The sequence below is a fragment of the Salvia splendens genome, chromosome 5, assembly GCF_004379255.2.
Source record: "Salvia splendens isolate huo1 chromosome 5, SspV2, whole genome shotgun sequence".
In the NCBI taxonomy this organism is placed as follows: Eukaryota; Viridiplantae; Streptophyta; class Magnoliopsida; order Lamiales; family Lamiaceae; genus Salvia; species Salvia splendens.
In genome coordinates, this window is record NC_056036.1 from 42,174,208 (window position 1) to 42,287,142 (window position 112,935).

General features: G+C 37.5%; 12 protein-coding genes and 1 pseudogene across 26 annotated transcripts; 6 read left to right on the top strand and 7 right to left on the bottom strand.

Annotated features, from left to right (window-relative positions):
• Positions 1–5,354: 5,354 nt before the first annotated feature.
• On the bottom strand, positions 5,355–16,918 carry LOC121801927 (MND1-interacting protein 1-like). Of its 6 annotated transcripts, none has more exons than XM_042201394.1 (7): positions 16,646–16,918; positions 16,333–16,417; positions 16,066–16,150; positions 15,505–15,611; positions 12,756–15,352; positions 10,406–11,761; positions 5,355–6,046 (listed from the first exon to the last, which is right to left on the bottom strand). In XM_042201394.1, the coding sequence occupies exons 6-7, from the start codon at positions 11,750–11,752 to the stop codon at positions 5,570–5,572; spliced, it is 1,824 nt and encodes a 607-aa protein (XP_042057328.1). In that variant the 5' UTR covers positions 11,753–11,761; positions 12,756–15,352; positions 15,505–15,611; positions 16,066–16,150; positions 16,333–16,417; positions 16,646–16,918; the 3' UTR covers positions 5,355–5,569. The 6 variants fall into 6 exon arrangements, with proteins under 6 accessions (XP_042057328.1, XP_042057331.1, XP_042057326.1 ...); XM_042201397.1 differs by having other exon boundaries at positions 15,944–16,150; XM_042201392.1 differs by having other exon boundaries at positions 12,756–15,611.
• Positions 16,919–18,305: 1,387 nt separating this feature from the next.
• Positions 18,306–24,978, bottom strand: LOC121801929 (retinoblastoma-related protein-like). The gene is made up of 19 exons (XM_042201400.1): positions 24,859–24,978; positions 24,625–24,732; positions 24,091–24,198; positions 23,827–23,951; positions 23,636–23,732; positions 23,490–23,536; positions 22,376–22,574; positions 22,006–22,072; positions 21,742–21,918; positions 21,463–21,662; positions 20,520–21,363; positions 20,247–20,409; positions 20,083–20,155; positions 19,583–19,759; positions 19,381–19,500; positions 19,163–19,307; positions 18,921–19,039; positions 18,737–18,852; positions 18,306–18,652 (listed from the first exon to the last, which is right to left on the bottom strand). Exons 2-19 carry the CDS (start codon positions 24,712–24,714, stop codon positions 18,490–18,492), a joined length of 3,030 nt encoding a protein of 1,009 aa, XP_042057334.1. The 5' UTR covers positions 24,715–24,732; positions 24,859–24,978; the 3' UTR covers positions 18,306–18,489.
• Positions 24,979–31,232: 6,254 nt separating this feature from the next.
• On the bottom strand, positions 31,233–33,670 carry LOC121804317 (probable protein S-acyltransferase 7). Its single transcript, XM_042203809.1, has 4 exons — positions 33,569–33,670; positions 32,679–32,789; positions 31,627–31,860; positions 31,233–31,553 (listed from the first exon to the last, which is right to left on the bottom strand). The coding sequence occupies exons 1-4, from the start codon at positions 33,668–33,670 to the stop codon at positions 31,233–31,235; spliced, it is 768 nt and encodes a 255-aa protein (XP_042059743.1).
• A 3,557-nt stretch (positions 33,671–37,227) lies between these two features.
• LOC121802981 (DNA replication licensing factor MCM2-like) lies at positions 37,228–42,542 on the top strand. 2 transcript variants are annotated; one of them, XM_042202680.1, is made up of 18 exons: positions 37,277–37,311; positions 37,360–37,542; positions 37,633–37,811; positions 38,213–38,388; positions 38,491–38,680; positions 38,780–38,999; positions 39,085–39,292; positions 39,369–39,503; positions 39,580–39,771; positions 39,872–40,044; positions 40,283–40,471; positions 40,544–40,660; positions 40,932–41,016; positions 41,113–41,265; positions 41,343–41,468; positions 41,559–41,741; positions 41,928–42,089; positions 42,192–42,542. In XM_042202680.1, the coding sequence occupies exons 1-18, from the start codon at positions 37,298–37,300 to the stop codon at positions 42,306–42,308; spliced, it is 2,802 nt and encodes a 933-aa protein (XP_042058614.1). In that variant the 5' UTR covers positions 37,277–37,297; the 3' UTR covers positions 42,309–42,542. The 2 variants fall into 2 exon arrangements, with proteins under 2 accessions (XP_042058613.1, XP_042058614.1); XM_042202679.1 differs by having other exon boundaries at positions 37,228–37,542.
• A 3,673-nt stretch (positions 42,543–46,215) lies between these two features.
• Positions 46,216–46,833, bottom strand: LOC121804318. Its single transcript, XM_042203810.1, has one exon. It carries the CDS (start codon positions 46,831–46,833, stop codon positions 46,216–46,218), a length of 618 nt encoding a protein of 205 aa, XP_042059744.1.
• Positions 46,834–55,990: 9,157 nt separating this feature from the next.
• LOC121801849 lies at positions 55,991–58,316 on the top strand. The gene is made up of 2 exons (XM_042201282.1): positions 55,991–56,382; positions 57,555–58,316. The coding sequence occupies exons 1-2, from the start codon at positions 56,060–56,062 to the stop codon at positions 58,033–58,035; spliced, it is 804 nt and encodes a 267-aa protein (XP_042057216.1). The 5' UTR covers positions 55,991–56,059; the 3' UTR covers positions 58,036–58,316.
• A 7,554-nt stretch (positions 58,317–65,870) lies between these two features.
• Positions 65,871–68,720, top strand: LOC121805475 (probable xyloglucan endotransglucosylase/hydrolase protein 5). The gene is made up of 4 exons (XM_042205345.1): positions 65,871–66,142; positions 66,371–66,471; positions 67,010–67,203; positions 68,175–68,720. Exons 1-4 carry the CDS (start codon positions 65,953–65,955, stop codon positions 68,572–68,574), a joined length of 885 nt encoding a protein of 294 aa, XP_042061279.1. The 5' UTR covers positions 65,871–65,952; the 3' UTR covers positions 68,575–68,720.
• A 4,919-nt stretch (positions 68,721–73,639) lies between these two features.
• LOC121803151 (UPF0481 protein At3g47200-like) lies at positions 73,640–76,584 on the top strand. Its single transcript, XM_042202850.1, has 3 exons — positions 73,640–74,437; positions 74,817–75,386; positions 76,200–76,584. The coding sequence occupies exons 1-3, from the start codon at positions 73,658–73,660 to the stop codon at positions 76,368–76,370; spliced, it is 1,521 nt and encodes a 506-aa protein (XP_042058784.1). The 5' UTR covers positions 73,640–73,657; the 3' UTR covers positions 76,371–76,584.
• A 2,503-nt stretch (positions 76,585–79,087) lies between these two features.
• LOC121804320 lies at positions 79,088–85,842 on the top strand (annotated as a pseudogene).
• A 250-nt stretch (positions 85,843–86,092) lies between these two features.
• LOC121802276 lies at positions 86,093–89,858 on the bottom strand. Of its 4 annotated transcripts, none has more exons than XM_042201903.1 (10): positions 89,567–89,858; positions 89,215–89,284; positions 88,791–88,915; positions 88,250–88,358; positions 88,109–88,172; positions 87,965–88,020; positions 87,682–87,828; positions 87,209–87,358; positions 86,639–86,809; positions 86,093–86,570 (listed from the first exon to the last, which is right to left on the bottom strand). In XM_042201903.1, the coding sequence occupies exons 1-10, from the start codon at positions 89,773–89,775 to the stop codon at positions 86,325–86,327; spliced, it is 1,347 nt and encodes a 448-aa protein (XP_042057837.1). In that variant the 5' UTR covers positions 89,776–89,858; the 3' UTR covers positions 86,093–86,324. The 4 variants fall into 4 exon arrangements, with proteins under 4 accessions (XP_042057837.1, XP_042057839.1, XP_042057838.1 ...); XM_042201905.1 differs by having other exon boundaries at positions 87,682–87,789; positions 89,567–89,857; XM_042201904.1 differs by having other exon boundaries at positions 86,093–86,558; positions 89,567–89,857.
• A 4,832-nt stretch (positions 89,859–94,690) lies between these two features.
• On the top strand, positions 94,691–96,869 carry LOC121802081 (probable glycosyltransferase At5g03795). 4 transcript variants are annotated; one of them, XM_042201644.1, is made up of 3 exons: positions 94,691–95,712; positions 95,958–96,464; positions 96,730–96,862. In XM_042201644.1, exons 1-2 carry the CDS (start codon positions 94,943–94,945, stop codon positions 96,442–96,444), a joined length of 1,257 nt encoding a protein of 418 aa, XP_042057578.1. In that variant the 5' UTR covers positions 94,691–94,942; the 3' UTR covers positions 96,445–96,464; positions 96,730–96,862. The 4 variants fall into 4 exon arrangements, with proteins under 4 accessions (XP_042057578.1, XP_042057577.1, XP_042057576.1 ...); XM_042201643.1 differs by having other exon boundaries at positions 94,692–95,712; positions 95,958–96,453; positions 96,730–96,869; XM_042201642.1 differs by lacking the exon at positions 96,730–96,862 and having other exon boundaries at positions 94,692–95,712; positions 95,958–96,509.
• LOC121802082 lies at positions 96,544–99,004 on the bottom strand. Of its 2 annotated transcripts, XM_042201647.1 has the most exons (5): positions 98,799–99,003; positions 97,829–97,940; positions 97,138–97,209; positions 96,857–97,062; positions 96,544–96,763 (listed from the first exon to the last, which is right to left on the bottom strand). In XM_042201647.1, the coding sequence occupies exons 1-5, from the start codon at positions 98,906–98,908 to the stop codon at positions 96,655–96,657; spliced, it is 609 nt and encodes a 202-aa protein (XP_042057581.1). In that variant the 5' UTR covers positions 98,909–99,003; the 3' UTR covers positions 96,544–96,654. The 2 variants fall into 2 exon arrangements, with proteins under 2 accessions (XP_042057581.1, XP_042057580.1); XM_042201646.1 differs by having other exon boundaries at positions 96,544–97,062; positions 98,799–99,004.
• A 1,586-nt stretch (positions 99,005–100,590) lies between these two features.
• LOC121802221 (calcium-dependent lipid-binding protein-like) lies at positions 100,591–105,893 on the bottom strand. Of its 2 annotated transcripts, XM_042201839.1 has the most exons (11): positions 105,771–105,892; positions 104,801–105,426; positions 103,736–103,977; positions 103,126–103,144; positions 102,833–103,038; positions 102,624–102,733; positions 102,431–102,529; positions 101,437–101,917; positions 101,246–101,335; positions 100,929–100,974; positions 100,591–100,781 (listed from the first exon to the last, which is right to left on the bottom strand). In XM_042201839.1, the coding sequence occupies exons 2-9, from the start codon at positions 105,385–105,387 to the stop codon at positions 101,247–101,249; spliced, it is 1,833 nt and encodes a 610-aa protein (XP_042057773.1). In that variant the 5' UTR covers positions 105,388–105,426; positions 105,771–105,892; the 3' UTR covers positions 100,591–100,781; positions 100,929–100,974; position 101,246. The 2 variants fall into 2 exon arrangements, with proteins under 2 accessions (XP_042057773.1, XP_042057772.1); XM_042201838.1 differs by having other exon boundaries at positions 104,801–105,893.
• Between the last annotated feature and the right edge of the window lie 7,042 nt (positions 105,894–112,935).

Here is a 112,935-nt window from a genome sequence, read left to right on the forward strand (position 1 = left end):
ATTTGGGAAGTTTACTTCATGTTTCCACTTTAAAACAACATTAAAATGAATCTTTTCGAGCATTTTTGGGCAGAATTTTTTCACTTTAGAGACCACATGCTGGTGAATACTTAGACCAAAATAATCTAATCTCGCTAAATCGATTGCTTTGACCGAGTAATCACTTTGAGCTCAAAATCAAGAATCAACAAAGACAAAAAAAACAGGCTCAATTTATTACAAGTTATCTACTTTTATTCCTTGAAATTGGAAAATAAAATAAAATTCAAGCTGAATAAAATTAGACTAAATTAAACACTCAATTATTGGAGTAGTGATTCTACGTTCAAGTCGAAAACACATATTTTAGTATAACCATTGTTTTGTGACTTTATTTGTGTGAATCTTGCACAGTTAATTAGTAGTTAGTGTAATGCATGATCCAACCCATTTTATAACATGAATTACCCATGTAAAGTGTTAATTGTGTGTGTGACTAGGCTGTGTGTTAGGTAGTACGTACTATTATTCTCTAATCATAAAAATGAATTTAAGGGTCATCACATGGAACCCAATTAACTCTTTTGATTTCTCTTGTTTTATGGTTTGTTTAGATACCAAGAAAATCCAGGGGTTATGCCTAATTCAACCGTTAAATAAAACATGTATATAGAGAAACAAAAGAGTCTGTAAAATCACGAAGTTTAGTAGTAGTAATATTTTAATTTGTCCCGTATTTTTCAAAATTTCAATGATAAATTACGAAGTTTCAAAATATCCAATAGTCTAGTATGACCATTTTTATGATCCTCTTTTGAAGTATGGAAAAGATGATACCTAGAATCTAACTAAATAACACAGAACAAACAATAACAAAAGTGTATACTAAATAAGCTTGGTGATCACCGTAAAGTACGTGGCATATCATTTTCCATAATATATCAATAATTTGGTTTCTTTATACAAGAGGGTGACCTTGAATTAATGCCCATATTCCTAGTACTTAATTTATGTAATTAATAAAAAAATGAAAATAAAGTAAGCCGCCCAGTCACATGATGTGATAAGCGGAAAAGGGCATTATGATAAGCAAAATAAATTTAGTTCGAAGTATACGAGAATGATTAAGCTAGTGAGCCCAATGATTGATACAATCCCATTCAAATCATAATTGAATCACATAGTTTAGAATTGAGTACTAATCAAGTTGCACTCCTCTTCAAGACGTGCTAAAAGTTGTAATTTCATGAGAGAAAATAAATGCATGTTTAATTATGCATAGTCAGATTTTACGGGATTAGATACGATCACAGTCATTACTTGAAGTATACCTTATATGTAAAGAAAAATCAACCAAGATAACTCAAATATGAATATCTCAACCGATCTCTCACATTTGAGTATTTCGTATTTGTTAATATTTCAGCATGATCACCCATATCATATACCTTTAGACGGCACATTCGGCTCGAGCATAGAGTTTGCTTTGATTCCTTGTCAAATTTTACAAAGGCTAAATACGTTCCAATTTGTTAAAGCGTACCTAATTCACGAAGATCGACCAAACCCTAATATGATTGCGTCAAACATTGATTTTCAATATGTGACAACTAATATATGAATATCTCACCATATATTTTCTTTCTAACAATCAAACAATCATGATTTTATGATACTATCACCTTTTCCCATCACTTTTATGATTAGACTTTGAATGAAGCTTCACATGCCAAGAGAGAGCAAAAGCTTTGCCAGAAAAATCTGAGCACATCCAAGTGCTCAAATTCTTGGATCACCCTTCAATGAATAATGATTTGAATTATCTAATTTTGATTTAGGATATCAATTTTTTTATGTAAATTGCGTTATGCTATGATTTTGTGACCAAGATTAATTTCTCCCAAAAATTAGCACATCACTAGGGAAGTTAATAAGGTTTTGAATTACCAAATTTTGATTTAGCATATCAACTTGATATTTATGTAAATAGTGTTTTGCTCTGATTTTAAGATTGAGATTGATTTATCCCAAATTAACACAATCTGTTGGAATGAACAAAAGTTATAATATTGTCGAAATACCAAATTTAGCCAAAGTTCATGGTTTTAGGGACCAACATCTCTTTCTTAAAATGATACTCCATCTGTCCCACTTTAGCAGTCCTAGTTACTTTTGAGCATTCGTTTTGTAAAAATGATAATAAATAGTTAATGTGGAGAAATGGTAAATTAAGAGAGAGAATAATGTAGAGAAGTCTTCTCTACATATTTTTAATTTATCTATATAATCTTTTAAAGCAATATAGTTAGTATTTTTCATTTTTCTTTCTAGAATGTTATATTTCTTAGCTCAGTTCACTATATATATCACGCAACAAAATTTGATATATGATATATTAATACAATTGAGTTTATAATTTTAATTTTAATTCTTTATGCTTCGAATTTTTATTTTTTTTTCAATTCAATGTTTGAATTTAGTAAGAAGAAAGTTTATTTGAATTTAATAGGAAGAAAGTTAAAATATACTCCCTCTGTCCCAAGATAGATGGCACACTTAGGATTATAGGTGATGTTGTTTTATGTGTTAGGTAGAGAGAGAAAATAGTATATTTATATTAATGTGAGAGGGAGTTTTTTCCAAAAAAGGAAATGTGACATCTTTTGTGGGACAAACTAAAAAGAAAAGTGTGACATCTATTATGGGACATAGGGAGTATATTATAGATTGTGATTAATAAGAAAATTATAAAAAAGAAACTCTATTATTAAAACTAGTTCTATTTGTTTATTTAAAATTAAGTTATGAATTTGGTAGTTCTAAATAAAAAACTAAACACTAATATTACAATTATTGAACACTTTTCAATGAAAGTACGTAGACGGTTTATGCTTTCAAAATCTTGATCGTACGTAAGCATTGGGAATGATCAATTGCTAACTCACTCTCTAGTTGTTATCTACAATTAATTTAAGACCATAAGATTTTAGAAATCTAGTGGTCTAAAATTTGGTACGTGTAATTTTCATTTTTATTAATTAAATCGAAAAAGATAAAAAAAACTACCAAATTAGGGGTTTGGATGAAAATGTCAATATAGTGTTTTGAAAATATCAACACAATGCTTATCGTATTGACATTTCGGGGCTGATGATCTACGCCCTTAATTTGAATATCTAAAGGCTATTATTTAATTGTAGTTAGCAATTAAGTATTGAGTTAGCAATATAACACTCCTAAGCATAAGCATAGTACTATATTTTTTAGAATTGTCTAGATTAATAGGTATGGAAATCTTGAATATCTAAAGAGGTATACAAGCATGTATTAAGATTTTTATATTAGGTGAAACAATCATAATATAATCATATAAAATCTATTTAAAATAACATTAAATTATACTCCATTAGGCAAAATATAATTATGGTCACAAAATATAAGAGAGTTGCGTATATATAGACATTATGTCCTAAAATAATATTCCATTCCAAAATTAATTCACAATAAAATTTCATCCGAAAATTAATTATTTAGTAGTAATATTTTTCACATTATTACCAAACTCTGTTAACCTACAATCTCCCTCTATTTAAACCCCGTTCAATCACAAACATCTTCAAACACTCGACTCTTGTTTTGTAAGAAGTGATCGTCCTTTTCTACATGGCCCAAGCAAAATGAGTCAGTTCCAGTGAAATAATCTTGGCCTATGACTATGCCGCCCGCTCCATGCACGCCTCCAACGCCTACACTAACTTCGTCTATCCACCGCGCCTCCCTCACCAACATCACTGCCCGAGTATGTGGCGCCTCCGGGTGCGGGTGGTAGCTACTCCGGTCCGGTGGAGGGGGGTATGGGTACGGCTATGGGAATGGTTGTGGTGGTTTATGGTTTAGTAGTATTACTTATTAGTGATGCCTTTTTTTGTTGGGTTTATTAGAATCAGTTTTTGCGTTTTTATTAATTAGTTTTACTTCCGTTGGATTTATTAGAATCGATGTTTATGTTTTTTCTCTAGTAAATTTTTTTGTCATTCCTTTTACTTAATTATGTGAATGGTGAATTTCTTATACAAATGATAATAAACTTAAATGTTTAACGTGGATGTATTTTATATAGGATATATCATCATTTTAAACGTTAAAATTTATACATTTGTTTAATAATGCGTTGAGATTTCAAAAATATTTCTTAAAAATATATACTTCTTACTTTTGTCTCAAAATATTGTGTGTGTTTTTTTTAGTACCTCAAATCTTGAATACTAGTAGGAATCTATTGTTCCCTTTAAGTCGATAACCTAACAATGTATGTATACTTTAGTAGTAGGAGTATCTCTTAAAATTGATAAAATTGTACTTTAAGTTGATAAATGTACAATAGAGCAGAGTCATCTATTAATGAAATCGTATGAACCGACATGCTATTAGTATTAGTATATTATTATCACTTTTTTTCATAGTCAGATCTTGATTTTATGTAAGTATATTTTTTAGAATGGATAAATACGGAAATCTTGTTAAATATTTAAAGAAATGTTCAAATGTATATACATGTATCAAAAACTTTATATTATGTGAAATAATTATTATATAAGGATATAAATCTACATAAAATATTATTCCAAAAATATACACTATAATTATGGAAAGCAAATTTAAGGGATCTATTGTTGCCTTTTTCCTCAAAATATATATAAAGAAGTGTATACTTTTGTCTCAAAATATTGTGATTATTTTTAGTATCTCAAATCTTGAAAGCTATTAGGAATCTATTGTTGCCTTTTTTCCTCAAAATATAAAGAAGTGTATACTTTTGTCTCAAAATATTGTGATTATTTTTAGTATCTCAAATCTTGAATACTATTAGGAATCTATTGTTGCCTTTTTTCTGAAATTTAAATCTAGGTGGAATTCAACTCTTTTTTCTTTTTTGGTAAAGAGAATTCAACTCTTTTCTAGTTGCTGGAAAAAACAATATTTATTCTATAAGTCATCAATGTATGTATATTTTAATGTCTCACAAAATTAATAAAATCCCACTTTAAGTTGATAACTTAACAATATCATTAATAATTCACAAAATTAATAAAATCGCATTGTAACTTGAAAACAATTCTTGGCCCAAGGCTACTAATTTTATAGAGACTTGCATCAGGTATCATAATAAAGAAAATAATTTTCACCAATCCAAAGAAAATAAATATAAGAAGACAAAAAAATGTTGAATTAAGATAAACATTCACAAATTTGGGCTGCATGGTTTCGATGAGTGTAGAACTCAAGATTCAAAATTAGAACAAAGAATGTTGGCAGACCTATTCATGTGTTTCAGTTTCAGACAAGAAATATAATTATAAATTGTACTCATAAAATTGTGAGGAACACTTAGAATAATAATAAAAGGTTGAAAATCAAGAAATAAGGCAAAGGTGGATGAGTTCTCAAACACTTCAAACATAATAAGAAGTTCAACAGAAAATGCAGAAAGAGAAAGCAGAATATCTGATCAAACACAATCCAAACTGCCAGCAGAAAACCAGAGAAATCCTTCTGTTTATTTATTAAATTCTGCAACCACGATAAATTACTAAGTCGGGCCATAGCACTTGATGCTCTGCTCAATCTCCGCACCACAGAAGGGGCAACGTTGTTTACCCATCGAACTGCTGGTGCGCCCTTCATGGCAGGGTGCGCACAGCACCTGGTGGGCGCACGGCAGAAAAAGGACAGAAACGTCATTGGTAAAGCATTTCATACAGGTCCAGCGCCTCGAGGACTCACTAGGAGCGTTCTTCTCCAGAGATGGTATCTCAACGCCGTTGTATAAAAATGTGTCTCCCTCCAATGACACAATTGACATCTGAAAGAACATTTGCACACGAGACAGCTCCTGTTCAAGCCTCCGGAGATCATCCTCTTTCGCCCTCAAGGCATTCTCAGCATTTTGACGACGTTCCGCCAGCTCCTGTCTCAAAGAGGCTCTATGTGCCTCTGCCCTTCTAGCTTCCGTGACCTCGAGAGCAATCCTCTGCTCCTTCTCCCTCCCTTCCTGCTTCCATCGATCCTGCAGTTTCAGTGAAAGGAAAAAATGTTCAAACTTCAGCGGCACATACATTGAAACTGCATTGAACGATAGAAAGAGAACCTAATCGACAGTATATACGAAATTAAAACAAACAGGTTATTTCATTTGTACACCCATTATATATCTAATTTAGGGACAATATATACTCCTATACTACTCCCATTATATAGGAGTATTTATCTATTAAATCAATTACTACTATTTATATCCTTCTTACTCTAAGGATAAATATAAATGTAGGAGTATCATTTTAAATGGCATGCCACACTGCCTTCTCAAAATGTATAGAAGTCAATCAAATATATGTAGTACTATATATATACCTATACAAAACCCATCGAGTCTAGTCCGTACATATCCACAGATGAATTAACATATGAACAAAGATAACTATTCTGCCAACAATTTACCAAGCCAATCCAAAGTGTCAGTTAATAGCAAACAAATAGGAACTACGACCAGCTCACAAGAATATATCTGAAAATGAACAACTTAATCTTAGAAACTATTGAAAGTAGTCAATCCTATGAAAAAAGCACTGCAAGTCTATAGGGAGTAAAAGGCGACCAGTCCCTTGCACACGCTCATGAATGGGGAGCATTCACAGCAAAGATATGTTTGATCTACCAAAACAATTAAAGGATTAAGAAGCAGATTGTAAGCCTTTAACATACTCAACAAAATCGTAAACCAGGTCATGCTCGAAGGAAAGTTTATAAAATTATACTCAGCAAAACCAATGACTTTCACCACACTAATCAACCACATGCCAGCTGATAAAGAATACTCAGCAAATCTGAATTTATTAATGTGCATGCCAAAATTACTATCACCAGACTGGGAAAAAAAAAAGCAGCCTCAATAGGAGATACATCTTCCAAACAGGGCCAACTAAAGTACTCCATGTATTTAATGGAAGAAACTTCTATGTTTTACAGCAATACCAAGAACTTGGGGAAGTAAAAAAACTAATGGTGACGGCCAAGTGCAAAAGCAGAATTTGAGTCAATGATATTTGGAGGTGTGATCAATTGCTAACTTTTCTTAAATTGCTAACTTGCTAACTCATCAACGCGGTATCTAAAAAATGTCAGGACGGTGATATTAGTATGTCAACACAAATTTAGGTGATATACGTAAGCCTTTGTAATGACAACTATTTTTAAAAGTCAACACAAAGACATAAGCATGTCAACTAAATTTGTGTTCCCATGCTAATGTCATCGTGTTGACATTTTTAATATATTGCGTTGATGAGTTAGCAAGTTAGCAATTTAAGAAAAGTTAGCATTATAACGCACTCCATGATATATGTTAGTAAATTGTCATGGGATAAAAAAGTAGAGAGGTTAACAAGACATAAATATTATAGGAGGGCGGTTAAACCTATATCTATCTACAACGACATTGCCTTCAGCATCGAGTATTAAACACATTAAGGTCGTCGCATAAATGTATCTAGCCGATGCCAGCTGGCAATTAAAGGATTGCTAATTTTAATGTTTTATTTAAGTTTTGTGAGCATCACTTTCAAGCTACAAAATTACAGCACATAACAGATTTGTATTTTTCAGACTATAGAAACTTTATGTAAACAGTAGGAAGATTAGATATGTAATATCTAGAGATTTGGGGAATGAATGTCAAGGTTATATTTGATCTTTTTAATCTATTCCATCCTCAATTCGAAACTCTTAAAATAATATCAAGCATACTGGCATTTTAGGACACGCCATACTAATAGAGAAAATTCTTCTCCGTCTGTACTTTCCAGAAACAATGAAAATAAAATCAAAACCTAGCTTAAATTTCCAATAATAGCTTTAACTGACGTATACATTTAGTATCTGCAGTTATTGTACTATCATTATTGACTCCCCCGACTTTCACAAATCCTAAACAATTATGATAATTAGAAATGAAAAGGAACCGAATCACCTTTGGTAAAATTTCACGTATCCAATTTATTTGTTACCAATTCGTTCTCCTAACACAGTTGACAGTTATTGACGACTTTGTCATTCAACATTGTATTAAAGCCAAGCATCGAAAAGATCCTAGTTTCAAATCTTAACATTTGCTCATATATTTACCCACCCTAAAATTAAAAAGAAGAAAATAGAAATAGTCCCTAAATACACAATATTCATGTGCACAACACAAACAGTGTTAAAGTGTTACAGCTGCCCTATGTAACAACTTAAGCTTGGTGATGAGTTGATCTTTCAGTACAAACTCATGGTGATGAGTTGATCTTTCAGTACAAACTCATTTGCAAAAAGTTCAGCTTAGTCGGAAAATTCACTGGGTAATAAATCTTATTGCCTTATTAATTATGTGGTTTTGACGATTCATTGAAAAAAATGACATGGACCTCTACTCCTATCAGAAATTGCAAGAAATCCACAATGCAAGAAAGATAGCATCTAAGTACACCTTCTGTGGAGGTTACAAATATTTCTAGGACTTTCATTGCTGCAGGTACAGCTATGTTATGGTTGTGGATCCATTACGATAAAATTATTAATCTCAATTATATCGCGTCACAGCACTCTCAAAATCTATGCGATTATGACAAACTCTAAGATGATTACGAACATGTGAAAAGGAAAAAAGAGCTTCAATCATGTAATGAGTTAGATAGGGAAATTCTTTTGTAGTTCTGACTTCTGAACCTCTAATAATGCTCAATAAGAGAATAAACCTTTTTATGGTTTGTTAACATCTTTTCATTTGTAAACATATTTTAATATGAGATAATATGTGAAAAATTACATAATAACTTTATATCCAATATTATTACTTGCTATGCTGAATTAAGTTTGAGTTTTATAATGGTGGATGCACAATTGCACATTAACTTAAGACTCAAACCTTTTGAGCGTGTAGAGATGGGACAATGCATGGTTTAAAGCTATGAGTCTAATAGTTGTCTGTTTTTTATCAGAGATGTTATGCCTCACTTTGAGCTTCGTCAAGCATCGTTACCAGTAATTATTTAGAAGCTAGCCCCAAATTCAGTTTTCGGTCTAAACTAGTAGAGCCTAGTAGGGATGCATTAGATTGACGACACACATCAAGCTCTGTCGCACCTTAGGGTATTAATCATACTAGATATCAAGTAAGGACAGTATGCTTCCCGTATTATGGAGCAAAACACTGGCTGCATTAGATAATTACGCTTAAGATTCTTTAGTCAGGCATGTAGAAAGTAGTGAGCTGTAAGACAAATTATTAAGGGAAGGAGAAAGACCCGAAAAAATATTAACGAAACTAATAAAAATGTCTTTTATACGTAAATATAAATGAGTATTGAGTAAATATGTTTCATCCAACAAGACAAGGAACGTCCAAAATAAAAGACCCCATTTAGTATAATAAGATCAGTTTGTGTTGTTTTCTGCCAATGTCAAAAGGCGTGGATCTGCACTGTGCCTAGGCTCCAGATATGTCTATGCCTTGATGCACTATCCATCTTCAATAATTATGGTATGGAACACCAAGAGTTCTTCATATAACAATAGGTCTAGAACATGAATCCCGAGAAGGTCAGTAGGGTATAGATGAATAGGTGATGCATTTGCCTTTTTATGGATACTTCTCAAACATATGAACAAATTTCCCTTATATGAACGTAACCATGAAAAATATGCAATGGATTCGATGAGTTTAGAAGCTTTCAGCTAAAGGTCAAAGCTTATCACCACCATATTTAACAACTATAACAAATACTATAAAATATGCACTCGTGAATCGAAAAAGAAACTATATAAAGTTGGTAAATCAAAGTAACAATACTCTTCACTCTAACAAATTGAGATTAATAAGAAGTTACTATTAGAATTGGTAGTAAATAGAACCCTAGAATATGACCTTCAGTATATGAAAACCACACATATGTGTTCACCAAAAATTATAATGTACTACCTTTAATTTCTATTGTATCATATTCTGTACACATTGGCATGTATGTAAAAAATGTTGCATGTTTATGTGATATAGGGGAATGTTGGAACTTGAAATGAGCAATCCGAGGAAAAATATCAATGACCTACTTTAAGATGCATAATTGGCCTAGTTGCAACAGAATCAATCAGGAACTACAGCCAAACACGATGCAAAGCTTAGTATGGAATATACTATAATGAAAAAGATAGTTTTTGAAAGTCAATAAGTTTCTTAGAGGGTAATTAACAAAAACGGAATATTGAAAAGCAATAAACAGAAAGCATCAAAATTTGTGCGCAAGATTGCAAGTAATTTATGGTTCAAGTAAATCTTCCAAATCAGCTTAAGAAATACTAGTTACTAGATATGGAGTTCATGAATATGACGAACCTCAGCTTCCTTAGCTTCCTTCTCGATTTGGAGAATATCATGCTGCAGCTGTAACACCGTCTGCTTCGCCTCAGTAATATTAACTCTGAGGTTGGTAATCTGTTTTCCAAAAGCAGCGACTTTTTTCATGAGTTTCATTTCTCTGTTTAATACTCGATTTAGATCGCTTTCATACTCAGATGTACTTAGTCTTAGTGCTTCTGTATCTGCCTTAATGTGCGCTTTGCTGAGCTCTAGAGTTCTAACTATTTCTCTCACCCTACTTGCTTCACAATTCATATTTCTCAAAGTTTGTTCAGTCTCCATGACCAACAATGAGTATGCATTTTCGGCACAAAGGTTCTTATCTTTCAGGCCTTGCGAGTGCACTCTATCCAGCTTCAACATTTTTAGTTCCAGCAAATCTTTACTCAACCTTTTTGCTGAATCTATAACTTTTGTTTGAGCCCATTTCTTCTGCACCTTCACTTTTTCCTCTAGGTCTCTAATACTTTTTATCAAGTCAATAATGAATGCAGTCTTTGGATCATTAGGGCTGTTTTCCTGCCATTTGACACATACTTCCTCTAGGAGTGTGAGAGTACTAGCATCCATAATATGTGAACCTTCTATTGGTTCACAGACTGCATTTTCCAGATCTTGTTGCTTGATGAATGTAGTACCCATTTCCCTCTGTAGAGATGCCATCAGAATTGGAATATCTTGTCTTATTTTCGATGCTAATCCAGGTGTATTATTGATTCTTTCCAAAACCCCAACCCTCTTAGACGGAGATTCAATATTCAATTCCGATGGGGCTTTCTCACTAGTACATCCATTGCTATTATCACCCCCGAAGTCATGAGATGGCATGCTGGTTGATGGAACAGTGCCCCACTTGCTGGTTAATAGAAGCCACATTGCATCTGACCTTTGCATCTCATCTGACCTTTGCAACCTTGGTTCAGTACGCAAGACATTATCAAGCAGAGCTTGTAGCATGGCTTTATACAACTCCTTCATGTCCCTAAAACCTTTTCCTTGCGGCTTCACTTTTTGTTCAATAAAAGAAACTGTATTTGTCAAAACATTGTTCAGAAGATCCTTTGGACCATGAACATAGCCAGCATTCAAGAATGCTCTTTCTACTTCAGCCATGTCATATCCTGATGTCAATAGCCGATTTTTGGCTCTAGTGTACAAATCTTCAAGCTTTAGGATAAGACATTCCTCCAGTTCCCTTTCTCGAGCTTTGATGTTTGAAGTTGGTGGCAAACCATACTTAGAAACGGGTGCTTTAGGTGTTGTATGGTTTGTCTCATTCTTCGTTGGCTTAGACTTTCCTTTGCCCCTTGCGTGCTTACCCATGGTTGCAAGCTGAATGGTAAAAACCCGATCATTAGACTTTTGAATTCTTGGTAGAAAGAAAACGTCATAGCCATATATCAGTAAAGCATTGAAAATGAAAATGATAAAATATGTAATAAGATCAAATAATTTTCCACCAATCACAATTTTCCACTGCAATACTCAGATTTCTAATTTAAGGCATATAGAATTAATGACAGGACGACCAATGCCCTGATATATTTATTGAGAATTATAAGTGAGTTATAATGTAGAAATCCATTTAAAATGGTAAAAACAATATCCAAAACTAAAGGAATATTATCAAGAAGTCCAAGCACGCTTCAATACTAGGATAACTACTTGACCAAAGCCGTTGAACAAAATTATATAGTATGTTGATCTTCTGTTCATGTTTTTATTACTTCAAAATACTGGTCATCAAAATAAAACAACAAGATACTACTAGAGCAATCTAATTAACCTTATGCATGTCATTGTCCAGATCCAAACCGTAGGTCATGCCTACTTCAAACATTCCCTTCATATTCAATTCAATATATATGGGCCAGCCACAACTCCAAAAAGAAACTAGAAATAGTTTAAACCTCAATATTTTCCACAGCCAAAAGATAAAATTTAGTGCATTGCATTTCTTTCATCTAATACCTTTGTATTCTCAAAATATGCTACCCTCAAATCCTTCAAACTATAACCATAATAAAAACCAATATCACTATAAACAGTTGAGAATAATAAATAAACACAAAACAAGTGTAGCCTTTTCGGATAATTTGATATTTGAAGATAACTACAATGAACAACATCTCTATTATAAACAATTTGACTTACAAAGATTAGGAAAAAAAACTAAAATAAACAAAAGAGAATTTTTTTTTCAAAGAAAATATTTCAGAAAGGAAATATCAAATGGATCTGGGCTGATTTCAAGCTGTATCTGAAGTGAAAAATATATAAATAAAGGTTCCACCATAGAAATCAAGATTTACCAAATGAATAATACCTGAATTAATTAAAAAATCTTCTCAGCTACAAGTCTCTGTATCAATTTTTCCAGCCAACATCTAGAGAAAGGGTTAAGTAATTGCAAGGCCTAATATGTTTTTTTCTCTCTGAATCTGTCTCAAGTTCAATGAGAACAAAGAAAATTAGAGAGGAGGAACAATCTAGACCACCTTGATAACACAATTTTGTTGTTTGCTTTAATAAATGGAATTTTCTAAATGCCAGACTACAATTAAAGCAGGTGTCGAAATGATGGGGTTGTATTAAATGCACATCGTATTTTGGTAGCAGATATAAGAAATTCTTCCTGAGTTAGTTACAGAAAAAGCTACTTCACAACAATTCAAATGTGGATGCATATCTGGCCCTGATGCAAGAGATGCTTTACAAGGACCTAGAAACCTGGCTGGCTGTTTCTAGTCCATCTGTCTAGATAAATAATAGGACTGAACTTAATCATGATGAGTAAAGTTTACAAGGATAAAGAAAATCAATAATTTGAAATATTATTTTTACTCCAAATTTAACCTTGGTACATGCCCAAAAGAGAATACTAATAAGCCTTATAATGACATTATGAGAGAGGACCAAAAATCCTGCTGTCATGTATCCACAGATCTGCAGTAACCAGTATTTATTAGTTTTTGCCCAAAATATATTATGGTAAGTATCTCACCATAGGATGTAGTAATTACTTAGCTTTCAACTGCCACATATAGAAACAAAAACATTGCCTGGAATTCTTATGCAAACTCAGCATCGCATTAAATGTTACAAGGAAATTTTTATAATACATTAAGCCTGTCTGTTTCTCATGAAAAATAAAAATGCCAAAATGAAGTAATTAGTTTCCAATAACAAAACAAAAAAAATTAGCACTAAAATTTAAAAAGATTTCAATCAGGAAAGAATTTCACTTCATAAAAACATTGGCATTCACGAACACCTGGTGCATTTAAAAAGATTAATGTTGTATTCTATTGAAAGATTGCACACTGACACTAAATCATAAAAAACAGGTGGAATTTCAGCTAAAAGAGAACAACCTCAATCAGTAATTACTCTTAGTCTTAGTGGCTCACTTTAAAAATTGGAAACTGTCTGAAGGTGAACAATATTTTTCCTAAGTCCTAATTGAATTTATTATACATTACACAGTAGGGTAGGCACTGGACAAATGCCTGAAAAAAGAACCACCTGTGCCTTCCAGCATGGCCAACTCTGGTCTCTATGGATAGAAAATCATTAATGTTTAACCAAAGATTAGTAGTTTCATCAGCTCTGATTTTTTATGATAGTTCTAATACATGAAGTGGACATGAACAAGAAAATTTTCATGTAGTAGGAATGTAGGATGTGCATCAGAGGTGATTAAACAGATCTAAAAATCTGAAGAAGACACTCCTTATGGAGTTCATGAGGATATATAGATAATATATACCCTCAAGTACTAAGGGCTAGCTTTTGATTATTTCTCTCTTTCCCTGGAACGTGTAATTAGCAAAACTAATTGGATATGATACTTAACAGAGAAAGTTAGTACTCTCTCGTCCCGGAAAAGTACTCCCTCCGTCCGCCATTAAATGTCTCATATTTCATTTTTTGTCCGTCCCCCAATCAATGCCTCATTTCACTTTTACCATATTTGGCAAGGGGGCCCGCATTCCTCTAACTTTTTCTACTATCTTTTATAAAGTCAAACAATTTCATAAAACCCGAGCCGGTCAAAAATGGGACATCTAATGGCGGATGGAGAGAGTATGAATATTTGGTTCGGCACAGGTTTTAGTGTATAATTGGTAAAGTGAGAGAGGGGGAGATAAGGTAGTGTAAATACTAAATAGTGTTAGTGGAGAGTGGGCTCCACATCATTAGAAGTGTAGTGTAATGGCATAAGTTGTAAATAAAATGATGTGTATGGGTAATGGTATAAGTTGTTTAACTATTCCAAAATTAGAAAGTTCATACTTTTCAGGGAAGGACTAATAAGAAAATAGTTCATACTTTTCAAGGATGGACTAACAAGAAAATAGTTCATACTATTCATGAATGGAGGGAGTATTAGGTACCAACCAAAGTGTGACCAAGAAAGAAAAAAGAGTAAAAAGTCTATATGGGAAAGCAAATATATCTTCATAAATGTTTAGTGACCAAAAACAAACTCTTTGCACAGTTATACCTGCAACACAAGATTAATTATAAAGAGAAGGAAATAAGAGAACCTCCATTTCACCCAAGTCCCGTCCATAGGTTCAGAAGTGCTTTGCTTCACCAATCTGCTCACCTAAGCTTAGGCCCCATCTTTTTTCCTCTGAAACTATAATTTATAAATACTACTTTCTGACTTTCATTAAGTTATTCGAGCCAGGGAAAACAAAGGCAGCAGTTTGCACGAACTATTTCAAACAAATCAGGGTCTTCCCAGTGAGGTCTTTTGGTAATGTGTTGTTTGAGAGAATACCGGGAATGATATATGCTTTTAGGTGCATGATTCATATCAACAAAGAAAGTTGACCGAAAATAAAATCAACTGCCTCAAAACTGTTTTTTTTTCTTAGAAAAAAGTCTCTTCTTTCCCACCGAAAAACAGGATACCTACAAGAAAAGTAGCTCTTAATGTATTGCTTTCACTGCTCAGCAGATTATACTCACCTTGTCTAAACTGGATCATTTAACGGTGCTGCAAGCAAGGAAGCAATAAAAATATCTTTTAGGAAAGTTCCTACTTTAAGGTTCTGAAAACATACCTGGTTCAACTCCCTTTGCTGCTACATTTGCAGTGCTACGTAGTCATTACATATATAAGGTGATGAAATGGCAATTTTTAAGGGTTATAGCCACCGAGATCATTGTACTGCATAGAAACAAGCCACAATATTAGTGCATACACATAGCCCAAATATATTTTCCTCTTCTGGTGCAAATACTTTTAAAAATAGAATGGCCGTGGAAGAATTTATTAATTCTTTTATTGTTTGACCTGTTCTTTCCTTACTTAAATCACGTTATGCAGGAAATATATTTAATGAGGTAAAGAAACCAAAATAGAAATAACATCAATAATATCATGTTCTCCTTTTATTGTCAAAATATTTAGTGAGGTAAAGAAACAGAATTAAAAGTAGCATCCCCAATAATTAGAACATACTCCACAAATTAGTGATTTTCTAGAGATCATGCACTCACTAGATAAACCACGCCTACTTCTGGACTACACATCCTTCTTGAATGATTGAAAGTTCTAGAATTGCTTAGCCCATGAACTAAACATTCATTTCCACCAGAAACAAGAAATGGCATGTCCATACCAAAACATCAAATTTCCATTCTGATGAAGATTCCAGTTTCTGTTCAACTCTAAACCGCCTATGGTCCAACAAAACGCACCAAATACTGTCGAAGAAAAAAGTTTGGATCAAACGATAACCATTTCAATAAATTGAATTCCAAACTTAAGGAATGTAACTAAAGATAGTATTCTTCACCAATTACGCGCAATTGGTACCAAGGATAGCAATGTAGAAACAAGATTTAAAACCAAACTAGCTTAGTTTCCGCAATATGATTGGGCTCACCAAGCACAGAATTACTCATTGCAGTTCATTCGCCCTCAAATACGCGATGGACTGACTTGCCTATTAGCGATAACCTAGCAGCATGCTTTCACCACAAACACACAATTAGGGGAAAATTAATTCCTTTAGGCGCAATACATAGCCACGAACTTGATAATCTCTCTACTTGGACCCATTCATGCAAAACCTAACTATTGTGCTATAATTATAAAAATTCAAACAACGCATTTTGCTAGTAAATATGGGGAAGTGGACAGGGAAAGAAATCCGACGCAATCAAAAATGATTATAGCATGAGATAATTGAGATCTACCATCAAAATGGAACTGAGGAAACGGTGAATGCCAAAACCAAAAAGGTTTTCTTAATGTCGAGTCACGATGCATGCTTTCAATCAGTGAGATCATCGGAGAGGAATCAAATTCGATCAAACTCGAGATAGTAACGGAGAATTTCGGCTGGAAGCTGTTAATTCCTTGTAAAACTGAGGATATTGTTAGCATCGGCTCCTCCATTTGCGGAAAAATAAGAAGCTGTTTCTGTTCTTCGTTTCCTTTTCTTCTATGAGTATTTTTTTTCTTTTTTCTTGAAGAAATACTACGCTATAGTTGGTTTTTGATATTAAAGCTTATCGTGATTTTTTTATAATTACCTGTTATAGTATAAAATAATGTAGTAGTATAATATGTTAAAACTATTAAATTTTTACTAGTTGATCTGATCATATTGGATTATCCTCTCAAATGGAATATATTGGGAATATAAGATTTAAAAAATGGTAAATATTGATGAGTTTGATTGAATTGAATATGGTAATAAAATCTTTCCTAAATAACAACAAAAAACAAATGGATGTTTTCACAAAATGGTAATAGTTCGATAGGTATTATTGGACAATCAAAACCAATAAGTAATCATCAGCTTTATTTCAGCTTTAAAAAGAACATAAATGTCATTATTTAAGACATACATATTTCTTTATGTGTTAGTCTTTTGTCTTTTCAACAATGTCATGTTATAGGCATTATTGCAGACGATGAGGCTACAAGGGAAGGAGGAGGGTTGGTGTACTACCAGATTTGGCAAGCCGATACGAAGGAGAAAGGCGAGCGTCTGGCGATGAGTGCGAGGTGGGGCACCAAGAAGTAGTTGTTAGAGGGAGTGAGACGGTGGTGGGATCTCGATCTAGTAGTCGTTTGCCTTGTTGATGTGCATCGAAAGAGATGAAGGGGAGAGTAAGGTGACCTCTAAGGTTTTAGAGACAAGGAATTTAGTGTGAAGTGATAAAATATGATGCGAGAGTGTTTGATCGTATAACAAAATTTAATTAAAAGACAATTTATTAAATAAAATAGCTATACATTATTAAAATTAAGTTGGTGACTATTGTTTTGCCTATTCTATTAACTTTTCTGCATTATCAATTCTTTATTTGACAAAAAGATGAATCCATTAAATTTCCGTTACTTAAATAAGAATAAACTTTAATTTTGTTACTATAGATTAAAGTCAAAGTTCGTTTCAGATGTTATAATTTGAAATTTATATGTAAAATCATGAATCTTGCAAACTGAAATTTAACTTAAATGAGATTGAATGAAAATGGATGAAAGGTAACCAAAAAATGTAGTCGATTAACTATGAACCGATTTATATAAGAAAATTAATTTTTTTCCCTCTTTAAGAAATCTTCCTCAAATGCTCTTATGGATTTATTTCTGAGGTAATTCGAATGATTAGTGATTACTAATCATAACGAAGATGCAAATTTTATTGATTTTACATCAAGTTACCAAAACTGCAAATAATATACATGTACTTGTTTTTTCATTATTGGAGAATCGATAAATGACTCTTTGAAGAAAAAACATCACCTAAAATGCGTTATCAATTTACATACAACTGTCCTTGATTTTAAATGACCCACATAACTTTTTAAATAATAATAATACTAAACAAATAAACAGAAAAAATTGGAAGCAAAAATGCAAAATTTTATTAGAGGTGAAAAGCATGAGAAATTATCAGCAGAGCACCCTGGGGTTAGAGGCAGCCATAATATAATAACTCACCGCTCATCAAACCCCCATCACACTACCTAAGCTACTACCTAACCATGGTTAGTCACACACTATCTACAAACCCATTAAAATACTTTTACAACTCCGGCTGCTGCTCAGATTTCACCGGGGTCAACACACGCTTCCCGTTCTGGATGCAAAGGCTGTCGGCAACCACAGAGTCCGTCACCAGCCCCGTCTCTCTCACCAATCTGCCCTCCTCTTCGTTGAACTTGAGAGCAACTCTCAGCTTCCTAGTTCTGAAAACCAAACACAACACCACTATTTAGAATTCAATATATAATGTGTCAGTTTGGTTATTAGTACAAACCCCCAAGTAGTACCCGTTCAGGCGATCGTTGATAGCAGTCAGGTCTTTCGAAGGGCTCTGGTACGCGTGCGTGCTTTCTCCCACACAAGCATAGTAGCTTTTTGAGCTATGTGATATTAATGCATCCATCTGCAAATTATCAGTTAGTGAAATGTTATGCAAAAACAGGGGAGGGATGCAATGTACTTTTTCCAGACCTTTGATGATCGCAATGGGGAGACGTAAACATTGTGAGCCGCCGATACTTTCTTAGGTGACATGTCGGGAAGGCTTGGAAATGAGGATGGTTTAGGTGATGCTGGTGCTGGAAATGCACCTAATTTGCAGGAAAAAACACCCAAGTTAGTGCTATATTCTTGGTTTAATTGCTTTTGTTTTCTGACTCCTAACGGCCATCGGAGAGTTTAGTATAAATATTTAACTTGCTAACACTACTAACCATCAATGTTATTCTTGGCTTCCGAAGCATGAGAACCACCCTGTTCAGATCCACCAGGAGCAAGCTCAACGAGAAGAGGTTTTACCGCAGGAATGAATATCTCATTGTAAAATGTTATGATATCAACATGATCAGGGCCGGTTTTCTGTTTCAAAATAAAGAAAATGCTTAAATTCCACTCTATTTTCAAACAAGAGGTTGAGCCAAAAGCAACACACCCCAGTTCGGCGAGGAGCTTTCCAATCAACATAAACACTCCGGAAAACTTGGGGTTTGCACTGAGGTTGCTTTTTATAGTTAAAAATGATTTCTTTGAAGGTCAGGTTCAGTTGGGAAATCTGCGTGGAGGACTGCATGTCAGAGAACAGTAAAGAGTGGATGACTATCACCCTTGAGCCAGTTAAAGCATCAAAAGCAGACCTTAGCAACTCCATAGAAGCAGCAAAGGATAATTTGATCAATGTGTCGGCTGAAGAACAGTGTTGTCCGCTGGCTGAGGATCTTTTGGAAAAGGCAGTAGACAGACTCTCTTATCTGCTGCGAAAGCTGTAGTCTTTCAACCATCCCATTAATTCTGACAGCTGCTAGCTTCACAATCTGGGAAACAATATTAAACATCAAACTTATATCTATAAAACCAAATACAGAATCAATTTGAAACTGTCACAAATACAGGAGCATGCCACGAGGCAGGTGTAGAGTGATTCAAAATTTTCACATTCTGACCAACCATCCAGCAATGATTGATGCGTATAGTTAAGTACTAGCTAGCAAATGCACAACTGACTGAACAAAATAGAAGAGCATGCTTCATCCCCCACATTTTCACTCTTAAGAAGCTCCCATGACAATATCTCAATCATGCATATGAAACTGGCTTTTCTAATTTTAAACATAGTAGGTACAGTAGCACAAGCTACCTTACTGAAGAAAACATTGACTGCTGTTTCAGCACATGTTTCTCCTCCACCACCTGGATTCGGTCGTGTAGGACTGAAAACAAATAGAAGATAAGTTATGTCAAGCCAAATATAACAAAATTTGGATCGGACTTTCTAGCATCTATAGCCTTTGGTGCAAATACCTGGCGAATGCAGAATGTAAAATAGGAGCTGGAAACTTAGATTTCAAGTTGTTTAGGGCCAAGAGGCGATCTTTGACTGGCGATGTGAACGAGTTCCGTTCAACTAATACGCTTCGGTACTCAGTGCACACTCTCTTTGGTGAACGAATATCTACATTTTGACCTGGATCATTTCACATATTATCAATATTTACTTACCAAAAAAGCAGAATCATTCTCAAACAAGTTAGTTTTTTCTCAAGATCAATACAACACAATCTGATAATTCTTTACCGGTTTTGTCATGCTTTTGTGTGGGGGCTAAAACACCACTTGACATGTTAATGTGCATGGCAATTGCATCCAAAGACGGCATAGGTTCAGCTAACAAGCCAAGACGAGTTATTTCTGCAGAAAGGGCTGGCTTTGCTACAATCAAGGAATTGTACATCGATGAGCCTTTTTCCCAAACCATGCTCTCTAATAGTCGTTCTTCAAGAGAATTTAAATGCCTTCTAAGTTCCCTGGGGAGAGTTTCTTCATGTCTGATGAAGCTCTCTATCACCTTACTAAGATCAAAGGCTGTTATTCCTGTTCTCTCCAAAACAGTTGGAAACAACATTGTTACAGTTTTATGTGTAGCAAGAACAAGCTCAGCCGAACATGCTAGCATACATCTGTGAAATCTCTCACTGGTCAGCAAAGAAGTTAAATTGTTCAAATGCAGAATCTGGGACTCAGCCATGCACAGTGCTTGGAGAACCCTGAAATAAAGCTTCATTGCTTCGATTCGACGTTGTTCAGCCCATATGTTGTCCATCAAGGTCGCATTTTGCCCAGGTCCACTACTTGGAAATATGGCTTCAAGTATTACCTGAGCCCTCCTAGTGACATCAGCACTCACATCTCTGTCGCATGATTGAAGGAATCTCTCTAGCTCTGCTGAAGGTTTAGATGGGAGTGGAGCAATAACAGAACATAGCCATTTTGCAGTTGTCATTGCCGTGCTGACTGGAGTAGCAGCCATCTTGGACATGCCACCGCCAGCATAACCATTGGAATGGCGTACTGGAGATCGGTAAGGAGACAATGGACTTGAAATTGTCTTTGTTGGGGAGGACATTGTGTCAAATTTCCTCTGAACGGCATAATTTAAAAGAAAAATAAAAATAAAAAGTTAATGCTTTAGCAACAGACTCCGTGATTTTAAAACTCAATATTTTAACAAGAAACTGACCTTTGTCCCAGATCCACTCATGTTTAAAGCACTTCCAGATAAGCTGCCCGAAACTAGCAAGCTATCATTGTCATTTATAAAAATCCGCTCATCTAATCCATCCATATCTCGAGTTGCAGAATCGTAATCCTTCTCCAGCAAGTTCACACTTGATGGTAAAGATGATTCATCCATCAAATCGTCAAAATAGATTAAACCATCTATATTTGATCATGAGAAAAAAAAAAGAATGTCAAATAACAGTCCATTAGAATAAATATCAAGCAATGCTAGACCAACCTGTAACAATATTTTCCAAGTTCTGCGGTGTACAATCAGAAGCCAAACGATGGTTTTTCTTCAATATATCAGTTATCAAGTTGTTTGCTTTATCCAAAGTTTGCCTCAGAACATCTTCTGAAGTGTCGTACATATTGCAAAGTGATGCAAGGAGATCAGCCTTGTCGCCTTTCATAACTGTAAGCAAGTGTCAGAATATGACCATTCGACAAAGAAACAATACATAACAAGAACCCAAAGACCTAAATGTATTACACAATATACCTATGCGGTCAGAATCATTAAGATTGAAGTTTCTGTAGCGAGCAGGAATGTGTATTAAGAGTATTGCCTGTGAACAGTTGCAGAAATAGGTAGTCATTCATAAATGGAGTTTACAGTTAACCTTGATATACTGAGTCTGAAGAAAGCATAACCAATCGTGTAGAAGGCACCCATAATTTGATACACTTATCATCTAGTATTAAAAAAGGTTTTCTTTGCATTGTTTTGGAGCTTTTGAGCAAAATAATAATTGCATTTTTATGCATATAAAGTTGAAAGAAACAGATTGTAGTACATGCCATAATAGCATACTTATATCTGAATTCTAGGCTAACCATTCAGTTTCGTATTAAAGCTTAAAACCACTGACCAGGACAGAGACCAGGCCATGAGTACATGATACTAAGTCTTTGCAGAGACGGAACACATGTACACGAAGGGCAAGAAAGAGTAACCATCCAAAACGGTAGTAATCTGATTCATGACCAGATACATTTGCCACATTTAATTGTTTGTTATCATCAGCATCAACCATAGAGAAAAGATCCCTAAATGCACGCTCATATTTCCTGTAAACAATAGTCAACAAAAAATCATTAGTTTAAATAATTACTAATAAATCAAGGCCAGTTTGTTGGCTATTAGAGAGTGGGTGATTAGGTCTTTTGCCCCTTTAGCGATTGGCCATCAATTAATATTTACGCTTATAAATTCTATAGATTCATGTAGACAACCATCAAGCACAATTTCAGAACTAGACAGAATAATGATAATGACATATTGAACAGACAATTTTGATAAATTTATTATGTGAATTAGGCGCTGAATATAAAACCTGATAGTACTGAAAACAGTATTCAAAGATAAACATTGAGATGGTAGCAATATATTTTGTCCTTCTGTCTTTTGAATAACTGAATGTTTACAAAAAAAATAATTCGTTTAGTAGAAACACACAAGGTTGGAATCAATTTTTCAGAAGCTGGTAAACTTAAATAAGAATACTCCCTCCGTCCCACATTACTTGAGGCGTTTCTTTTCGGCACGGGATTTAAGAAAGTTGTGTTTAGTGAGTTAAATAAAGTAGAGGAGAGAATAAAGTAAGAGAAAGAAGAGAGAGTAAAGTAAAAAAAAGAGTAAAGTAGGTGAGATTAGATGTTTTGTTTTTAGCCAAAAATAGAAATGACTCAAGTAACTTGGGACAACCCCAAAAGGAATACGACTCAAGTAACTTGGGACGGAGGGAGTACAACGGAATGCATTAGAATGCATAAACAGCATGGGCACAACAATAACTGAGTAGTGCAAAAATCTATTCCACAGAAAATGGTATGGGAGATACAAAGATGTCTGGAACATCTAGGATTTATAATGCCTATATATACTCAAAATAAGACAATTCAGTTATAGAAAAAGTTAAGTTATTAATGCTAAAATTACATAAGAAGCAATAGCATGAATTGTGATGAATGGGATGTACTCACTTTCTCAATAGGGTCAAATGCACAAAGTTTGTGTGTGATTCCTTTGCCTGATGGAAAACAGGAATAAGGCACAACCACAGAGACCAAAACAAATACAACCAAAACTGAAAGAATGATAAAATAATACATCCCAGATCATTAAGTACCTCAAGCCTCTTCTCCCAATCCTCACCAAACAGGTTACTCAAAATTGATCCGACCTTGATTAGATATTGATGAAGTTCTTTATAAAAATCAATAATGCTGCAAGGAAAAATGACAAAATTCCTGATAACCAGCAACTACAAAATTCCTGAAAACCAACTATTGACAAGGGCTTGAGATAAAAAGAAAATACTTGAGCTTTGCTGCTCTCAGTATCTGGCATAAATTGAGACCCTTCTCCTTGGGGCCAACATTTTCGCTGAGCCTTCTAACTGAATAGAGGACAAATGAAAACCAATACCTTTCCGCTTCATCCAGCTGATAACATAGAATATCAACTTAGTTGAAATTAACGACACATGTTATGAATAGATTGAAAATTACCGAATTCAGTAAAAAAATGAACTAGCAGATAGTCAATGTCAGGAGTATAAGAAAAGGGTGGTTTATTACACACCGTCCCAGTTCCAATAGCAGATACATTAGCTAACAGTAGACTCTTGCTTTGACCAAATAACTTTGTGGCTTGCTCCAGAAAGTCGCCATCATCTAAGGCCAGATCATCCTAAGGCCAAAAGCAAATCAACCGTTAACATAAGGGCCAAGAAAGGAAAACTGAAATACAAAACACATGATAACTTTAATTAACCTACGCATAAATGATGCACAACTACTTCCAACCGAAACAGCAAAAATCTAAATCACCCACAACTTTTTATTTGTTAAAAAAAGATAGCACGAATCGCAAATAAAGAATACATCGAATTTACCACATGCTGTTAAAATTATAGTCTTTATAAAGCACATGAACCAATTCTCACATAATTGGTAAAAAAAATTAAAGGTCATAAACAACATTAACAGTAGAAGAAGAAAACGAACATACACGTACACAGACGAACACACATTACAGCCAAGAATGAGGAATGGGAAAGCAAACGACAAAAACAAACAATTAAAAACCAAACATGGTAAAAAAAAAAGGAGAGACCTTGCAGAAGTGTGCAAACCGGGCTTCAATGGTGGTTCCACCTCCATCTCGATCACGATTAGGGGCCGGAATCATCTTCAGCTCAGCCATGTGTTTCAGATCTCCGATCTATTCAGTCACAAAAATTTGGGGAAACAATTACAAACCAGTACACACACTTCACCAAACCCAAAACAAAACCCTAATTAAGTAGCCAAAAAAGAACAATAATTCAAATTGAGCGAAAACAATTACCTCAGCTGAATTGCTGTTTGCTTCCTTCTGCAACGATTTCCTGATTCTTCTCCCTTATCTCTACGAGAGAAAAACAAGCGCTATAGAGAGAGAGATTTGCTTTTCCTTTTTTTCTTTTTTAGTAATTTTTTATTTAGCTTTAAGACGAAAATAAAACCCTTTTAGCTCCAATCGCGCGGGAAAACACATGGCATGGGATGGCCATGCCATGTCACCATAGCCGACACGCACATACATTCTCCACCAATGAAAGAGCGCCGCGTGTCGTGTCCATTACTTTGCCGCCAAAAATTCCGCCTCTGCGCGCCAAACGAAAGAGATTCCTGACCTTTTTACCCTTTTCTTTCGCTTCATAAATAATCTCTAGGGTTTTAATCTGAAGCAGAAGCTGATTTGAATTTCAGTTGGCGAGAAATTTTACGCGGCGGATCTGCGGCAATTTGAAGATCAAACTGGTTCTGATTTAGTTTTGTGGTCTTTTTCTTTATGAGATTTTATTTTATATTTTTCTTATATTATTATCATTGTTAATGTAGATTCCTTTAAAATATGAGTTTTTTTTTAGAAAATATGTTGAGTTTATCTTGAAATCTGCAGTTTTTTGTTTTTATATGAAATCAAAAGGGAAAGACAACAAAAAAACTCTAAATATATTACAATCTCTATGGTTTCATAATGTTGCATTTATCTAGAGAGTATGAATCTGCAGTTTTTTTGTTTCTATATGCAATAAAAAGGAAAAATATAAAACTATTTGTAAATTTATAAAATCTCTATATTCTTTTAATGTTGAGATGCTGATACTTTTTTAGAAATGTAAATAATGAATAATTAATTACTTTTTGTGATATGAGGATTGTGTGTGCTTATTGTTTATTTCCTATGTACTCCATTTACACATTTTTCATGTCTACATAGGCATGCATTTGAAGTAAATAATCATTAAACATATAAATGGATTTATTTTTCACAATTTAGTGGAGTAGTATTTAAGCTAACACTAATTTGCCATATTTTAATCAAACAATCTTTTGCCGATAAAAGAGGATTAACATGCCCCTCTATACTATAAAAATTAATTCATTTTTATTTATGAAAAATTCCCTCTAATCCATTGCTCATATATTTCAGTTTATTTACAACATATATCACGAAAGTATACCATTAGACTATTATCTAATCATCTCTCTTATTTTAATAATTATGTATTAATTCTGGTGTCACAGAGGAAGTATACCGGTAGACAATACTTATTTCGTCTTTGAAAAGTATGAACTATTTCCTTATTAGTTCGTCCTTGAAAAATGTAAACTTTCTAATTTTAGAATAATTAAACAACACAATATCATTATACATCATTTTATTTACAACTTATATTATTACACTCCACCACTAATGATATGGAATCCAATGTTCATACTTTTTATGGACGAATAGAGTTTTTTAAATCGATATTTAAGAATGATCCTTGACCTTAATAGAATGAGATTATTTATCAATAGAAAAATGATTTTTTTTAATTTTTAAAATTATAAATTGACATTATGTAATTGACATCATGTGGTGTGGTGTGATGGTTTCACAAATTAGTGTGTTTAAATGCGCATAAGTGTACAATTTTGCATACTCAGAGTCTTCAATGGGTCTGTGAGCTGTGAGCATGCAAAATGCATGGAATCGAATTGGGTTTGCTTGGAAAATTGCTAGTGGGGAACTAGTCGCCAATTAAAGAAATCGAATAGAAAATCGCTTAGGTAGAATTAGTCTTCCAAAACTGTTTTTTTTTCTTTGGCTCGCAAAAATGGATAAACATTTTAGGTTTCTTGTTTCCAAATGAGAGACGTTAAAGACTTTTTGTGTCTAGTAAGATGCTTTTCTATTTGAGTCGCCAATAAAAAATGCATAAAAATAGATGAAGATGGTATGTGTTTGAAAAAATCCGTTTGTATCTTGTTATAGTATCATGTTTAAATGAAACATGCAACTATCTTTCGCGCAATCGAAGACACTTACAATTTCGTGTCTCTTGCAAATCCATTTAAGGGTATCTTCTTGTGACGTGTTTGTTTCTAATCCGCATTTTACCCATATTTGCAATTTAAATTATTTTTTTATCTTTCTTATCACTCTTTTTTTTTCTATTAAAGTTTCATTTGTTTTGTAGTGTAAACTTCTCTCTACAATTCTATAAGTCACAATCAACTTTTGTCATGAACTTTAACAATTAATTGAGTGAGTTGAAAATTTATAAATATCTATATCTCTGAAAGATGAGCATAGACATGGTATAAATTCTCAATGCTAGTTTGATCAAGAAATATGACATCAGAAATATGTATTGAAATCCATATACATGAAAAAAAGAAATCTCAGTTAATCTGATCAATGGCCTACCCCAATTCTAGCAGTACAAAAATGTGTATTCTCTTTGCAAGGAAGAAAGAAAGATGAACAATCTTACTTGCTCCACTCTGAATGATGGTTCTTATAGCAAGCAGCAACAACAACAAAAATTGTAATATACTATATGGATACCTTCTTCTCGACTTGATCTTATGCACGTCTCGAAGAAAGAGGGTAAGAGCATCTGCAACGCGTCTCGCGGGCGTCTCGGTCTCATCTGGAGAGATGAGACGGCCGCGAGACAGCGTTGCAGCCTTCCGTCCCGGTCCCGTCTCGCCGAGCGTCTCGTCCCAGAGGGGCGGCTGGCGCGACAGCTCGCCACGTAGCGCGCGCCGCGAGTGGGTGTCGTCACACTGACGCAATAAATTATTTTTTTAAAAAAAAATATTTTAATAAAAAAAAATTAAAAAAACGGTAGTATTACCGTTGAACGGTAAAAAAAATGTTTTTTTTCTTTTTTTATTCTATAAATACTCTCACAAACACACATCTATTATTCTCAAATCATCTTCATCTCACATCTCCAATTTTCATCTCACATCTCCAATTTTCATCACAAAATGTCCGGCGACGGAAACTCTGGCGGCTCTGGCGGCTTTGACATAAACGCGTTTGGCGACTGGGGGCATGTACAATATATTGGGTGGTTCCGGTTCCGGTTCGTCGACGCCGGCGGCGTACCAACCACCACATTTTGATGTGGATGCATACGCTCGTCCCTCCGCCTCGAGGTATTCGCAAGGATTATCCCAAATTATGGAGGATTATCCAAATGAACCCAATCCGGAAGGAGGACGAGGCGGTGGAAGCTCCAGGGGTCGCGCATTCGACGCCGTGGAGGAAGCGGAGGAGGATATAGGCCGTCATCCATACAGCCGGGCGGACACGATGACTCTGTTCAACGCTTAAGTCAGCGTCTCGTACGATCCCATCGCCGGGAATCAACAAACCCGCAAGTGTTTTTGGGAAAAGGTCACCGCCGCCTACAACAAGAACAAGCCGGATCGGTCCCGCCGCCGCACCTTGAAGATGTTCCGCAATCATTTTGACCGCGTCGGCAGAGATGTCAAAAAATTTTGCAGCATCTACAAGAATGAAGCAGCTCAATACCAAAGCGGAGCCAGTGGAGCCGACATTATGAGAGCAGCTTTGCTAGTCTTCTTTGACGACAACGACAAAGAATTCAAATGGAACACCCCGACTTTTTCTACTATTTTCATTGTGTTCATGAAAGGACCATCGTCTGTGCACCAGAAAATTTTTCGCCTTTATTTATTTGTCGAGAGAAGAAATATCATTTTGGGCCTACAACAATTATTCTTTTTCTATCCCAATTTATTTATTTTAAAGCCCAATTCTTTTTTTAAAAACTATTTCTTTTGAACCCCGATTTTGTAGAAGAAAGTCGGCTTTTATTTCACCAATTTTGAGCCCTTCGCCCCTTCCTTTTCGATTACCAAATCTGAGATGGGGAGGAAATCTAGGAGAAAATCTCAGCCATATCTCAACCACCAAATCCATCAATATCTGACATTTTTGCCTATATATATACCCAAACCCCTCCACATATTTCACGTTACACACGCCGAGCAGCAGGAATGGACGGCGGAGAGTAAAAGAGAATCAATAGTTGCTGCCGATGGGAGAGTAACGGCGGTTTAGAACCTCGACTTCGATGCGGTGGCGCACGCCGAGCAGCAGGAATGGACGAACGGCGGAGGATCGACGAATTTGAAAGGGGTACGCCGGCAGCGACCGCTACTGGTTGGAGGCAGCGATAGTGTTGTGAAACCGGGAGATGAGGGGAGAAATAGGAGACGGAGAGGAGAGAAATCAGAGAGCAGCAGCAGCAACTAGGCGACGGGCTGGTCTAGATGCAGTAGCAGCAGTGACCGGCGGAAGAGCTGCGAACTAAGGGGGCGAGACAGCGATGGCGATCCCGGCAGCGGCGCGGATGAGAGGCAAAGGCGCACAGCAGTGGCGGTATGAGTAGATACGAGAGGGTATGGAGGAAAAAAGGAGACTTCTCTGATTTGAGGATTTGGGGATTTAGATTGGATTCAGAAAAAAGACTTGGGAATTTCTAGTTCCGATGCGTGAACGGAAGAGAGAATAGGAGATTAGAGAAAAAAAATGAGAATAGAGAGATGGGGACTTCTGACCGTGTGTTTGGAACTTGAGTAGAAAAGATTTGGGATTGTTAGCTCTTTATTTCTTGTTGGGCTTTTTATCATAGGTGGGTTAGGGAGTATTATTTAAATGATTGGGCCTTAGTTAATTATTTAATGGTGATCCAACAAAAGAAAATAAATAAACGAGAAGAGAAGCATGGAGTCCATTAAGATTTCGCTGCGTACAAAATTGGAGTCAAAGTAAAGAATTCAAGTTCAGAAAATTAAACGAACGAGGTGAGCTTTCTTTTTAAATAAGGGCAATGCCCAAAGTATATTTTTATGTGAAAATGATATGAATATTTGTCATGCCGTGTTTTGTTTTATTCTATGGAACCTATCTGATGTGGCTTTTGCCATCAATGGAAAATCGAATTCGGGTCTGTCTAGGGAGTGAGTCCCTATTCAGGCTAGTGTACACCTATGGAGATCGTGAGCCGTCTTTTGGGTCGGCCGGTCTAGTGACTTGGAATGTGGCCACATTCCTTGTAATCAATGGATCAAATATGGTAAACATCTATGAGAAAATGACTGATCAGTCGAATTTTACAATGGAAATGATTTTAGTGTCTCGGGCATTTTCAGTTAAAACCCGAGGTCACTCAATGGTGGCATGATAAATACTTTTTATAAAAATGTTTTCGGCATGAGTCCATTGAGTGCATCAAATACTCAGCCCTGCTTTTCTTTTAAAAATTGCAGGTTGAGCGTGATGGGTGCGGTGGGTGTTGAGCAAGACCGTTGAAGAAATTAAGTGTTTAGAATGTGTCATGTCTTCACACATGGCATATTCCTTCTCTCAAATGCTTCCGCTAAATATTGTTTCTTTTGAGTTGTTGATTGTTGAGATACTCTGATTTTATTCGAGCTATTCCCATTTGTTTCGGGCTATGGTTGAGATTGTGTTGTTTTCCCCTTTCTTCCCCGCTTCTTCAATCCTCCCCTAGTCGCGATCAACCGTGTTTCCTATTCTTAGAAAATGCGGGTGTGACAACATGTCGATGTTTGGGAGGCCGTCAAAGACATTGAAAGGTGGGCCGTCGGTGTCCAGTCCAGTCAGGGCTCGAGCTCGAAGCGCACGAAGCACACAACGGGTGGTCAATACTCGTCTAGTGAGGGCGGGTCAGGCAGCGCCTCACAAGAGGTTGAGGGCACGACCACCGATGCAGGGGGCTCCTCCCGTGGGCGCCGTCGGCCGCAAGGGACCAAGGCGGCGAAGGCGGCTAGAGGGAGGAGGGGCCGAGGCGAATCAAGCCAGGCGGGCTCGGGCTCGGTCTCTGGCTCGAACACCCTATTGTCCATGTACTTGACCGCCACGATGGCGGACACTTCCCGCATTACGCCTCCACAATATCAAGCCCATCTTGCCAGAATTTAGTATATGGCAAGACAAATTGGTATTCCGCCTCCAGGTAGCTTGAGTGCACCGCCACCGCCTTCGGGGATGATTCGCCGGCGAAGTAGTTTTTATAATTTCTATAAAATTGTATTTTAAATTATGTCTTTTTTTTATTTATTTTACCACGAATTTAATTATGTATTTTTTAGGATTTTAAGTTGTAATTTTATTTTATATAATGAAGTGCGTTTTTATTAATTGAATTTGTTGTAAATAAAAATAAAAAATGAAATTGAATGAATAATTAAGGGATGGGATGGTTAAGAGACGGATAAGAGATTGAGGGTTGCAGGTGCTATCTCTTAGTTAAGAGGTGGAGTGAAAAGTACAGTGGGGCCCATGAATAGTTAAGAGATGAGACGGTTAAGAGACAGCGTTGCGGATGGCCTAACGAGGTCAGGTCATCTCCAGTTGCCCCTCCGTTCTTCCCAGTGATCATGTCTTGGCTGTGTCCTGCACCTCTCCAGTCTGCCCAAATGACCCATCCGGTTCCTCGGGTCCTCAAAATCACCGGCATCAAAGCCCCGCCGCCTTCCCAGCTCTAAATCTGATGTCGCGCCCGTGTACGAATTAACAAGCGAATCATTTCTGACCAATGCCCTAAAGTCATTCCGGGAACGTGGCTTCCTAGAGCAGAACACTTCCATACGGTTCCTAAAAGTCCCAACATTGTACGGATTCATCTTTCGATCATATTGGTACCGAAAATTCTCATACGTAGTCTGCATAGAGAAAAGGGGACGATTGGACAATCGCATTATCAAGAGAAAATACAAGACAGAAAGTATACGATACCTGGTTTGTTGAGATTATATACAAGTGAAACATAGTGAGGCCTCCAACAAACCAGCAAATCACGAAAGTATACCCGATGAGCATCCCCGCAATGGGTGACTGTTGGACAGCCATGCACGGGGTACATTGGTGCTTGTTCATGACTGTCCTGATGTTTAGCGAGCACGAAAATAGAACATGCAAGCATAAGAGGGTCGTAGATGACACAAACATGAAGAAGTACCTATAATTCCTCTGTTTGTTGCCATAAATTTGCAGTTAGAGATTTTAGTATATAACACATCAGTAAAGTACAGGGTTTAGGGTTATGTTTCGAAATATCAGCAACATCTTACATTCTAATTAGATTTCAAAATAAAAGATAAAAGATTATTTATAATGCATTCAGTAAACTTGAAAAAAAAATTCAGCATGTAACACAACATGATTTTAGCCATGGATGGAAAAAAACTAGACAAAAAAAGTAGTAGTAATAATTTGAAAAATGAATTCTGACATGTATGGAAAAAAAGGTAAATTTGATATACACAAAAACTTATACCAAATGAGCCAAAGCGGACAATATCAAACTAATGAATTCTGACATGTATGGAAAAAAAAGGTAAGTTTGAGGCCTTTTGGGAGTGACCCAAAAACAAATCCGTGCGGACTTGACCCAAAGCGGACAATATCAAACTAATGTTGCAGTCGACGATCCTAACAAGTGGTATCAAAGCCCAGGTGGCTATGGGTTGTGCCTGGATGAGCCCCTGTTAGGGTCGGGCCCTGAAGGACTCGGGTTAGAGTAGGGCCCTGGATGACCCGGGGGCCAGGGCTGAAACGACCCATGTTCATGTCAACTGCGTTCCCGATATGGTCTCGGTTTGAGGGGAGGTTTGTTGGGTTACAAACCCGTCCCACATCGGATGAGTGAGGGAAGTTGGAAGGTGTATATAATTCCTGTCCAACCCCAGTTAGTTTGAGGCCTTTTGGGAGTGACCCAAAAACAAATCCGTGCGGGTTTGACCCAAAGCGGACAATATCAAACTAATGTTGCAGTCGACGATCCTAACACTCCAATCCGCGGATACACCAGAGCTATCATCATCGGGGTCAGGAGGCTGAGAATTTCTGGGAATAATCCCAGGATCACTTCCAGATGTGAGAAAAAGAAGAACTATGATCTGCAAACAGACTAAATCATAAACAAACTATTCCAAGTGCAAGCTTCCAATTTCTATACAAAACTATAGTGCATACTTAGGTTTTGAATTCATACACATGCTGACTTGCTTCACTGTATCATGCATTATCAATAAACAAGATAGAATGCATTACACGTAACAAGTGTAATATATTAGAAGAACTCACATGTGCTGTTAGTAAAACAAATGAACTCTGATTTTAATTTCTTCTTCACAGGAATATGAACTTATAAGGACGCTGACAACGAACACCCAAAACAAGATAAGGGACAATGTTTATGCACTTTCTTACTTGCTCCAGTGTTATCTTACATTATCAATAACCGATCGAGATGGAAATGCATTACAGTACATAACAAGTTATCGAATAGAAAACCTCACATATGCAGTTAGTAACATAGATGAAACTACGAGAATAATTCCTTCACCACGGGAATACGAAATTATAAGCCCTTTGGCAATCAACACTCAAAACAAGATCATTGGAATCAGGATGAGATACAATGTGAGGAAAATAGACTTGATATCTGGACCAAATACGATTCTGGCGCCACAGAAGAATTTCTGCAATGTATTCAGGAAAAAAAATGGCAGTCACATCTCAATCCCCAATTATCACATCCAATAAAATTTTCCACACTAGATTTCAAATTAACATTAGTCCAATTTCTATTCATAAGGTTCTCAGTCGCAATTTCACACATCACTGCCTTAGATCTACAATAAATGGGTGAAATACACATGAAGAAAACACATACATTCTTCCCCTTCCAGACTTGATAAACACGCAGTCGAGAGGAGCTACTGTGATCGACAGTGCCGAGGCGTTGCAATTTAGGCGAATGCATGATCAACGGCATCGGATTCTTCGCATCACAAACAGAGGATATAAATCAATGATTCAAAGACTGCCAATGAAGAATGCTTCACTCGAACGATTTGTTGAACACAATCGATGCAGCAAGAATTGACGCAACAAACCGAAAAACACAATGAGTTTACGTGGTTCGGCTCTTTCGAACCTACGTCCACAGGAGAATCACGAATCACTTTTATTCACTTTACTGAATTGCAAAATACAATGAACAAATCGAACACTCAAACAAGAAGCTATACACTCAAGAATCAATGGCTCACTTTTCTCTATGAACTCACGGATCAAGAACAAACTCTCACCCTCACTAATTCCTCACAAAGATGGTGTATCTCTCTTCTCAGATGTGTTGATGCAGTTATTGTCTATCAACACTTAGCTCCAGCCTCTTTTAAATCAGCTCAACCGAGCTCAACCGCTCTTCACAACCGAAATAACCGTTGTAACCGATTTTCAAACTTCTGCTTCATATTTTGCAATATAGTCCCTGATCTTCTTTGGCCATTCATTTAAGTATCCACACTTAACAGAGGAAAAACTCCATCGAATCACTCCACACAAACCAGATTTATTCTCAGCCTTCCATCTGAAAATTCCAACAAACGTAAATTCCGCAACGGAATCTGAGTGATCTACACAGTAACAATGGCGAAAAACGATCGAATCGGGAAACTGATTAACGAATTCCGAGGCCTGGAAGGCAAAGGCCATAAACGAGCAAGCAATCCTCAGATCTAGCTTTCTTCCACGGAGTATATCGCGGTTTGTCTATGAATTTGAAGCTGATTTTGTATGATGTTTGATCATAGTAGTATGAGCTCCCCACTTAATAGGTGTTTCCTGCAGAAAAATTGTTTGTTTGATGGTTTGGTTTTGGCTGAATGTTGTGAGTTGTGGAAAGGGAGACAAATTACTTGTTTAGCTCCACATTTTCCCGCCATGAAAGCCACATCACGTATTTCATTATGATTTCTTTTGCATCCCATGCAAATAATTACTCTACAATTGAAGTAATTAAATTAAACAAATTTTATTTGTAACTTTGATTATCTTCAAATGTTTATAAATAGACTAAAGTCCCAAAATGGTCCTTAACATATTGCATTTTTTTTATTTTGGTCCAAAACATTATCTTATGAATTATTCGGTCCCTCACATTTGAAATCGGATCACATTTGGTCCATTTTGGACGGTTCCGTCAATTTTTTTACGGTTTTAATTAACGAGTCACTAATCCGTCACTAATTAATTTATTTGTTCACATCACGTGTATCCAAAATGACATTATAACCAGGATCCCCAAATTTGCAAACATTCCAACACTCCCAACAACAAATATTACTTGCAAATCCACAATCCATACAGAAAGAATTCTCCCGTAACTAAGTCACAACCTAAAACTCCAGCAGCTCTCCCCCACAAAAATCTAAATTTCACAACCGAACCCCATAATTCGTGCTCACCGACACAGGCAATTTATCCAAAATGGGGCAACACACCAGAAAACATCTAGTAAACGATGTACCCAAAATCGGAGCGACATGGATTCCGAGAGGTTCTGAGAAGGCGCATAACCAAGGCTAATCTGCTTAGCGACGTTGATTTGAGCAGTTTCCGGGTCAACGCAATTCTGACCCTGATCGGAAACGCTTATTGCCAGCGCCAATTGCATCTGAAACTCCTCCTCGAAGAAACTGATATTTATATTGCTCGAATTGCCACCCGAAGACGACGACCCCGTCGAGAGGCACCTCGGAAGACGGAGATGTGGAGGTCAATTGCTGAGACGACGCCGTTTGAGATAAGGGAACCAGCGCAGGCGGCCGCACTTGGTTGTGGTGATCGCCAATGTGAAGCTTCCGGAAAAAGTGTTTCACTTTGGACATTTTCGTCGCCTCTCATCGACCGGAGAAAAAAATCTAATAATTTACAGTAATACACAGTAGAAGCCGACAGATTACGATGTCGAATTCACTCTAATTGATCGACGTTATGATTAGGGTTTGAGATTGAGAATGGGGAATTTGATTTCGGGGTGCTAAAATGCGGTGGGTAGAGAATAAGGTGAGAAGAGGTTTAAACTGCACACTTGGTGTTAGAAGTCATCGTCAGCTAATAAATAGTCGGTTGGTGACGGATTTGTGACGGGTTTATTTCTCCCAGTTAGTGACGAATTTGTGACCCGGTAATTAACACCGTCAAAAATTTGACGGAACCGTCCAAAATGGACCAAATGTGATCCGATTTCAAATGTGAGGGACCGAATAATTCAAAAGATAATGTTTTGGACAAAAAAACGCAATATGTTAAAGACCATTTTGGGACTTTAGTCTTATAAATATGAATAATTTATACGTGAGGGGACGAATATAACCTCGGACTTATGTGATTGGTTATGAAAAAGTGCCATGAAATATAACCTCGGACTTCCAATTTGTAAGCCATATCATGCTTGTTATAGTTAGTACTCCTATTTCTTACTCCCCTTCCAACAAATATTGTCCCATTTTGACCCGGCATAAGTTTTTAAAAATATAATAAAAAATGTGTTGAAAAAGTTAGTGGAATGTGAGTCCTGCTTTTATATATTAGTTTTATAATAAAATGTGAGTACGAATGCGTTAGTGGAATATGATGTCCATTATAAAAAATGGTAAAAGGTGAAGTGAGACAAATTTTGTGGGACGGACGGAAATAGAAAAATAAGACAAACTTTCAGGGACTGAGGGATTAGTATTTATTAGAGTATTTGTATATAATATGAAACGCATTGCTTGTCACTTAGTATGTAGAGACTAAGCCATGTCATTTATTAAAATATGACATAAAACAAAATAAAAAGTAAGAGAAAAATACATATTTGTAGTCATATTTCTTTTTAGCATATTTGGAGTCTGTCTCTTTTTTAACAAAAACTTTATTGTATCTTATACTTTTACTATTTATCTCACTCCTACTTTATTCTTTTTCATAATTTTATTCTTTCTCTACTCAACCTCTAAACACTCATTTTTTTAAATCTTCGTTCCAAAAAATTGTCCCAACTAAAATAGGACGGAAACAATAAGGTTTCATAGATGAACGAACATAATTTTATTCAAATTTGAAACAAAAGTGAAAAAAATATATTATGGTGGTGTTCGGTTTCCTAGATAAAATAATAACAAGATATAATCTAGGATTGAGTTGTGAGATTATTTTAGTCATAGGGGTTAACTACATGATTATTCATCTAGGATTGAGTTATCTCATGAACCAAACACTCTACATATTTAATCCGGGATACAATCATACAAACCGAACACCCACTATTTTAATTAAATGATAGTAATTATTTGTAGAATTGTCAATGTCATTTTATACGGAAATTAAACATGAGCCCAAACTATTTCCATATCGATAATGCAGCCCAAAATAAATGGGCTTTTAATATGGGCCAAACCTTGAGTTGGTCCTGCGCGTTCGAGCGGAATGCACAAGCCGCATTTTTTGGCGCCAAATCTTCCCGCCAAAGTAACCGAATAAGGGGGTAGGGTTATGCCCAAATTGAAAACAGTTTCCTCGCTCCGGCAACCCTCATTTCTCTCTCTCGATCACACACCGCAGGCTGAATATGGCGGGAGACGACGATTCATCCAGATCGGGTGGCGACGGCGCGATTCCTCCGTCCACACCCGATTCTCCGACATCGGCAGGGTTCAACACGGACCAGCTGCCCTTCAACACCAGCCAGAACTACACCGACGACGACGACGAGGCGTCCGTCGATCCTGAGATCGTCAGGGACGAGATCGAAGAGGAACACCTCAACGATGAAGAGGAAGAAGGGGAGGACCTCTTCAACGACAATTTCATGGAGTAAGTATCTCTGTTGCGTGCCTCTAGTAACATACGGAGGCGAGATTTCTCAACATTCGTTTTTACTAATGGTGGTACTGATGGCTGTAGGGACTATCGGGGGATGGGCGAGCAGGACCAGTACGAAGGGTTGGGGATTGACGATTCTCTCGAGGACGAGAGGGATTTGGACCAGATTATGGCGGATCGCAGAGCTGCCGAGCTCGAGCTTGACGCCAAAGAGGCTCGTGTTTCTCAGCGCAAGCTTCCGCAGCTTCTTCACGATCAAGGTCTCTTTTATGTCATTTTCTCCATTCCTCTAGTTTAGGTTTCCATTTCGGCTGTTTATTGTACCATGGTTACACTTTTTTGCTTTTTGTTCAAACAATTTAATGTAATTTACATTGTTGTAAGTTTAGACGACTTTTTTTCAAATGGATGGATTATATTAGACATCACCATGTTAAATGCGTTGTGATAACTAAAACAACTGTAGAACGTTTGTAATCAAGATCTGATTTACTGGAATTGCATTGGATGAGTATCGGAGCTTGTTGCTCAACTGAGTGGTCAATTGTGGCAAGAAATGTTTATTAGCTGAAGAGTGTATTGGTACAAAATGTGCTTCAACAAGCCAAAAAACTGTGAGTTGGATTGCGCCTGTTACTGAAAAGCTAAATTTTGTATGCAGATACTGACGATGAAAGCTACAGGCCATCAAAAAGAACAAGGGCTGACTTCAGGCCTCCAGGTACTCCTGGAAGTATGGACGATACTGATGGAATGGCCAGTTCTCCCGGTAGATCGCGAGGCAACTCCAGGGATGATGTTCCCATGACTGATCAGACAGATGATGACCCTTATGACGTATGGATTTCCCTTATATCAGATTTACATTGCATGCTAAATTTCTCTATCTCTTCACCATTTATAAGCACATGATGATTGATCGGTTGGCTGTCACCATAGGATGAAGAGAATGATGAACCCGAGAATGCCATGTATAGGGTTCAGGGAACCCTTAGAGAGTGGGTTACTAGAGATGAAGTGAGGCGTTTCATTGGCAAGAAATTCAAGGGTTTTTTGCTCACGTATGTCAAACCAAAGAGTGAGAATGAAGACTTTGAGTATCTGAGGCAGATCAATGAAATGGTCTCAGGTAAGAAACCTTCCTCTGTGTGTATGCCAGGGCTAAGCTTAGAATTCCTTCCAAATGCTTATTTTCAGTCACTTATTATCTTGTTTATTTTTCTTGCAGTTAACAAGTGTAGCCTTGAGATTGATTATACACAATTCATCTTTGCGCACCCCAACATTGCAATCTGGCTTGCGGATGCGCCCCAGTCTGTCCTCGAGATTATGGAAGAAGTTGCCAATAAGCTTGTTTTTGACTTGTACCCAAATTACAAGAAAATTCATCAAAAGATCTATGTGCGCATTACTAAACTGCCTGTCTATGATCAGATACGAAACATTAGGTAAAAACTTTGTACCCCACAATGTTATTTTTTGTGGAGCCCCCCCTGTGATAACTGAGATTTGCTTTCCGTTTATACCCTGCAGGCAGATACACTTGAACACCATGATTCGTATTGGTGGAGTTGTTACTCGACGTTCTGGAGTCTTTCCTCAATTGCAGCAAGTTAAATATGATTGTAATAAATGTGGTGCAATTCTTGGGCCTTTTGTCCAGAACTCGTATTCAGAGGTAAAGGTGGGTTCTTGTCCAGAGTGTCAGTCAAAAGGACCATTCACTGTTAACAATGAACAGGTAAATATTCTCCTGCTCCCTTTTTCTGTTAAATGCCACTGAGATCACTGCTAAGTAATTTTTTTATTTGATACAGACAATATATAGGAACTACCAGAAACTTACTCTTCAAGAGAGCCCTGGAATTGTTCCTGCTGGTAGGTTACCGAGACACAAGGAAGTGATACTTTTGAATGATCTAATTGACTGTGCCCGACCCGGAGAGGAGATAGTAAGTCTTTGCATCTGATTCTAGCTTTCTTATTGCCCCTTGAGTTGCTCAACGCTTGTTGTTTTTTAAATTCCAGGAGGTGACTGGCATATATACGAACAACTTTGATTTGTCTTTAAATACAAAGAATGGGTTTCCTGTCTTTGCCACTGTGGTTGAAGCAAATTATGTTGCCAAGAAACATGACCTCTTTTCAGCTTACAAGCTGACTCAAGAAGACAAAGAAGAAATTCAGAAGTTAGCAAAAGACCCAAGAATTGGAGAAAGGGTATGTCCAGTGTTAATTGGTCAATTGACTAAGCAACTTGTTAATCTAATATTGCTACATGTTTGCATTACCTTTTGATTTTTCATTTTTGTTAACTCAGATTGCCAAGTCAATAGCCCCCTCCATTTATGGCCATGAGGACATTAAGACTGCGATAGCTCTGGCCATGTTTGGTGGCCAAGAGAAGAATGTTGAAGGCAAACATCGTCTGCGAGGAGATATTAATGTACTCCTGCTTGGTGATCCTGGAACAGCCAAATCACAGTTCCTAAAGTAACTACATACTTTCTAAATTATTTTAAAAAATTAAAGTTTTGAAATTTCAAACTCCATTAATAACAATCTCTCCGATTTGATTGCTTTGTTGATATTTACTGTACACTCCAGACTCCTCATTAGCCTTTTTGGCTAACTTCTCAGTATATTTAACGGACTGAGGTGCAGTTACTATGGGTTTGTAAGGTCTTGCTTTTGTGTGATTGTGCGTAATATTGCTTGATGAACTTATTAGGTATGTTGAGAAGACTGGACAAAGGGCTGTGTACACCACTGGAAAAGGAGCTTCTGCTGTAGGACTCACTGCTGCAGTTCACAAGGATCCGGTCACGAGGGAGTGGACTCTCGAAGGAGGTGCACTTGTTTTGGCTGACAGAGGCATATGTCTTATTGATGAGTTTGACAAAATGAATGATCAGGACAGGTCAGTAGCTGTTTTTGAATGCTTGTCTGCTTGATTCGAACATGGTACTGATTATAAATATTTGTAATTCAGAGTGAGCATCCATGAAGCAATGGAACAGCAGAGTATTAGCATATCAAAAGCTGGGATAGTCACATCTCTCCAGGCCCGCTGTTCTGTAATTGCTGCTGCAAATCCTATTGGGGGAAGGTGTGTATAGTTCAAGTTTAGATGATCAAATCCACATGATTTGTGTCTTTGCATCCTATAATCCTTCCTTGAGGGAACTTTTCTTATGCATTATACAGTATCCATTGTTGAATGAAAACATGGTACCATCGATCCTACTTTGTTTGGAGGAAAACATGTTGCATTGTCTCAGTGAATTAGGTTTTCTTGTTAAATTTTCCATTTTCCCATATTTTATTTGTTCCATACTTCCATGGCTGGTTTTGATAATTTTCTGGTAAATTTACTGCAGATATGATTCCTCAAAGACATTTTCACAGAATGTGGAGCTCACTGATCCAATTGTTTCCCGATTTGATGTTCTCTGTGTTGTCAAGGTCCATTTCTTATTTGAATTTTCTGTTGGCCAAATGGCTTTCTTGTACTTGTACTCCCAGTAGCTCTTTAATTGTAAAAATATTTGATATACACAGGATGTGGTTGACCCAGTAACTGATGAGATGCTGGCACAATTTGTCGTTGATAGTCACTTCAAATCCCAGCCCAAAGGTTCCAACTTTGACGATAGGTCCGTGAACAACTCACAGGATGAAAACCAAGCTTCAGCCGGAGAAACTGATCCAGAGGTCTTACTTCTACCATCTTGTCACTGCCTCTCTCATAATTATTATTCTTATATGTAAGAATATTTCTTTCTCTGCAGATAATACCCCAGGAGATGCTAAAGAAATACCTAACATATGCTAAGCTAAACGTGTTTCCAAAGTTGCATGATGCAGATTTAAACAAGCTTACACAAGTTTATGCTGAACTTCGGAGAGAATCATCAGTAAGATAACTTAAACTTGTGTGTTTTCCTCATGAGCTATATTAAAGTTGTATCACTGTAATGATCCCTTTTTGGCTTTTACTTTTGTAGAATGGACAAGGAGTTCCTATTGCAGTGAGACACATAGAATCAATGATACGAATGTCTGAAGCCCATGCTAGAATGCACCTCAGAAACCATGTCACACAAGAGGATGTTGACATGGCTATTCGAGTTCTGCTGGATTCATTTATCTCAACCCAAAAGTTTGGTGTGCAGAAAGCACTGCAGAAGGTACTCACGGGGACCCAATTATCAGTCTGCTAATACTTTTTTAGAACATTCATTTTGCACTTGCTCCGGATTTGAGGAGGACTAGATATAAAATTGCAACCCCTTGGATCTCAAACGATCAAATTCTTTGGTACCTCATGTATTTATTTTGAGCTATGAACTGAAATGAATCAAAACTTACTGCAGAACTTCAAAAAATATATGATATTCAAAAAGGATTTCAACGGAATCGTTCTCCACCTTCTTCGAGGACTTGTGAAGGACACCCTGCAGTTTGAAGAAATTGCAACTGGTTCTACTGCTAACCTCTCTCATGTTGATGTCAAAGTGGAAGAATTACAAAGCAAGGTATAGTTTTAAATCAGCTTCGATCTTTGCTCATTTTATTTTTCTCTTGCTATTTATGGGGCGAGTGAATTGCTAATTGAGGTAGGATGTGTCAAAATGCAGGCACTTGATTATGGAATCAGTGATCTGAAAGCTTTCTTCAGCAGCACAGAGTTTTCGAATGCCAGCTTTGAGTTGGACGAAGAAAGAGGTATTATAAGGCATCGTCTTACCCACTAATTTGAGCGAGGATGTTGGCACGAGATTAAGTAACGGGCTCTATTATTAACATTATTGAATTTTTTTCATCCTTATTATAAGTATGTTAGGTTCTGCACTTTACTTTTCCTTCCAAATATGTAGCAGGAGACCTATAATTTATTTCAGATTTAGGCTTTGTAAGAAAAGTTGGTAATCTCAAATTTGTATTATAATATGGGTTGAAAATTTAGTACTCACGTTTCGTTCACCGAATTCTTAGCTATCTGTCACGATCAAATGTGATATTTTGGTAGATTGGTATGTTATAAATTACACATCTCATCTATAATGTTGGTAAGAGTAAATATCAGTGTTATCTTAGTACTATAATATTGGTACTGTCATTGGTTTTTTGGGTATATTTTGGTATTATTGGCTGTATATAAAATTCAATCATTAGCGCACTGAAATCCTTTGATATGGTATCATGCCATATTAAAAACCATGACTTCTGGGTGACTTAGCCTTAATCCGCAAATGGATTAGTTGGACTCTGCCGAAGACGGGTTCGATACACCTGTGGTCAAAACAAAAAAAAAACATGTCTTGTTCAAATTTAATATTTTGCTATAATAAGCATGGTATTTCGATATTTTAATATATTTTCCCACGGTATTTCAATCTTGATATCCACACGTTTTCTAAACATAAACATGGTGAAATTGAATGAATCATGGCTTGCTCGATGTATAATAATAGTATCTACTCCACGTGTTGGCACACCATTGGGTCTAATATGCAGTCAAATATCTTGGCATAAAATTGGCTGACATGTTGCAGCACAGTATAGTCAAAAACTTGGAACTATGAATATAGAATGCAAGAGAAAATGACTTTGTTTAGGAGAGTGATCTTTTGTTTTTATCTAATTTTGAGGATGACTTGTTGATAGTGGTTTAATATGAAAGCATTTGACGATTTCAAGTGGAGGCATAAGTTTTGAAAGTAGACCGGTCGGATCGGATTGATTGCTCGGTCGTTAACTAGCGTGCTATTTAGTTTAACTTTGACATAAAAACCTTTTAATTCTACTACTTTATAAACTTGTTGATTATTATTATACGCATATGGCAGTTTGATAGCAGTTTGATAGGAAAGATAAATAAATAAAAATACATTTTAAATTATTTTATATCATATATTTAATTCTAAGATAAATGATCTATAAGATTCAAGACTAATTTGACAATGTTTTTATTATTTATCATTAACTAAATTTTAGTAAATTTTTCATATAATATAATATTATATCGAATGAACTAATGGTCAAATCTTATTTTTACTACTCTCTGTAAATTAATGCATAATGACCTTACATCTGATTTGCTTTTATTTTATTCTTTTGTGATAATTTTGGATAGGCTGATTTACTTGTTTTATTGCTCTTTAGTAGTAGTAGTTGATTTTATTCTATTTTATTTATAATGGAGTAGTAGCAGCAACAGCAGTAGCAGTAGTGGCAGATCCAGGATTCTAAAATGGAAAGAACGAAATAAAATTTATCAGAAGCTAACAGAAGGGGAAGGAGCGACGTCGGAAGCTATCGGATGGGGCGGCAATGGAAAAATCACGTCCGGGTTCATGGTAGCGGAAAGCCAGGGAGGGGCGGTCACCCCCTTCTGCCCCCGCCTCGACGATCCACCACTGATCTGTAGTATAGTACTCCATCCGTCCGCAAATAGGAATCCCGATTCATTTTTACCATTAATGGTAATAGGACATGACATTCTTCTAACCCATTCCACTCACATTTTATTTAAAATTAATATATATAAGCGAGACCGGTATTCCACTAACTTTTTTCCATTTACTTTTTCTTAACATTTCTTAAAATTCATGCTGCCAAGAAATGAGACTCGTAACGGCGGACAGAGGGAGTATATTTTAAGTTCATCGGGAGTACTTTATGAATTTAAGTGTTTTTATACTACATAAAAGATGTAATTATTTAAACCATGACTCGATAATTCCACCGTATATTTATCAGTCCGGTTTTAACTTCACGTGCAATATTTGGTTAGAGCACAATTATTAACCGGGTAGAAGATACGGAACGAAAGCGGTCTGTGTTGGCAGCGCACGTGAGAAAAATATTTGGCAGCTGTCTGAATATACATATCCATAACCATTAACTGACTTCCTTTGACTCCTATCTTGTCCTTTTTCGATTAATATTCACTTCCATTATCCACTTTTTTCTTCTTCTTTAATTTAACCACATTAATTATTTAAGCAAAAAGAACATGTCGGAATATGGTTAGCAATATCACCTTCAATCAAAGGAATATAGTAATATAGGAATTTCAGTTTTACTTAATTTAATCATTTGATTATCTTTGATAAACTGTAGCATAAGAACATGCAAAACAGTTAGATTTCCTTCCTGTTTCATTCTCGGCTTCTCTCCAATCCAATCACACAACCTAATCTCCTATTCACACTGCACATCACGTGATTAATCACTATATACTATACTATGCTGCTCAAACATGATTAAGGACTATGGAGTAGTAGAATTTCAATATTTATATATTTTATTCTTATGACAAGAGCTTTTTAATACTACCAACAATTAACATAAACGATGAAATATTCAATACTAATATTATATGAATAAAAAAGTCGGCATACATGTCTTATTTTTTACCTCCTTAAAATTTAAGAAGATAGTTTGAATTTGCATTGGATAGAAAAAATTAATAGAAGGTGACTCGTATTTTTATAATTGCACATATAGTTTTTTTTACTACAATGTCAGTGAAATGAATTAGTGAAATATGAGGGTTTTTTTATCAAACATTATAAAAGTGAAAAGAACATTTATCAGTAAATGAACGTAATTGAAAAATTGGGATATTTAATAATGGACGAAGAGAGTAACACATTTAATTATGAAGCTTAAACCCTTGGTAGCATGTGTTGTGTCCGCCACCCACATTCTATTTACTTGTTTCAAAACAAATACTACTATTAAGAAATTGTATAATTGATTGTTTTAATCATGAAGTGTAGTTACATTTAAGGGAATGGATCCCCTGTGGTGGAGCAAAACACAACTTATTGAATACTATTAAACGCAAGTAATCTTCTTTCTTTCATTTTTTGTAAAATGTTTATTTATGTTTTATGTTTTCTAATATTCAAAAATAAAAATACGGATGAAATCAAAATGTTGAAAAATACAGGCAAATACAAAATCGAAAGCAAAAGAATGTAATATCCATGATATAAAAAAACGCAAAGAAATTAATGCTTTAACAGATAATGAAAATGATAATGACCATGCTTAATAGAAAATGAAAGAAAGAAAATTACCTGTGTTTAATATTCAAGAAGCTGCCTTTTGTTCCACAACATTTCTTGTTGTGATTTTGCCACAGCAAGGAATCCTTTCCCTTGATTTAATCGAGCAAAGTTCAATATTTTTCAATTACGTATTTTTATATGTATGAATGATTTATACATGAATAAATCAGTGCAATTAAATAAATTTTTTAAATATAATAAAAGAACATTTAATTAACTCTACTATCTTAGTTAAATAGTTTAATTCTTACTTAAAATATAAATAGCACAGATAGTTTGGAACTGAAAAATAAAAAAGCAAACAGATGTACTAGTATTGAAAAGGAAAAAGAAAATATTTATTTTCAAATAATGAGAATATCATAAAACTTCTTAATTTCATAAAACCTCATGAAACTGATGATAATTAACCAAAATTTCCAAGCAAGAACAACAAAAATTATTCAAAATTATGCTGTAGTATATGACATGTAAAATGAACTAAGCTAAAAAATGACTGTGGATCGATTGAATCCTTGCTAAAAAAATCCCTCTCCCTCTCTCTACCAATCTACCTAAAAAATCTAAAATCAAATTCAATTCACACAACATTTGATTTCGTCTTCCTCAAAATCTTCCTCTGCCGCCGCCGCCCCTTCTTCTCATACACCGTATCCAGCTTCGGCTTCCACTGCCTCCGCCGCCCCACCAGCGACTCATACTCCTTCCTCAGCTGCGGCGTCGTGCACACCCTCACGATCCGCCTCGCCGCCTCCGCCTCCGCCTCCATCTCTCTGTGCCGCCGCGCGATCATCTCCTCCGTCACCTTCACCCTCAGTCCCCCCGCCGCGGTCTTCTCGATCTCGAACTGCGCCTTCCCCCCGCCGCGCACCAGCGCGGCGAACGACAGCGCCGATTGGAAGAAATTCGCCGGCAACAGGAAGTAGTCGTGGCCGGGGAGGAGGCGGTCGCCGCGGGAGAGCGCCGGGGTGATTTGCCCTATGTAGAAGGAGTCCGATCGGCACACCATGTGCTTCGGGAACTCCTCCATCAGCTCCGAAGAGGTCACCGCGCGGTCGTAGATCGCGACGGCGCCGTCGGATTTGACGAGGCGGATCACGGCGGCGGGGGGAGGGTGCGCGCAGGGGATGCCGTGGAGGCAGCGGGGGAACATTATGCGGTTGAGGTTGTTGCGGCGGCGGTGGAGGTTTTGAGTCATCGGAGCTGTGTGAGAGAGAGAGAGAGAGGGAGAGGGAGAGGGAGAGAGAGAGAATTTGGGGAAAATTGATTTAGGGTTTGAATTTAAATACTATGAAGGAAGAAGAAGAAGGGGAATTGGGGAAGGAGACGACCAGGTGGAATAAGTGGACTGAATTTGTATGTAGAATCGTAGATTAGTTGTATCTATACAATATGGTGTGAGAGGGGAAAGAGGAGCTTCATATTGGTGAATGACTACGAGTAGGATGTCAATGTAACCTGGAACCCGCCCGCCGGCTCAGATAGCCCGAAAAAAATATAAGGTTAGGGTTGTAATTTCGCAGTCCGAATTTAAAATTGGGTCATTCGGGCTGACCCATTTGGGTTGTCGGGTTAAGCAGGCTGGCCCGTTCAGGTTACGGGTTGGCCCGTCGGGTTGAAGTCTTCTGCATAGCGAGCAACTTTAGTAACGGTCATAACTTTCTCTACAAAGCTCCGATTGAGGTGTGCAATATATCCACGCGAAGCTCTTTCGAAGACGAAGAGAATGATATGTATTAGAGGTTTATCAACTTCAAAATTGCGAGAAACATTGACTCAAACAAGGCTGCTGCACATCCACATATTTTGTGTACATTTTCTAATCTATTTTCTATCATTTCTCAACAAACATGTAAACATACCAAAATATAGAAATATAATCAAAATCATCCAAGACAACCTTCTAAAACCATGCAAAATCCAAATACGTCAACCGACTATATAAGATCACGAAAAAAAATCACTATGTGGTTCATGGATTCATAAATACTCGTATATAAAAGCTTTCTTTTAGTATATTTCCAATATAAAAGTGCAAAGTGTTTTGACACCGCTTCGTCATTGAATTATGCGTACTTTGATGATTCTTAAAACAAAGATAAATCATTATTTGACTTATTTACAGCTGGAATAAATTAAATTTGACCAATCATAGTTCAAGAAAACTTAGAGTTACTCCAATTAGCTAGCATCTTGATAATTCACTCTTTAACAATTCAAAATATTTTTGTTACATCTACGATGCACATCTCACGTTATGAAAATTTTATTCAATTTTCTACGAATTGATTTATGTTTGAATTTTGAAACAAAGTGTTGATTTATGTTTTAAATACATAAACATAAACATACTATTGATAGATATTTTGTAAATAATTATTTAAATTTAAATAACTTAATCTTTTTTTACAATATTATAGAAAATTTAAAATACGTATTATTTTTTTAAAAATATAAAAATAATTAAAAATACGCATTGGCCAGAATAACCCGGTGCCCGAAACCCGAAGGGTTAGAGTCGAACTTTTATAACCCGAAAAAATCATAACCCGGATAGCTCGTACCCGAATGGCCTGACAACCCAAACGGGTTGGCCCGATTGACATCTCTAACTGCTTGTAGGTGCTACAAATAGCAATTTCAAGCAAAATATCTGAAATTCAAATATTCAACTTGGAATAAATTGAAATTTTAAAAAAACTAAATATTGATTTTTGAGTTGGATTGGAGGTTTTAAGAACTTTAAAAAAATGGATCGGAAGTATTTAAAACATTTTAAAATCCATAATCTGAAAATATATATATATATTTGTAGATTTTCAAATTTTGTTATTTAATTTTTAAATTTTGGAATTTTAGTAGTATATGATTTTGAATTTTTTGTGCAATTTTGGAATTTCGGATTGGATCGAATTTTACAGTTCGGATTCTGGGATTTAGAATTTCGGTCAATTAGGATTGGAACAGATTTATTTTTCGTACAATTGCGGATTTTGAGATAGGATCGGATTGGATACCTCACTCTTTATAATAATTTTACTCTTCTGACTTTCATGATGCGTTTTATTTTGAAACCAAAAGGAAGAAAGTAATATTTATTAAATTAAATGTAGTGATAATAAAGCGAAAAAGATGATATATCTAAACATATCTACAACGATGATACACACTCAAAAACCGTCGGTTACAAATGTTGGAATGGTAGTGATGTTGCAAATTTATGAATTGTCAATTACTAATATTTGAATCATAATCAGCCCAACCAAGGAAATGATGATTCTTATACTTCAAAATTGTCATTTAAAGGGAATTTTTAAAATAACTTTTCAATATTTTTTTTACAATTTCCAGTTTTGGGTCAGAATCACTTATTGCTGATTATGGTTTCATTGAATTGAAATTGAACCGATACAATATCAATTTTGGTTTAGCCTAGTTTTGCCTATGGAGGCTGTTCCAATCCAAAATCATTATTTGTAGGCAATTTTCTAACAATTTTCCCCTGTTTCTTAATTTTGCATGAAAAACGCTCATCCACAATGGTCTAAACTAGTGTCTAGACTATAGTTAGCCACATCAGCATTTCTTAGTCCGGACTATCTTCTTGCAATGGTGCGAACTAGACGACTAGTGTTGGACTAGTATCCTCCCTTTCAATTTTATATTTAATTTTAATTTTTTGTTTACAAATAATAAATAGTAAGAATATATAAAATATAAACAAAAAAATCTAATAAAATGAGAAAAAAATAATAAAAGTCAAAATTTAAAACAAAATAATGAGTTTGTGGTTTGAACCCACAACCTCTATGATTTTGAAATACATTTATAACCAGACTAAACATAGATTTTGTATTGAAATCAAACAATATTTTAAATAAAGCAACAAAAACTCTATTTTAAGTATAAAACTAATTGTCTCACGTCGAAATCACAAAGAAACTTGAAGTTAAAAACCTATCTTTAAAACAACCATTTATCCCACATTGAAGTCACAATGAGAGTTGGAGTTGGAAACCTATCTAGAAAAGGTTTACTCAAGCAATGCAAAACATGCCAATCTAATTCACTAATCCATCTTTCACTAAAAAATATACTACAAAATATAATCTTTCACTAATTCACGAATCCATCTTTTTAGTATGGATCGTTGTAAAATTATAATATTTTTATTTTAATTTAAAAATTGTTTTTTAAATAAAAATCATTTTTATACTAAATAAATTTTTTTTATCGTCCGAACCTATCGTCCGGGCTCCTGAAGTGGTTGTACGATAGGTCGGACGATGCAAGGGCGCCCCTTTGTCCATGGACAAAAGTTCGGACGTGGCGATTGTCTACTCATCCATCCCCTACAGTGGTAAAGTTGGGTGGACGATCTTTTGGACGAGACCCTTGTTCAATCATTCATCTGCCCACTACGTAAGCTCTAATAGTAAGTCATAATTCCAAAAAATATGTACTTCCTCCGTCCCCTAATAGATGACACACTTGAGGATTGACACGAGATTTTAGGTGATGTTGCTTGTGTGTTAGGTGGAGAGAGAAAATAGTATATTTATATTAATGTGAGAGGGAGCTTTTTCCTAAAAAGAAATGTAACATCTTTTGCAGGACAAACAAAAAAAAGGAAAGTGTGACATCTATTATGGGATGAGGGGAGTAGTATTTAGAAGTGAAACATGATTCGAAGAAACACTATGATGGTTTCAATTTAGCTTAAGCCATCTCCAACCATTTACACCAAATATAAACCCATTTTTCCAGTCCTGTCACATCAAACAGTAATTCTACTTCAACCATTTACTCCAAACTCAAAACCCAAAAGAATATTCCATATTCACCTACTTTTTTTTACTTTTTCAATCTTAACTACATATTTATTTAAATTACACATTCACTCCACAACACTTTGTCAATAATTTTTCAAATATAATTAAATAATTTGATACAATTATTTATAATAATATATTTATATATATTAAATATATTATGCATTCATTAAAAAAAATAAATACTATGCATTATTACATTTATAAATATAATAATTAATTAGCCTATCTCCGATTCTCAAATCCAAAAATAAATACTCCACATAATATTTAATTGGAGGTGGTTTAATTAGCCCGTGCCATTAAATATATTCTAAACCTAATTTTTTTTTGTTTCTCTCCCAATGCCGCTATCTTCTTCTTCTTCTTCTTCTTCTTCTTCCCCTTCTCTGATTTTTCGTTCTCTTCTCTGCATCTCAAAATTTCCTTCACAACTTCTTCAACCATCTACAACTCTCCATAGTCGTTTCTTCCATTCAAAATTACAAAGGATGAGGGAGCCAAGTGCAATTTCCAGGAACTTCAAAAAGTGAAATGCAGTAGCTACAGTGCTACTGCATCTTTGGCGTATCACTGTTCAAAAAACGGAAAAAAATGACGATTTAGGATGCGATTTGCAGTATGGTTGGAGGTGTTTTCAACTGCAAATTTGGGTTTTTGGGGATGGTTGGAGATGCCCTTATGGAGTACTCCCTCCGTTCCATAGTAGTAAATGCATTTCTTTTCGGCACGAAGATTAAGAAAAATGTGTGTAATGTATTAAATAAAAAGATAATAAAGTATGAAAATGGAAAAAGTAGAGAGAAGAAAGTAAGAGAAAAAAAAAGTAAATAAAAAGAAACATGTTGACTTCACTGAACGTACCAAAATGAAAATGATTCTACTACTTTGAAATTGATGGATTAACTTATAAGAGACGGTTTAAGTCTAACCCATAAAAAATATAGTTCAATTTCCAAAATTTGAACTGCCAATCCGATTTGGATTTTAACCGATTGAAACATCATTATGTCTATATGAATTCACTATTTGAACAAAATTGAGACTTTGCATATCTTATAAATTAAACATAAAACTTCAAATATTTTAGTAATATCAATAACGCAATGCGGACTCTTTTGCGTATAACTAAATACACTAATTTGTAGTATAATTAATAAATCAAAAAAGTAAAAGCATATGTACAAATGCGATAAAATCGACACTTCTCTTCCCCATAAAATGTTGCATGCTACATCGCATGTTCTAATTCTATGAGAGGAGTATTTCAGTAATCGTTGTGAATGCTCTAATACTAATACGTATCATTATCCTTAGATGAATAATAATTAAATAAAATCTAATGAGCGGTCAATGATAAAGAGATGATAACTTTTGTTTTTTCTAGTAATGTAAGGTCTGGCTGTAAATTCAAAATTAGGGGCTTTACTTTGACTAGAAGCTTTTGGTTTTGGCTATTTCCCGCCTTATATTATTTTGTAAATATGTTTATAACCTAACAGGCCAAATTGTCTTGCCTATCACGATAAATAATAAATAACCGACACGTCATTCATTTAGTACTATTGAGTAAATTTTTTTAATTAATTCATTTCAGTTTGAGCAGCTTCTTATCATAATTCATAAACATGATTAATTAATTTGTGACCTCGTTGATTCTTGTCCACTCAGTTCAAAAGTTAATTAAAAAATATAAATATGGAATTTGATATGATTATATATATTTTTCATATGTTTCTAGAAGGGTATTGGTTTTTATAACAAACAATGATTTTACTTTTTAGTATGATAGGCCAACAATAATTATGAAAATTTTAAAGAGTATTTTAATTACATTACATTATAATCATAAAAATTTAAAATATTACTACTACATTTAAAAATATATATATACTACTACTAATTTTGTATACTAGACTACATGAATTGTAAACTTGTATTTGATACAAAATTGATGAATTAAGAGATAGATAGATAGATAAAATGGTTGATGTATTATTAGTGGAAAATGAGATTATGAAACTTACTTCATCGATTGAGAAAAACTTATCATGGTTGATAAAATTAATTTTAATGAACGACTCAAAATAGCAAGAACATGGCTAATTTTGTGGATGAAAGTAGTAGTCTTGTTTAATTAGCTAGATTAGAGAATTTAATTGAAATTTATCTCATGCTAGAGATATATTTCTATTTGTTTTAACATTAATACCAATATACTACAATAAAATAGAATTTTGGAGATTTGAATTTTGATTTCAAATAAAAAAAATTGCCGAGAAAGCTGTGATATGTTTTCTTATGAATGAATATGGATCCCATTGTTAATCAATATATGATATTCACATTATGATACATATATGGTTGAAGAAATTGTTTATAGAATCTGAAAATAAGTAAAATAAACATACATTAATGTTTTTCATAATATAAAAATGAAAACTAAGATACCTATTTGCTGGATATTCTTTAGCATATACTCCTAGTATTTGATTCTTCATGAGAACTGTTTGTGATTTATCTTATTAGCATTTAAATTTTGTTTTATTTGTCTAAAATAAAAAAAAGGCAAAACTGAAAATGATTTAAGCAGCCACTGTATTTTTTGAATTTTGACTATCCTATTCTTCAACTCCTATTGTATGTGCATATCAATCATTAAAAGCTAATAATTAAAATTCAAAAACAGAAAAAAGGATAGAAAAGCATAAAAAGAGCAAACAAGAAGCATGAAAATGTGTCTCAACACATCATCTGCAATAGTATTTGTTTGTCCAAATCTAATTCAACTTGCTGTGACACTAAAAGATAAAATTGAAGTCAGATTTAATATCAATGAATTTCACATTTATACAATCTGTACCTAAAGTTGAAGACTTTGAATTTGAAATGTAATGCAAAAAATGTGGGCCCAAAAAGTTAGGCTGGGTTCTGTATATTGGGCTTACCATCACCACATACAAAAATTACATACAAAATTATAAGTGGTGAAGAATAACACCATCATTATTATTGCTGTTAATATTATACTTACTACTTTGCTCATAAATAAATGTCTTAATTTACGTCACAAGTTTTAAGAAATACTAGTATTTTAAAAAAATATTTTGACCAAATTAGATTTATTTATTTTTAATTTTTTAGGTTCAGATTAATGTCATGTTGTCACATTAGTACACGTTTGCATCATCAATGTTTTACATATGCTTATCAATTTAACAACACATTTACTAAAAAATATTATTGTAATTGATTTTTTTTTAAATTTCATTATTTGTCATTTAAGTTTTTAAATGTGCATGACAAATCAAATTTTGACTAGCCATTAACCCTTTATGTTATTGCTCCGTCTAAGTCTTTAGCATTTTACGCATTAGTTTGTATTTGGTGTTTAAAGAACTACTACTAGTAATACGTGTATATAGGGGTGGCAAATCGTGCGTGTCGGGTCGCTATCGTGTCGACACGATAACGACACGAACACGATAACAACAAACACGAACACGACCCGTTAAGAAAACCTCAAACACGAACACGAACATGACACGAAACCCTCAGATACGAACACGACACGAACCCATTAACGACACGAACCAATTCGGGTCAACACGACACGATAACAACACGTACACGAGATGACACGATAACGACTCGATAACAACACGACCTGATAACGGTTAAACCTATTAAAAATGAAAATAATAAGAATTAATAATATTAAAATATTATTTGTTAACGGATAACACTAACACGACACGGACACGTATTGTTAACGGATAACACAAACCCGACACGAACATGACACGAACACGACACCAAATTTTCGTGTCTTTAACGGGTCGACCCGATAAGGACACGAACCCAATAAGCTCTGACTCAAACCCATTATTTTCGTGCCGGTTCGTGTCGTGTTATCGTGTCGTGTCAAAAATTGCCAGCCCTACGTGTATATTCAGTTCATTAATGGACGTATTTAACAATGCACTATATTACAAAAACCTAATCGAACATAATTTTTTTTATTAGTAAGTAAACATAAATTTCAAAGGTACGTCATTCGAACTCGTAGCCCCTAGTTCGACGATCAACCACTCTATCGCTTGGCCTACATGCACACATTCCGATTGAACTCTCCTTTAACTAGGAATGCATGCTTAAACTAGAATCATAAATTCGGTTAAGAACTGGATTGATAGTTTAGTAATGGAACCGAAACCATCACAAACATGCGAACCAGAACCAACGTAATGGTTTAGGGGTTTAGGCAGTCTATTACTATGATTTAGGAAATCTTTTAATCGTGACCATATCGACAATTTATATAAACTCTACGATTTGAGTAAAAAGCGATATATTTTAAGAAAATCATCTTTTTTCAGCTAAAAATGAAAAGAAAACAAAAAAAGCATAATTTTGTGCTGTAACTAGAACGGTTAAAAGTTAAAACCCTTGTAGAGCTAATTTTATTTAATCGCACCCTCAACCAATTTTTTAAAAAGTAAATTATTATTACTATCTTTTTCTCCCTTAATTAGTACACTAATTAACTTATTCTATTTAAATTCAGTTATCTTTTCGCTTAAACAAAAATCTCTTAAAATTAAAAAAGGGGTTTTGTGGCATTTTACACAAATCGTGGTCTATTCTAGAATTCCTTAGGCCATCCACAACGCTGTTCCTATACCGTTCCTTAAACTACTATTTGAGGGCCCCACTATACTTTTTTACTCCATTCCTTAACTAAGGAACAGAACCTGCAACCCTCCGTTCCTTAACCGTTTCTTAAATTACTATTCATTCAATTTCATTTTTTATTTTTATTTCCAACTCAATTCAATTAAAAAAAACACACTTTAATAAAAAACACACAACATTAAAACAAAGTTACAACTTAAACTTAAAAAAAAATAAAAAGCACACAATTAAAATCCTAAAAAAATAAAATTACACAATTTTAATAATTTCATCCGCCAAAGTTTGCCCAAATGTGCTCAATTAGATCCTGTTGAAGTTGGGTGTGGGCGCTAGAGTCGCGTGTCCTTGCAAAAACAGAGTTGATTTGAGATGAAAATTGGGGTGGAAATAGAGAGGATTTGAGAGGAATAGATGTGTGTTTGTGAGTGAAATGAATATGAAATAGGAGTATTTATAGAGTAAATAAATTATAAAAAAATAAAAAAATTACAAAACGGCTAAAAAAACGGTAACAATACCGTTGCAATTTTTTTTTATAATTAAAATTCGAATATTTTTTTAAAAAATGAATTATTGCGTCACGTGACGAAACCCACTCGCGGAGCAGCGAGTGGGCGTCACGCGTCGAATGGGAGGCCGCCACGTCGCCTCGGCGCGTGGCGGAAACGACACCCGGCACGGCATGAGCACGGTTTGGCGACGACACGGCGGCTGCAACGCGTGCCGTCGCGGAACCGCTCCTCCGGAACGGCCTAGGCACCGCAACGACACAGCGTTGCGGGTGCTCTTAGAAGTCAAAGGGTATTTTGGTAAACAAAATCAGGAGCGGCTACACGCACAACACACAGTCACGCAAAGCGAAGCGAAGCAAGAACGCTGACTCTCAGGCGCCGGAAAATGGGTTTATTGGGCGGGCGATGGGGGACTGCGGCGGCGGTGATTGCTCTGGCCGCGGCGGTGGTCATGAGGAAGCAGCTTGGCGAGCAATTAGGATGGGATAACTCCGCCATGATGCAATGGCTGAAAGAAATGTCCGATCGGCTAGGGCATTGGGCGATCCCCGCCTACGTCGGACTTCACACGATCACCTTGGCGCTTTGCCTCCCCTACGCCGTCTTCTTCGAGGCCGGCGCTTCGATGCTCTTCGGATTTTTGCCGGCGCTTCTGTGCGTCTTCACTGCTAAAATCCTCGGCGCTTCTCTCTCCTTCTGGATTGGCAGGCACTTCCTCCTATCTCTTTTTCCCCAATTTTAACCTTGTAATTGATAAAGTCGAAATATCTTCTGGTAACTTTAGCTGGTTGGATGATGTTTCGCTATTTTGAGTTGACTGCAATTGAGTAATTCGTAATATCTAATAGGAATTGAGAAATACAGACATTCTTTTCCTGCTTTTGTTGTTTGGATTTAAAATTCGAGCTATGGTTTTGATGGTTGTGTGATCTGTTATGTGAAGTGTTCAAGTTATGCTGTTAATTTTGTGTTTTACTGTTCATTTCAACATAGCCTGTGTTCTACTGTAATTGAATCAGCATATACATTACATATTTACATTCAGCTCATGTGCAGTGAGATACAGATTGTTGATGGTCTCTATATCTGATATTTGACTTAAATAGAGGAGTTTGAGGAGTTTGTGATTTTTTTTATAGCTAGTTGTGATTGGAATGAAATTCGTAAGAAACAAACGAAAAGATAATGAACACCTGAACCCCTAGAAATCACTGACCGAGGAGTTGGGGGGTAGAGCCTCGTTAAAACCATTACGGCAAAATCCTAGTGGGAGAAATGCCGCGAAAGGACAAGGAGTACTTGTCAAAATAAAATGCAACACAATCCTTTATGACGACAGTAAAAATTTAAGGACTAGCATGATCCCACCAGCCGTCTGTGATCGACTGTGTAGCCATATAGCTAGTGGTAATTGGAGAAGAAGCAAAATATTATTTAACCGAATGGAGCTTTAACCGAATATGAAAGATATGGTTATCTGCTGTTTGCAATAGATATATGTCACTGTCATAGTTTCACGTCTGCTAATGTCGGACGGTGATAAATTGTTGCTCATTTAAGATATTCTGTGATATCTTCTATTTCGATGGGTGGGTGTTAGAAATATAAAGAACATTTCAGTTAGTGGCAGAACTGCTACCAAAACAAGTTTTTTATTTGTATTTGTATTTGTATTTGTATTTGTATTTGTATTTGTATTTGTATTTGTATGTTACAGGACCATTTTTTCATTTCATATTCTATTCTCTTATTTGGCGCACAACAAGGGATCATTTTCTAGCAATGCGATCTGATTCGAATCCCTCTCTCTCTATCTCTTTCTGGGTTGTGTGTGAATTTTCTAGCAATGTGATCTGATTTGATCTGTCTTTCCCTGACAGATTTGTCTTTCGAAGTTATGGCTCTGCAGCTGAAAGGGTTCAGAAAAATAAATACTTTAACATGTTGTCAAGGGGAGTTGAGCGTGACGGTTGGAAATTTGTTCTTCTTGCTCGCTTCTCACCTGTACCATCCTATGTCATAAACTATGCATTGGCTGCTACTAACGTTGGCTTCCTCATTGATTTCTTGCTTCCAACGGTCATTGGGTGCATGCCCATGATTTTGCAGAACACCTCAATCGGCAGCCTTGCCAGTGCTGCCGTAGGTTCAGCATCCGGCTCCCAGAAGTCTCAGGTTTGGTCATATTTATTTCCCCTTCTCGGGATCTCATCTAGTGTTCTTATATCATTGAGGATAAAAAAGTATTCAACTGATATCCTAACTGATGATTCTCCTTCTACCGTATCTGAGCCCTCCGATGCTCAGGCATCAAGTCAAGAGCCAGTCAATAGTAAAAGTAAGGCTTTGAAGGGAAAATAAACGCATTTTAAGCTGAAGTTCATGTGCAATATTTAGCTACGCCCAATTTTACTTGGCCACTATCTGTGGATTATGATCAGCCAGTCTAGAGTTGATTTTGATATGAGTATATATACTCGAATGCTGCTAGCTATGCAATTAGTAGAAGAAGAAAAGATACAGTGACCCTGTAACTGAACTCAAACTGATGTATCTTATAAACGAGTTGACATTTGAAGGTTTAGGCTTTTGTACTTGTGAAATGTGTTATTTAAAGAAATGGAATTATGTGTTCTGGAACATTCTTCTCTTGTTTCTTCCTCTTGCATGTTTGCTGTATCTTTATGTTTCGTGGTTATTTGGGTTGAGTTTCTTCTTAAAGTTATATTCTTATCTTCTCGTTTCTTCAGGAATAGATATGTTTGTGTACTTGGGTCATATTTATGGGCCTCCAAAAACTCACATGCACACACACTTCTTGGGGTGGTATTGGTTAGGAGATTCACGTTGCCCGTCGGTTATAAATACGATTATCATACTGCCTAAAAATAGACACTATTTCCATTTTGGCCCGTCCCTTAAAAATAGAAACTTTCTAAACTTTCTATTTTAAGAAGTGGACCCCACAATCCACTAACTCTACTTCAATTGCTTTTTCTATTCATCTCTCTTACTTTACCCCATTTTTCTCTTCCTCTCTCTTACTTTACCATTTTTTTCTCTTACTTTACCAATTGTGCATTAAAACCCGTATCATTTCAAATGTAACTATTTTTCAAATACGGAGGTAGTATTGTTATTAACAGCTTTTGGATATAGGTGTTGGAAACTTGGATTTTGATTTTTGAGTGTGATCTATGTATGGTATTGGAAACATGGAATTTAGTTATTTTGAGATAACTTCAACCAATTCTAAGCTTACACCCAAGTTGGAAACCCAGCAAGCTAAGTGAACCCTTCGCCGTCCCGGTTTCAGTTATCGTTTTGGCGTCTCTCCATAGTCGTTAACTGACCAGTACCTAGGCCCACACACTTCTCACATAATAATATTTCTTGACTTAGGGCATCCACAATGGGACGGATGTTCCAGCGGACATCCTGACGGACTTCGCAAAAACACCTCCTGCCACGTCATAAGGACATCTCACTACACAATGTCAGACATCTCCAAGGACATCCCGAAGGACATCCACAAAAAATAAAAAAAAAATCGGGACGTCCGTCGTGTCAACACAATGGCGGACGTCCCGGAAAGCCGCGGAACTCCGATGTCCGCAGCGGACGTCCGTATCCCTATGCATGCTGCCTAATGGCGGACGTCCGGCACACCGATCCGACGTCCGCCGGGACATCCGTCATTGTGAATGCTCTTAATTTATACTCCTAAAATGTTATCACATGATAGGCCACTCTAATACATGTAGAGCCCATAAAATTTCTTGTCTTAATACTGTAGTGATGAGTTCTGCAAAGAAACCTAACTTCATTTATAAAAATGCAAGCTCAACAAGACAATAATGACAGAACCCCTGTCCCTTCTATACAGTTGTATATGATAAGGTGTAAAAGTAGCCCACAAGGGGGCGTAGCGCAGTTGGCAACGGAGGGGCAGATCTTGCTGCAATGAGTCTGGGTTCGAATCCCACTGCTATCGTGTAGTTGCTTCCATCTCTCAGGCACAAGTGTGAGGCCTTGGGAGATGGGCTTCTGGCAGCCAGTGGATTAGGGTCTCCCCCTTAACGGGCTACTGCGTACCTTGATTGAACCCCCTCACATAATGTCGGGCCGGAGTGTGGGGGCCCCAAGGCGACGGAATCGCCTTTGCTGCAATGATAAGGTGTAAAAGTGCAATTAGCTAAGCTTGTGAAAACATCTAGAAGAAAATGTTTTATGATGCAATATCATTGAATGAAATTGTTATTCTAGTCCAAAATAAATTACTTACATTCTAATGAAAGGCCATCCGCAATCAATGTTTTTTAAACCGCTTTTCCTTTCCGTATTTATAGGCTCTACAACACTTTTTAACCTCATCCTATCCTTTTAATCTCTATTAATATCTTATGTGTTTTTATTTATTAATACATTATAATTATATTAAAATTTACAATTTAATTAAAATATGAAATTCATTAAAATCTTAAAATTACATTTTATAGAAAATTACATTATATAGTCGAATGAGAATCAATAGTTGGTGTGACCAGTCGACTCGACTAGATCATGGCCCGTGGCATCGCGCAACGACTCGTGTTGCCCTTGGAATGGTTGAAGGCTCACAAATTTTGTTAAAATAACAGATTTCATTGATTTTCGCACCATAATAATGCAACGAAACAGCTTGAATCTGGCTGTTGTTGCCAAGAACAGAAACCCTCTGTTTCCCTCTCTCTCGATAATGAGTTGGTCACATGGAGAAACTATATTCTAATTTTAGAATCTATGGGTGTGAGATCTAAAGTTACGTTTGCAAACGTAACTAGACAACTTGATCAAACAAGGAAACCATCATTTTTTTTGTTTCTTCCAACAGAAACAATGTTAATTCCATAAAAGGATGAGCTGAATCCTTACTGGTCTACTCGAACGAACGTCGAAAAATAGTTGGAAGAACATGATCTAAATGTTATAGTGACATGCATGGGTAGACGCAGAAAAATTCATTCGTATGAGCTATATTTTATAGTAAAATTTATTCAAAAAATATTTATAATATATTTAAAGCATTAACTTCTATATACTATTTACATATATTTTGAATATATTTGATGAGTCTATACAAGAAAAAAAAAAGTTTAGTAGGAGCTCAAGCCTCTTGAGCTTTCCCACAGGGTGACATGAAATTGTTCAGTTTTAAAGGTGATTGACAAATAAAACTAAATTAGTACTCCACATACCAATTTATGATTCGGTTTATTTTTCAAATGATACATTGACTCTTGTAAATCATTATTTTGATACGCAATATCAATATGTAGAAATACATTTATTTTTAGACAAGCTCGACTTATTTATGCTTAACACCTCGAATTATTAGATTCAGTATCCTGGAGTTCATATTTCAAATTCAATTTTATCTATATGCTCCTGTTAAATGGAGTAATTATTTTGATACACAATATCAATAAACTTGCACATGAATTAAGAGGTGAAAACTGAATTGATATGATCTGGTGCAGGGTTGGATTGTGATAATTAATGTATGGTGGCAGCATTAATGAAACACAGCTCAATAATCACCAAATTAATAATGGGATTTGCCAGAAAAAATGAAGTGATGAGAGAGAAAGTAAACAAAGAAATTGAAGTTATGAGCACACAAGCAAATGATTTTGGTTTTGAAATAGAGCTTTGCAATGGCACCTTGCAATCAATTAATAAATCATTGCACATGACTCTTACCCAAACCACATCTATTGTTCTCTATGTTTCATTGTTCTTGAACAAGTATCTCATTTAGAAAATGAAATTTTTTGTTCCATAGTCATATTTCAGGAGTATATATATTTTTGTAAAATGATAATGCCATTTTACCCATCATCCTTAATGGAACATTCTTTAATTGTTCTATATGATAAATTGATGTAATATAATGTTTTTATAATATTTTTTAAGAATGATAAATATCAAATTAATCTATATTACATTATTAAATTATAAAAAATATTCTGAATTATGAGAACTATTTAATTAAACCCCAAATTTTAAATTTGTATAAAAAATCTTGATGTAACTTGTCATTTAAGTACGAGTATTAGAACACAAAAAAATTATAGTGGCATATAACGAGTTACGACTGGCATATAACGAGTTACGACTTACTCTCTGGGACGGGAAAAGGAAGAGTGATATTTTGATACAAAGTCGGAAGTCTAAGTTTAAATTAACTTATGACTTGGAACTGATAAATTAGATTATAAATTAGAGTTTAAATTGAAATTTATCCTTCTTAAACAATATTATCAAATCAGATTATTATATAGGAAACACGAGCGGTCTTGAAATAGGTCAACCTGCTGAATGAAGAAATTGTCATATTACTATTATTGTAACTTTTAAATAATCCATGCATCATGGGAGATTGCCAACTCAATCAGATCTTGATCATAATTAGGGAATAAATACCAATAACCGAGGCCTTTAACATAAAAACTAGAGAGAGTGTATACAATATTTTAATTTTTAATATGCACTCCTCCAATTTAAAGTTGAATATTCTTTTTATTTGAGTGGGAAAAGAATTAAAATTGAAATGATGTTTAATTTTTATAAATATTTTCACTTTAAGTGAGACATTTAAAAAAAATAAAACGCATCACTTTGAATATGACAGAATGAAAAAGTATAGTTAGATGTGGAAATAATCAAATAATGTATGTGTTTCACTAAATAAAAGTAGAAGTCATGACATGTTGTGTAAAATATAGCACTAATTAGTACTATCATTTATTGACTTTGAGTGTGACCAGTAATCAATTAATCATTTTTTTAACATTTATATATTTAAATTTGAAGGAAGTGATTTTTAGAGACTATTTCTATGAGTTTGTAAGATATTTCTCCTCCATTTAATAAAATGGAGCTTTGAGACATCGCAGAAGTTAATGGGGAACTATTATTAATCTCCATTATTGAAGCAACTTAATATGTGATTTATGCCGTATATAATTTAGCATTAATATCATACAACATACATTCCAAATTTCCATATGTAGCAGCGCACTCTGGAGTTTGGAGCATCAATTGTTATTAAATTTTGATTGTGAATAATAAACATTAGTTAGATATTACTAGTTAAAACTATTTATTGGGGAATGATAAACCTCACACCTTTTTTATAGGTTTACAAAGTTTTTTTTGGCAACTTATGAGAAATAAATTTATACCAACAATCTTGATATACTTAGTAAATAATTTGAACAACCATTTACGACAATGTATTAATATTATGCAATAGATATGAGTCTCTTCACGTGACACATTGAATTACAATTCAATATTATTTCCTAATTCGTAAAACTCAAATTTAATAGTATGCGAATTTAAAAATTTACCTAGTGAAATTATATCTGGATGGCAAACAGATGGAGGTATTCTATTGACACAACCAGCACTATAATAATTATGAACCTATGAGCAATAAATTAAATAAAATGTTAATTGACAACTTCTCAAATAATAAACAGATGGAGGTATTCAATTGAACCAACCAGCACTGTAATAATTATGAACTTATGAGCAATAAATTAAATAAAATGTTAGTAATTGACAACTTCTCAAATAATGCATCTGCAGTCATGTATCCAAAAATTTTAATTTAAAAGTGCGATATGTGATTATACTGTATAAAAACTATCGAGGGTGTGTTGACATATTAAGCATCATCGAGTTACTGTCAACAGACAACATGGTAGTGCAACCAATTTCAATTTCTTTTGTTCATTCTTTGTGTTTCTCTTACTCGTGTTTAATTCTCTAGTTCTATATTTTTTAATGGAGATAAGTTAATTATGAAGTGTGAATAGTGAATAAATAGATATTGGATAAATGAGATCTGGAGTTGTAGATTATAGAACTAGGTTCTGGGTAAACAGTAGATAACATGTGTATGAATAATTGGTTGTTCAATAAAATTTGGGATACATAATTTAATTTATAATAAAATTGTGAATAATTATGGAACCAGTATAAAATACCCCTTTTTCTACATGTGACTACGCCTCTACTCAACGGTCTTCAAAGAAGGTAAGGTCATCCGCAACGCTGTCTCTTATCCGTCTTTTAACCGTCTCATCTCTTAACTATTCATGGGCCCCAATATATTTTTTACTCCATCTCTTAACTAAGAGACAATACCTGTAACTCTCCATTTCTTATCCGCATCTCATCCCTTAACTATTCATTCAATTTCATTTTTTATTTTTATTTCCAACAAATTCAATTAATAAAAACACACTTCATTAAATAAAATAAAATTACAACTTAAAATTCTAAAAAAAATAAAAACCTCATTAATAAAATCCTAAAAAAATTAAAAATACATAATTTAAATAAAAAAATATTTTTTTATGGTGGATTAATTTGTGGGAATGATTTGATATTTAAAGAAGTGATTGGAGGCTTAAAAAAAATTAAAAATAAAAATAAAAATTTGCAAAAAATGCCTATAAACGGCTAGTATATTTTTTGGGATTTTTTTTTTAATTTTTGAATTTTTCCTATATTTAAAAAAAAAAAAAAAAAAAACATTTTTTCGGATAAAAACGATGCCCACTCGCGGGCCGGCGAGTGGGCGTCACGGACGAACCGGAGCTCGCCACGTCGCCAACGCGCGTGGCGAGACGTCTCGCGAGCTGTCCCTCCGGGACGGGCGTCTCTCCGAGATGGGATGGAGACAGAAGGCTGCAACGCCGTCTCTTATTCATCTCGTCTCTCCGGGACGAGATAAGAGACGGCTAAGGGATGCGTTGCAGATGACCTAACCCAACCTGCTCCGTTTTCTAGCCAGTTGGGTCGATATACAAAACAGATCGACGCGTGATTCACCACCACATTTCAAGCAAAAGCAAGTTAGGTTTAGGCACAATCGAGTTTGACAGATTGTGCCTTCAATCCAAAAAAGTGAGCATGAAATTTGGTGGTGTCAATTGTCAGTTTGCACTTCTTTAATTTTATCTTTGCGTTTGTCAGTAAACATATACATACTCCATATGTCCGAAATTCATTCACTTAATATCTCATTTTGAGTTATTCCATGCCATTTATTTTCATATAAAAAGAACCATACATTTAATTTTTCATTTTTTTCCATTACTACTATTTTTTTTACTTAGACCATCCACAATGCCGCCCAGCCGAGCGCCGGCGCTGGGCGGTCTATTGCAGTCGCCCAGCGGGCGAATGGAGAGAGAAACCGCGCAGCGCTGGGCGGTCCGCTCGGCGCTATTGCAGCGCTCGGATCGCCTAGCGCACCGCCTAACGCGAAATTAAAATTTTTTTTTTCCCGAAACCTATATATACGCGCTTTGCTCGTCATTTTCATTCGCACAACTTGTTTTTAAATTAATGTATTTTTTAAAATTATTGTACTTTTTTAAATTTTAATATTATTATTAAACTTTTCCCGTATATGTCTCGTAAATTAAATTTCGTATATTGTGTGATTGTTAATTATTTCATTTTGTATATATTTGTTAATAGTGATGTGGATATTATGTGACTAGGCTATGACTGGGCTATGACTGAGCTATTTGCTTGTTTTGATGATGTGGCAGGAGGATTTTTAGTGCTGATGATGTGGCAGTGACTAGGCTATGGCTGGGCTATTGAGGCTAACTTTTTTTGATCTCCTAACTCATTGAAACGCATGGAATAAAATACTATACTAGCGTGGGGCATATCATAGAAGTTATGTTGCACATACACACTCCTATGCGCCTATATAAAAATAAAAAAAATTCCGTTGCCAGCTGCGTTACGCCCCTGCGGGCAAAAACAATTTTTACAAATAATTAAATACAAGAAATTCGTAATAGCCTACATATATTTGATGGGCTTGCGAATTTATGAAACTCATTCTTGGTTGCTTCTCTTTTATAGAGACAATCTTGAATGTTTTATGTTCCACTTTCGATGTGGGACAAAGTCATTCTTGGTTGCTTGTCTTTTATAGAGACAACCTTAAATGTTTTATATTCCACTTTCAATGTGGGACAAAGTCATTCTTGGTTGCTTCTCTTTTATAGAGACAACTATGAATGTTTTATGTTTTATTATTATTATTACAACAATACAACCTAGGAAATGCAAGGGGCGTAGGCCTATATAATGAGGTCTGCACCACTCCACTTCTCTCCTTCATTCCCATTCTCTCTCATATTCTCCTTGAACTTCCTTCCGCCGCCGCTCTTTTCCTGGTTTCCCTCTCTCTGCAGAAACATGGCTTCTCACTCCCTCTGGAGCCTCTCCCTTGGCCTGCTGATGTTCGCCGTAGCAGCACTAGCGGCGGCGCCCAAAAAAGCGGTGGATGTCCCCTTCGGCCGAAACTACGTCCCCACTTGGGCTTTCGACCACATCAAATACCTCAATGGCGGCTCTGAGATCCAGCTCCTTCTTGACAACTACACTGGTATATATATATATATGCTCTCTCTCTCTCTTTCTCTGTATTTGTTACGGACTCAATGTCTCACATTGGCCGTAAGAGCAACTAGTGTGGAGTTTATAGATTGAATGAGTTCTATCTCGGCTAATTTTTTGGGATGGGTTCTTCTGTTTGGTCTGTAATTGTATGTGTGTCTGTCTCTGTGTGTGTTTGAGAGAGAGTTAATGTTGGATGTTGTTTTGTTTGGTTTAGGTACTGGATTCCAATCCAAGGGTTCATACCTATTTGGACACTTTAGTATGCATTTGAAGCTGGTTGGTGGGGATTCTGCTGGAACTGTTACTGCTTTTTATGTGAGTAAAGTTCACTTTTTTAGCATGTTTTCTTTTGGAATTATATGGAGACAAACTAATTATTTCTTATTAGTGTCCTTCCATGCTTGTTTTGATGGAAATGCTATGAGAATATGTTAGAAATTAGCACGAGTAATCATGACATGAATTGCTTAATTAATTCGTTTGATACCATATGTATATGTTTGGGTCAATGTCAAGAAAAAAGATTTCACAATATAATTTTCGAAGACAATTTAGAATGAGAAGGTGGACATATATAGACAAAAGCAATGAACTCTACTGTTAATAACAGTAGGAATCGAGTTGGGCAAGCCCAAGTTCCCCCATCGGGGATTCCGTGGTCATGGACTGATTTACTTCATTTCCGACGCCAAACTCCATCTAAATACCGATTTGTAGTTTTTTACGAACTCCAATCTTGATGTTTGGTTTATCGACTACATTAATTCTCTATGCTGATAAACTAGTCTTTTAAGATGAGTTCTTTTGTTTACTCTATAACAATAGTTTTAATTTTTTTGTGGTTGTATTGTAGCTATCTTCCCAAAACTCAGAGCATGATGAGATAGACTTTGAATTCTTGGGAAATAGAACTGGACAACCATACATTTTGCAAACAAATGTATACACTGGTGGAAAAGGAGACAAAGAGCAAAGAATCTTTCTGTGGTTTGATCCAACCAAAGACTTCCACACCTACTCTATCTTGTGGAATCTCTACCAAATTGTGTAAGTCTTCTTATTATTTCATTTTTCCACCATTTCTATTCAAATAGCAACATTGATTCCATCGATTTTGCTCAATTAGCTAGGCTAGGAAAATATGTTGTTGACCAATCTTGAAATCTCCAAATCACAAGAGTCGAAGAAGTCAAATTGTTTGGTTCTTGAGAATGGCAATAGCTGTCTAAATATCATTAGTGTTGGTTATAAAATCAAACATAGTTTTGACTTAAGAGTCTGTGGCGCGTGAAATTAATAGGGCCAACAAGATTCGGTTAATCCATATTAAATATGTACTAGTAATATTTAATTTGGATATCTAGTTACTGGATATTTAATATTTTCTTCTTGATTTCTCAAACAAATTTTTTTGAGCTATTTTTCTTGCTTTCTTTCTTTCTCTAATTTCAGTCCCTCCGAATTTTATAATCTCTGATAATTTAATTTTCATATGTATAGGCTTAATAAGGGATAAAAATGATCTCAGACAATTTTTGTAAAATTAACATTGAAAAACAAAAATAGTTTGGTATAGATTTAACATTAATGGATGGCTTTCCATGTGTCTCTACCTCATATAATTTGCTGGTTGGATTCAATTAAATTAGTAGGGACCATGTGCCTCTTTTGACTTTACACGACCATCAACATATTAATATCTTCTATTGTCCCCGTTGATGGAGGGGAACTGTTAACACATTTTTTCAATCTTTAAATATCCAATTATAATTTAATTAAACATATCTAAATAGTCTCGAGGATGCGTAGTTATCATATTATTACAATTCAATCTTTACTTATTCTATATAGCAACCAAATGACACTTTAGTAATTTGATTGCTATTAATAATTGTTGTTACTCTAATTACTCTAGTGCATATTTTGGTTGTGCTATATGATTTTATTAGGTGTATCATTTAGTACTATAACATATCAAGAGAGGAATTAATGGCAATGCATATGATTCATTGTGACAGATTTTTCGTGGACGATATCCCGATCCGTGCGTTCAAGAATAGCAAGGATCTCGGGGTAAAATTCCCATTCAACCAGCCGATGAAGCTGTACTCGAGCCTATGGAACGCAGACGACTGGGCCACGAGGGGAGGCCTGGAGAAGACTGACTGGTCCAAGGCCCCCTTCGTGGCCTCGTACCGAGGCTTCCACATCGACGGATGCGAGGCCTCGGTCAATGCCAATATTTGCGACACGCAGGGGAAGCGGTGGTGGGACCAGAAGCAGTTCCAGGACCTCGACAAGTTCCAGTGGCGCCGCCTGCGGTGGGTCCGGAGCAAGTACACTATCTACAACTACTGCACCGACCAGACCCGATACCCGACCCCGCCGCCCGAGTGCAAGAGGGACAGGGACATATGATATGATCCAATGCAATGTGGTGTAGTAATTGTTGAGTGATACTATTTGATATACTATATAGTTATGTATTAGTGCTGATTAATACAAATTGGGGAGAGAAGCTCAACATATTGATGTAAATCAAATAGTTGATTATGTTACTCTAATATTTCTTGCATTTTTAATTAAATCATCTGCACATATCAATTAATAATTCAAATTTGACTATTTTTTGTTAATTAATTTTTTTACGCATGGAATGAGGTTGTTGGTTTATTAATTGATTTGTAAAAGCCTAATTTATATTAGAATAATGCTATGCGGCCACATTATGGCCAGCCATAAATTAAGTAAATAACAAAAAAAATTGATTTTTTTTCAAATTTTTGGTTTATTACTATTTGATTTTACTTTTATATCATCTTCATTATATGTTGCTCAACATGTTAGTGTTGTTATTTCGTAGTTTTTGCTCAACTTATTACTACTGTCATTTCTTGATTGTTGCTCAACGTATACAGTAATTCGTGATATTAATGTGTTTTACGTAATGGAATTCAAAGATAAGTATCAACTCACAAGTCCATTCACACACATATAAGTTTATATCGGTAATTCTAATTTTTTATATATGTAAATGAACTAAGTTAACTTTTTATGGCCGGCCACATTATGGCCATTTAGCATCACTCTTTATATTATATGTTTTCTTGACAGGAAGTGCTATAATATTGTAAGAATCATGATTGAAAAAGGCACTCCAATTGCGGAAGGAATCGCATGGTTTAAGGAAAGAAAATGATATTTTAATTGGCTTTAATATCTATTCCCAAAAAAAGAAGAAAATGAGGCGAGACTTTAGAGCATCTTCAGTGGGCGGACATCCCACTAGGACATCCACTAGGACATCCCAAAAACACCTTCTGCCACGTCACTAGGACTTCCCATCTCACTGCCACGTCACTAGGACATCCCCTCCTATGTCCGCCCTTCCCACTAGGACATCCCGCAATAAAAAAATCACAATAATTTAATTACGTAAAAACGGAAATATAATTTTGACACGGAATACGGGAAATCAAAATACGGGCAAAAATACATATTCATAAAACATAAAAACACATAGTTAGAAAAAAGCAAAATACATAGTCATTCAAAAAAAAAGAAAAATACATAATCCAACATCCCCGGCTCACTCCGCGCTGTCCTCGTCGCCCGTGCCTCCCCCGTCGCCCGTGCCGTCACCGTCGCCCGTGCCGCCCCCATCGTCCCCTCCGCTAATCTCGGCGCCATCATCTCCAATGGGGGGCATCCCCAAATCGCGCCGACATCCATCGATGACATCCTTCAGCATCCTCTTGTACAGCGGATCGGTCGTGCTATGCCACCTATGCATGGTCCGGACCAAGCTTGTCGTTAACTGCGCGTGGGCGAGGCGGTCGATATCTTCTTGGGGAGCAGGGGCCTCCGATTCGACCTCGAACGACCCGCAACCGCCGCTGGTTCCCCTAGCCCTCCGCTGCGCAGCCTTTTGCCCAACCGGGCGACGACGACGGCGAGAGTCTGATTGCGGTAGCGGGGACACTTCGTCGGCTTCCGGGAGCTCGTGCGAACCAGCACTGCTGCTGTATTCACCGGAAGCGTTGATCTTCGTCCGCTTCGCCCAGCCCGATTCGACTCCCCCACAAAACTTTGGGGAATCCTTCACAACGAGAAAGGCCTCCCACTGGTCGAATTGTTTGAATTTCAAGGCTTTGTCAGGGTATTGAGCAAAGGCACGGTTCCGGACATCCTCCTCGGACATACCGCTGCTTGCCTGGCGGAGGTTGTTTTGGTAGAGGCCAGCAAATCGACTAAGCTTAGGCCTCAACCGCTCCCACTGTTTCCGGCACTGTTCGGGAAGGCGACGCTTCGCCCCAGCCGGTTTGTGTGTGTGGTAGGCTTCAGCGATCCGATGCCACAGTCTGTCAATATGCTGGTTGGCACCGACATAGGGATCCTCGACAATTGCAATCCAAGCCTTCGCAAGCGCGACGTTTTCCCACTGGCTCCAGATCGTCCTCTTTCCCGTCTCCTCATCCTCCTCCTCTGCCACCGTTCGTGAGGAAGACCCTGGGGCTTTCCCCTTGCCCTTGCCACGTCCCTTCCCCCTGCCCCCGCTCATATCATCGGGCGTCTGCCTGACTGGAGATATCCCCAACTCCTCAAAAGAGAAAGTGTCTATGCTGGTGAACTGAGTATCCGGAACATAAGTGGAAGGGGTATCAGTAGATTGCATATCCACAACCGGTCGATAGACATCGTCCGCTAGTGGTTCAGGACCCCTGCCACCCCCTCCCACATGCATCATCCCCGGCATCATCCCCGGCATCATCCCCGCCATCATCCCCGGCATCATCATATTTGGGGTCATGCCCCCCATCCCCATCCCCGGCATCATCATATTTGGGGTCATGCCCCCCATCCCGGCTGCCCTGGGCATCATACCACCCATACCACCCATCTGTCCCATCCAATTGTACATATAAGGGGACATCATCCCACCCATGGCCCCCATCTGTCCCATTCCCGGTACCGTTGTCGCATTTCCGCTTACGTTTCCCTCCAGGTCGATGGGAAACGCCGGAGTCTGCGACTCGCTCGTGGCCGGGGAGTTCCTATCGTTCTCCATTAAAAGTAGAAATGAAATTTGTAGTAAAAGAAGAGAGAAACTTGTTAACAACAAGTGGTGCAAATGAAATGAAGTTCAACGAGCCGTATATATAGGGTTTAAAAAAATAAAAAAAATTCGGACGTCCGAGCGGGACGTCCGACCCTTGCCACAGTGGCGGACGTCCGCCCGCCCGTCGCAGGGACGTCCGATGACACCCGACGTCCTCACGGGACGTCCGTATCCGACCCTAAACGCCACAGTGGCGGACGTCCGGGTCGCCCGTCGCGACGTCCGACCGGATGTCCGACCGGACGTCCGCCATTGGAGATGCTCTTAGGGGAAATTGGCGACTAATTCTAAGCGAATTTGGGGGAGAAAAAGAAAGATATAAAAAGGAGGGATTGAGAGGAGCGCCGCATCAGAGAGAGAGGACTTAGAAAAAAACTGCAGAGAAACAAAGAGAAATACAGAGACTTCCATTGAGCAATTGAGGAGAGGAGCGATTTTGGAGGAATTTAACGGGAGAAAGAGAGAATAGAAAGGACAAAATTCCAGCCATCATCTACTCCAAATTTACTCCATGGTTTCTAGGGTTTTATCTCCATTTATCATTGTTCTGGGTTTAATTATGTTAGGCTAAGAATCTTGTGTTGCTCCAAACACGCAGTATGACATTTTGATTCGTGATTTATTCTATGTTCGTTCTATCTCATGTTCGTTATTACTACTTATTTGATTGAATGAATTTATTACTTTAGGTGCATCTTTATTGATAATTCTATAGTCTTGATTTAATGTCTCTTTAGCTTGAATTGCGATGGATTATGGTAGTAATGAATTATCAATTGGAATTGTTTAGATTACAGCTTGATAATGGATTTTGATCTTAATTGCAATTGTACTTTGAATCTCGCGCTTTCGTAGGGTTCTTAGGATTATTGAAATTGGTTTAAAGAGTAAGTGTTTAACTATTCTTTGACTAGTTGATGTTTAGCATGTTTAGTGCTTGCATGTTGATTTATTTTAAATTGTCCCAAACGTATGAGATAGAATTGAATGCATATGATAAATCTGTGTCTTGTCAGCAAGTGTTTGGAGTAACAATTGTCTCACTTGTGTTAATTTGAATTCAACTTTATTTTCATTGTTTTGAGAAAGCAAAACTTCAAACAAAAACCTTCATCTTTAAAGTTCTTTTTTATTTTATTTGGAGTTAAACAAGCGTACCTTTCCTGCGGATCGACACCTTAAATTACTACACACGAAGCTGTACTCTTGCGCTGAAGTGATAATATTAAGGATAATTTTGTGAATTTGAGTGCGAATCTATTTTGACTAAGAAAGACCTAAAATTAGTCATCACATATCATATGATATGTTACTTTTGTGGGTGTTGATTTACCTCTCTATTTGTTTGGTCTGATTTACTATTTATGTATGATTATGAATATCAGCATTGTCTTGATGCTGATTTGATGCGAGCAACATTATCATTTTGAATATTTTCATATTTAGAGAAAAGTTTTTTCTTATTTAATTATGAGTGTTACCTTTAACCGTGGGTTCGGGGACCATCAATTTTCTTCCTTAAATTATGGTAAAATAATGTAGATCATGGAGTATGAATATTGAATAATGGATTGTATATAATGAGTTTTAAAATTAAAACTGACCAAGAGGATAATGAGAAATAAGATATAATTGTATCCTTTGTTCTTTAGTAGATATGTGATCAATCTAGAATATATCTGATCGTATGCTAGTAAAATACATATTGTCTTTTGCCCTTTATGTAAAACCTGCATTATTCTTCTTTATAAAGGAAAAAAAAATGTATGCATATAATTATAATTTTGTTCTCAAATAACTTAATATAATCAATAAAATTATTTCTATGTTGGGACCTTTATCTCCCACCCGTTAATATTTCTCCTTCATATTAAGAATGACATGCCCAAATTTGATGTTTTGAATATAGAGTATAAAAAGATGTTAAGTATTTTTTAGTAGTATATAATAAAAATTGTGAAATACTGAAAATTTGTGACGCTTTTCAATTGAGTATTACTACTAGTAGAGACATCTTGTGCAGCGGCTTCTCCCTCATGTCTGAATATTGAGCAACATTATCTTAAAAAAAGGTAGTACTTCTACAACATATTAACATTAATTTTTCCCTAGATTCTCAACATCTATAAAACTTAACTATAAGAGTAGTAACTATGATCTAGTCATACAAGTGTGAAAATGACTCTCTTTTCCAACAGCTCAAAAGCAAACAAGAATCTTCCTAAATTGAGAAACAAGACAAGGTTACAAGTTACAACAGAGCATCTCAATCCTAGTATTCACGAAAGGAATGTAATGAAGCCCTACCAATTTAATTAGTGTGACTATTTGCTTCAACTCTAGGCAAAGCACACACACACTAACTCCAAAAAAAAACAAAACATGAGAGACATAAATATCGCGACACACAACAACTCACTGCTCGCACACATTATGGCCGACGACGAACATCCCCAACAACCCCAGCCAAAAATGCAATGGGTTCTCAACATCGACAAGGATCTCGAAAATCTCCCCAACACCTCGGCCGAGTCGGCCCACTGGAGCAAGCGCTCCATCTACCGGATCCCTGCCTCGGTGACCGATGTCAACACCCGGGCCTACAAGCCCCAGATCGTCTCCTTCGGCCCTTACCACCACGGGAGCGTCCACCTGAGGGCAATGGAGGAGCACAAGCGCCGCGCGCTCCTTCATTTCCTCAAGCGCTCCAGTAGGCCCCTCCAGGCCTACGTGGACGCCCTGGCCCCCGTGGCCCAGGACCTCAAGGACGCCTACGACCAGCTCGGGGCCAACTGGCACGACGACACAGCCAAGTTCCTCGAGCTGATGATCGTGGACGGGTGCTTCATGTTGGAGATACTCTGTGTCGCGTGCGCCACGGACGCCGGGGGCTCGGGCGTTCACCAGCTTCCGCCCCCGCCCTCGTCCTGCATCGGCCACGCGTGCTGGCCGTGGACCAGGGCCCCGGTCCCCAGCCAGCAGGCGCCGGCGGAGCGGGAGGCCTTGGTGAGAGACTACGCGGAAAACGATCCGATCTTCAGCAAACACGGCAAGCTATACATTGTGCCTTATCTAAAGAGGGACATGCTGATGCTCGAGAACCAGCTACCGATGCTGGTTCTCGAGAAGCTCGTGGCCGTGCAGAATGACAAGTCGCTCAAGGTAAAACTAGTACTTTAAAAGTAGGACCCACATTCTACTAATTTTTTCAATCCACTTTCTATTACATTTTTTAAAATCCGTGTCCGATCAAACTGTGACAATATTCAAGGGACGGAGGGAGTAGAACATATGGAGGTCATTTTTTAGACTGTTTTGTTATATTCAAATAATTCGAATTCGAAAAACATGGGGTCATTATATCAAAATAAGTGTCTGAAATGAACCAAAAATATAAAGAAATGACATGCATGATCTTTGTGTATTAAAAATCTAAATTTTCTAAATGAACTAAAAATGGTATACTAATAACCTCTATATTGGTTTGTAGTTTGTTATTAAGATTAAGTTTTGTCTGTATCACATATACATATGACTGCAGGACTGCAAAGATCTGACCAAACGCATCCTAAAATTCTTCCAACAAAACATAAATCATGCCAAACACCTCCACGAGTTCAACCACTGCCTCCACATCCTAGACATATACCGCAAGAGCCTCCTTCTCGAGGAGCCTCGCGCCAAGAAGCAGAAGGCCGGGGCTGCGGCCCCCGCCCACCAGGGAGGTGACGACATCATCCGCTCGGCCACGGAGCTCAACGAGGCCGGGATCCGCATCAAGCGTAGCAAGTCCCGGAGCCTCAAGGACATCACGTTCCGTGGGGGGGTGCTGAGGCTCCCCCTGATCGTGGTGGACGACGCGCTCGAGTCGCTCTACCTCAACCTCATCGCGTTCGAGCGCTTCCACGTGGGCGCGGGCAACGACCTCACCTCGTATATCTTCTTCATGGACAACATCATCGACAGCGCGATGGACGTCAGCCTGCTCCACTCGTGCGGCATCATACAGAACGCGCTCGGCAGCGACAAGGCCGTCGCCAAGCTGTTCAACTCGCTGTCGAAGGACATCACGCTCGACCCCGAGAGCAGCCTTGAGCAAGTGCACAAGCAGGTAACTGCAAGGGGCTTATGTCCCTACCAAGTTAAAAGTTTCATTTAAAATGACACATTTCCTGATAAAATACACTCTCTCTACTTTATCATGTTTCCGCCTCCCTCCTTCCCTAATAACTTGTCACTATTTGATCTGACACGGATTTTAAGAAATGTAATAAAGAGTGGGTTGAAAAAGTTAGTAGCATATGAGTCATACTTTTATAGATTAGTTTTATAATAAAATGTGAGTGAAAATGAGTTAGTGGAATGTGAGGTCTACGACCAAAAATAGTAAAAGTGAAAAGTAGCAAATTTTTAGGGACAGAAAAAATAGAAATAAGTGACAAAATTTCAAGGACGGAGAGAGTATCTTATTCTATCCCCATTCAATTTGCAAAATAATACTGCATAAAATTTCATACTGAACGGGACATGCTTCACTCTAAGTGAGACAGGGATAATAAAAGTTGTCCTCAGGGGCATAGCGCTGTTGGTTCCGGAGGGGCAGATTTGTATGATTGGCCAATGATCAAATCCCACTATTGTTGTGTAGTTGCAACACCTAAGTGTGAAGCCTTGGGAGGTGGGCTTCTGGCAGACAGCAGATTAGACCCTCCCCTTAGCGGGTCACTGCGTAGTGCGTACCCTGATTTAATACCCCTCACAATACTGTCGGACCGGGATGTGTGGGGCCCTTAGGGTTGGGGGTTCAACCTTTTTTTTTTGTACGATGGGGGATAAAAAAAGTTATAATTCAAAATTTTGAAATCGAAATTTATTATAGCTTCTAGTATCAAATCAAATTAAATTTTTGCGTTCGCCCTTGCAGGTAAGTGAGTATTGCCAGAAGCCGTGGCACCAATGGAGGGCTAACCTCATGCACACCTACTTCACGAATCCGTGGGCCATTCTCTCTGTCGTTGCCGCCATCTTCCTCTTCGCCCTCACCATTGTCCAGACTGTTTACAGTGTCCTAGGTTACATCGATCCACCTGCTTAATGCTTGCCATTCCTCTTCACGTCTTGGTTTTCTTGCCTTGTTTGCTTTGGCTTGTGATTTTCTTTTCTTGTGTGTGTGTGTGTGTGAGATTGAGAACGAATGTGAGGGGTTGATGCAAATCCTTGTGTGGTTATTACCTGAATTGGACATGACGTGGTGGAGGAAGGTTTGTGCTAGAGAATTTAATTTACACTTCTATTTGGGTGGGATTTCATTCATTATTTTGTAATGCTCTCCTCCAAATTCACAACTTCAGCTTCAACACGCGTGTATTTTTCATTTTTTTTATGCTCAATCTAAATATGTAATACTACTATATTTTAATTAATCTCCAATTTGATCTAACTAGTTAATTCAATCGAAATTAACAAACTTTTAATAATAAATTTCCAATTAATTAAATAATACTAGTACTAAGTTATAGATTAAATTATGGAATTAGATGAAATTATAAATATTTAAAAATTAAATCTAAATTTATAAAGTTTGTTTGGCTTCTCAGTGGTATAAAATGTAATATTAAGATGCATAAAATGCAATTGTTATTTTAAGAGGTAATTTTTGGAGTACTGTATTATATTTTTCTCATAAGTATATATGACGGAAAAAAATTGTCTCTTCCCAATATTAAAAATACATCTTATATAAGTGGTCATGTTATTTTGAAGGATGGTGCGTCCTTAGATAATATATAGTACTACGTTGTTCCTTACAATTGTTTCCTCCTTATAAAATATGGTGGGCATATCAAAGTGCACTAGTGCAATTAATCACGATCTATTAAGTATTTATTTAAATTACATAAATAAGTGTAACCGTGTTTGAAGCATATAGAAAAAAATATTTCAAGTCAAAACATAAAATTTTGAAAAGTAGAGTTGATGAAATTTATTAAAAATATGAGTAGATAGTATATTCATGCATTTTAGACAAAAGTTGTTGTGAACTTGTGTGAAGAAACGGTATAGAAATTATTAAATGTCCAATAAATATAGTGAAGAGATAATTAATGGCTTGTCAACCAAGCTTAAATCTCTATAAATGAGTATCATATAAAAATGAGTGCATACGTTTGAGAGAGAAACATTCTTAATTTTTTATACTTTTAAAAACTCACTTAATATACAATATTTTATATTTTTTTGAAAAGATGATCAATAATGATGCTCTATTTATATAAATTAGCCAAGTTCTCCTCCTCGGTTGCCATTCCAGGAGGAACATCAGGCAAAACCTGAAATGTCGAACAATTTCAAGGAAATATAACTTGTTGCTTCCGATTTCAGAGCTTTAAGAAAAACCTGTTGCAATGGGATCGCCAGGTATGTAGCCCATGGACATATCCAACATCCAACTCATAGCCAATTCTTCACTGAGGTTCTGAGCTACTCTTAAAGTTTCATCGATGCTGTCATCTTTTAATTTTATCAATACATTTCTTGTAACATCTGACATGTCACGATACACCATAATGTAAAACACTTTGACATTAGTAGTTTTTTTACTACAGGATATGAAGGCATCAAGTTTGATATTAACTCTTAATGAAATACTTTTAAAATTGATATTATTGATCAAGCATTACGTTGTTATTGGAAGTATCCATTTGGACCATGGACTCTTATCTATATTATTCTCGCTTTTACTTTACTATTCACATACTCTAACTATTTATAACGATTTTATTTTTCTAAATGAGGGCAAAAAAGAAGTGACTCAACTTTCTTGGGATAGAGGGAGTACTTTATTATTTATGGGGCCACCATCCACTACACAATTTCAACTACTCTTTCTCCTTCTCTCTTACTTTACTAATTGCACATTAAAACACGTGCCAATCGCGAATGACATATTTCTATGGGATGGATGTAGTATTAATTTTCTGATTGTAATACAAAATTTTTAATAATACTACAAATTAAGATTTAAATAATTCATTTTTAAATAACACTACAAAGATTTAAATAATTTGTTTTGAGATAATACACAAAGATTTAATAATATCATGAAGATTTTTGGTCCTTGTACATAAACATAAAAAATCTCAAGTTTGGTGCTTTAATACAAGCTAAATGAAAACTGAAATTTGTGATGCTTAATATTTTGTTTTCAACATAGTATTCCCTCCGTCCGCTATTAAATGTCCCATTTTACCTTTTACGTCTGTCGCCAATAAATAATTTTCCATTTCATTTTGACTATTTTTGGTAAATGGACCACATATTCCACTAACTTATTTCACTCACATTACATTATAAAACTATATAAAAATATGACTCATATTCCACTAACTCTTTGTATTAACTTTTCATCACAAAGTTTAACAATTTCATAAAACGTAGGCGGATCAAGTATGAGATATATTGTACTATTTATTGATGGATAGAGGGAGTATATTATACGGTACATCTTGTGCACGGTTCTCCCTCTATTTGTTGGGTCTGGTTCCCTTATGTCTGAATTAAGAGCAACATTATCTTGGAAAATGTACTCCATTTGTTCCAACATTGATGTTTTTTCCTAGATTCTCAACAACAACAACAAGACAAGGTTACAAAGCATCTCCATATTATTGTACGAAAAGAATGTAGCCAAGCCCTCCCAAACTAGTGTGTACTGTGACAATTTGCTTCAACGGTAGGCAAAGCACACACACATTAACTCATAAAAAACATGAGAGACATAAACAATAACACACTGCACGCACAGCACACACAATGGCCGAAGACGAGCCCCGGCCAATGCAATGGGTAGTCAACACCAACAAGGCCCTCGAAAATCTCCCCAACGCCTCGGCCGAGTCAGCCCACTGGGGCAGGGGGTTGATCTACCGGATCCCGGCCTCCGTGACCAACGTCAACTCCCGGGCGGGCCTACAAGCCGCAGATCATCTCCTTGGGGCCCTACCACCACGGGAGCAGCCACCTGAGTGAGATGGAGCACAAGCACCGTGCGCTCCTCCACTTCCTCAAGCGCTCCAGTAGACCTCTCCAGATCTACGTGGACACCCTCACACCCGTTACCCAGGACCTCATGGACGCCTACGACCGGCTCGGGGCGGATTGGCGAGACGACACGGCCAAGTTCCTCGAGCTCATGGTCGTGGACGGGTGCTTCGTGTTGGAGATACTCCGTGTGTTAAGGACCTAAATCCCTAACGTTCGGTAGAACGGAGAACAAGATAAATTCGGCGCGGGATTAAGGATTCAACGTAATATGCAAGGGACTTGGCCAAAATAATATATTCATTGAATGAATAAAAAAGATAACAGTCTATCCTATTTATAATGCTACTGACTTAATGAACAAGAAAACAAAGATATAGAAAAAGATATGCTAAATCCGTCCAATATCTAAACTAAATAATAATAATAATATAGGTTCGTATCAACTCCCCCACGGTTAAAATCCACCTTGTCCTCAAGGTGGGAACCACGAAGCAAAAAGGAGAGTTGAAAGCAGAAGCTTCGGCGAGGCAACTCCTCCTGGATCAAACACACACCGAACAGATGAGTCTTCTCTTCCATAAAAAATCAACAAAGGAGACCCAACTTTGTCGGAAAAATTCCTTGCCAAATCGAAGAGCTTGTCCACGCCTCCCAGAATGCCCAAGCATGGCATGTCCTTACTCGGAGGGATCAACCTTGCATCTTTGTCGAGCGATGTTGATCGATGATTCATACTTGAAACATCACCGACATTCAAATCCATATAGACACAAGCAATTACGGGCAAATCGGTGTAAGCACCATCTCATTTCTTGCCCCAACAATTTCCAACAACATTTTGGGGTGACACTTGAACAACATTGAGTGAGACGATTATCTTCTCCACTTCACCAATAGAACCATCCTCCTCTTTATCTTCTAGCAATGTCTCCTCCTTTTCACCAATCTTCTCATCAGATACCCCAACGAGCACTTGCGGTGGCTCATTGTCGTTCTTGACAATCCCTTTGTTCTTGAGGAACTCTCCATGGGACTCGTTGTTTGGAACATTAAGAGGAGCGCCATCATTGTGAACATCGGTAATGTCATTGGGAACATCATCACCGAATACTATCGTGGGAATATTATCAGTTTTCTCTTCGGCTAAATTCTCATCTTGAATGTTCTCCTCAAACTCATACTCATCATCCGCATAACAGAGAATGCATTGTTTACACACATGTCCCATCACCCATTTCTCAGGACAGTGCCAGCAGAGACCCAACCTGGACCGTTCTGACTTCTCCGCCTGGGAGACCCGTATTAGAGGCAGGCGTGGTTGCTCCGGAGTTTGACTGGTCACACGTGTGGGCTGACTGTACAGGTTCCGCCTTGGCTTTTCGGTGGAGTAACGAGGCTGGTGGGAGGCGGGCTGGACTCGCGCTCTCACCTCCTCCCGAGGGCGAGGTCGGTCCCAGCACGTCTCCGAGCTTCGGGGCCGGTCAAAGGGCAGGTAGTCGCGGTCCTGCTGTTGCGCCGCTGGACAGCGGCGATTGGTTCGATGTCTGGGCGAATCCCAGCAACTAGGTAGACGCGGCGGTGGCTGATCATAATCCAAGTATCCCTGCGATGCCCGGTGTGGCGGTGGTTCCCAACAAGAGGGCTGTCGCGTCAGTGGAGGGTCATAGGGATAGAAATCCTGGAGTTGGTATCTCGGTCGCGGGCGACGATCAGGTGGATCCAAGTAGTGTGAGACGTAGGGTGATTCTGGATCAGGCCACGACGGTGAACGAAGTACTTCCACCCGGCTGCTCGGAGGGTCCCAACAGGTTACACGGCAAGGTTGGGCCGGCTGGTAGGGACGGAATGGCTGTGTGGCCTGAGGGACGTCGTACTGACGACGGCGATAGCCGACGTAGTCGTATGACATGTCGACGGACTGAAGCGTGGCTGTGGTGGATGATGATCGTCTGACTTCGACGAGGCATGCGGGAATCCTTCCCGTCGGGCGTTGCAGAAGGAGAGTTGTCCGGCGAGCTCGACGGACAGACGGGACTCGGCAACCAAAGCAGTTGCTGTGCGCAGAATGTTTTCCGTCGGGCAGCGGTGTAGCTTCGGTTCGAGATGGTGGGAGGGTGAGATCACGATGAAGGCACCAGTTGTTAAGGACCTAAATCCCTAACGTTCGGTAGAACGGAGAACAAGATAAATCCGGCGCCCGTGAGGGTCGGCGGAGGAAGAATCTGGGTGGCTGTGCGCGGGTTCCAACCCGTCGGGCAGCGACTGCAGATCAGATATACGTCCCGGCTGTACGCAGTGAGATTCCGTCGGGCAGCATGTGGCGTAGGGATTAAGGATTCAACGTAATATGCAAGGGACTTGGCCAAAATAATATATTCATTGAATGAATAAAAAAGATAACAATCTATTCTATTTATAATGCTACTGACTTAATGAACAAGAAAACAAAGATATAGAAAGAGATATGCTAAATCCCTACAATATCTAAACTAAATAATAATAATATTTAAACTAAATAATAATAATATAGGTTCGTATCACCGTGTCACCGCGGCCGCCACACAGGCTCGGGGCTCGGGCGCTCTCACGTACCATGCCGAGGCCCGGGCCCACATGCCAGTGTCGTACCAGCCCCGGTCCGCGCCACCGCCCCAGGTCCTCCGGCCTCGGGCGGAAAGGCCGGTCGTGGCTGGAGAATACGCGGATAATGATCCGATCTTCAGCAAGCACGGCTCGCTCTACATTGTGACTTATCTAAAGCGGCACATGCTGATGCTCGAGAATCAGCTGCCGTTGTTGTGCTCGAGAAGCTCGTGGCCGTGCAGAATGACATTTTTATCAAGGTAAAACGCAACACAAAACCAACAATTTCAAACTTTACTGTTTTTTAGTATCAATGTAGACTTTTTAAAATTTCGAGATGATTCAGACTATGAGCAAATTGCATATCAAATTTATTGATTTTTCGAGACAAAATAAATAAATATTGAAATGATCTAAAGTACTCCTAGTACATTGTGCTATTGAATTGAATACTTATTTTATTACATTCAATTCTTTAGATATACTCACTCCTCGCATAACAATATGAGCGTATGATAAAATAAGAGAAAGAAATTGAAATACACTTAAAATAGTGTTAATGGATTTTGGTCTTATATTATTATTAGTGTTTTGATAGTGATATAAGTTGTAAATAACTTGATGTATAAGAGCATCTCCAACAAGGAGAGATAAATGAAAGAGATATATTATTTAGTTACCTTCTCATTAAGTGAAATATACCATTCTAAAAAATAACACATTCCAAAGGAAAAATGTATATAGAAAGTTAAATCATTTTTTTAAAAATAAATTAATAGTACAGAATGAATTAAAATTCATAAAGCGTAATACCTTCTCAAATACCTTCCCCATTGGAGAATAGTTTTTCATTAAAAGAAGGAAAATATGGTAGTTATAAGATTTTAACTCTCCATTGATGGAGAGGTAAAGATACCTCTTCAAAATGGAAAAATGTATAATACCTTCTCAAATACCTCTCCCTTAGGAGAATGATTTTTCATGGAAAATAGGTAAATATGTAGTTATATGACTTTACCACTTCATTTATCTCTCCCCTTGGAGATGCTCTACGTGTCCTAAATTGTGATAACTTTCCATAAATGGAAATGTCCATATTTTTATGTGACGGATGAAAATGCAAAATGCACTTATTTTTATGGGACGAAGAGTATTAACTCTGATTGATCTACACTAATTTATATTCCTTCCGTCCCTAAAAAATACTCCATCTGTTCCCTCATAGTTGATGCGAAATTTTTCAGCACGGAGTTTAAGAGATGGACGTTGAATGTGTTAACTAAATAGATGAAGAAGTAAGTGGGAGAAAAAAAGTAGAGATAATAAAGTAGATGGAATAAAGCAAGAAAGAGAAAAAAATTATTATATATAGAAATGACTCAACTATGAAGGAACTTTTCGAAATAGAAAATGACTCAACTATGAGGGAACTGAGGGAGTACTACTATATGAAGTATTTCTTTATTAGTATGTCCCTAAAAAGTATGAACACTCTAATTTTAGATTATTTAAACAACATATTACCTCTATATCATTTTATTTACAACTTTATCATTACACATTTACACTACACTATTAGTGATGTGGATCTCGCTCTCCACTATCACTACTTACACCAGCCTTTCTTTCTTATTTTACCAATCATTAAAACTCGGTAAACCAAATGTTCATACTTTTCAGGAACGAATGTAGTATATTATTCTCATCGTTCAACAATAAATGTTTCATTTTTTTATCAATCCATATTTTAAAAATTTATTTGACTTTATAAAGAAAAGTTAGTAGGAAAAATTAGTAAAATTAACTAGTGGAATGTGTTGTCCACTTACTAAAAATAGTAAAAATGAACGGACAGATAAAATAAAAAAGGAGATATTTAATAGCTCCCGAAGTTGATAGAGTAACAAATACTAATTGTTGCTTTGTTATTTCCTTCAATACCAATCTCTTCATTGTTACTATTTCATTCGTCTGCCATTGAGTGTCCAGTTTTGCTATTTCCATTTGCCTCTCTTCAAGTGCCACTTTCACTTTTGATCATAAATGATAAAAGGACATCATTCGCTCGGCCACAGAGCTGAACGAGGCCGGGATCTGCATCAAGCGGAGCAAGTCCCGAAGCCTCAAAGACATCACGTTCCACGGAGGGGTTTTGAGGCTCCCCCTCATCGTGGTGGACGACGAGCTCGAGTCGCTCCACCTAAACCTCATCGCGTTCGAGCGCTTCCATGTCGGCGCGGGCAACGACCTCACCTCCTACATTTTCTTCATGGACAACATCATCGACAGCTCCCTGGACGTCAGCCTGCTCCACTCGTGCGGCATCATACAGAATGCGCTAGGTAGCGACAAGGCCGTCGCAAAGCTCTTCAACTCGCTGTCGAAGGACATCACGCTCGACCCCGAGAGCTACCTCGAACAGGTTCACAAGCAGGTAACTAAGAGGGGCTTAAGTCTAGCGGTGGGGAAAAATACAGAAATTCCAGCCTTGTCATATCAACAGAATACAAAAATACTAAATTTACGGCATACCGTAATCTTTGGTACGGTATGAAGGTAACAATATGAATTTTAAAATATTGTGGTATATACTGTAAATTATGATATATACCGTAACTACGGTGTATAACAAAAAATGGTATATCTCACATACAAGGTTTAATTTTTTATGTCCCATTTGAAGTGACACATTTCTGAAATCAAATAAACCATGTTGCACCGGAAATGATCTAGTTTAAGTGAGTTAGGGATAATGAAAGTTATTGTCACAAAATTTTGAAATCGAATTTTATGATATACTAGCTTCTATCAAAATTAATCTTTTGAGCCCGCCCGTACAGGTAAGCGAGTACTGCCAGAAGCCATGGCACCAGTGGAGAGCTAAGAGCATCTTCAATGGAGGCTAGCGGACCGGCTAGCCGATTCCCGGCGTTGGCCGGTCTACTAGCCGAACCATTGTAGGCGGCGAGCGGAAAAACGGCGAGAATTTCGACGAGCGTAGGCTGATTTTTAAGCGCTGGCTGATGCGCTCGCGATCGGCTGGCCGCCATTGTAGGCGGGCAATCGGCGAGCGATCGGCCAGCATTTTTTTCTTTTCGAAACACTATATATACGCGATTTGCACGTCATTTTCATTCGCACCGCTTGTTTTAACGAGTTTTCTCTCTCACTTAATTTCTGTACAAGAGCAATAAAGCACAATGGAGAACAACAACGAGTCCAGTGACGAGCGGGTCTCAAACCTCCACAGTACCCGTGGGAGGTGGATAGGGTCCGATGGCCGGGTACTACAATATGCACCCTTGGCAGCAGATGATGCCCGGGATGGCAGCCGGGGGTAGTATGTCGGGATGCAGGGCGGGCAGGGGTACCGGGGATGCAACCCGGGATGCAGATGATGCCGGGATGGGCAGGCGGGATGCAGATGATGCCGGGGTGGCAACCGGGGATGCAGGGGACGCCGGGGGGGACAACGTCTATCGCCCCGGTCTTGATTTTTTGACTGCTTCTTCGCACACATCGACCCCATCGGAGACGCAGTTCACTGGGTGTGAGACTTTCTCCTTAGAGGAGTTGGGGATAGATCTCGAGGATGCGGACACTTCTGTTCAAACGGGAGATGTCGTAAATTTAATTTCGTATTTTGTGTGATTGTTAATTATTTATTTTTTATAATTTTGTTTATCGTGTCTAGCCTACTGCTTGTCCAGTTGCTTGTCCTGATGATGTGGCATGAGGAGTTTTTAGTGTTGATAATGTGGCAGGAGGAGTTTGTGGCTAGCCTATGACTGGCCTATTACCATTGTGGATGCTCTAACCTTATGCACATGTACTTACCAATCCGTGGGCCATTCTCTCCGTCATCGCCGCGATCTTCCTCTGCCCTCACCATTGTTCAGACTATTCACGGTGTCTTAAGTTACACCAATCCTCCTGCTTAATGCTTGCCATTTCTCTTCACATCATGGTTTGATTTTCTTTTCTGTGGGTGTGTGAACGAATGTGATGGATTGATGCAAATCCTTGTGTGGTTATTCCACTTGATTGGACATGATGTGCTTTGAATATTAGCCCAATAGCACTTTGTATTTTTCATCTCGTCTACAAGGCAACAGCTATTAGACTTGTCAAGTAGACTGGCCGGGCTGATCCATCAATAAATCAAAGTGGGTTTTGGTTGGACCCATAAACTGAAACAAACTTCAGTTAAAGCCCATTTTTTATACCACATAATACAAGTTATTGTGACACAATTGTAGTAAATTGTTTAAAATCTTAAACCCAACCATCCCTTCCCTTGCAATGCGAGTTGAGTTACAACTTGTCGAACATGCTACTATTACTTACCTTGTACTTTCGTCGTGTCTAATTTTCAAGCAAAACACGAACTCCGCATGTGCATTTGATACAACATCATCTAGTATTATGAGTTTAGCAGCCTAGGCCCAGAGTTGGAGGCCATCCAGCTGGTAATGACATCGACAAGCAAATCGACTTCCTTGGGGTTTTGTGACCGAAAAATATTTGATTCTGGAGTGAATGTATTCCCCACCTCTTTCGCAACCGCCTCCCACGGTGTTCCTGCTGTTAAATTAGCCAAAAGCTCTCCTCCGCGGTTCACTGCATTTGCCATTCCAGGAGGAACATCGGGCAAAACCTGAATGTCAAACAATTTCAAGGAAATATAACTTGTTGGTTCCGATTCCAGGGTTTTGTGTACATAGCTTTAAGAAATACCTGTTGTAATGGGAGGCCATGATCACCAGGTAAGGAGCGGATGGACATATCCAACATTGAACTGATAGCCGATTCTGCACTAAGGATCTGGGCAAGTCTTGGAGTTTCATCGATGCTGTCGTCTTTGAATTTTATCAATAGATTTCTTGAGATACCATAGTAAGATCTGACCTGTCACGTGGTACACCATAATGTAAAACAATGTGACATTAGTAGTTTTCAAGGAATACTGCACAACGTGAACTCATTCGTAAAAGTAGAATGATATTTCGTAATGGATTTCAAATACTACGCTCCAAATACTCAATCCTCATGAGATGAAACGTCAATAAAAATTTCACCAACTAAAAATCACCACTACGGATTCGCTCTGGACCTTGTCTATCCATATACATTTGCCTAAGCATGCTTCGTCAATATCATATGAACAAACTAGGTGTTATATATGACACATGCCAATACTTCTGACTGCACTATATGAAAGCATCAAGCTCCTATTCATTTCTAATACTGATACCTGTAAGGATAACAGAAATATGACAATATGCTTAAGCTAGAAACTAAATTTACCAATCGCTGAGTTTCTTCTGGCTTTGGGGAAAATTCTTCCCTCCCGTTGGCCAAGTCCATGTACAGTGGAGGTAGTTGCTCAACCAGAGGAAGAACTTGCTTCAAAATGGCAGGGCTAAGGTTCTCAAACTGTTTTCTTGTCATCTCAGCCTGCAATATTTTCCGAACACCAAACCACACTGTTCTAAAAAGTATGTCATCACCCTCCCTTGCCGGCAAACTCTTATTTTATGTTGGGTAATTGATGTCGAGCTGTCGATTTCTTGATCTTAATTCTTGATGAAATTCTTTAAAAATTGATATTATTGATCAAGCATTATGTTGTTATTGGAAGTATCCATTTGGACTACGGATACTGAAGTATAATAGCAACATATTTTGGTGCTGATACATTAAGGAGATAATAACTATGGAGTATGGATTGCTTGTATTAACTGCAAGTTAGGCCAGGTAAATGGAATTTAGAATCTCACCCCAAGGCGAACAGTTGGTGACGACACTAATTGTGACAAAAGTGGTCCAAAGTTTTGGGCCATTGGCACCAGAACCGGTGAAAACAGTGGAACGGCTAAGCTCGCTTCCTGAACGCAATAAGCAACCATTTCGTCAATTCTGCACAACTTGAAACAAATAAAATATCATTCTGAAGCAACTGGTTGAATTGTCTCCTTGTGAAGTTGTGTTAAAAAGAAAGCTAATATTCCATATTTTACCTAAAAAATGCACAGTGAAACAAGGTAATTAGTCATCCAGTACCTTGTTATTGAATGCCATTAATATATTTCCACTTCTCTGCACAGCATACCTTGAACCTGAAAAGCAGACAGGAAACTTTAAGTCGAATTACTAGGGGTATTCCCAAGTTAGGTATTATAGATAAAGCTCGAATAATGAGTCAACCTATTAGGAGATGAATGACGGATCCCAAAGAATGACCGATGCCAAAAGAAGGAACGTCTTCAACCTGTGCAACAAAGCTACCTAAACAATCATATCGCCAAGTGGTTGCAGCTACTTCCATATCTATGAGATCTAACTTACTGTGTCTTTGAGAGACCGCATACACCTCTCAAATTTGAACTGCGCTTCATCAGCAATAAGGAAGTGATCAAAACCACTAGCATAAGGTGTGGCAATTACTAATGTACCCCTGATTCACGAGATGCAAAGTAAGAACGTTGATATCCCAAAGTATTCAATGATGCTAAAAACAGCGAATTACACTTACCCTACCCTTTCCCCTCTACTTCTAAGTTCTAAAGCAGCATTCCCACAACCAATACATCCAAACAAACCCCTCCCCCATAAGTATCAAGCATATCTAATAAGGCTATTGTAACTTCGAAACACCAAAATCAAAACAAAGGTACAGCTTCATAGTTGAAAAAACTCAATTTTCAGAATGCCAGTAGAGTAGAAACAAACAACTCAAATTCGAAGCAATAGTCATAACTGAAGAAGTAAATCATAACATAATCTATTACTGCCAGATACTGCACATATACATGTCATGATGTATATAAGACATGGATTTTCAGATCCAATGAAACAATCAATTATATTTTTTAGTAAAACGACTTACTTATCTGCAAGACGTTCTAAGAATAAGCGGTAAGTAAGTTGAGGAGCAGCACCCACGAATATGCCACCAATAAAATGTACAATTGACGTTATCTTGGTGTTTCTTGGTCTCAATACCCATGCACCCTGGGAAATACATATATTTTAGTAGCAATATATCAAAAAGTCTCTAAAAACTTTACGGAAATAAAATACCATTTCAAAATTCATCTAGATTTTGTATGTAACTGCAGTGTCTATACGGTCAGGAGCACAATAGAAAAAAGCATCGAAAAAGCATCTAAAACAAATTAAAAAATATACCCATTCAACTTTAGGTGGAAATTTTAAGCATTTCTCAGGAAAAAAGAAAAAAAGATTACTTGGTCATCTTCTGAATAGAAACCAAATGTACAAGATATCAAGACAGTTAAAGTCCAATATACCTCAATTTCACTCCAATCTCCTGAACTACCCCAACCTGCTTGAGATTGCTTCACAGTTTCTGTGAGTACTCTGTTAATGAAGCCCACATAAAGCAATAATTAGATCACCTGTTACCAGATAATATAAAACCAAAAAGTTCCTTCCCATTTGAGTTTAAAAATTTGGGCACACAATTGAAGGAGTCAAGTTACTGACTGAGCAACGATGCTTCCCCACAAACAGTCATAATTTGCAAGCAGAAAGGCATGAATAAGATTCGAATTAAAAAAATATCTTCATCTGATCATCTCAGCATCACAACTCACAACCACAAAAGGTAGAGTAAGAAACAAAAAATTAGGTCTATCTAACCTCTCGATGTCTCTGTAGAGCTGAATTCCAGTTGTTTCCGGTTGATTCTGGCCGCCTCCGCCGTCCGAACTGCAATATATTCTGATACGACGGGTGGAGGGGGGAAGAGTGTGCGCAAACAATAAGCTGCAGAGGCGCACCGAAGGCCGGGAGTCGGCGGAGGGCGGAGCAACCGTTGGATGAGGAGAGGTCCATAGGCAGTTGGCCATAGCTCGTGGAAGAAGACAATCCGCGTCGCCCTTGAAACTGGTAATACTCTGGTTTCAGTTTGATATTTCTTGGTTACTTGCCCTTTTTGTATTCTATCTACCTATTGTAAAAAAAGGATTAAACAAAGGCAAGCAAAAATTTATTTTTACACCCGTAAAACAAGAAAAATGAATTCCCTGCTCCACACTCCCTCAGTAAAAAGAAAAAATGCATTTAATTTTGATGAGCATCAGCAATGGTGCTGGCCGGTGGCTCGGTACAAGACAAGACACCGGCGTCTAAAAGAGCTTCGCGCGTGGGAGGCAATTATCGAGAAAGTGCTGCATGCGTCCCCACGTGGCACCCCTTTGTTGGACGGTGACGTCCATCCGTCGGTCTGCGAGTGGACATTGTTTAAGTCGATGAAAATTATTATTTAAAAATAGGGATATGACACCTAATATCATGGAATTTTCAAAAAGTTGGGTTTTTCCCACGAACTTTGAAATTGACAAATAATATCACGAACTTCACATTGAGTTTGTTATTTCTCACCAATGAAAAAATTCTAGCAAATAATATCATTTTTTCTGTAATTTCTCGACAACAATTTAAAGGGTTTCAAGATTTTCAATCTTTGAGAACAATTTTTCTTGAAGCACACATTCCAAATTTGTTCTTCAATCTATTAATATAGCACAAATTTTTCATTGGTGGGAAATAATAAACTCGGGGTAAAGTTCGTGATATTATTTGCCAATTTCAAAGTTTATAGGAAAAACCTAACATTTTAAAAGTTTCATGATATTAGGTGACAATATCCCTTAAAAATATAGATAAAATTAAATAATTAATAAAACAAATTTCAACCTCTTATTTATTTTTCATTCCAATTACTCTATACATTTTTTTGTCTCTCACTCATTTTTCTTTCCAAAGTTTCATTCTCAATTGTGCCGCCAACCCGAATGGAATTTGTGGAGCAACCTCAATTTCAACGACAACAACATGTCGTCGTTATTAGAAAAGGAGGGATAAAATTCTCAAGCCGTGTATAGGCGGTACTCTAACTATTACAATCGAATGAAAATAACAACAAAAAGTGGAATGGAAATTACAACAGAAATAAAATAAAACAAACCAACAATAAGTCGAGTCGAGGGAAACCCTCTTTCCGCAAGACAAATTACGCCCCGGCTAGTGCTCACGGAATGACGTATTGCCCCTAAAGATAAAACGACTTCTTCCTAGCGTGTAGAAGCACCTCAAACCTGCTAGACACCGACGAACTTGATGGAGTTCCGAGAATCGAACTAGACAATGCTCCTAAAATGCACACTATGATGTAGAGAGCTAGAGAGAATGTTTGAGATTGGTATATTGTATCTCTCAAACCTACCTATTTATAGGATAGGAGAGACCACTTCAAAAGTCTTGGCATTAAGGATCCTCATAAACCACTTAGAGGTTACCTTAAGTTGAAAAACCAAAAGAGTTAAGACAATGAAACACGTTTTTCAACAGTCGCCGCATTATCCGACGCTCTGGTTATCCAAGGCTTGACCACACCCAACTACCACACGCCGCGGACATCATGCATGGCTTGCAACCATTGAGATAAATAGGCAATATTCGTTGCATTAAATGTTGTGTTCGTGTTTCTGAAAATTAAAAAAATATAATTGTGATGTTGTGACTTCACCCAATGGCTTGCTGCCGATGCACCATTGTTGACCACCACCATAGCGATCATAAGAACTAAACAAGATCTGATTACATGTTGTACTACCTCTATCCCTTAAAAATAGAAATGATTTTCAATATATGTCCCTTAATATATAAACTTTTTATTTTAAGAATGGATTCCACAATTTTCAAATATACTACTTTCAGCATTTTTTCTCTTATTCTCTCTTTTTACTTATCTATTTTTCTCTTTATCTCTTTTTACTTATCTATTTTTTTTTCTCTCACACAATTAAAGGCAAATGCCCCGGCTCATATTTCACCTCGCATATTTATTATAGAATTTTTATATTAATTTTCAACTAATTGCCACTTCTTTAATTCCCAAAATTTAAATATATTTTTGCTCCCTTCTACAATGAATTTGGGGCTCCATTCCTATCACCAATTGTGCATTAATAAAACTTGTTTTCAAAAGTTTTCATTTTATAAAGACGAGGTAGCAGTATTTTTTTAAATTAGTAGTAACTTAGAAAAAATGAGACATCGTCACATAAAATGCTACTCCCTTATTTCCATAGTAGTGTAGCCGTTTCTTTTCAGTACGTGATTTAAGAAAATTTTGTCAAGTGAGTTAAATAAAAGAAAAAAAAAAGTAAGAAATAAAAAAGTTAGAGAAATGAAGAGAAAATAAAGTAAGAGAAAGTAAAGTAAGTGAGAAGAAATGTGTTAACTTTTACTAAAAATGGAAACTCCACTACTTTGGAACACACCAAAATGACTCCACTACTATGAAACGGTGAGAGTATAAAAATGTCATTTTACATTATAAAAATTTTCAAATAATCTAGACTATCTAACACCTTAATGAAATTATAAATTTTATAATCTTATATATTATCTCCGTCCAAAAAAATAGTCTGTTTTCTATTTTTGGTCATCCATAAAAAATAGTCAATATCTAATTATATTAAGTTTATCGCTATAATTAAATCAGTTATATTTTCCACGTTTAACCACTTTTTTATTATATCTTTCTTTATTTATCAATGTTACTAAAACTCGCAAGGTCTACTATCAAAATTACTCCAGTTTTCAGGGATGGATACATTCATTTCACTTATCTATTGAAATAAATAGAGTCAACGAGGGAAAATTTCATTTTAGAGCATCCACATACGCTTTTCGTTCCGGAGGAACGAAACGGGCGCGCGACGCGTTGCGGCCATGCGTTCCGTCACCATGTCGTGCCCATGGCGTGTCGTGTGCCGTCGTCGCGAGACGCGGCACGGCCTGTGTCGCCACGCGCTTCGGCGACGTGGCGCGCCCTTGCGTCGTGCGTGATGTCCACTCGCTAGCCCGCGAGTGGGCGTCGTCATTTATGACGCAATAATTCTTTTTTTTTACAAAATTTGAATTTATAAAAAACAGTTTTAACGGTAATATTACCGTTGATTTTACCGTTTTTTTATTTTTTATATTTTTTTAGTCTATAAATACTCTTAATTCATCTTCATTTCATACACAACTACACATCTATTGTTCCTAAATCAACTTCATTTCCTCCCCAATTTTCATCTAAAATCTCGTCAAAAAATGTCCGGCGACGGCAACTCCGGCGGTGGCGGCTCCGGCGGGTGGGATCTCAACACGTTTAACGATTGAGAGACCATGTACAACACTCTGGGTGGTTCTAGTTAGTCGACGCCAGGCACCCAGAGTTCGGCGACGCCGGGTGGGTACCAGCCACCCACTTTCGACGTGGATGCATACGCTGACCCTCCGCCCCGCGGTATTCGCATGGATTATCCCAGATTCGGGGAGGATTTCCCCGTTGAACCCACTCTGGGAGGAGGCCGAGGCGGGCGAGGACGAGGAGGAGGAGGAGGAGGAGGGGGGGAGGAGGCCAGGGCGGTGGAAGCTCCAGGGCGGAGGCGGGCGAGGAGGATGAGGAGGAGGAGGAGGAGGAGGATCTAGGCCGGCATCCATACAACAACAACGAAACGATGGCGGTGTACAACGCCTAGATCACTATCTCGTACGATCCCATCGTCGGGAATCAACAAGCCAACAAGTGCTTCTGGGAAAAGGTCACTGAGATCTATCACCAGATTAAGCCGAGAGGGTCCAGGAAGCGCACATATACAATGCTCCGCTCTCACTTTGGCCGAGTCGACAAACATGTCAAAAAATTCTGCGGCATCTACTCGACCGAAGCGGTGCACTACCAAAGCGGAGCTTCGGGAGCCGACATTCTGAGGGTGGCTTTGCGCGTCTACAACCAGGACACCGGTAAACAATTCAAATATGTTGATATTTGGCAGATTGTCAAGGAAGAGGAAAGGTGGGTCGGCGGTGTCCGCTCCAGCTCGGGCTCAACCTCAAAGCGCACGAAGCACACAGCGAGTTGCCAATACTCGTCTGGTGACACCAGTGAGGGCAGCGGCGGACCAGAGTTTGCACCGCATGAGTTTGCGGGTACGGTTGGCGATGACGGGGGAGCCGTGGGCGCCGTCGGCCGCAAGGGACGAAGGCGGCTAGAGCGAGGAAGGGCCGAGGCGAATCAAGCCATGCGGGCTCGGGATCGGGCTCGGGATCGGGATCGGGCTCGAACACCCTTATGGTGGTGTACATGACCGCCATAATGGCGGACACTTCCCGCTTCTCTCCTTCTCAATACGCGGCCTGATGGAACGGAATTGTGCATATGGCAGCACAACTTGGCCTTCCGACTCCCCCTCCACCCCGACCGCCTTCGGGGGATGATTCGCCGGCAGAGTAGTTTTTTTTATTTTCTTTAAATTTGTATTTTAAATTATGCAAAGTTTAATTTTTTAGGAATTTAATTGTGTGTTTTTTATTTTTTAGAATTTTAAGTTGTAATTTTTTTATGTTGGGTGTTTTTTAATGAAGTATGTTTTTTTAATTGAATTGGGTTGGAAATAAAAATAAAAAATGAAATTGAATGAATAGTAATTTAAGGAACGGTTAAGGAACAGATAAGAAACGCATGGTTGCAGATTCCGTACCTTAGTTAAGGAATGGAGTAAAAAAGTATAGTTGGACCCTTAATTAGTGGTTTAAGTAATGATTAAGGAACGGTATAGGAACCGGATGACCTTATATGATGCAAAACACCTATAATTACAATAAAATACTCCATACACAAGTCAATCATTCTAGAACCACTGTAAGAATAAATATTGAAGTACAGAAAAACAGGATAGTAAATGGTCAAACAGAGTCGATTGACACGCAAACCGAGGTTTCCTGTCTCTCTCTCCTTCACTCTCTCTCCTCCCACCTCTCTCCGCTCTTCAACCCATCGCCCCCCCACCTAATCCTCAAGCAATTTAATGCTCCCAGCCCCAGATCAGCACAACTCACCTTAATTTGCCCCTTTCACCTTCATTTTTATGCTAATCACTATTGAAGTACTACTACTATTCACCACTTCTAAAGAAAAGCCTCACTCATCATCACGGACTTTCCCTCAGTTCCATGACTCTGCCGTCTCTCCGCTACATGTTAAGATCTCCACATCGAAAATGGTGGAACACATACTTCTTGATACTCTCCCCCCTCACTCTCCTCTTCATCACCTCCTCCACCATTACATTTTCATCCCTCCGCCCCCAAATCCCCCCACCCATTCCGCCGCCGCCAACACTCACCACTCCTTACCACAATTGGGAAATCTTCAACGCTGATTACCAGCAGATGCTAAACAAACTGAAGATCTACGTCTATCCCCATGCCTTTCCAAGCAACAAATCCAAATCATCCCCCACCGCCGCCGTGTTCCTCCCCAACCCCGACCCCTTCAACCCCAAAACCGGCAACTACTACAGCGAGCACGCCTTCAAGCTCGCCCTGCTCCGGAGCTCCCTCGTCACGGATCGCCCCGACGAGGCGGACTTCTTCTTCATGCCGTTCTCCGTCAATGTGATGCGGTATCACCCCCTCTTCCGCTCGGAGTCGGCCATCTCCGACTTCGTGGCGGGCTACGTGTCCAGAATCAGCTCCGATTCTGGGCACTGGAACGCCTCCGGGGGCGCGGACCACTTCTTCGTCTGCTGCCACTCGGTCGGCCGCGACGCCGCCTCCAGGCACCGGGAACTCCACAATAATGCCATTCAGATTACTTGCTCATCTAGCTACTTTCAGAGGCTATACACACCCCACAAAGATGTAGCATTGCCTCAAGTCTGGCCTCGGCCGGATATCGAAGCTCCCGACCCTCCTCATCGGAGGTCAGTAGGACGTGTTTGGTATGATGGAATTGGAAATATGAAACTGAATTTGGAAATTTTGATATTGTGTGTGAAGTGGTGTGCCTTTATGTGTGCACTGTGTGTGAGATTAATGTGTATAGTGTGTGTGGAAGTTAACTAATTTTATAACTGTATTCCAAATCCACACCCTTAGTTCCATGATACCGAACGTACCATTTGAAAGGCAAATGTACCATAGTATGTTCCCCCTTACTTGATTGTGTTCATCACATTTGATGCAGGACCGAGCTCGTCTTCTTCGCGGGGAGAGCTCAGAACTCTGCTGCTCGGCAAGAGGTGTTGCGCCTATGGGGGAACGACTCCGCGTTCCGTATATTCGCTGGGCATGCATCGATGCCGTATGAGGAAGGTTTCAGGAGAAGCAGATACTGCCTCCACATCAAAGGGTACGAGGTGAACACAGCCAGAGTTGTGGATGCTATCCACTACGGCTGTGTACCTGTTCTCATATCTAACTACTATGATCTCCCATTTGCTAATATTCTGGATTGGACCAAGTTCTCGATCGTACTCAACCAACACGACATTCCTCAGTTGAAAAACATCATAACATCGGTGCCAGAGGAGACATACCTCGACCTCTATCGCAACTTGTGTGTGGTTAGGAAGCACTTCAGGTGGTCTCCTGTGCCTCGGAGTTACGACACATTCCATATGACTGCGTACCAGCTGTGGCTGAGACGAGGCTTGCACCGTGTCACTTCATGAATTCTCTGTGTAAGAACCATGTAAATTACTTGATATAGTCATGATCTTCATGTTGATTTTACAGTGTATAGGCAGTCACAGAAAAGTAATAACAACACGTGAAAAAGATGAAAACACTTCATACATAAATGCTGTTCAACACAAAAACTTCAAAATAAACTTCCAAACATGACCTCAACAAGTATAGTTGAGGGAAACAACAGCAATGATTTACATTGGCTTTTCATTACTATCTGTCTGGTAAGTGCGGCGTCTCAACTGAGACTCTGCATTTGGCTGCTGCAGGAAAATTCTAGTGGGGTCGCTAGGATCAACGTATCTGCAGAATACGCAAGAGTTCCTTCTGTCGTTAGCAGAACATGATGTAAAAATAGCAAAGAGAGTGATAGAGTGTAGCAGGAAGTACACGTACGCATGTCTCATCATCTCGTCCACTGGAGTTTGGGCTGCTAGGAGAGGATCCACTCGAGGCTGTGCTGCAAGGTGCTGGTTATATTGTCTGACAGAACCAATCAAGTTGAAGAAGAGTGGGACGAATGTTCCACAGCCGCCATCCTTGAACAGAATCTTGAAAGAATGAGTCGAGTAAAGAGCCCTATGCTCAGTATCGGGCACAACCTGGAAATGGCAGCAGAAACTTCAGACGCGCTCGAGTGAAGCAACAGATCAGAAACACAAGTTCTAAAAGCTTACAGGTTCCACTTGACCAGCAATGTTGTTGCAGTGGAAAATTGGCTGGTGGAATTTCTCACCATGAACATGAAGCTGCATTGTAAATCCCAAGTTGAAATAAGTACAACCATGTAAATACACAAGAAAGCCTATAGAGGAGAAATATATTGACAAAGTGCAAAAAATTGTGTTGTGCATGCGAAAAGTGGTTATAATGCTACAAAATCCATCCTTAAATTCTCCCACCCTCCAGAAAATACAAATTTGCAGGAAGAAGCATGTAATCATAATTCAGTCAGAGATAGTTTCACAATAGACAGTCAAGCCCTTCATCAAGTTCCTTGTTAGTATTTGGTAACAATCATTTCTATCCCTCTCTATGTATTTCATTTGCAAGTCCATAGGATACCTTAGAGTGTCCAAATTTTGGCATCATATATTTAGTGTTCAGGAATCAAATCTTTTCTGTTCCTCTCTTATTATACTTCATTGTTAAATTCTGCCCCATCCCATACCCAAGGGACAAAACATTTACACTAAGATAAATAAATAAACGGAACAACATCAAAACTATCAGTTTAAGGACGAAACAGCAACCCATATTGTCATGTAAAACAGATCAAACCTCGGATGGACAAGACGACAGATTAATAGTTCTTCGAGCACTTTTGTCAGAGCAGACATACATGATACAAGTAGAGCTTATGCATACCAGGGGCATATCAAATGCAAAAAGATGGCCAACAGGTTTCTTTGCAACAAACACTATGCGGATATTTGACAAGTAGATAGTTCCCTTTGCTTTCACCGTTCCACCTTGAGTGCTGCAGAGTGTGAAACATGAAAACTGAGCGTTCTTTTGATTCTAAACTGCACACATTCAGAAGTCAAGTTGGCCCAATAGAAACTACTAATAGATTCTTAAAACTAGTTGATCCATAACTTAATACCATTCCGAGCTAAGTCTTAGCTGAAGGTGATACATGAAAAGTGAGCGTTAGGAGAAGTGCGATCAATGAAAACATCGTGGAAGCATATCAGGAGAAGGATAGATAAAGGGAATTAGCTCCACAACTGTAATTATCTTTGCTAATGTTTCTGTGTAGTTAAATGTGTGACACTTTAGGGAGATCTAGTGAACTTCTGAGTGGTTGTATCGAACGTGTGTTAGTTGTGGTGTTGATCGGAGTATTGAATAAAGTTGACGTTCCTTGATTCTCTAAACCGTATCATAACAATACCTATGTAACAACTCATCCAATCGTCCAACGAATAATGGAGAATTAAAGGCTAAACGTATGGACTACGAAAACTTTCTTCTTCTATTACTAGACTAAGTGATGCAGATGCAGAGAATGAATGCATCATTTTCAGGCTTATCAATCAGCATTAGGATATCCAAATCCATAAATTGACAACCGAATTCACATTAAAACTAACCACATTAACACGAATTGAACATAATAATCATAATATCAGCTCGAACCTAACAATCAATTCAGCTCCTAAACAATGAGTGTCAATTCCATACAACAAGTTATCTGATCAATCAATCCGACGATCGTGACAAGAACTATGGCTTTATTCATCCACCAATCAATTAAAAGGACAACGGAAATTCAAACGACAGCAAAATTGGTTCAAATTCCAAATGATATAGAGAAACTGGATTAGAAACAAACCCGGGGATCTTGTCGATCTCAAATTCGACGCCGTCTCTACCCAGGACGAACATCTCGTTGATGAATGGCACCGGCATTCCATTGTGGAAAAGTTGAGGATTTAGAGCCATACTTTTCTCCCTCTGAATCAATTCAAGAGCTTCTGCTGCAGAAGAGAATGATGAATTTTGCGCAAATTAACCGTTAATCTGTAACTAGTAAATATTCTTGAATATAATAAATATGCTAAATTTCATTTGGGCTTTAATAAACTTAATTTCTAATTATGGCTCAATAACAGATAACTACCCTATAGATTACATTGGTATTATTTTATTTCTGAAACGATATACTGATAATAAATTATTTTTATTCATGATATCCACATAGTATTAGATTACAGAATAAATATATTTGATTAAAATGGGTTGTTAAAATCATAAAATTTCATTGATGGATTATGCCAATTTCTCCATGGTGAATTTTCTAGCCATGATACAAATTCGAGTATATCATAAAGTATTACTAGATTACATATAAATATAGTTGATTAAAATGGGTTGTCAAGATCATAAAATTTGATTGATGGATTATGTCAATTTCTTTCATATTGAATTTTCTAGTCATAGATACAAATTTGAATGGCGTTTTAAACTTACTGAAGTATATCTAGCCAGATTTTTCAAGGTCGAGAAGATTGAGATTGATGTCGAGTGGCGATTTGGGTTGATTCTTAGGATTAGCCTTCTGTATACTTCGACAAGGTGCATGCTAAATGGCGGGGAGTCTAAGGCCACCACCCGCAACGCGTCACGCGGGTGGCCCGTATTCCATCATGAAGGGACGAGACGGCGGCGTGACGCGTTGCAGCGCCCCGTCTCGTCCCCAGCCCGTTCCGCGTTCCGTCCCGCCTTGACGAATGGCGAGACGTCTCGCCACGCGCCGAGACGACGTGACGCGCTCCGGCACCATGCGTGACGCCCACTCGCCGGCTCGCCTCGGCCTTCTTCCGGAGAGGGGGATCAATGGAATAATCCTCCCGAATCTGGGATGATCCCTGCGAATACCTCAGGGCGGGGCGGAGGGACGGGCGTATGCATCCACATCAAAATGGGGTGGTTGGTACCCCCGGCGTCGACGAACCCTGGGTGCCCGGCGTCGACGAACCGGAACCACCACCGAGGACATTGTACATGCCCCCAGTCACCGAAGGCTCTTCTTATATTGTATTGAAGCCTGATACAGCTTTCGTATTCGTATGGAGCAAGAAGAAGTGCATCTTATTGACGTGTTTCTCTCTGCTGTTGGTTGCAGATCAGAAGGCTCCATAGGCTGGTTTCTCTTGGTGGACTCCTCCTATATTTGTGACTTGCTAGGTGCTCTTTAAGATATGTTCGGATTAGTGTATTGATGTTTTTGATGATCATGATTCTGGAATCCTGTCTGGAAATTTTGTTTTGAACCAGATTTAACTGATGCTGCTGCGAATGTGATGGAGAATTTTGGATGTAATTACTTTCAGTGCACTTGGTTAGTCTTGCATCTCTATTTGGATGAATGGTGAAAAACAAACTTGCAATAGTAGTGTGTATAACTTATTTTTGTTATTTATTCGAATGTAATTTATATCAGTATTAAATTTTTATATTTTTTTCAAATGCCCTATGAAAAAAGAATCAATAATGATATTTTAATTATCCTATTAATTGGAGGAGAAATGTTTCATTGTTTTTTATTTTCTTTTTTCATTTATCTTGTTTGCTTGAATTTCCTTTCTTTTTAAAAAATATGTTTACTTTTTATGAAAAATAAATTAGCAATATTACTCATTTGTGTTTTTATCTATAAACAATTTTAATAAAGAATGATATGGTGACTATCTATAATAAAGAATATGTAGGATTGACAAACATTGCTTCTAATAACAATAACTTCACTTACACCAAAAGGAAAAGCAGTCTACATCTACACTCTTCTCCACCACCTTATGCAGTCTTCACCAACCTATCACACAGAATGTATACTCAACATCATCATTCATCAATCACAGAAAACTCCAAATATAGGCAGCTTCTTAACAATAATATGATAAAGATAAAACTATATGTACTGAAAATGTATAGGATCCTCTAATATTAACACCTCACTTACATATAAATACAAGATGACTTTGAAATAGAGCTTCAATGGTTGGTTCCTACAGGAAAAGGGAGCACTTGTCAGAATCTTTGAAGAAACATATTTGGGTTAATTGCAGCAGATAACACAATCAGTGCCTACTTTGCAATTAAAACACGCTTTCGAGACGTTACAATTTCAACATCCTCAATTATGTTCTACGAAATTTGTACAGCATGGGCCAGTGAAACAGCGTCATTTGGCTGCTAAAGAATTGGGATGTTGTAATTGCAACGTTTTAATAGTCGTGTAAATTCAGTTGGGGCGATTAATAATGTGAGACCACTCACATCAAGGATTGAACAAACCCGAGGAGTCATCGTTCAACGCTACAAGGACAGTGATACTTGTAACAATGGCAAGCCAAAATAAAGTTGATCCTGAAAATTAGAGATGCCAGTTGCTTCTGCATTAACAGCATATTCTGAAAAAAAGAAGACCAATTTGAGAAAACAAGCACCAAGGAAATGGCTATTCATACCTTGAGAACCACCAGAATCATTAGCTGGAGTTTGCTGTCCAGACACAGAAGCGGTGTTGTTTGGTTCAGAAGCACCGTTGTTGGCTCCATCATTTGGTTCAGATGCACCATTGTTGGCTCTGTCATCTGGAGACCTGTTATTCGTGGTGTCTGAGGCTACTATACCTTGGAACTTCTCACTTACTAACAGTGCTGCTAGATCATTCATGAAAGACTCGGTATCTGTTGCAACTACGTATTCCTCCGCACGTTTAGGGATTGTGAAATCAGGTTCATCAGAATCAGACAAGTCGTTCTGGGATGCCTCTGTATTTGCGAGTACTTTGTTGGACCTTTCATCTTCTTCATCCTCAACATATGCTTTGTATGTCAAACGCAGCAGAATTTCTCCAGTCGATCCATTTCCAAATGGAGTCCAACCTCCTCGAAGTACAACTATCCTGTCTGCAGGAACTGTATCTTTCAGAGATCCAAGATCAATCTGCAAAAAAGTAAATACTCTTGGTTATGATGTTAGCAAGACCTTAATGGACGAAGTGGATGCTAACTAGAACAAAGTTTCCTTCTAACCATAGACTGTTCACTTCGCTGATAGTGGATATATACATGAATAACTAAATAACCATCATCTCCCTACTTACACAATACTGTTTGAATATATTGTGGTATGGAAAGGAAATTAGGCCTACATAATCTTTTTCATTCTTATACAGCTTGCTGCAAAAGCAACTCCATAGCTGCGCTTAAAACTCCTTAAAAGTCTCGATTTTACTTTAGGAACCACAACTGTACTTAGATAGAAGGGAGTGTAGCAATGTACTAAAACCGGAGTATTAGTTTACCTTTCCACAAAAACAAAATTCAATAAACATCACAGAAACTGTACAATGAAATAGGAGCATCATAATTATTTTTGAGATTCTAATTTGCGGCATGCCAATTTCCCAAAGTGGAAACAAACAAAAGTGTTCGCCTACAAATCTAAGAGCCTCACCTCTGCAGTACCTACAGTTAGGTCTGTGAATCCAAGAGAATCCCTTACTTCGATTGACAATTTATTCTTCTTAGGGTTGGAAACTAACATATAAAAATCCTGGAAGATGTAAAGAGCTGGATATCAGTAATTGATCCAGGGCATCTCCTTGTGAAACCATGCAAATCAGATCTAGAACAGGTAAAGAGCTCACTTGATTCCAGATTGGCTCGCCAGGAGGCCCGATAACTGTAGTTTGGCTGTTTTTTTTACTACGTACAACTTGATCTCCCAATCTTAAAATAACAAATGGATCTGTTCTTCCTGTTAAATTGTTGGACAAGAATTTGTGACTATAAATGAAAATTTATCTACTGACCATTAAAATGTTCCACTTAGCATTGGAATGAGCAAAATTCATACCATAGAATACATAATTAAGTTTCCGAGCATCCAGAAGTGTCACGGACAATTCTCCTGCAAAGTTACTGTTTCCCTCTTGAGTTTCTCCAGATTTGGAGTCCATGGGAACAGGTCCAACAGCCTTTCCCTTCTGAAAATCAATAACTATCTTTTTGGGACGCACAAATAGCTTTGGTAAGTCCTCCGTGAGAAGTTTTGTCAAAAACCTGCATAAGTGTTTTATAGCTGAGATGAAGAACAGAAATAAAGTTGAAGCAGACGATAATCCAGAAAACTTGGAGAACATCACTTACATTGAAAGTACGGGAATTGCTGAATATTCCCCCGAGCACCAACACAGAAAATACCATTAGAAAAAAAAAGATATTAAGGAATCTGATATATGAAATGAACAAAGTTTCAGATGCAACACTTCTTCGCAGACATTATATTTCTAAAGCTTGGATCAACAGTGATCGAAATAATTTAAGCAGAATAGAGAGTTTTGCTACACATAACGACAGAAAGAAAGAAACTGGCATCTTTAGTACAAAACTCTACTTCCATCACAGAGAAACTAATATATGCATTTTTCTTCTTTATCCTATGTCGACGAATGAATGTTATAATCTTAAACCAATAAATTTATCCTCCTGGGTATGGCGTGATTATGCAAAGAGATCAATCTAGCCTTGAGTCTAAGGAACTGTAACTCTATTTATTATGAGTAAGCATTTCAGTAATTACAAAGCGAAAAAGGTTTACCCAAAATTCTTAAATCAGTTTTTCCGAGTGATGTCTAAAAAAAATCAATTGCTCCTCTGTAGATTTTTTCATAACTTAAGAGCATACTCACAATTCATGATGGCTATATGACATGCCATTATTGAGGGAAAATTCAATGGAGAAGCTGAAATAACCTACCCATTAAATTAAACAAGCGAAATGGTGATAACTTAAACTTTATCTTTGGAAGAGAGACAAAAGCCCACGATACAGCTCCCACCCATGGCTCTGTTGGTATAAGTCGCAGTTTAACCCATAGTTCCCCGTCAATGTCAAAGTCTCGCACACCGACAGGCACAGCAATGGGAAGGATACCAAAGTTAAGTGACAAAAGTAGAAGCATACGCGCACCACCAGTGTACCGGAGGCCTATCTGGTATCTTTTTTACCAAGAAAAAAAAATCACCAATCAACATGCATTCAGAGTGAAATATATGTATCATACAAAATAACTACAGATTGTAGGTAAATGTTGATAAATCACCAAAAAAATTGAAAGATTCTTCTCACTACTCCATTTCTTCCAAAGTGCACATACAAAACTAATTAGAATTCCATTACTTGTCAAAGTTGAGAATGATGCCAAGGTTAGGCATGGAAAGTCCATTGGCACATAAAATATTAGATTTACAAAGGTCTGAAAGTTCAGAGCACCAGAAGGTTTTGTTTATCATGAATTGGGTTATAATGGATATGAAATTGATTGTAGAAAACTAAAAGAGTATGATGCCAAAAAATTGGAACTTTCAATTTAAAAAATTAGCATCTATTTGGTTTTCAGTAATAATGAGGGTATGAGGGGGCTGATATACAGTCCATAAACCAACATAATCATAGTCATTCACGTTGACATAACTTATACAATTCTGACAGCTGTACAACAAGAACTCTAAAAATGATAAACAATCAATTCTGTCCATTCTCAATCACCTTATTACACAAGGTTTCATTTAACTGAGAATGAACGTGTACTCAAAGGGTTGATAAACTTGATTTGCAATCCATAAACCAATATACTCATTCCCTTTGCACAACTCATACAATTCTCGATAACTGCACAACAAGAACTCTAAAAGACGAGAAACGTTCGATTCCGCCCATTCTCAATCACCTTATTACACACAAATTGCGAGAGATCAATCATATGTGATAATGGTTTCATATAACTGAGAGTAAACATGTATTGAAAGGGGTAAAACTCACTGCAAGTCATTAGCACGGCGCGAGGTTCTGCGCTCGACGCTCCTAACAGACAGTGGCTCATCACCCAAAGAGAACTGCTTGATCTCCACCCTCTGCACATAATCCGGCTTCTTCAGATTGTCAATGACAGGCTGCAGCAATCCAATTATCCAATTCTCAATCCCACCTCTATACACCTTCCACAGCTTCCCCAACACCATATTCACCCATTCCACCGACTCTTTCCTCTGCAATTCCTTCTCGAGGAACAACGACACCTTCTGCTGACTCCCGAGTTTACTGCCTCCACTCCTCGCTTCTGCCCTCCTCCACGCCCATACCTTTTCGAATACAACACCAACAAAAAAGAAGAAACCAAGTAGGCCGATAATACTGCGATTTATGGGCGGATATGGAATAGAATGGGTGACCCCGAGCTGACTCCTCAGCTTATTCACAATAGGATCCTCCCCAAAACTTGTGCTGTAACAATTACTAGCTTTAATGCTCGAATCAGATGTAGATTGACTGTTTAATTCACCCTCATCGGAAAACCGCTTCAATACAATGTTTTTTCCGCCATTGATGCGCGATTGAGCTTGGAACATAGCCCATCCTACATTTCTAGCGCCTACGCCTCTCCTCCCCTGAAAAATGTGAGAATATGAAGCGCAAGTGCAAGGACAAAGACCTAGGAGAGGTAATTGGGGGAGATATAGGGTTTTCCTCTGTGAGAAATCGCACCGAAGAGGTGAAGTGTGTGTGGCCGAAGAATGCAAAACCATTAATTTGCAGCGTAAAACATAAATGAATTAGACGAATTCAGCTGCTGGGGTTTGAATTTGAGCTTTGAGCTTGACAAATTGGAGAAAGAGCAAAATCGTGAATCGATAAATGAGTATGTGAGTTCAAAACGGCAGTAGTGATGACGAAGAAGACGACAACAAAGATAGGTAGGGTAAGGTTGAAACAACTTTCGATTGTAGCTCACCGATTTTGAGTTCCATTCTGATTTTGGGGTGGAAATTATGATCCAATTCAAGGATGGAGATTCAATTCTGGTAAATTAGTTAAGGAGAATAGAGAAACGGTGAGAAATGCACGCACGCGAACATGCAACTTCCACTTGTAAAGCAAAAGTTTTTGATGCACGCACTCTGTGATATGTGGATGCATATTGCATAACTTGAAAGTTGAGGGACTTGATAGCAAAATAGAAAAGAGTAAAAGGGGAGAAAAGAAGAGTTAGCTCCCAACGGCTATTTCTGTTTTGGAGGTTACAACTGGAGCGGTTCCGAGCAGTTTCGAGCCCGATTCAGCTGAGTTATCGGTGAGTTCTCACAACCCACATATATATGAGGTTAATTCAGTTAGAGATTGATTGATCAAGAAAAAGAGTCATTTTTTGTGTGAGGGAGTCAATGTTGTAGAGTGAGTTCTCGAGTTTGAGCGTTTTGATTTCTTGAGTGATTCTCAGTGTGATTCTTGAGCGATTGTAATCAGATACTTCGATTGTGATTGTGCGTTGAATAAATTGGTTGAAAGCTTCGTCGTGGACGTAGGTCTTAGGACCGAACCACGTAATTGTGTGTTTTCTTCCATTTTGTTTAATTCTCTGTTATTAGTTGTTGTTTTTGGCCGGATTCCTCCGCCGAATTCTAACAAATTAGCGTCGACTGTGAGAACCGAGGGTTTGATTGTTGATCGGCGAAATGGCTTCGGCAGAGATCGATGTGGAGAAATTCATGGGGAAGAACGATTTTGGTTTATAGAGGCTGAAGATCAAAGCAGTGTTGATGCAGCAGGGTTTATAGGAGATCTTGATTGAGAAGGATCAGAAGCCGACTGAAGGTGAAGAGAAGGTTGATCCGAAGAAGTAGGAGCTCCAGCATAAGGCCTACAGTACCTTGATTCTTAGCCTCAGTGATCGAGTATTAAGGGAAGTTTCAAAGGAGGAAACAACTGCTGGAATTTGGGCAAAGCTTGAGTCACTTTACATGACCAAGTCTCTTGCCAATAGACTACATATCAAACAGAGATTGTTTACATTCAAGATTACTGAATCAAGAAGTGTATTGGAGGAGTTAGATGAGTTTGGGAAGTGTATTGACGATTTAGAGAATATTGATGAGCAACTCAAGAATGAAGATAAGGCGCTCATGCTTCTCAACTCTCTGCCAAAGTGTTATGAACAATTTAAAGATGCCATACTCCTTAGCAGAGACTCCAAGATTACCTATGAAGAAGTGCACTCTACATTCAAGCTCAAGGAATTCCAGAAAGCTTCTGGAAAGGTCACTGATCCAGCAGCAGAAATTCTAGTGTCAAGGCAGCAGGCAAGAAGCCCTCCAAGAACAAGAAGGCTGCATCTGATAAGGGCAAATTCCAGCCTCAAAAGGAGTCAGATCAAAAGGAAACCAGGTCTTGCCACTGGTGCAAGAAGCTCGGACATTTGAAGAAAAACTGTTATGCTTGGAAAAGGAAGCAGACAGAGGCTGAGAAACTTGTAGATATAGCTGATATTACTGAAATGGTTGAAGAGGGACATATCTTGAATATTTCAGATGAACAAATCTTTGGGTGCATTTGGGGGATAATCACATCTGTGATATAAAAGGAATAGGTAGCATAAAGTTGAGTATGCATGATGGATCAACCAAGATACTCTATGATATGAAATATATCCCAGAAATCAAAAGAAACTTGATATCTTTGGGTACTCTTGAAAGGAAGGGAATGATTTTTAGCTCAGCTGGTGGTGTGTTGCAGGTGCTAAAAAATGGCAAAGTTGTGATGGAGACACTTAGAAGAAATAATCTCTATTATCTGAAGGCAAAGGTTATAGGAGCAGAGGTTAATGCAGTACAGAAAGTTGATTTAGCTACATGGCACAGAAGAATGGGGCATGTAGGTGAAGCTGGAATTAAGGATTTAGTCAAGAAGTGATTGATTCAGTGTGATCAGTCAACTGTGGATTTTAGTAGCTGTGAGCAGTGCATATTATCCAAGAGCAAGAAGCTAAGTTTCAAGGCAACAAAGCATACCTCACAAGCTCCATTGGATTATGCACACTCAGACATTTGGGGGCCATCACAGACTATTAGCACAGGTGGAGGAAGGTACTTTATGTCCATAATAGATTATTTTTCTAAAAAACTATGGATATATGTTATGAAGGAAAAATCAGAAGCTTTCTCTAAGTTTAAAGAATGGTGCAAAGAAGTAGAATTAGAGAAAGGAAAAAACTCTGAAATGCCTTAGAACAGATAATGGTTTGGAGTTTCTATCACATGAGTTTGATCAATACTGCAAGGAAAGAGGTATTAAGAGGCATAGAACTGTCCCTAATAACCCCCAACAAAATGGAGTTGCAGAGAGGGCTAATAGGACAGTTTTGGAAAGGGTGAGGTGCATGCTTTTCACTTTAGGAATGCCTAAAACTTTCTGGGCAGAAGCAGCTTCTACAGCGGCCGTTTTGATCAACGAGTGCCCATCATCGGCCATTGACTCTGAGACTCCAGACATGAAGTGGTATGGTTCACCTGGGGATTATTCAAGGTTGAAGACCTTTGGGTGCAGGGCTTATGCACACATAAAGCAGGGCAAGCTTGAACCTAGGGCTCTAAAATGTGCATTGCTGGGATATCAGAAAGGGGTCAAGGGCTACAGATTATGGTGCACAGAGCTAAAGAATGGCAAAGTAGTAATCAGCAGAGATGTCACTTTTCAAGAAAATGAATTTCTTTATCTAGGCACACAATCAGTTAGCACTCAAGTTGAGGTGGAACTGACTGGAGATGAGAATGAGGAGCATTCTGATGATGAAAGTTCAGAGACTATACCCTTATCTAGAGCCTGCACCTAAAACTCCACCACAAGGAAATATTGCAACAGGAAAGGCAAGAAGGCAAATAAAACTTCCTTCTAGGTTCAATGATTACAGTATGCTTTACTATGCTTTGGTTATAGCAGAAGAGTGGAGTATCACGAGCCATCCTCATATAAGGAGGCCATTAGAAGTTAGGAGAAAGACAAATGGTTGAGAGCAATGCAGGATGAAATTGATTCTTTGTATAAGAATCAAACTTGGATTCTAGTGCTTAGGCCTCATGGTCAGAAAACCATAGGGTGCAAATGGATATACAAAAAGAAGTTAGAAGCATTCAACAACAACAAAGTGAGGTATAAAGCCAGGTTGGTGGCTAAGGGATTCACTCAGAAAGAGGGAATCGACTACAATGAAATTTTTTCACATGTTGTGAAGCATGCCTCTATAGAATCTAGCTTGCTATAGTGGCTCATAGAGATTGGGAATTACATCAATTGGATGTAAAAATAGCTTTCTTACACGGTGAGTTGGAAGAAATGATCTACATGGAGCAGCCACCAGGTTTTGTCAGAAAATGAGATGAGCAGAAAGTCTGTTTACTCAAGAGAAGTTTGTATGGTTTGAAACATAGTTCCAGACAGTGGTATCTGAGATTTGATGAGTACATCTAGAAGTTAGGCTTTGAGAAGTCTATGTATGATAGTTGTGTTTTCATAAAGAGAGAGTGCAGTACACCAATTGCTTACCTTTTGCTTTATGTAGATGACATGCTCATTGCAGCAGCAAATATGGAAGAGATCAGATCAGTAAAGAAAGGATTAGAGTCTGAATTTGATATGAAAGATCTGGGGGATGCAAAAAGAATCTTAGGTATGGATATTGTCAGGAGCATGAGAAGAAGCTTTGGCTCACACAAAAGGATTATATTTGTAAAGTTTTGAAAAGGTTTCAGCTTGACAAGAGCAAACTGGTTTCAATACCACTTGGGCAGCAATTCAAGCTGAGTGTGACTCAGAGACCAGAGATAGCAGCTCAGAGGAAAGAGATGGACAAAATCCCATATGCAAGTATAGTTGGGAGTGTGATGTACACGATGGTGTGCACAAGGCCTGATGTAAGCCATGCTATAAGTGTAACAAGCCGTTTCATGGAAGATCCTGGCATTGAACATTGGCATGCTTTGAAATGGATCTTGAGGTAATTAGGAGGGATATCTGATTACAGTATCATGTTCTCTGGTGCTCAGGGAAATGATCAAGACCCATTGGTGGGGTTCTGCGACTCAGACTTTGCAGTCAGCTGTGACACAAGGAAGTCTAAAACTAGGTATATTTTTTGTTTATTTGGCTCAGCGGCGTGTTGGAAGTCCTGCCTACAGTCAGTGGTGGCATTATCTACTAAGGAAGCTGAGTATATTGCATTAACTGAGGTTGTAAAGGAAAGTTTCTGGCTGAAGGGAATATTGTCTGATTTTGGGATAAAGCAAGAGGCAGTATTTGTATTCTGTGACTCTAACAGTGCCATTTGCCTTACCAAGCACCAGACCTTCCATGAGAGAAGTAAATATGTAGATGTGAAGTTACACTTTATCAAGGATGAAGTGAACAAAGGAGCTGTGAAAGTGATAAAGATATCCACTGAAGATAATGCACCGGATATGCTTACCAAGACTCTGCCATGTTCTAAGCTTAAGCATTGCTTGGACATGGTGAGTGTAGTCCAACACTGAAGAAAGTAAGGGAAAGAGAAGTAGATCAAGTTATTCAATCATGATCCAAGGTAGAGAATTTGTGATATGTGGGTGCCTATTGCATAACTTGAAAGTTGAGGGACTTGATAGCAAAATAGAAAAGAGTAAAATGGGAGAAAATAAGAGTTAGCTCTCAACGGCTATTTCTGTTTTGGAGGTTACAACCGGAGCGGTTCCAAGCAGTTTCGAGCTCGATTCAGCTGAGCTATCGGTGAGTTCTCACAACCCACATATATATGGGGTTAATTCAGTTAGAGATTGATTGATCAAGAAAAAGAGAGTCATTTTCTGTGTGAGGGAGTCAATGTTGCAGAGTGAGCTCTCGAGTTTGAGTGTTTTGATTTCTTGAGTGATTCTCAGTGTGATTCTTGAGCGATTGTAATCAGATACTTCGATTGTGATTGTGCGTCGAATAAATTGGTTGAAAGCTTCTTCGTGGACATAGGTCTTAGGACCGAACCACGTAATTGTGTGTGTTCTTCCATTTTGTTTAATTCTCTGTTATTTTTTGTTGTTTTTGGCCGGATTCCTCCGCCGAATTCTAACACACTCTTAGCCGTATGTTTAAAAGGAATACGACTCGCTTATCTTGCCGGACGGAGGGAGTATATGTTAATTTCAGTATTTTTTGTTTCATGTATGGATACAAATGGTGCATTTGTTTTACATATTTTCAAGAGTAAAGGTCAAAACTGGTCCTGAACATATGCCCATTTTATGATTTTGGTCATATACTTTATCTTTTGAATTTTTGCATCCTTAACATTTCAACTCGAATCACAATCGGTCCTACACTAACTATTCCATCTAAGGTCAACGGTATTAAACCCGATTGTGACCAAATTAAATTGTTAAATATGATTCTTTATTATTTTGAAATTGAAATATTATATTTTAAATTATTTATTCTAAATATATGAAATGAATATAAGATTAGGGTTCCATCCCTTCTTCTTAGCTTCTGATTCGGAGATTGATGTCGACGACGTTGCATATGGATCACTAACTGAATGGGCGCCGACATTGACCGTTAAATATAGACGGAATAGTTAGTGTAGGACCGATTGTGATCTGAGTTGAAATGTTCAGGATGCAAAAATTCAAAAGATAAAGTGTAGGACCAAAATCATAAAATAGGCATATGTTCAGTACCAATTTTGGCCTACACTCTATTTTCAAAGTTCATAAATTTCTAATTATGTCAACATAGTGTGTTTTATAGATGGTCGTGTGATGAGAGATGAGGTAGAGTTAGCCATCACGGAGTATATTACATCTTAATTGTATAGAGAAAGAAGAAAATTTTAACTCTACGAGTTTTGTTTTCTGTATCTATTACTATTGTCAAATTTTTTATACTGTGTGTGTATTGTTATGCACCTAAAAACATTATCATCTCAAAATTTTATAACTAATATTTAGAATATATACATAGTTTCTAATAAAATGAATTTATTATCCACCCATATAAATTATGAGGACACGACCCATGAGTTATACACAAAAATATGACAAAATACTAGGACAAGAATCAACTTCAAATTTATGCATACACGTATTTTTCCATTTAAAAAATATATTTAAACACGTTGACAAACTCGATAAAGGGTTGTGAGTTAACTAATTAGCCATCTCAAATTAAAACTAATTCTTAGACATTAAATTAGGAGATTTAGTGGTTCAAATAATATAAATAGTTTGTATTTTAAATTTAAACCTAATGTCAGGAGTCCTATTATAGCAAATTCACTCTTTATTGCCGAACCGCAGAACCATACCAAATTAGGGTTTTTAGATCTAGTTTTTTTATGGATAAGATGCGCAAATTTATAAATTATTTTCGTCTTCATCACGAGCCTATTTTAATTCATCCCTGTGCAAATAAGTCATACGAACATATTACGAAGATTTAACTTCATTTAAGAATATATTACTTCATTCCAGTAGGTTTTACTTCATTCGAATAGGATTATTACTTCATTCCAGTACGTAAAGGCGGTTTCGCCGTCGCGTATTGTTCTTCCTCTCTACAATGTCTATCACCGCCGTCACGGCACTGAAAAGAATGGAATGATAGCCTAATTGAATGGTGTAAAAGCACATGGAATGATATAATAAACTATTTGAATGAAGTATGTGTAGAAGCATTTGAAGTCCTACTGGACCTTTTTCCAATGAAGTAATAATGTTTTTTAATGAAGTAATAAACCTACTGGAATAAATTGCATTTTTTAAAGTGAATAAAGTAAAAACTCAGGTCAATGAATTCGAATGAAACATGTGTTGAATCATTTCAAAACCTACTAGAAATAAGTAAAACATATTATAGTTTCAAAGTATTACGTACCAGAATGAAGTAATAAACCTAATACAATGAAGTAAAATGAGCTTGTAATGAAGACCGAGATAATTTACACTGTAGCGCATCTCATCAAAAACACTAGATCTAATGGCTCAAATTCGGTCTCTAGTTCGGTCTTTAAAATTGGTTCGACATTGATCACAACTCCTAATATCAATTCTTATATATGATCTTTCTTCAAAATCATATCAAAACTTTAGATTTATATAATTCTC

Excerpts from the sequence above, each read along its gene's own strand:
- LOC121801849 (XM_042201282.1), top strand. The coding sequence starts at position 56,060 with ATGGGTTTATTGGGCGGGCGATGGGGGACTGCGGCGGCGGTGATTGCT. Across the intron at positions 56,383-57,554 it reads CTCTCCTTCTGGATTGGCAG|ATTTGTCTTTCGAAGTTATG; the intron begins GCACTTCCTCCT and ends TTTCCCTGACAG.
- LOC121801927 (XM_042201398.1), bottom strand. The coding sequence starts at position 11,752 with ATGGGTAAGCACGCAAGGGGCAAAGGAAAGTCTAAGCCAACGAAGAAT. Across the intron at positions 6,047-10,405 it reads AGGAAGCTAAGGAAGCTGAG|GATCGATGGAAGCAGGAAGG; the intron begins GTTCGTCATATT and ends CTGAAACTGCAG.
- LOC121802981 (XM_042202679.1), top strand. The coding sequence starts at position 37,298 with ATGGCGGGAGACGACGATTCATCCAGATCGGGTGGCGACGGCGCGATT. Across the intron at positions 40,045-40,282 it reads GCCAAATCACAGTTCCTAAA|GTATGTTGAGAAGACTGGAC; the intron begins GTAACTACATAC and ends TGAACTTATTAG. Across the intron at positions 42,090-42,191 it reads TGGAAGAATTACAAAGCAAG|GCACTTGATTATGGAATCAG; the intron begins GTATAGTTTTAA and ends GTCAAAATGCAG.
- LOC121804318 (XM_042203810.1), bottom strand. The coding sequence starts at position 46,833 with ATGACTCAAAACCTCCACCGCCGCCGCAACAACCTCAACCGCATAATG.
- LOC121802276 (XM_042201903.1), bottom strand. The coding sequence starts at position 89,775 with ATGGCCAACTGCCTATGGACCTCTCCTCATCCAACGGTTGCTCCGCCC. Across the intron at positions 87,829-87,964 it reads TAATGGCATTCAATAACAAG|TTGTGCAGAATTGACGAAAT; the intron begins GTACTGGATGAC and ends ATTTGTTTCAAG. Across the intron at positions 86,810-87,208 it reads CAGAAGAAACTCAGCGATTG|GTCAGATCTTACTATGGTAT; the intron begins GTAAATTTAGTT and ends ACCACGTGACAG.
- LOC121802081 (XM_042201644.1), top strand. The coding sequence starts at position 94,943 with ATGACTCTGCCGTCTCTCCGCTACATGTTAAGATCTCCACATCGAAAA. Across the intron at positions 95,713-95,957 it reads AGGTCAGTAGGACGTGTTTG|GACCGAGCTCGTCTTCTTCG; the intron begins GTATGATGGAAT and ends CATTTGATGCAG.
- LOC121802221 (XM_042201838.1), bottom strand. The coding sequence starts at position 105,564 with ATGGTTTTGCATTCTTCGGCCACACACACTTCACCTCTTCGGTGCGAT. Across the intron at positions 102,734-102,832 it reads ACTTAATTATGTATTCTATG|GAAGAACAGATCCATTTGTT; the intron begins GTATGAATTTTG and ends ACAATTTAACAG. Across the intron at positions 101,918-102,430 it reads TAACTGTAGGTACTGCAGAG|ATTGATCTTGGATCTCTGAA; the intron begins GTGAGGCTCTTA and ends ACTTTTTTGCAG.
- LOC121802082 (XM_042201646.1), bottom strand. The coding sequence starts at position 98,908 with ATGGCTCTAAATCCTCAACTTTTCCACAATGGAATGCCGGTGCCATTC. Across the intron at positions 97,941-98,798 it reads GAGATCGACAAGATCCCCGG|CACTCAAGGTGGAACGGTGA; the intron begins GTTTGTTTCTAA and ends CACACTCTGCAG. Across the intron at positions 97,063-97,137 it reads TTGCTGGTCAAGTGGAACCT|GTTGTGCCCGATACTGAGCA; the intron begins GTAAGCTTTTAG and ends TGCCATTTCCAG.
- LOC121801929 (XM_042201400.1), bottom strand. The coding sequence starts at position 24,714 with ATGGCTGAGCTGAAGATGATTCCGGCCCCTAATCGTGATCGAGATGGA. Across the intron at positions 20,156-20,246 it reads TTACATTCTGCATTCGCCAG|TCCTACACGACCGAATCCAG; the intron begins GTATTTGCACCA and ends ATTTGTTTTCAG. Across the intron at positions 19,501-19,582 it reads GCTTCTATGGAGTTGCTAAG|ATTTCCCAACTGAACCTGAC; the intron begins GTCTGCTTTTGA and ends TCCTCCACGCAG.
- LOC121803151 (XM_042202850.1), top strand. The coding sequence starts at position 73,658 with ATGAGAGACATAAATATCGCGACACACAACAACTCACTGCTCGCACAC. Across the intron at positions 74,438-74,816 it reads AGAATGACAAGTCGCTCAAG|GACTGCAAAGATCTGACCAA; the intron begins GTAAAACTAGTA and ends ATATGACTGCAG. Across the intron at positions 75,387-76,199 it reads TTGAGCAAGTGCACAAGCAG|GTAAGTGAGTATTGCCAGAA; the intron begins GTAACTGCAAGG and ends TCGCCCTTGCAG.
- LOC121805475 (XM_042205345.1), top strand. The coding sequence starts at position 65,953 with ATGGCTTCTCACTCCCTCTGGAGCCTCTCCCTTGGCCTGCTGATGTTC. Across the intron at positions 66,143-66,370 it reads CCTTCTTGACAACTACACTG|GTACTGGATTCCAATCCAAG; the intron begins GTATATATATAT and ends TGTTTGGTTTAG. Across the intron at positions 66,472-67,009 it reads GAACTGTTACTGCTTTTTAT|CTATCTTCCCAAAACTCAGA; the intron begins GTGAGTAAAGTT and ends GTTGTATTGTAG.
- LOC121804317 (XM_042203809.1), bottom strand. The coding sequence starts at position 33,670 with ATGCCGTTGATCATGCATTCGCCTAAATTGCAACGCCTCGGCACTGTC. Across the intron at positions 32,790-33,568 it reads AAGTCTGGAAGGGGAAGAAT|ATCATAGTTCTTCTTTTTCT; the intron begins GTATGTGTTTTC and ends GTCTGTTTGCAG. Across the intron at positions 31,861-32,678 it reads GTGTATCCGCGGATTGGAGT|AGGAATTATAGGTACTTCTT; the intron begins GTTAGGATCGTC and ends GGCAACAAACAG.